At 54.1% G+C, this 102,823-nt stretch overlaps 3 protein-coding genes and 1 non-coding gene across 10 annotated transcripts; 2 read left to right on the top strand and 2 right to left on the bottom strand.

Moving 5' to 3' along the window:
* The first annotated feature begins 3,531 nt into the window (after positions 1–3,531).
* Slc8b1 (solute carrier family 8 member B1) lies at positions 3,532–23,018 on the top strand. Of its 5 annotated transcripts, none has more exons than XM_063225691.1 (17): positions 3,532–3,705; positions 3,843–3,876; positions 5,374–5,580; positions 14,165–14,317; positions 14,397–14,449; positions 14,537–14,595; positions 14,669–14,773; positions 14,881–15,048; positions 15,181–15,288; positions 15,780–15,839; positions 16,013–16,140; positions 16,469–16,610; positions 17,041–17,162; positions 18,200–18,353; positions 18,745–18,929; positions 19,859–19,923; positions 22,142–22,506. In XM_063225691.1, the coding sequence occupies exons 3-17, from the start codon at positions 5,434–5,436 to the stop codon at positions 22,317–22,319; spliced, it is 1,827 nt and encodes a 608-aa protein (XP_063081761.1). In that variant the 5' UTR covers positions 3,532–3,705; positions 3,843–3,876; positions 5,374–5,433; the 3' UTR covers positions 22,320–22,506. The 5 variants fall into 5 exon arrangements, with proteins under 5 accessions (XP_063081761.1, XP_063081760.1, XP_063081759.1 ...); XM_063225690.1 differs by adding an exon at positions 5,104–5,240 and having other exon boundaries at positions 3,532–3,876; XM_063225689.1 differs by lacking the exon at positions 3,843–3,876.
* Positions 23,019–23,138: 120 nt separating this feature from the next.
* Positions 23,139–75,430, bottom strand: Tpcn1 (two pore segment channel 1). 3 transcript variants are annotated; one of them, XM_003461357.5, is made up of 28 exons: positions 75,251–75,430; positions 71,888–72,124; positions 47,604–47,731; positions 42,630–42,806; positions 41,685–41,798; positions 41,296–41,426; positions 40,928–41,016; positions 39,933–39,967; positions 39,358–39,416; positions 39,056–39,155; positions 36,674–36,790; positions 36,159–36,283; positions 35,556–35,604; positions 35,097–35,160; positions 33,501–33,545; positions 32,666–32,722; positions 32,527–32,580; positions 32,017–32,089; positions 31,082–31,189; positions 30,070–30,141; positions 29,717–29,806; positions 28,357–28,472; positions 27,879–27,925; positions 27,373–27,441; positions 27,196–27,280; positions 26,756–26,895; positions 26,501–26,581; positions 23,139–24,957 (listed from the first exon to the last, which is right to left on the bottom strand). In XM_003461357.5, exons 2-28 carry the CDS (start codon positions 71,997–71,999, stop codon positions 24,841–24,843), a joined length of 2,454 nt encoding a protein of 817 aa, XP_003461405.2. In that variant the 5' UTR covers positions 72,000–72,124; positions 75,251–75,430; the 3' UTR covers positions 23,139–24,840. The 3 variants fall into 3 exon arrangements, with proteins under 3 accessions (XP_003461405.2, XP_013006699.1, NP_001265689.1); XM_013151245.3 differs by lacking the exons at positions 71,888–72,124; positions 75,251–75,430 and adding an exon at positions 57,898–58,114; NM_001278760.1 differs by lacking the exon at positions 75,251–75,430 and having other exon boundaries at positions 24,841–24,957.
* A 308-nt stretch (positions 75,431–75,738) lies between these two features.
* Iqcd (IQ motif containing D) lies at positions 75,739–102,161 on the top strand. Its single transcript, XM_023564621.2, has 5 exons — positions 75,739–75,893; positions 95,484–96,264; positions 99,094–99,327; positions 100,645–100,716; positions 101,810–102,161. Exons 2-5 carry the CDS (start codon positions 95,527–95,529, stop codon positions 102,092–102,094), a joined length of 1,329 nt encoding a protein of 442 aa, XP_023420389.1. The 5' UTR covers positions 75,739–75,893; positions 95,484–95,526; the 3' UTR covers positions 102,095–102,161.
* LOC111756429 (U6 spliceosomal RNA) lies at positions 81,976–82,082 on the bottom strand. The gene has a single exon (XR_002790912.1). It is a non-coding gene; the product is annotated as a U6 spliceosomal RNA (small nuclear RNA).
* Positions 102,162–102,823: the final 662 nt, after the last annotated feature.

The following is a 102,823-nucleotide window of genomic DNA, read 5'->3' as shown; positions in this document are numbered from 1 at the left end:
GGAAATTTTCCTGCCTCAGCCTCCTGATGCTGGGATTACAGGCATGTGCCACCATGCCCAGCTGCCTGCTCTGTCACTATTGTACTTTGTGTAGGTTTGGTGTCCTAAAGCAGAGGGTCCATTGGCTGCAGCAGTAGTTCAATCCAATCCCCTCATGCTGGACACGTAGGTTACTTCCAATCACTGCAGAATCCTGGCAGTTGCAGCAGTCAACGTTCTCGTACTCAGAGCAGCAGCCAATCTCATCTTTGTAAGAGCTCCAGGTGGGGCCAGGGGCTCAAGTATTTTCAACTTTCTAAAGATGGACATTGACCTGTTGGCATTTCGCCTCCACATGTCTTCTAGGAGTCTCAATAAAAATATTCCAGGCCAGGAGTGTGGAGATACATGCCTGGAATCTCACACTCAGGAGGCTGAGACAGGAGGATCATCAGTCTGAGGTCAGCCTGGGCTACAGAGTGAGACACACACACACAAATCTAAAAGTCTCCCCATAGAGGCTGGGTGTGGCTCGGTGGGAGGGCATTGGCCAGGCATGTGAAAGGCCCTGGATTCCAGGCCCAGACAACAACAACAACAACAAACCCTCTTGTACAGCGCGTACTGCCTGCTGTTCATGGGGAGACCGTAAGAGCAGTGAGCGCCCGTCCTTGGGGTATTGTAAGTAGGTGATGTGGCACTATTTGCCCAGAGCTACTGGGATCAGCAGGAACGCTCACCTTTGTTTTTTGGGTTTTTTTGTTTGTTTGTTTGTTTGTTTGTTTGTTTTTTGGTCTTTTTCCTTTTTATCGGTACCAGGGATCGAACTCACGACCGCCTGTTTGCAAGGCAGGTGCTTATGCCACTGAGCTAAATCCCCAGCCCCACAGCCACCTTTGTTAACAGTGAGGCCATCCGGCCTACAGGCCCAGCACCTGGGAGGCTGAGGCAGGAGGACTGCCACAAGTTCAAGGCCAGTTTGGGCTTATTGTGAGTTTAAGACCAGCCTGAACTAGGTATTGAAATCCTGTCCCAGACAAACAATAAAACAGAGAAGGCCACCACGTTCCAGGCCCTCCAGGTCCTGCCTCAGACTGAAACTTTTGCTTCTTCTCTCTTGTGAGGGTTCCCCTTCCTGCTGCTGGTGTCCCTGGATCCCTGAGATGCATCAGGAGCTGCCACCCCTACCCCAGGTCTTTAACAGGCGTGTGTGCAGTGTGGTGCAAACCTGGCCTCCCCCGCAGGGACGCACGTTGCCCAGCTCCAGTGGGGAAGGGGACACAATCAGGGTCACTCATACCTGGACACAACTCTGCCTCTGCTGCTTCCCAGCAGGTGGCCTGGGGACAGGTGGCTTCCCTCCCTGGGGAAGTGGGAATCACTGTAGCCCCCAACTGCAGGGTTGTCACCAGCATATGTGGCATGTGTGTAAATCTTCTATAGAGAGCTGGGCCTGGTGGCACATGCCTGCAATCTCAGCCTGCAGGAGGCTGAAGCAGGAGGATCACCCCAAGTTCAAGGCCAGCCTGAATTACATAATGAGACTCTGACTCAAAAACAAAACAAAACAAAAAATGGGCCTGGTAGCATGTGTCTGGAATACAAGCACAGAGTGCTCAGGAGGAAGATCACTGTGAGTTGGAGACCAGCCTGGGCTACAAAGTGATACAAAGTAAGCTCAAGGCCAGCCTGAACTGCACAGCGAGACTCTGCCTCAAAAAGACACGCACACACAAAAAGAGCCAAGGACAAGGTCAGCCCAAGGGTGACCCTGTGGGCAGCTGTCTACCCACAGGAACTGAGGGCCTTTTCCCTTCCTCCCTCTAAACCACAGCCCCCTTCTGCTCATGCCACTTGAACACCCGAGCGTCACCTCTGTGGGTGAGGGCACAGTGGCAGCCCTCGTTTTCCAGTTATGGTCACCTCCAGGTCTAGAACATCACGTTCTCCTCCGAGCACAAGATGACGTGTCTCCCACGGAGAAGTTAGGGTGTTTCCTCTCCTTGAATGCCAGTGGCTCTGTGACCAGGGCAAGGTGACACTTCTCGGTATCACTTCCACAGCTAAGTCATATGAGGCAGCAGCCCTCCCTTCTGTTCCCCCAGCCCCAGGGGCCTGGTTCCTTGATGCACCATTTTAGGAGGCTCCAGAGAGCCCAAAAATCAGCTCCTGTGAGGGGCGAGGGGGAGTATGGGGAGGCCCCCAGTGCTCCACGTCACCACCCTGTGACTCAGCCCAGATCTGTCCTACCACCCTGGTCCCTTCACAAATGCAGACAGGTAATGGGGGGGGGGTGCACATCTGTGACCCCAGCACTTCTAGGGGCTGTGGCAGGAGGATCTCAAATTCCAGTGCAGCCTGAGCAATTTAACACCCCCTGGAGACCCTGTCTCAAAATAAAAAGTAAGAAGAGCTGGGTTTGTAGCTCAGTGAAAAGGCCCTGGGCTCAATCCCCGCTACCACAAAAATCAATAAGTTAATACACAAAGTGCTTTGTATTCAGTGTCTGCCCGCAGCGGCCTCTCCTTACACAGCGAGATACCCCCGGGTCTTTTTCCAGCCTAGAAAATAGGCCCTGACCCTGACCCCTGGCCATCGGGCAGGGTGAAACAGGCCTGCCTTCCTGCCCCTTGGTCTCTGTCCCTGTCCCCAGGTCCGTCCCCTCGCTCAGCCTCTCTGCTTTCAGCTGGACTCTCACCTACCTCAGCCCCAGGAGCCACTGGCCCTGCTGACCTATGACAGTGACCCCGAGGCCAGGCCCTGGCTGGGCGCCTAAGTCCCAGGTTCAGACCCTCTGGCAGGGACGGAGGACTTTGTCTCCAACCTCAGCAGTTGGGCACTTCCTCCCAGGCAGGTGACCAGGGGCAGCTGACCCCAGCAGCAAGGCCAGGCCACTCCTGTTCTGGACACCGGTAGCCTGGACTTGGAAGGCTGGCCCTAGTGCCTGCTGTGAAGGGTGGGAGTGACTGTGGGGGGCTTCTGGGGAGTGGGTGTCCTTGGGGGAGAGGGTGTCTGGGGCGTTGGTGGTGTGTGGGAAAGCAAGGGAGGGCTTGGGGATTTAGACACAGGGCCACCGCTCCAAGACCCCACGAGGCAGGTGCCATGGCCATCCCCACGATACAGGAAGGAAACCGGTGCTGGGGGCGGTTCAGAGGAGTGACGAAAGATCAAGCTGGGCTCGGAGGAACTTGCCATCCTCCTGCCTCAGCCTCCTGAAGTGCTGACACTCAGATTCTTAACGCTTCATTCCCAGGAGCAGCTTGACATCTCTTCCCCCATCCCATCCTCCGGAAGGGGGGAGGGAGTCTGGGGATTTGCCCTGTAACTGACCCCTCTCGGCCTCCTGCTGGCCTCCTCCACTTAGTTTTATCCTACTTTCACCTCAGCTTCCGCTTTCTTGGCGACAGCAGAACCCACAGGATCACAAGGGGAGGTGGAAGTTGGAGACTCCAGGGGCCCTACCCCATCTCAGCCTGTGTCTTTAAGAGCCGGGGCGGGGCGACCTCCGAGGGGCGTGTCCTTGGCCACGCCCCATCTGGGGGCGTGGCCGAGGCTGGGCCAGCAGCGCCAGCTCGAGGCGGTCGCTATTGGGCAGCTTCGGTGGTGGCGCCCTGGCCGGCGATCGGAACCGAGGTCGCGCAGGACGGGGCTGCTGGCGGGGACCGGGCGGCCCCGAGGCCCGGCAGGAACGAGCTTTGACGTTCGAGGCTCCAGGCGCGGCCCGAGGTAAGCGAAGCCGCCTGCACCCCCACCTCGCACCCCAAGTTCAGCTTCTCACCCTCAGACGGCGCCAGAGACGCAGCGGGTCGCGGCCATCGCGCCAAAGCGTAGCCCGGTTCCGTGGTTCCGTCTTCCCTTCGCAGTGCTCGCCCTGGCCACGCACGCAGAAGACGCTCAGTAAGTGTTTATCGGAGATGAGTGGGCGGCATGCAGGAGGCTGAGGCAGGAGGATCGCCGCAAGTTCAAGGCCAACCTGAAATGCATAGCGAGACCCTGTCTCAAAATAGAAAGAAGAAATGTGTGGCCAGTGGAGGGGAGAGGTGCACCAGGTCTCTATTAGGGGGACTCGGGGCGCAGCGCTGTGTGGTCCACATCCTCAGAGTCTGTGTCCATTTCTCAGAGGAAAATGGGACCCAGGGAAGTGGGCCGAGTGTTTCTCAGACCACAAGGTGCCCCAAGCAGCTGCAGGACAGTCAGGAGGAACAGTGAGAAGCAGTGAAGGGCAGGGGCCTTCCTGTCCTCCTGTCCCCTCCCCTCCCCTCCTTCGGCTGCCTGGACATTGGGAAATGTTTGGGCAAAGAATTAAAAAAAGAGAGAGACAGAGAGAGAGAGAGAGAGAGAGAAACCCAAAAACATTGTTTTATGAACTTTGTTTTTCCTGATGGCAGAAATGAAACACACTCATTGTAGCACAGGTAGGAAAGTGCCCTAAGTCAGGCAGTGTCTTGCTATGTAGCACAGGCGGGTTTGGATTTACAGCCTTCCTGCCTCAGCCTCCCAAGCGCTGGGATTACAGGCGTGAGCCACCATGCGCCGGCTGGTTTAAATTCTTTAAAGAAAAAACAAAGCCCCTTCCCACTGGCACTGATGAGGTGACAGAGGCCCTTTCTGCTGCTGTGTGGCCTTAAGCAGCTGGTTCACTTCCCTCTGCCTCTGTCTGGCTGTGTGACTGCCCCGCTGTGTGGTTTAGGGTCGCTGGCAGGGCTCCTCTGAGCCCCAGTCCCTCCTCTGTGGAAGCAGAGGGCAGCCAAGTGGCCACTTTCCTCCTGGGGAAGCAGGACTGGGAGTAGCTCTGCCTCGTCCTGCCTCTGTGTGCCTCTTTTAAAGTGGGTGTAACACTAGTGTCCCCGTGGGCCTGGGTACAGTGCAGTTAGGAGCTCATTCCCTCCAAAATGAACAGCAACGCTGCTCTGAGCCAGGTGCGGTGGGACACACCTACAATCCCAGCGTTCCAGGAGGCTGAGGCAGGAGGATTGCAAATTCTAACCTGGCGTGGGTAATTTAAAAATGTATTGAGACCCTGTCTGGAATTTTAAAAACTGCAAAGGGCCGGGGATTTAATTCAGTGGAAAACCCCGGGTTTAATCATCTGGCGTGTACACCGTCCTGCCGGCTGTGGAACAGGACAAGTCCACCCCGAAGTGGGCCTCCCGTGTTGAAGGCTCTGAATCCCGCCCCGCTGCTCCCCACATTCCTCTCCCCTGCACCCCAGTGGGGGAGGACGGAGGACGAGGCAGACCACTTGCTGCGGGATGGAGCCTGTGAGTGCCCCCGCCTGGGGCTGTTGCTCTGTCCGAGGCTCCTTGGCTGGGGAGGTGGGGGCAGCACAAGCCCGTCCCTTCTGCTGGGTCCCTGCCCGTTGGCGATACAGTGTCTTCTTTCCCCGCCCCGCAGCTGCTGGAGCCCTGAGCTGAACCTGGGCAGGTGAGGCAGGTGAGGCCTGGCCTGAGGCCGATGGCCAACAGATGGCTGGAGCCGCAGTGGCTGCTGGGCTGGCTCTGTGTGCTGCTGATGACAGACACAGCGTCCGGGACCAGGAACCTGTCCACGGGGACAGCCCAGTTTCCAGCTCCAGGTGTCAGCCAGCCCCCAGCGGTGGATGTGAGTATCCCAGCCGGAAGCCGGGGTTGGGTGGGAGCGCTCATTCCGCTGCGGCAGGCACTGGACGTGTGCTGAGTCGGGCATGCAGCTGAAGCCTGCGCTGCACCAGGGGACAGTGAGGACCCGGTCCTTGCCTCCCAGTCTCTGGGCAGACGAGTGAATACATTTAAACTGCATGTGGTGGCATTCGATGATGAGCCCGGCCATTTGGAAGGCTGAAGCAGGAGGATCCCAGTTTTGAAGCTAGTCTGGGTAACTTGGTGAGGCCCTGGCCCAACATAAATAAAGAGGAATGGGCTTGGTGGTGTGTATATGTAATCCCAGCACTCTGGGAGGCTGAGGCAGGAAGATCACCACCTGGGCAATTTAGGGAGACCCTGTCTCAAAATAAAAATTTTCCAGAGGGCTGGGAATGTAGCTTAGTGCAAAGGTACCGGGTTCAATCCCCAATATCATAAAAGCAAATACTTAAAAGGATTGGGGTGCAGCTCAGTGGCAGGGGCTTTGCTTAGCAGGCCTTGGGTTTTACCCTTGGTACTGGAAAAGGAAAGCAGAAGTGAACTTGGGCAGCCAGGTGGTGAACTGCTGAGCGCCCTGCCGAGGGCAGATGGATCAAAGCCGGGCGGAGGGTACATCCAGCTGCTTCAGACTGAGGGTCTCTGGTGGCCTCTGTGAGGAAGTGACCCTTGAAACAAGCCCTGCGTGGATGCAGGAAGTCATTGACATAGACATCTGAGAGAAGACCATTCCTGGCAAAAGGAACAGCAAGTGCCAAGGTCCTGGGGCAGGAACAAGCCCAGGGTGCTTCTGGACAGTGACTGGAGGGAGGATTGTTGGTAAAGAGCACAGAGGCCTTTGGGGCTGAGGCTGGGAGGTGAGAATGATTACAGTGGAGGGTCTTGGCAGTGGCACGTCAAAATAGGAGTGTCTGGCTGCTGAGGGGAGAATGGACCGAGTGGGCAGAGGGGAGTAGCCAGGGAGGCCCCTACCACCATGGAGGTGAGCAACACCTGGAACAGAGAGGGAGGCTGTATAGTAAATGTTGCACAGCAAGCAGGATCTACTGATGATCAGGAGCACATAGTGGTGAGGGAAAGAGAAACTGGCCAAGTGTGGTGGTGCATACCTGTAATCCCAGCACTCGGTTAGGCTGGGGCAGGAGGACCATGAGTCCAAGGCCAGCTTGGGCTTCATAGTAAGATCCTGTCCAAATAAAGAAGAAAGGAAAAAAACAGAAAAAGAAAGAAAGAAACCCACAGGATAATTCCAGCTAATGAGTAAAACAAAACAGAGAGAGGATATGGTAGAGAGAGATGGGGCAGGGGCAGCTGCTTTGCTCCCTGAGGAGCGGACTTTTTGAATTAGACCTTGATGCTTCCTGAAGATGCTTCGTGGGAGGAGCAGCAGTCTAGGCAGAGGGTGACCCATAGGTGCAAAGGCCCTGGTGATACAGGGGAATGAAACTCCCAGTCTATTCTATGTCTGGTTCGAGTTTGGATTCTCTGAAAACCAAGAATGAATTTTAGGAACAACGGAGGTTAAGAGTGGGATATATTTATTGAGAGAAAGAAACCCACTCGGGGCTCCTTCTGTGTCTCAGTGGGTTGCCTGGGACTCTGTCTTTTCTAGGGACTTTTACAGAGTAAAATCATGAGGTTATTTGGGTCCAAGGTGGGGAAAAATGGGAACTTACAAAGTGGGGGATAAGGTGGGACAGAACTGTGGTCAACCAATAAGATTAAGTGCTCAAGTAAAATTGATTAAGTGAGGAACAAATGGGGGAGCGCGTCACATAGTAAGAGGGGCATGCTTAGCAGCAGTGACTCTTCCTGTAGAGGGACAGTCCTGACGTCCTCAGGGTGATGACAACTATTTGGACCGTGGATCCTTAGGATGTGGTTGTGTTTGCTTTGCCTTTTGTCTTGAGAGCCGGCTCACAGCAGGAGGTGACTGTCTCTTCCAAGGCTGCAAGATACCAGTATTTCTGCTCTGGCTCTTTTGAGGGCCCAGTCCTGGCTGACTGCCTGTAATATTTCTAACTAACTCAGCTGCCTATAACCTAGGGGAGGGGAAGAATAGTGTTTTCCCAGGCAAACTCCGGGGAGCAGGGCAGGAGAGGTGCCACATGGGTGCCCCCGCTCTGACTTGAGTTGTTCCCGGGGTGCCGCGGGAGCCATGGCAGGATTTAGAGTGCTGATGGGCGCTGCAGACTCCTGCTGGCTGCGTGGGGCAGAGCAGGCACCAGGGAGCCAGCTGCAGCATCCTGCTCAGGGGGTGGCAGTGGCCTTGGCAGGGTCCTGGCTGGGGATCCGGGAAGCCAGAGGAGCGGGACGGGTGGCCCTTAGGCCAGGCAGGCATCAGTCATGTGTACCCCGGGGTTGGTGGGAAGGGAAGAGGAAAGTCAGGAGGAAAGTCAAGATGTCCCTCGCCAGGGAACTGCCTCATGCCCCAGGCTTTATGTGCGAATTTAGAGTCCAGTGCCCATAAAAAGTTTGATTGGCACACAGCCATGCCTATCAATTGCTAATCGTGGGTGGGGCCATATTTACATGTTGTGGGCGGGACCCATATTTACATATTGTGGGCGGGGTTACATTTGCATATTGTGGGTGTGGCTTCTCGTTTATACCTGGTGAGCAGAGCCTTGCCCTTACATATTGTGGGCAGAGCCTGCCATTTATGGATTGTAGTTTTTCATGCTGTAACAGAATCACTTGTCCTGAAAGGGGAGAAATATTTGGCTCTTGATAGAAAAGATTTAGCCAGGTGTGGTGGCAACCAGCTATAATCCCAGCATTTGGGAGGCCGAAGCAGGAGAATCACACCAGTTCAGAGACCAGCCTGTCCTGGGCTACACGGTGAGACTGTCTCAAAAAAAACCAAAATAAGATAAAACCATGAACTTATTATTTTACAAGTTCCAGTATCAGAAGCTATAAATGGTTTCTTGGGGCTAACATCAAGGTCTGTCTGGCTGTTTCCTCCCGGAAGCTGGGGTAGTGGGGAGGGATGCTTCCCTGTCTTTCCGGCTCTCACTGTGTGGCTTAGGCTGGTTTTGAACTCAGTGTATGGCCCAAGGTGGTTTTGAGCTCAGGATGATCCTCCTGCGTCAGACTCCCAAGTATTGAGATTATAACCTCTTCTTCCTCTTGTCAGAGCTCTTGGGGTTCCCTTGGCCCCAGACAATCCAGAATAATTTTTCTGTCTCAGACTCCTCAATGGTATCACAGATTTAGCCACGGAAGGTGATGGATTCACAGGTTCTGTAGCACTGGGATCTTTGGGGGCAAGATGGGGAAGGCTGAGGCAGTGCCGTGACCTCCCCCACCCCAGGAGCTACATCTGCATGACCACATTTGGGAACAACAATCAGAGTCTAAAATCTCAGGCCTTTCTTGGTAGCCGATAACAAATGGAAAGATGCCTCATTTCCTCGTTTAATTTATCGGTTTCTGTGGAGCCCGGGGACTCTGGCAGTCTGCATCCTGCGGGAGGCCGTGAACTGTGTGACATCAGGGTGTCAGTAGCCAGAGCTGATCCGATGACAACTTCAGTTCAGCTGAGGGAACCGCAGCCCAGAGACGCCCAGGGGCTGCCTGAAGGTCACCCCGAGTGCTGTGGCCAACCCGGTGTCACACACAGGGCTCCCTATGCCCCGTCCCTGTCTGGCAAGTGGTGTCCATGTCAGGTGAGGGCTCAGCTGGCCGCAGCAGCTTCTTTTCTGCAGGCTGTGCAGACTGTTTGTAACGGGACCATCCAGTGAGGAATGCAGTTAACTCCTAGCAGGCCTGTCCTTGGGACTCTTCCTTCCCTGCTGGCCGGCTTCCGGTCCCCTCTGACCCCTGACCCTGGAGAAGAGGGAGGGGGGCCAGAGTGGCCCATCTTCCTCTTCCATGACAGCTGATGGAGGGGAGTGTTGGGGACTGAGGAGCGGACTTGGGCGGACTGGGGGCCGCCCCCATGCAGGAAGTTGCTCCTGGAGGCCCTGCCCTTCTGAATCATCTCTGACAGGCTAGGGAGTGGCTCCTGGTCCTCGCCAGTGACCCTGAGGACCTGGAGGAGACAGGGGGAGGGGAGGAAGTGGGTAGTGCCCAAGGAAGAGGCTGTGTCCAATCCATTGGGCAATTTATTTTTCCCAGAGCTGCGGCCCGTGACTGTGACACAGAGCCAACCTGAAGCCTGGGAACAGTCACTTGGCCTCTCTGTGTATCTGTTTCCTCATTTCTGAAGTAGAAAAAAATTTTCTTTTTAATTTTTAATTATCTTTAGAGGAGTGAGGCATGAGCCCTGGGCCTTTGCACTGAGCGACAGCCCCATTTTCCAATCCTTTTAAAGTTTTTATTTTGAGACAGGAGCTCAGTAAACTGCCCAAGCTGGGCTTGAACTTGCAACTCTCCTGCCTCAGCCTCCCAGAGTGTTGGAGTTCCAGGCGCCACCACCTTCAGCTTGAAGTAAAAACAGCTGTGCCAGCCTCCTAAGTCTCGGAGGAAGAGCCAGTGAGGTGAAGCCATGGGGGTCCTTCCGTGCTGGGCACTGGGCCAGGGCTCGTGGGCGGGCAGAAGTGGAACAAGTCTGTGGCCTTGCAGCTGGCTGAGCGATTTCAAAACATGACCTGGGTGGAGGGTGCCTGTGATGGTTTGTGTGCACTTGGCCTAGCGAGGCTGGTGGCAGTGCCAGAGAGCGTCCTGGAAGTGTTTTGGGAACCCAGAATTGCAAGATGATTGTGGTAGGCTGGCAGAACACCTCTTGCAAAAGCTAGACCTAGTATTCTTGTTACTAGTTTTTTTGTGGTGCTCCCCTGAGTGCCCAACCACAGAGTCGTGCCCAAGGCTCAGGAGGTGCATTTTATTTTATATTTATTTTTTGAGGGTACTGGTAATCAGTTTTGGGACCTTGTGCTTGCCAGGCAGGTACCTGTGCCGCTGAGTTATGTCCCCAGCCCAAGGGGCATATATTTAAAGCCCTTCTGCTAAGAGTGGGAGTCAGGAGGCCAGATGGAAGCTTCTGCAGGGGTAGAGGTGGAGAGAGGGGATGGATTCAAATTTTCAGAGAAAAATAACCAGGCGTGGTGATGCACAGCTGTAATCCCAGCACCCAGGAGGCTGAGGCAGGAGGATTGCAGCAAGTTTGAGGCCAACCTGGGCTACCGTGTGAATTCAAGACCAGCCCAAACTACAGATGTCTGCCTCAAACACTCCCTCCCCTAATAAATAAAGTAAGAAAGAAATAAAGAATATAAAAATTTAGGGCGGGGAAAGGGCCCAATGGTAGAACTCTTGTCAAGCTCATGTCAAGCATGCTCCAGAGCATCAAATCCCAGCACCAAACCAATAAACCAAGGAAACCCAAAGCGTAAATGTTATCACTGCAGCCCTGAGAGGAAATGGTCCCAGCAGCTCCAGGCTCCCTGGGTGACCTCATCTCCCTGGCAAAGGCCAAGGTCCGTTGGATTTCTGGGTACCAACAACAAAAATAAAACCAGAAAGGATTTGCCTGGGGCCAGAGTAGGGAGTGAATCATCCTCTCTGCCGGGAAGGAACCTGCCCTGACTTTTGTCTCTGGGTGGGGCCGGGGCTCTATGGGGCAGGGGAGGGGACCTAGAGCAGAAATCTGAGACTCTCTCCTACGTGAGTTTGGTTTTTGCCTTTTGCATTGTTAGGGATGGAAAATAGCATCTCACACAGGCTAGGCACGCGCTCTTCCACTGAGCAACATCCTAGCCCGTTTTATTTTATTTTATTTTATTTATTTCGAGACAGAGTCTCACTAAGCCACCCAGGCTGGCCTGGAACCTTCCAGTCTTCCTGCCTCAGCCTCCTAGTGACCTAGGATCACAGGCATGTGCCGCGGTGTCCAGCTGTGTATGCCGTGTTTTGATACACACTCAGCTCTTTGGGTGTTGCAAATAGTGCTCTGTGTGCGTGCACAGACAGCTTCTCTGAGGCTCCCTGGGCGCATGCCCAGAGGCAGGATTGCCAGCTGGGCTTTGAGGAGCTGCTGTCCTACGGTCCGCAGCCATTCCCGCCGGTGGTGCGCGCAGGCTCCTGCTTCCCCACATTTACCAACATTTGTTACTCCTCTATTTTTGTTGTGCTGGGGGTGGCCCTCAGCTTCCCACTGAGTTGCCCAGGCTGGCCTCGAACTTGCAGCTGCCCACCCGCAGTGTTTTCTATAAAGGCAGCCATGGCTTTCACACTGCTCTTAAAAATGCTGAGGAGGCTGAGCCTGGTAGTCCATGCCTGTGATCCCAGCACTCAGGAGGCCGAGGCAGGAGGGTCACTTTGAGTTCGAGGCCAGCCAGGACACATAGCAAGACCTTGTCTCAAGAAACCAAAACCAAACAAACAACAGCATAAACAGCTCCAGCACCTCCAGCTTCCTGGTTCCAACACGGCTCTGCCTGAGTGGACACTGCGAGCTGGCCGGAGTCTCCTCACCCGATTGCAGTAACTTCCTCCTGCGGTCCGCTGTGCAGAGTAATCCAGGCATTTTGAGCTCGTGCCCCTGTACCTGGCCTGGGACACCGCACCCCGTGTGTTGGTGCACAGTATGAGTTCATGTCATGTGTATCAAATGTGACAGGCACACACAGTGGTCAAAGCTGTTGCAGAAACAGGAGGCTTAGGATGGGGCTGAGGCGGTGGCTCGTGGTAGAGCACTTGCTTGGCGTGTGTGAGGCCCTGGGCTCCACCCTGGCAAAGAAAAAGGGGAAACCGAGGGTGAACTCTTCTTTCGTCCATGTTGGTATGGAACTCGGGTCCTTTGCAGTGAGCTACAGGCTCGGGTCTTTTTTTTCTTTTGGCCGTTTTCTTTGTGTGTGTTGTATTTTATTGGTACACCTTAGGTACACATAACTCCATCCCAGGGCATGTGTACCTGTGCACGGGACAGGACACCTCTTTTTTCCCATTCCCCACCCCTGCCTTCACGCCCTGCTCCCCTCCTGATTGGCAAAAGCTTCCTTCCCATTTCCCCTCTGGTCTCCTTTTTTCTTCTCCTGTCTTCCCGTCCCCTTTCCCCTCCCCCTAGCTCCCCTTCCCATTTGAACATTTTCTACCCATTTTCCAGTATCTATTTTACATTTTGGTCCTTACTACACTTTTGGGGTCTCACACCAGAAACAACGCAGTATGTAAACCTGTGTGTCTGGTTTATCTCACTTGGCAGGACGGTCTCAGTGTCCTTCCATCCAGCTAGAAATGTCCCAGCCTGGTCTTTCTTTATGGCTGAGTACTGCTCCATATATATATATAATCTCACATCTTTTATTTTTATACCGGGGATCAAACTCACAACCTTGCACTGCTTACACCACTGAGCTAAATCCCCGGCCCTTACCACATCTTCTTGATCCATTTATTTGTTGATGGGCATCCGGACTGTTTCCAGGATTTAGCTGTTACAAACCGTGCTGCTGTATACACAGGTGTGCGTATATCACTGTGGGGTGACGCTTTAAATTCTTTCGGGAAGGTACTAAGAAGGGGATAGCTGGGTCGATGGGACCTCTAGTCTAGTTTTTTGAGGAATTTCCACACTAATCTCCACAGTGGCTGCAGCAGGCTACACTCCCACCGACAGTGGAGAAGGCTTCTTTTCCCACATTTGTTACTGAATTTCTGAACACAGCCGTTCTTTCTGGAGTGAGATGGAATCTCAGTTCTAATTTACATCTTTTGAATGACCAGTGATGTGGAATTTTTTTTAATATATTCATTCTCCATTTCTACGCCTTCACTTGAGAAATCTCTGGTTATCTCAGCTGCCCATTTTTGGGTTGGGTCTTTAAATTGTGGGGCTCTGATTTTTTTAAAATTTGTTATATGTTCCAGATATCAGTCCTTTATCTGAGGAACAGCTGGCAAAATTTCTTTCCCACACCATGGGCTGTCTCTTCACTCTGTTGGTGGTTTCTCTTGCTGTGCTAAAGCTTTGTAATAAGATGAGATCCCAGTGGTTGATTCTTTGTGATGGTTCCTGTGTGATTTGAATGTTGTACATGAAGTCTTTGCCTACACCAGTGTCTTCAAGAGTTTTCTACCCACTTTTATCTTCCAACAGGTTTAGTGTTTCTGCCTTATTATTTAGATCTTAGATCCATTTTGATGTTAGTTTAGGGCATGGTGAGAGATACGGGTCTATAATATTCAGCATGTGTAGAGCCAGTTTTTCCAGCACCATTTATTAGGGAGGCTGACTTTCTCCTAGTGAAGGTGTTTGACTCCTTCGTCACAGATGAGGTTGATGAGTGTGTCTGGAGTGTTTCTGTATCTCCTTTGCATTAAGCTATAGCCACAGCATTTAATTTTTTTTTAATTTTGAGATAGCTAATTTGCTAAGTTGCCCAGGCTGGGAAGGAACTTGTGATCCTCCTGCCTCAGCCTCCCAGAGTGCTGGGATTGCAGCTGTATGCCACCTCACCCAGCAACAAGACTTTTTACAAATAAAACCGTGCAGTTGGTACTTAAAGGGTAAGGGGGACTTGGAGATGGGCTGCAGGGAGTTTTGGTCCAATTGCTTAGTGGGCTTGGTCCAGCAGCCCTTGGGGACCCTGTCCCTAATGTCCCCTCCTCCTTTCCCCCAGTGTCGCCACGTGTACAGCCTGAACGCCTCTGACCGCTGTGACTTCATCCTCGCCAATCCCGACTGCCACAGTGACGGCGGCTACCTGGACTACCTCAAGGGCATCTTCTGCTACTTCGCACCCAGCCTCCTGCTGCTGACCGTCACCCTCTATGTGCGTCCCCGTCCAGGGGCTGGGGAGAGGGCCACGTGGCCCCACAGGGACTCACCTGTCCCCTCTCCGTCCCCACCAGGTCCTGTGGCTGCTGTACCTGTTTCTGGTTCTGGGAGTCACCGCAGCCAAGTTGTGAGTTGGGCCCTGGGTTTGGGGGCCCTGGGGCCAGCTGCCCGGTCTTTGTGGGAGTCCTCACCGCCCGCTTTTTTTCCTCCACAGCTTCTGCCCCAACTTGTCAGCCATCGCCACCACCCTCAAGCTGTCCCACAACGTGGCAGTATCCTTCAGCTGGGGGCCCTCCCTGTGGGTGGCTCAGGCCCTGCAAGGACCCTCCTTGACATGCTCCCCATGGTGTCACCTTCCTGGCCTTTGGGAATGGCGCCCCCGACATCTTCAGCGCAATGGTGGCTTTCTCGGACCCGCGCACAGCCAGCCTGGCCATCGGGGCTCTGTTCGGTACATGTGGCCCAGCGGGGGCAGGGAGGTTGCAGGGGTTTGGGGGTGTGGGGGTGTGGAGTGCAGAGGTGCAGGGGTGCGGGGTGCTGACTGCTGCTGTCCTCCAGGTGCCGGCGTGCTGGTCACCACCGTGGTGGCCGGCGGCATCGCCATCCTGCGCCCCTTCGTGGCCGCCTCCCGGCCCTTCCTCAGGGACATCGCTTTCTATATGACGGCCGTGTTCCTCACCTTCATGGCGCTGTACCTCCGCAGGGTCACGCTGGCCTGGGCCCTGGGTGAGCGGCGGCTGCTGGGCAGGGCATTCAGGGCAGCGGGATAGAGACATCAGCCTGGGACACTGAGAGCCAGCCACGGAGGGGTGGGAATGGGGGTGGGCAGCTCGGTGACGGTGCACACCCTGTATGCAGCCTGCCTGGGCCTGTACGTGTTCTACGTGGTCACCGTGGTCCTCTGCACTTGGATCTACCGATGGCAGAGCAGGAGAGCCCTGATCTACTCCGTGCCCGGGTCCCCAGGTGAGCTCTGCATCACGTGGCCCTCGAGGCATTGCTCTGATTTCCTGTCCAGCCAAGACCCTCTCCTGCTTGCTCTGTGCCATCAGCCTCCTCTGCCTCTGTCAGGGTCCTGGCTGCCCCTCCACGGAACCCCAAATGCCTGAAGGGGTTACCCTCACATGCACCAGTATACAAATACACCATGCAGCAAACGCACGACACCAAATATACAGTTTACATGTGCACAGGTATGTACAGCACACACCATACGTGTACGTACACAGGTAACAGGCAGAAAACACAGGCAGATACAAATCCATGCAGACACACCAAGTAATCCTAGTACATAGCTGTAATCCTAGTACTCAGGAGGCTGAGGCAGGAGGCTCGCTGTGAGTTCAAGGCCAGCCTGGACTATACAGCAAGACCCCGTTAAAATACAGTGCCTGCCTAGCACACTGCTGGAGGATCTCATGCCAAAACCCTCCCCTGCCCCCCATCATCTCCTGCAGAGTTGCTGTCGGACTCAGAAGAAGACCACATGTCTTCGAATACCAACAGCTATGACTATGGTAAGGCCGGTGTCCCAGGCCTGCTGGGCTGGGGTGAAGACGTGGGGAGAGGGCTGCCTCGGCCCGACAGCTGGCTGCACGGGGGCTGGGGTGTCTGAGAGGAGGGGCACCGAGGGCAGAGGGTGCCTGAACATGCAGCCAGTCCTCCCACACCCTCCTGTCCTTGAATGCAGGTGACGAGTACCGGCCACTGTTCTACCAGGAGACCACAGTGCAGATCCTGGCCCAGGCCCTAAACCCCCTGGATTTCCGGAGGTGGAGAAACCAGTCGGTGTCCTGGAAGGTCCTCAAGGTGCTCAAGGTATGAAGAGGCCCCAGAGGGCTGGGGATTTAGCTCAGCGGCATAAGCACCTGCCTTGCAAGAACACAGTCATGAGTTTGATCCCCGGTACCGAGCCCAGAGCCAGACTCCCAGTGGCCCAGGTACAATCCCAATGGAGCAGTGCTGGGCACTGACCCCTGGGCGCTGGGTGCTGGGGTGCTCAGGCGGCCCCTGGAAGCCGGAAAAGGCAGAGGTATCTGTTCGGAATCCGTGCAGTCCAAAGTCACAGCAGTCACAGCCCCTGTCCTACAGTGTGGGGCGGACACTGCGGACCCTGAGGAGGTCCCACTCCCGCCTGCCTGTGCAGCTGCCCGTGGAGTTCCTACTGCTCCTCACTGTGCCTGTCGTGGACCCGGACAAGGACGACCGGAACTGGAAACGGCCACTCAACTGTCTGCACCTGGTCATCAGCCCCGTGGTCGTGGTCCTAACGCTGCAGTCGGGGGCCTGTGAGTACCCCTGGGGCACGGACACAGTGTGGGGCACACAGCAGGCAACTGGGCATGCTACACACACCTGTCACCCCGCAGTCGGGAGGCCGGAGCAGGAGCATCGCAGTAAGTTCCAGGCCAGCCTGGGTGACCAAGTCCAAAAAATCAAGCCAAAACAAAAGTATGGCACTGTCAGTTGGTTTAGCTGGGCCTGGGCCACCTTCTGGAGCCCATTCCGGGTGCCCCAGTGCGGAAATCACCACGGTGCCCTTGTCATCTGTGCCTGACTCCTTCCCCTGCATGGTGCGGCCTGAGGGTCTGTCTGTCCCTTGATGCGGCAGACGGAGCTGGACAGGCTGGATCGGGTATCTCGGGTACGGCCTCTCCCCTGCCTCTGCCCTCCGGGCTGCAGAGCCGGAGCCACAGAGCGTCACATCTCTGCCCACAGACGGCGTCTATGAGATCGGTGGCCTTGTGCCCGTCTGGGCTGTGGTGGTCATCGCTGGCACCGGCCTGGCATCTGTCACCTTTTTCGCCACCTCCAACAGAGAGCCCCCCAGGCTCCACTGGGTAAGAACCCCGTGCTCACAGGAGGGACCCCAGCCGCGTGGCAGGGTTTGTGTCTGTTCAGGGTTGGCTTCTTGGCATGGCTTTCCCCCAGCTGAATTCCAGTGCAATGCAGTTTACCAATTTCCATTATGTGTGGTGTCGGCCTGGGTGGGGCATTGGCTCGGCCCCTCCCCCAGCACCACTTTCCGTCCCTATGGATCTGACCTCTTGGGACATCGCAGATTATCATACAATCAGCGGCCTTTCCTGCCCCGCCGCCTTCACCTGCAGTAGTGTTCCGTGGCTCATCTGTGTTGGAGCACGGGTCAGCCCTTCATTCTTCTTTTTTTCCTGAGACAGGATCTATTAGCTCAGGTTGGCCTCGAACTCCCATCGATCCTCCTGCCTCAGCCTTCCAAGTGCTGAGATGGTAGGCGTGTGTCACCACAGCCAGTACCTTTTCCGCTTTGGCATGTGGGGTTCTGGGGATTGAACTTGGCACACCGAACACCGGGTCTGTGTCCCACCACAGAGCTCACCTTTCCCTTTTATGCAGAATGACTTTTCACTGTGCAAACATGCCTTAGGTTGTTTGTCCTTCCATCTGTCCGTGGTCATTTGCTTTGCTTCACTTTTTGGCTGTTAGGAAAAAGTACTTCTGTAAATATCTGTCTACATTTTTTTGTGTGGAGCCAAGCATGATGGCACATGCCTGTAATCCCAGCACTCAGGAGGCTGAGGCAGGAGGACTGTAGCAAGTTTGAGGCCAGCCTGGGCTACATAGTGGTTTCAAGGCCAGCCTGAATTATACAGTGAGACCCTGTCTCAAAAGAGAAAGAAAGAAAGAAAGAAAGAAAGAAAGAAAGAAAGAAAGAAAGAAAGAAAGAAAAGAGAAACAATATTCCACTAGCCTTTAATTGAGTACATGTTATGTGCGAGCATTAATCACTTATATTAATAGCGTGAGGGTTCGGAACTGTACTCATCTTACAGAGGAGGAGCTGAGGCTCTGTCCAGTGGGCCGGCCCTGGTCCCACCTAATGCCCTCTCCTCCGCAGCTCTTTGCTTTCCTGGGCTTCCTGACCAGCGCCCTGTGGATCAATGCTGCTGCCACAGAGGTGGTGAACATCTTACGGTCCCTGGGTGTGGTCTTCCAGCTGAGCAACACGGTCCTGGGGCTCACACTGCTGGCCTGGGGGAACAGCATTGGAGGTGACTCAGGGATGGTGGACCTCTGGGGTGGCACTGTCACGGCATGGGTCTCGAGTACCCTAGCCAGAGCTGTAGCTAAGTCTGCCCTCAGCATGTGCCAGGTGCCCACTGTCATTATAGACCCACGGGTGCTTGACGTGTCCACGGGTGTGTAGCATGTAGGCATTCACCCTCCATACTCCCACACTCATCTAGCTCCAGCAACCAGGGAGGTTGACCGGGCTGCGCACTGTACCAGTGCATCCCAGTAAGCAGACAGGGAGAGTACGTCCTAGCCTGCCTTCCATTCACCTTTTGGTTACTGTATCTCCTGATCCACATAGAGGGGCTGCCAGTGTTAGCAGCAGATGGGGCACTTGTAAGAAGTTGGTATATTATACCACACCCACAGAGTTGCTCCTGGCTAGTGCCAGGTCCAGGTGGCCTTTGTCAGTGTTTGTTGACTGCATAAGCAAGGCCCAGGCAAGCCACTCCAGGTCCTCTTGTTCCCTGCAGATGCCTTCTCGGATTTCACGCTGGCCCGCCAGGGCTACCCGCGGATGGCGTTCTCAGCCTGCTTTGGAGGCATCATCTTTAGTATCCTTTTTGGGGTGATGCCTGGCCTCAGGCTGCCATCATGGCTGTGCCACACCTGGAGGTCCAATAGGGCTGTGTGTGTGCGCGTGGTGGGTATTGAGAGTTCTGACCTTCCTCAGGACCTAATTAGTGACGGGGATTCTCCACACATGCGTTCGGTGGGTGGCAGTTGTCACTGCTGGGTGTCACGATGCACACCTGGAATCCCTACACTCTGGGAGGCTGAGACGGGAAAGCCTGAGCCCAGCCTGAGCCATTTGCTAACTTACTGAGACCCCATCTCAGAATAAAAACATGTAAAAAGGCAAGTCCACGCAACCCCAGAACTGCAAAAAAAACAAACAGGGACACAGGGTATGGCTGTGGTCCAAGGACACTTTATTTATAAATGCAGACCTTTGCTAGTTTGGCCCAAGGGCTGTTAGCCAAGCCAGTCCACGTAGGCGAGCCAGGGAGAGCCAGGCCGGGGCAGGTCCAGGGCTCTGATGCAGACACCCTGGCTTCTGTGCCGTGGCCTCTGTGCCATCTCCCAGCCCTCAGCCACCTCCTTGTAGCTTGCAGGGACTCGGGCGGCAGGTTGGGGAGGTGAAGCACCCAGGATGCCCAGCAGTCTGGCGGTGACCCACGTCCACGCTCAAAGCTGACTTCAGACTCACTGCATAGCTCAGGCTAACCTGGAACTCTAGATCTTCCTGCCTCAGCCTCCGGGTGCTGGGATTACGGTTGTGCCCCACTGCACATGGCACCTGCTTTGATCCTCACAGGCCAAGTGCAGAGTGTGTGTTCTGCACTAGCCCCAGGTGTGGGCTCTTCGGTGGAGAGCTTGCATGGTAGGGCACCCCACACCCCAAGGCTGGGTCCAGCAGGCGGGGACCCTGGCATGGCCAGAGAAGGACAGCTGCTCCCACAAATTTCCTGAACCAGAGCAGATATGCTGGTGGGCGTGGGGCTGGGCTGCCTGCTGCAGATTGCTCGGGGCAGCTCAGAGGTCAAGGTGAGTGGCCAGCACCCCTGGGAGCCTTCCCTGTCCTCCTCTCGTCTCTGCCCTGAGACCTGTTCATGTCTCCTGGGGGAGGGACCTTGTTTGAACTTGTGACATGTCTGCTTTGTAGAAAAGTTGAAAATAGTTTGCCAAGGGTTGAAAAAAATGTATTTCTTAAGGCTGGGGATTTGGTTCCGTGGTATAAGCACCTGCTTGGCAAGCGAGTGTGAGGTCATAAGTTCGATCCCTGGTACCAGAAAAAAATGTATTTCTTGCAAGTTGACAGCGAAACCAGGATTTTTCCGCAGCTGGGAGGATGAGGCAGGAAGCCCTGGGTTCAGATTCTGGTCCCATCCTTTACCTTGCTGTGTGACTTGGGCAAGTCAGGGGTTCTTTGGGCTCCGGCTTTCTCATCTGTGCAGTGGGGTGGCCAAAGGACAAGGGAGTATGGAGCTGACCGCCGACCCGAACTCTGGGGCTGGGAGGAGAGAATAAAGATGCACCCTGGAAGCAGGGAACCCCCAGATCAGGGGAAGTGCTGAAACACAGGTGACTGGCCTGGCCTTTTGGGGGCCTCAGGATGTCCCAGGGGCACACGAGACCTGCTTCTCTGGGGCATCACCTGGGACTCTGCTTCCGCCTGATGCCAAGGACTGAACCCAGGACCCCGCTCGCTGTACCCAAGGGACCCTGGGTCAGCATTTCCACAAGTGCCCTGAGGTCGGATGCAGGCCTTACAAGGTTCCCGGGAAACTGCACACCCTCAGGCGGGAAACAAGTGCAGGGCTGGGCAGGTATGGGAATGGGGGCTCGAGCTTGGGCCTCCAGCCTAAGTGCTGTTCAGCAGGACCTGAACTCAGGCGGGAACAAATTAAAAGCGGGAGGGAAGTGGCCCAGGGGCTGTTTGTAAGCCTCCTTAGGCTACGGCACTTACGGAGGTTAACAGATGGCAGTTAGCTGATTACAGGGAGTTGGGGGGCACGGGTCACCAAGAAGCATCTAGGTCCTATATAGGGTGCAGACTGCTAATTACTAGGGCCTTTAACAACTCCCCCCCAAACAAACAGCTACCTAGAGCTTGAAAAGGTTGCTTTTTCTGAACGGTAAACATCTGTCTATACTCTTCCTGGGCCTACAGGCTCCTTTCCTTATGGACCCTAAGGCAGTTCCAGATAATAAGGCTTTAGACTCCCCCATTCCCGGCCCCCAGCTAGTACTCTGTGGTTTGCACTCTGCAAGCGGGCATGCATTTCCACACCTTGGCGCAGTTCATGAAATGCTCTGGCTGTTAAATTGCCTAAGACAGATGCGAGACAACACAGCGAGTGTCTTTGGTGACTGCCTTGTTTAAAAAAAAAAACATATTTAAAGAAATTTTAATTATTTATTTGAATGAGAATCTAAGTTGTCCACACTGGTCTGGAACGAGCCACCCTCCTGCCTCAGCCTCCCCGTCTCTGCGGCTACAGGCGTGCCCACTACACTCAGCAAAGTCACACTCTGAGGTCCTGGCTGGACATGGAATTTGTGCAATATAGAAGCCCCCATCTGGAACGTACTGGCCCTTCCTCTCAAGCCCTCAGCTCTAGGGTCCTGGAGTTGGTGTGGGCACCCTCCTGCCCAGTGTCTGCTCTGTGACAGCTAGGACCTGAGTTAGTCATCCAAGCCACCAGCCCACACTATTAGAGACCACAGCGCTGCTCGGGCTTCACACAATGCCTGCCACACAGTAAGCACTAAGTAGACACACACAGCATGGCCACCACCTCTGCAGAAACCTCACACACTTTTATCATAAAAACTCGAACACAGGACAGGTGGGAGGTTACACAGCAGGTGCACAGGGGCTCCCCACCCTTTTTTAATTAATTCACTGTCCCTCTGTCCCCGTTCACCCTCTTATTTCCTGATAAACATGGAAGTTCCAGCTCGGCTCGGGTAACCTAGTGACTTAGCGAGACCCAGTCTCGCAAGCAAAATGGCCCTGGAGTGCAGCTTAGCACCAAGGCTCTGGCTTAGGCCCCGGCATGCAAAACAAAACCATAGAATCCCGAGCCCTGGGCACCCAGCGGAGGCCCGGAGAAGCGGGTGAAGCAGTGCCATAGCTGGGCCCCTGCTGTGGTGCTTGAGTCTCAAGCGCTGGGGTCACATGCAGGTGACCCAGGCAGCAGGCCCAGCGGTGCCCCAGCCACACACTGCTGGCCGCAGCCCTTTCGTTTGTTTCCCACAGCTGGAGCCCGACGGACTGCTGGACTGGGTGCTGGCCGGCGCCCTGGGGCTCAGCCTCGCCCTCTCCCTGGTGGCCGTCCCCCTGCAGTGCTTCCAGCTCAGCAAGGCCTACGGCATCTGCCTGCTGCTCTTCTACGCTGCCTTCCTTATTGTGGCCCTGCTCACGGAATTTGGGGTGATTCACCTGAAAACCGTGTGACTGAAGCCATGTGGTGTGTGGCCGTGCCATGGAGGGGTTCCTGTGGTCTCCCGAGAGCAGAACGGGACAGCTCCTACAGTGGCTGCAGCTCCAACGCTGGACCTGGGGCTGCTTGGTGGGGCTGCGTGCCCACAGGGCTGAACCCTGGGGCGACCTGACCGCCCTGGGGAAGCTGGGCTGGAGGCCACTGGATGCAGTCAGGGCAGCAAGTGACTGTAGAGGTCAGCCCTGCCCCGTCCCTTGCTGGCTTCTGGCTGCCTGCACCTCCCCAGACTCTGACAGCTGTGTGACCCTGGCAGAGTCCAGGGACCCAGACTGCGGGCTCAGGATGTGCTCTAGGGCCACATGGGTGGACAAAGAGCAGACAGACCCACCCTGCTGTGAATTTCCAGCTGTCACAGTCATAAACCAGAAGAAACATGGATGGTAACGCATGTCATTGGACCCAGTGGTCCCAAGGCCTCTCACCTGGGCAGCCACGTGACTGGATAGTGGCTCTGGACTGTCCTTGGGGCCCTGGACCCAGGACACCAGGTCTCCTGACTGCAACACAGGAGTCTGCTTAGCTCAGGGTGCGGGGTAGGACTCCCGCCTTTCAATACTCAGTTCGGATTTGCCTTCAGCTATCGGAGAAGGGATTCAGCATTTTCTAAATAAAAATGGAGTTATATCAAGTGTACAGGAAGTGGCTACCCTGGCTCTTACGGGTTCTTTCCCTGGGCCGGGTGAGGGTGCACCGAAGGTGGGGGTGAGGTGAGTGAATGGGGCCCCTCCCACCAAATAACCAGAAGTTACACGGTTTACAAAGCACAGGCTTTTAATATTAATATGCCAGAGATCCAGAGACGCAGTGGGTTTCTAGGTAGCAAATCATCAACATACAAAATCTTACAGGGCTGCTCCTGCGATCAGTACAAAATGATTGTCCGCATGGTGTGAAGTAAGGCTGGGGTGGGGGAGGAGGAGGCAAAGAGCCTTGGCCCAGCGGGAGGGCACGGTGGCCCTGCTGCCCTGGACAGGCTGTGACCGGGGGAGTCTGCAGCAAGGGTCACCTGGTCCTGCTCAGCTGTGATGTGGGGATGGGGTGGAGCATCTGAGCTAGATGACATCCCTGGGCCCTGGAGTCACAGCTGGGGGCACCTGGTGGCTGGCACTGGCCAGGTGACAGAGCTCATCACTGGCTGGAGTCTGGCCCACCAACCCTACCACCACTGTGCAGATCTGACCAGGCCAGGGCCAGGCGGGGTACTAGTGACCCCCCTGCAGCAGGACTGAAACACCCACCAGCTCTGCAGGTCAGATGCTCAGGTCACATACCTTGCCCCCTCACGAGGCTGCCCACCCCCCAGAATGCCCATTCCAATACACAAAAGCAAAAAGGCACCCAAATGTGCAAATAAGGGTTCCTCTCTGGAGAGGAGAGCTCTGGCCCGGGCTCCATGAGCTCCGGCAGTGACGGATGGCCCTCCAGAGAGGAAGAGGACCATGTCATCTCCTGACTATCCTGGAAAGTGTTTTCCCAAAGGCTGTGCTTAAAAACTCAGGACACCACTTTGCCCTGCTTCAGACAGAGGGCGCCCAGCTGCCTTCCAGATTAGCCTGGCCCTGGGGGGTGACAGGGTGGAGGAGGGGACTGGGACTGCTCCCCAGGATCAGGCTCTGCCTGCTTGGCAGCTCCAATCCCTGACCTCTGCCCTGTGCCACCTGGCCACGCCCAGCTAGTATACAGACCACCCACGAGGCACTGGGTTAGCTGGGTGCCTGCACGAACCTCTTAAAATAAATTCTGCTGTGGAATACCCCAGAGTAATGAGTTCCCACCTTGGCTGCAGCAAGCACCCCTGCGCCTGTGACCCTGTTCCCAGCACCCACTGGGGAAGGCCCACCCCAGGAAGAGGACCTGGTAGAGAAGGCCCAGGCAGGAAGTGACCGTCTTCTCTACCTGGTGTCTGTCCAGCCAGAGGCTGTGGCAGGAGGATTACCAGCCATAACACTAAAGCAACGTGCACAGGAGAGGACTCACAGAGGTGGGCCTGAAACGGGTCAGTGCCACCTCTGGCCTGGCCCTGGCTACCCGAACCTGACCACTCTCTATGACATCCCTCTTCCCTCCACGGGACGCCCATCCTACATTATCGTCTGAGAAATACTGCCGGGGTGGGAGTGCTTTTCTTCCCCTGGTAAGTGGTTTTGTCCCCTCAGCCAGACACATGCCCGTGACAAGGTCACAGGGAGGTTAGTAGGGAGCTCTCGGGGGACACGGGCCTGGAAGCAGCAGCAGGAGGCCCAGCCCGCCCGGCTCTTTGGGGACGGCCCTTGTAAGGCCAGGAGACTGTGGCATCTGGAAGACAGGGCCAGGCGACTCTGCGTGGCATCTGCTGGTCCGCACTCTCTACAGACGTGTGCGTATATGTGAGTGTGTTCACACACGTGCTCCCGGTACGTGGCGGGAAGAGAATACTACTGTTATTGCATAGAAGAGATGGCTTCAAGAGCTGGCGCTAGGTGACCGTCTGTGAGCGCTGGCGACTGTAGGGGGCCTGCTGGGTGGCGGGGTCAGTGCCTCCGTGGAGCTGCCGCTGGGCCTCCTGCTCCCTGGCGTGTTCCGCGTACCACTCCTGGGGGCAGAGCGCGGGGGGGCTGAGGGGGACTGTCCTTCCCAGCCTGTGCTGTACCCACCACACCCTCTCCCTCGGGGTGGTGGACATGGGACACAGCCATAGCCCACCCCGCTAGGACTGAGCAGGACTGGGGGTTCCGAATGTGGGGCAGGACCTGCTGGTGACAGGCACTTGGCCCACATCATCTTTCTGATTTTGAGCCGGCCTTACTATGCTGCCCAGGGTGGCCTCACACTTGTGACCCTCCTGCCTCAGCCTCCCTAGTAGCTGGTATTATGGGTGTGAACCACCTTGCCCAGCTCATATCATCTCTTTAACCAGGTAACCACAGATCGCAGAGGTTTAAAAGCTTAAAGAATAATTCAAGCCAGGAAGCTGGCACCCGCCTGTGATCCCAGAGCTCCGCTGAGGAGGACTGCTGGGACTTCAAGGCCAGCCTGGATTCCACTGAGAGATCGTGTCTTTAAAAAAAGAGCCAGGTGCGGTGGCCCGTGCTTGTGATCCCAGCACTCAGGCCCATGCTTGTGATCCCTGAGGCAGGAGGATCGTTCAAATTTGAGGCCAGCCTGGGCTACAAAGTGATCTTAAGGCCAGCCTGAACTGCATAATAACTCTGTCTCAGAAAGACAGACGTAGGCCGGGGATGTAGTTCAGTGGTATAAGTGTCTGCCTGGCAAGCACAAGGTCCTGTGTCCAATTCTCAGTACCCTGCCCTCCCTCGAGGACACACACACACACACACACACACACGATAAAACAGTGCAATCGTGCGCTTTCGGAGCCCTGTGGCTCTGGGAGGCAGGCCCTGTTTCAGGTGGGGGTGGAACCCAGGCCATACTCTGACACCAAGTTCAGAGGCTACTGTGTGTGCCCAAGGGAAGTGGCCCACCATCTCTTGGGTTTCCAAAAAAAGTGGTAAAGTCAATTCCGGGAGCTGAGCTCCAGGCCTCAGGTGTGGACATGGTCATCACTGCCTTGGTGAAACAAGGATTCCGGCCAGAAGGACACCCGAGCAGGCTGCGGTACAGAGGCCCCAGGGAGGGAGAACACAGGCAGGACCCTGGGCTGGGGGGCCCCCTCCGATGGAAGGCCCCGTGCCAGCCACGTGTGCTCTGGGAGGGTTTTCAACACAGTGGCCAACACGGAGAGACAGGGAGACTGTCTGGAAGATATTTGGCCTCTCCCTTCTCTTAAAACAAAAGCCCCAACAGCCCTGGACAATCGGAGCACCTAAGTGGCTGGGCACAACAAGGCTCACTCCTTTGGGGAAGCAGGGCACGGCCACTGTCTGGGGCAACACGTCCCGCTGGACGGCCAGGCCTCTCCTCTCTGTCCATCTTGACTCCCGCTGGCAGCTTCTCTGCAGCTCGGGCAGAGCTGGGTGGGAGGCGATGCCGGGCCACTGTGCTGGGCAGGAGGGTCAGATCCATGGGGACAAGGCAAGGGGCCCCTGCAGTGTCACTAGCGATGTCCCCACATCTCTCTAGCCTCCGTGTCCACTGGGACAGGGCCTGAGGCCTCCTGGGGGAGCAGGGCCTACCTGGATCTCCTCCTGGTACATCTTCAGGCTCAGGTCGCTTTTGGTCCTTGACCTCCGCCCCAGGAACACCAGGGAATTTTGCTAAAGAAGAGCAGAGGCTGCTGCTGGGCTCGGCCACTGCTGGCCTGAACCTGCCTATGCCAGGGCCTGGCGCAGTGCCACAGTGCTCTCCCACCCTGCCCGTGCCTGCAAGGTGCCACCTGAGGGCAGGGAGGACGCTGAGCCGACACCTGCCTGCAGGCCTTCGCCCCCCACCTGGTACTTCTCCATCTGCGAGAGGGTCTCGAGCAGCCGGGTGACATCCGAGGAGGCCCCTCGCGCCCCGCGATACAGCTCCAGGACGGCCACCAGCTCCTCCTTGGAGATTTCCTTCTCAACGGTGATGCCACCATCCACTGCGAGGAGGGAGCCCTAAGCTCCAAATCCACTCCCCTGGCCATCAAGGGGACCACCCTCCCCCCGCAGGATGTCAGGGCTGTCTGGGGCTGCCACTTCCCAAGCCTGACTCGCATGGGTTTGAGAGGAGATTGGGCACCGGTGTGACATTCAGTGTCAGAAAACCATTGCTGGATGGATGCACTGAACTGCCAGAGGCTGGCCCCCCTGGACCACCGGCCAGCTGACAAGCCGACAGCCAGCCATGGAGCTGACATGGACAGACAGACAGATAAGACAGAGCTGCCCCCGCCTGTCACCTTCTGAGTCCTGGCTCTTGCGGCTGTAGTTCATCCGGAAGACGAAGGCCTCCAGGATGAAGGCCACAATGATGGTCATCACCACCTGGAGGGGGAAGGAGGTGTCTGGCCGAGGCCTGCACCCGACAGGAGACTGGGGGAGGGGAGGGAGAGGAGGGCACGCAGGGTCTGACCCACCATGGTCACGATGTAAAAGGTCATGAAGTACAGGCGGCTCCAGTGGGAGGTCTGTGAGGTGACACCTTCCTGCGAGGGGACGGGGATGCAGACAGTGAGCCAGAGCACAGGCGACAGTGGCCCCCACTCCCCCAGGTCACCCAGACCGCAGCCCACAGCCTCTCCTCTGGCTGTGGAGGCGGAGTGGGCCTGGCCTCCTGGTCTGACGTCCTCGGAGAGGGTGGCCGAGACCACACCTCCCCCTGGGGGGCCTTACTCAGCATGGCCATGCTGCTGCCTTTTCCCCTTACAGACTATGTCAGCCAGGTTGGCCTTAAACTCCCAGGCTCAAGCAACCCTCCTGCCTTGGCCTCCTAAGCACTGAACTTGGGGACCCTGTCACCATGCCTAGCCCGCTACACTGAAATGTCATCTGTGTGCAGTGGGAGACAGGTCAGAGCTCGGGCTATTGGCCTCTCCTCTCTGGTTGCTGGGAGGAGGCTGGGGCAGGGGCTCCGAGATCTTACCATGATGATGTACCAGTTGTTGACAACCGTGAGCTCGAACAAGGTCACTGTGGAGGGAAGGGGACAGAGAAGCGTCCTGACAGACGGGCCTCTAGACTCCTCTTCCGGGCCCCAGGCCCTTGGTGACGGGGCCACCGAGTAACCGCCTGGACCGTGGGCTTAGGGAAGATCAGGGCCGCACCCTGGGCCTCACCCCCCCGTGCAGGACCAGGACTGGCTGGGGCCAGGAAGCCTCCATCTCTTGGGATCCCCCTTTCTCTATGAGGACCACTTTCCTCCAGCCCCCAGGCTTATCCATGGAACTGGGGGACATAGTAGGGCCTGAGCTAGGGCAGTGCTTGGGCAGGGTCCCCCCACAACTGACATGGACGAAGGGGAGGCGCTGGACCCTGGCCCTGGCTGTGCGGACCACACCCTTCAGCTGGGCCCAGAGCAGCAGGCTCAGCAGTGCCCCGGGCGGCCTGCGGGCTCCACGCACCGAAGCTGTTGAGGATGTTGTCAAAGTTGTTGAGATAATAGTAACCCTCCTCCACCACCGTCTTGTCGCCCACGGTGTGGTTGAGCCAGCGGTAGGCATCGGCCACCGTGCTGGTGCTGGAGGGGAAGAGGGGCAGGAGGGGTCACGAGGTCACTGTCCCCATCCCCGTCCACCCCCACAGAGGACACCCAGCCAGGGCCCCGCCACAGCCCTTTCCTGCTCTGCCCCTCCAGCTCCCTGGGCCACCCCTGCTGGCTGTGGGGCGCTCCCAGCCCTGGGGCCCTGGTGCCACCTCCAGGCCTCTCTGCAGCTGGGGGACACTGCTTTCTGGCTCTGTCACTGCCTCCTCTGCACCCCTCATCTTGGGGGTGAGGCGCTCCTGAGCCCAACGCTTGGTACCAGCTCTAGGTAGAGGAGCCCCCCTTCCTGTCCAGTGCCCTGCTCAGTGTGCCCCATGTTTGGAGAGGCTGTCCCCACTTCAAGGAGACCTCACCTGCCACTCTTGGGAAGGGGTGGCTGGGAAAGGAACCCGAGCCTCCCCTGGGTCGCAAACACAGCCTGTTTTTTGAAACAACTTGCCCGGGTGGATTCAAACTTGTGATACTCCTGCCTCAGCCTCCCAGAGTACTGAGTATGTACCTGTTTCTTTTTCTTTCTTTTTTTTTTTCTTTAGACAGGGCCTCACTATGTAGCCCAGGCTGGCTTTGAACTTTGGCAGCAACTCTCCTGCCTCAACCTCCCAAGTACTGGGATTACAGATGTGATCCATCACGCCCAGCCACCTGCCCATCCTTTACGGCTAAATCCCACACTGCACTTGAGAGTCTGGCACCCAGGGCCACCAGCAGCAGGCTCCACAGAGAGTCCTGGGCCTCTTGCTGAGTCTGCAGCAGCTACTGCTCAGGCATGGCCGGGACAGGGTGTCTGGGACTGAGTGTCCCGGACTGGGTGTCTGGGATATGCCTGTGGAAGGTGCCCTCTGGGTTCTGACATAGTATACAGTCTGTGACCCACTGCTGCGGCTCAGGTCCCCAGCTCACTGTGACACTGAGTACAGTGATTGGGTCACAGGGACCCAATCACAAAGAGGACGCAGAGTCCAGAAGGGCAGCTCAGTGGGCAGGGACAGGAGGGCAGGGAGGCTGCCCTTGGGAGATTTGTCCTTGCCCGGTCCCCGGTCACTGCAGGACAGAGTGGGGGGCAGCCGGGGACTCAGGCTTCTGGCCCCGAGGAAGCAGGAGCCTTTGGGTGGCCCCTGACCCTACCTGGGGGACAGAAATCCACCCAGCACCTCTACCCCGAGAAAGCCCGAGTCCAGGCCCCTCGCGGAGCCCAAGACCCGAGTCCCCCCGCCACTCACTTGCAGCAGTTGGGGTACAGGCGCCCGCAGAAGAACTCCATGCCCACGATGGCGAAGGAGTAGTAGAAGATTAGCAAGGTGAGGCCGAGGCTGGGGGGGCGGAGGGAGGCGTGAGTGCGGGGGGGCGCTCTAGGGTGGGCACCCGGGAGACAGTGGAGCAGCATGACCCCTGCCCACAGGGACTTCGCAGTGGGCCAGGGACACCTGCATGGCCAAGGACCAGCCTCCCCCGAGACCCACCAGGCCCCCGAGTCTGCCCCCTTCTGGGCTCCTCCTCACCCCGATACCTCCCAGCTCGGGTCCCCTGGGTGCAGGCTCAGGACGCTGGCCTGTGGGCCAGGGCAGGGCAGTACCTGGCCATCCGGGGCAGCAGCTCAAACATGGTGTCCAGGACGTTACTGTATCGCTTCTTCAGCTTAAACAGCCTGGTGGAGGGAAGGGAAGGGCAGCCGTCAAGGTGGACGCTTGCACCACCTGCCTTCCGCGCCTGCAGGGGTGGAAGAGGCTGTGGGGCCTCGCGCACGTGGTACGGGACGGTGGCAGCCTCACACAGACCAGGGGAGCACTGCACAACCGAGTCACACCCAGCTCTTTGCTTTTTGAGCCAGGGTTTAGTAGCTTGCATGGGTTGGCCTCAAACTTGCAATTCTCCTGCCTCAGGCCTTTCTGGTGCTGGAGTGACAGGCGCCTGCCACCATACTCGGCTTCCCCACAGCACTTTACGGGGTCTCGAGGCCAGTGGCAACCCCTCTGCTAGTTTACAAACGAGGCAGGTGGCTGAGAAGGCTGATGATGCAGCAAAGTGGGGAAGGAGGCGCTGATGCCCGCAGCTGCAGGAGCTCATCGCTGCATGCAAGAAGGGACACACAGGCCACTAGTGTGGCCACCGTGGCAGCAGGCTCCTCCTCCAGAGGCCAGGCCAGGATGGCCTCTAGAGAAGGAAGGACAGGGAGGTGGGCACAAAACCCGGGACCCCAAAGACAGAAGGCCCTGCAAGCCTGTTTCTGAAGAGACCTCACGGGTGGGCAGGGCCTGCTGACTTCCCCCAGGCTCCCTGGCAAAGAGGTGTCTGCACCAGGACCTCCCCAGAGTGGGCCTCGAAGACACTCTGGAGTCTGACTGGGTGTTGCGGCCATGGGCAGAGTTCCCAGGAGCCACAAGCAGGGTGGCACAGCCAGTCAGGAGTGCCGGGGGCTGGGGACGCAAGGTGCAGCCTGAGCCTCATGGGAGACCCAGACACCAGGGCCCTGCAGGGCAGTGCCGCCTGACTGCAGCTCCAAGTCTCCGGTCTGCTCTGTGTCACCTCCCAGCCAGTTCCAGGGTTCCCACCCTCCCGCTCTGCCCCTGCCCAGCCCTGGCCATCACCTCAGCAGCTGGAGGGGACGCAAGACCACGATGAAATAGAAGGGCTCCATGTTGAGGGCCAGGGCCAGCAGGCCCAGGAAGGCAAACACCGTGACAGAGAAGTCGAACCTGGGCCGGGGAAGAAGCCACCATCAGCTTGGCAGCCCCTGGGTGCTGTGCCCTCACCACCCCTGCCGGGCTCCCCCAAGGCTCGGCTGCAGCACCGTCCTTCAGCCCCGGGTCCATGGGGCCAATGGGTCTGGCACCCGGCACAGCACAGGTTTCAGGGTGAGGCCTCAGGGCTGACCCCCGGGGCTCAAATGCCTGGGAACCAGTCCAGAGGGGCCCCAGTAGAATACGGGCAGAGAGGGCAAAAGATCTGGGCTCAGCAGCACCCACCGCATCTGGTCACCCTGGGCAACCCAACCCTCCACGGGAAAAGGTGGGACTCCTAGACTACACCCACAAAGCAGGACGGAAGCTTTGTACACAGAAGGGACATGTCCTTGCAGGTCCTCTGGGTGCGGTGCTGGGTAGCTCCCTGACATTAATCTTTACTCTCAAGCCTATTTTTATTTTTATTTTTTTGAGACAGTCTCATTGTGTAGCCCAGGTCGCCCTCGAACTCCTTGGCTCAAGTCATCCTCCTGCCTCAGCCTCCCAGGTAGCTGTCTCAGCAGGGACACACCACTGCCCTCTGGGCTCTATGTGGGGCCTGGCTTCACAGGTGACTTCACGGTGACAGGGAGAAGGACCCTGGAGTTCATTCCCCTGCTGGCGCAGGACAAGCTTAGTGCTGCCCACTGAGCCAGCCTGGGCAACCTTGGGGCTGCTGCCCAGAGGATGGGTTAAGGTGGCTGCAGGGGGTCCTGAGTCGAGTCAGAACTATGGCAGGCAGACAGTGCACTCAGGAGAGCACCAGCCAGCCCGCAGCAGGACCACAGCGTGTCACTTACAGGTTCCACCGGGAGGACAGGTACTGCACAGGGCCCAGGCCGGCCACCTTCAGGAACAGCTCCACACCGTAGACTGTGGGCGGGCAGGAGGGGTGGTCAGCACCACGGCCTTCGCCCTCTCTCTCCTGGCTGGGCTCGGGGTCCTGTGGACAATACCACCCCACCCCGAGGGGGCCAGAACAACTACATGACAGGGCCTGGACTGGGCAATGGGAGATGGGGCAATCTGCTTAGGAAGAGAGACATGGCGGTCCCTCTCCGGGGATGGCCCGGCCCCAGGGACCTACTCCCTGTACAGCTCTCGTGCCAAGCTTAGCGCTGGGCACATGAGGAGGGCAGAAGCAGAGTGCCCGCTGGCAGGGAGCTTAAGAGTCTGACAAGGACACGGGGACCAGCAGTGTGAGTGATGTCAAGGGCAGAGACAACCACGGAGTCTGAACCGGGGTGAGATGCGTCAGGCTGCACCTCTGCTCCCCGAGCCAGGGCAGCCCTGCCAGCCAGGACACTCACTGGTGAGGAAGATGAGGTAGCTCCAGGGCACGGGCTTGGAGATGAAGTTCCCGCCTGCAAGACAGATCACAGCCACTGAGCCCTGCAGGGCCCCGGCCCCAACCCTAGCCCCGGCCCCAGCCTGGCCCCGGCCACTCACCTCGCAGCATGAACGTCTCCACCAGGATCCACACCCCATTCACCGCCACCACCAAGTCTGAAAGAGACCACAGGGAGACACAGCACGGGCAGGTTTGCAAATGTGGCGGTTCCTTCCCAGAGAGCTCTGCACCCTCGGGGGCTTGTCTCCAGGGGTTTCCTTCTGCTCATGCTCTTTCTGGGAGCTGAACAAACTGGGAGTTTCCTTCAGGAACAAAAGAAACACAGCTGGGTGTGGTGCTGCAATGCATGTCCTACGCTGGGAGGCTGAAGCAGGAGGGTGCTAAGGTCGAGTCCAGCCTGGGTGAGTCGGTGAGACACTGGGTCAAAATAATACGTGACAGATTGGCTGGGGATATAGCTCAGGACAAAGGCCCTGGGTTCAACCTCTAGTACTGGAAAGAAAAGACTCGAGTATATGACCCAAAACACAGTGACCTGAAATTGTGTTACCAGAGTGACCTTCCTAGTAATGATGCTGTCGGGATTATCCTGGGATTGCTACTCTAGACACTGGGATGCAGCAGGCGAGTGACTGTGCCAGCATCCTCGGGAACCTCAATCTTAACACATACGGTGACAGGTGAAACCCCAGGCCTGAACTGCAGCACGGGGCAAGCACACAACATAGTTATCCTAGGAAGGCGAGCGCTCAGCCAAGCCTGGAGAGAGATACTCGGGCACGCCCTGGCCCTCCGGCTGTGGGCTCAGGACAGTGGTTCCAGCAGGAAGGAGCCAGGGCCCTGGTGACTGTGGGCCTCATCTCTTGCTTCTCCACCGTCTCAAATGGCGAAGAGCTCAGGAAAAGGGCCCCACCTGCGACAGCTCACACTTACACATGAAATATTGGAAGGCCTTGGACTTCACCAGCATGTTGATTCCTGTTTGGAGAGAAGAAATGTTAACATGGGAATTTCATGTCCAAGAACCCACCCCCCTACGAAACATCATGCCCCTGGCAACCAAGTTTTGCTGGTCAGGGTGGCAGAGGATGGTGACAAAGCACAGGCCTAGAGCAACACCCACACCACGCTCACAGCCTGGACAAGACACACAGCTGTCCTGGGGAGAGTCCAGGGGGCCTGGTACCGACATAGAGCACAGCAAAGCTTTGTGCTGCCATCCGAGTGGCAGGAAAAGCCCTCAGAGACAAGCCATCTGGGCTGGCATGGACGTGCCCTAGCCCCAACTTCTTGGGAGGCTGAGGCAGGAGGGTCACTTGAACCCTGGAATCTGAGGCCTGGCTGGGCAGCACAGCAAGACCCTGTCTCTAGAAGAAAAAGAAGCAGGGAGGGGAATAAAGAATATGGGGTTGGGGCTGAGGATTTAGCTCAGCAGCATAAGCGCCTGCCTTGAAAGCAGACAGTCGTGAATTCGATCCCTGGTACCGATAAAAAGGGAAAAAAAAAATATGGGTAAAAAAATAAAAAATCAAAAGTACATGGGGTGACAGCTGTGCCCAATGGCCTCAATGTGGGAAAAAAATCACAAAAGAGTCTGTAATATCTTTATTCTCATTCATAATGGCCCAGATCCAGGCTTCCAGCTTTTGGCCCAAGAAACTGTGTGCAGGTTGACCATGTTTCCAAGCAGAACTTCAAAACTGCCACCAAACTAAGGGGCATGGTTAGGTAAACCACAGCAGCGCCTGACTGAAACATTTCCAAGTTCAGACTATTCGTGCATTATGCAAAGGGCCATGTGCACTATCCGCACTGCCTGCCGGGAGAGGAGGGAAGGACAGTTATTAGATGGAGGCAGCTTACACACAGCACGTACAACATAATCCTGCTGCTGTTTAAAAGCCACAGAAAGGCCATGTGAAGTGGTGCATGCCTCTAATTCCAGCACTTGGGAGGCTGAGGCAGGAGAATCATCATGAGTTCAAGAACAGCCTGGACTTCAAAGCAAGACATTGAGGGGCTGGGGATTTAGCTCAGCGGCATAAACACCTGCCTTGCAAGCAGGCAGTCATGAGTTCGGTCCCTGGTACCGATAAAAACGAAAAAGACAAAAAAAAAAAAAACCACAAAGCGAGACATTGTCACAAAAAAGAAAAGGAAAAAACAAAAGGGCACAGAGAACGGACAGAAAACAGCACAGGAGAGAATTAACAGGGTTGGTGTGTGTGGGGGAGGATCATTTTCTAAGTATCAATGGATCCCTCTGCTGGGGTTTTTCCTGCAGTGCTGGGGTGGACCCTAGAGCCCCCTGCATGGGACGAGGCGAGTGCCGTCACCGAGCCACACCCCCAGCCCCTGGGTTTTGAGTGACACCGATCCTTCCTAGCTCAGGTCTCACCATTCATCCCTGCTCACACGATCACACTTGAAGAGTCTCTGTGTGCACACACGTGTGCCCACACCTGCACTCACGCACACCCCATCCCCTCTGAACCTGCCCCAGCCGCTCACCCCCGGGCCCAGCCTCACCCTTGAAGATGAGGAAGGCCGTCCTGGGGAGTTCATCAAACCAGTGCTCTCGGTTTCTCTTTGTCTGCGGGGGAGCAGGGCCACGGGGGACAGTAGGTGAGGGAGGGGCCTGGACCAGGACCAGGAGCAGGCCTGGCCTCCCCTGCCCCCCAGCTACACTGGAAGATGGGGTGAGCATGGACGTAAGTGACAGCGTGAGCACGCCATGGGCACATCCTGCCATGGTGGGGACTACAGTCTCTGGTCCCAGGTCAGACTCGAGAGGGTTCAGGCACTCGCCCAATGTCACTCAGGCACCCGAGGTCTGCCTGAAAATCAGGGTCCCAAGCCGAGATGCCACCTTTAAGGGAAGCAGGTGTGGGCCGGCCAATGGCCCCCGAGGCCACTGCTGTCATGTGGGGACAGAGCTGGAGTTTGGTGCCTGTCCACTGTCCCCGCCTGTCTCCCGGGAGCACTCACCTTCCACTTCAGGGTGGCGATTTCATAAATGTCACAAAAATCCTCCAGGCTGTCATAAACAAAGCAGAAAGGCAGGACGGTCCTGACACGACCGCTGGGCTCTGGCCCCAGCCTTGCCTGCCTGCCCTGCGGTACCTCCGAGGGTGCAGAGGCACTAGGACCCTATCTACAGCATCCTGAGCCCTCAGGCCCCTGGAGGGGCAGCCCTGGGCAAGGCTGTACCAAGATGGAGAGCCCTGCCTCTTCCACCAGCGGCCATGCATAAGCAACCAGCCTCCCGCCTCCACAGGCTGCATCTCCCCATCCCGGGGCGCCTGCCCAAGCCTACACAGGCCGTACTGTGTGGAGACCTCAGGCTGCCCTGTCCCGCTGGAGCCTGAGGGCGAGCCGCTGGGTCAACCCATCTTCTGAGCACAGTTCTGTCTTTATTATCTTTTCTTTCTATCAGAAGGACTTCTGTGGCTTGCAAGAATCCAGATGAATACAATCGCCACATATAAGAAGCTGTGTAAGGAAACTCAAGGCTCTGGCAACCTCCTCATCCCAGCTCCGTCTGCTGAGGTCCGCAGGGCTGCCCTGTCCCTGCCTGTCACGCATACTCACCTCAGAAGAGGTTTGTTGCTCTGATTCAGGGCCTTGAAAGTCAGGAAACGCTCCCTGGCACTCATCCGGGGCTTGTAGAAGCGCATCAGGCCTTCGAACTGCCTGTAGGAGATGCCCATGGGCTTCTGGGGGAGAGAGACCATGTGAGGGGCCGCCAGCTACGCCAGTGCCCAGCATCACAGACCGCAGGGCAATATTCACTCTCCCCAGGGTAAGACTGCTTATTTCTGGCTGGCCCTAGTGGTGCACACCTGTAATCCCTGCACTCTGGGAGGCCGAGGCAGGAGGATTGTAAGCTCAAGGCCAGCCTGGGCAACTTAATGATCTAATGAAACTCTGTCTCAAAATAAAAAAATACAAAAGGGCTGAAGATGTAGCTTAGTGTGAAGGCCCTAGGTTCAGTCCCCAATACAAAGAGGAAAAAAAAGATCGTATTTATGAGGTCACTGGCCCTGCCAAGTGCAGGGCTGCCGTGGGCAGGACAGGACAGCAGTGCCCACCTCACCCCCACTTACCCGCTGGCTGGTGAGCAGTCGGAAGGCGTGCTGGATGGCCGTCCGCTTGTGCAGCAGCAGAGACTTGAACTTGCGCTTCTCGATGTCATTAAAGGTGTCAAACACCACAGCCAGGAGCTGGGAGGGAAGCACAGAGCTCTGGCTGCCCTGGGGGGCCTGGAGCCGCGGCAGGAGACCCCTGGGCCGGGGTCAAGACTTGCACCCTTTCCTCTAATGACACTGCTCCTGGATTCCCCCACTTCTTCCTTCCGGTCGCCACCTCTGCTGTGTCCCTGGCTGGGCAGAGGACTGGCCAGGGGAGAGGACAGCAGCCAGAGGAACGGCCTGGTGCTTCCTCCTCCTGGCCGGATGCTTCTTGGGGGTCACTGCCCAAGGGGTGGCCCCACACAGGAGAGGATGCAGAAGGTCTCAGTTGAGGAGGGGACGCCCAGAGTAGATGGCCATCCAGCATGCCTTCCTGAGCCCACACATCGTCCTGCACCCCTAACTCTAACCCAAACCCCAACCGCACAGGGCGGGAGGGAGGGAATCCACCCAACAATTTTTTTTTTTTAACTTTTTATCAGTACTGGGGATCAAACTCATGACCGCCTGCTTGCAAGGCAGGTGCTTATGCCGCTGAGCTAAAGCCCCAGCCCCTGACCCAACAATTTCTTAGGAATGCTCTTTATTGAAAATGTCTGGAGAAAACTCTCTGGTTCCTTCCACCCCTTTGAGGTGGTCCCATTTGTCTATGTGAGTTGAAGGTAAGTAAACTTTTCTAGAACAAGAGGCCAGGTGGTTTCTGTGCCAACTACTCGTCCCCTTCCTACCAGTGAAACCGACCACAGACATGAGTGCAGGAATGGGCGTGGCTGCGTGCCAATAAAACTTTATTGACAGAGACAGGCTGGGAGCTGGAGCGGGCCTGCGCACCCCTGTTGGCTCCTGTGCTAGATTTTCCTGGCTGTGGTCTTATGATGCGTCCACATGTGTTTGTTTTTCTTTTGCAGTGCTGGTGATTGAACCTGGCATCTTCACACCGAGGGGAGGCAGACAGGTCTCCCAGGCTCCCCTGAGCCTGTTAGCTGGAGGACACACTCTCGCTGTCCACAGGGTGTCCCTGCTTTGATCAGCCCTCCTACACCAGGAAGCCTCCAGGAAAACTCTAAACAGTTGCGTGTGATAGTGCACACCTGTAATCCTTGCAGCACTCAGCAGGCTGCAGCAGGAAGACTGAAAGTTCAAAGCCAGCCTGGACAACTTAGTGAGACCCTGCCTCAAAATAAAAAGAAATTTTTTTTTTTGGTCTTTTTCCTTTTTATCGGTACCGGGGATCAAACTCACGACTGCCTGCTTTCAAGGCAGGCACTTATGCCACTGAGCTAAACCCCCAGCCCCTCAAAATAAAAAAATTTTTAAAAGGCCTACGGATGTAGCTCAGTGCCAAGGCTCTGGGTTCAATCCTTGGTTCTGGGGATCCCAAGACAATCCCCCCAAACAAAAACCAGGACAGGCTTGGGAGAGCTTCTGGACAGTTGAGTGTGCAGACCTGACGAGGGTACGGAACCTCTGGTGGCCCCCATGCCTCACCCCGTGACAGCCTCTGTGACAGACCGGCCCGTGTGTTTCCTGGGTTCTGTGACCCAGTCCAGCAAATTCACTGAAGCCAGAGGGTGGTAGCAACACACTGCCACACATTCCTTTTCAGTTTTTACAGAATTGAAAAAGATATTTTCTTTCCTAAGACTGCAAAGCTTTAGGAGGTCTCACAAATCTACCCAGAGAACGAGCTTTCTGTTTCTACACTGGCCTGACCGCCGTGACCAGCGCGGTGTAACAGTGCTGCTCAACAGTTTACAAAGACATGCACATGCTGGGCTGTCGCTCATCGGTGAGCACTGGACTCTCACGAGTGAGGCTCCAGGTCCATCCCCAGCACCTCAAAAGGGAACAAGCCAATCACACAGCGCAGATCTAACAACCCTCTCTGGTGCCTCTGCTAACACATGGTCTTGGCAGTGGCCAGGACCTTCGAATGGCAGGAAACCTGCCCAGTGACAGCCACACTGCTGACACTTCCAAAGGTCTTGGTGAGCGCAGGGACATTACATTCTACATCAGATTTCCTGGTGGTTCATGATAAAGAGGGTGGAAATCAATTCACGAGATGCTTCTGGCACATGGACGCAGTGAGACGGGCGGGCTGGCCCTTGGTCATGTGACGAAGAACATTCTTTGAGAATCATAATCATGGCAGAAGCACCAGGGCAGTGGTGTCACATCATTTCGTCTCTATGTACAAGCCACTTTGTGCATGCCGGGCTGAGGCCCGATCAGTGAACGGCCTGACTGTGTCTGGGTCAGAGGCCAACGGCAGGCCACCTCGGCACGGCCACTCACCAGGTTCATGATGAAGTAGAGCTCGATGGAGAGGTACACGATGAAGAAGACGCAGGACCAGGGGTTCCGGGAGTAGGAGGGCATCATCACGTCCGGGAAGCTGCAGCGGCAGAGGGTTACATGCTGCCCACGGCCGCCTACCTCCGTCTCCTACCTGGACGGCTCCCCATCTGCCTTCCTGACACCCAGCCCCTGGGCTTCCCGTCACCACAGCACCCCGAGTGCCTGGGCGCCGAGACGGGGAGACAATTCTGGGCAGATGGGCAGAGGAGACTACAGCAGGCAGAGGAGCTGGCACTCACTTGGCTGTGGTCAGAAGGACAAAGACGCTGACGATGCTGTTCTCCAGGGTGCTGAAGTACTGGGGGAGGGCGGGGTCACACTGAGGTTGGAGGGCACCTCCAGGGGTTCCCCTTCCTCCTGCAGACTCCCAGGGACTTCCCCAGGGCAGACTTCCCCAGGCAGGGAAGGTGAGGTTGCCCACCCTCCTGAGCTCTGTGCCCCAGCAAAACCAGGCTCCCACTTTGGGGGACTCCTTCCTGGAGTCAATAGTTGGGCCACCAGATTGGCACCTCCACTACTCCAACAAAGGCTCGGGGTTCCAGACCCGACCCCAGGACCCACTTTCTAAGGACAGGAAAGTGGATTTTCCTGGTTCCCCAGCTCCTGTCTGGGTGGGAGGTCTCTCAGGAGCGTGGGGATGTGAGGGGAAGCTGGGTGGGAGTCCCTTCCTAAGCTCTAGGGGTTGCTCCAGCCACCTTCTGGGAAGGAAAACCCTCCCTCAAAGACACAGAGCTTCAGAACTCAGAAAAACTAAGAAAAAAACTAAACAAACAAACAAACAAAAAAAAAAGACACAGAGCTGCCCACTACTTACCGGGTCAGAAGGATTTGAAGAGAACAAGTAGAATCCTACAAGTGGGTAGAAAGACAGACCGAAGACAAGGTTAGAGCACAGGTCCCAAGCCAGGGCCCTGAAGATCAGAAAAATAAGGTCCACGAGTACCGTGGCCAAGGAGGGCAAGGTTGTGGCAGGGACACTGGGGGAGAACAACAGCCACTTACAGGGGCGGGTGCTGCTGCATGCAACGCCCTCCCCCAGTGCTGCCAGGCCTGGGCTTTACTATCTGGAAATGCAAACTAATTTTAAAATGCTGGCTCCAAGTTTTCAGATCAAATTTGGAACACATCCGTGGGCTGGGCCTAGAATCCACACTGCTGGTTTGCAAGCTCCAGTCTGAGAATTCGATGTCCAAGTCACAGCCCAGCGGGCCCGCTGCCCCAGGCAACCTCGGTCCAGGGCTGGGAACATCGATGCCTCCCCTCTCCCAGAATGGGCTATTCCCAGGCCTGCAAATCCCAACTGGGAAGAGAGAAATTCGGCCCTCAGGGCAAGCACAGGGCAATTCCACCATGTGTGGGGTGGGGTGGCAGTAGGGAAGTGGGGGCTGGGTGCCTCTGGGCAGGAGGGGACGGATGGGGACAGGGATGGGGGGGAGGACACAGCGTGGTTCCCATTTGCTCCCCATTACTCCCTCCCTTGAGTGGAACCACGGTACCTATGACTTTTAGAAAGTGCCTGGATTTTATTCACTTACGTAGATCACCAGGCCCCTGCCTTTCTACATGGCCCTGGCACTCTCATAAAAGAAGCCCCAAAGAGCTGCCTCACCCTCCACAACATGCAGCAAGAGGGGGCAGATGTGGAGCAGGAAGTGCCCGCACCTGGGGCCTGGACCTGCGGAAACCTTCACCCTGGGCTTCTGGCCTCCAGGACGGTGCGCAATACGTTTCTGCAGACTGCGCTAACAGACACTGGGAGATACGGTCCCCCTCTCCGCCTGTGGCCCTGCCCCAGTGCCCAGCACTCACCGAGGATGGCGAAGATGATCATGAAGAAGAGCAGCAGCAGGAGGATGTCCATGAAGGGTGGCAGGGACTGGAAGATCTGCCGCAGGTTGCTGGGGAGACAGACAGGCTCCCTGGGGAGGTGACAGCCATCGGAGGCTGTCTGGGCCTTTGGGGGATGCACTGGTCAAGGGAGGGGGAGTCTCCGAATGCTAACGCCCTAACCCTAACGCCCACCGCGCCTGGGAGTGGCTCCTCGATCCACCTGAGCCTCCTCCCCCTGCCGCTTGTGTGGGAGCTGGTGCTCTGCATGAACAGGGCTGGCAGCTCTGTTCCCACTCCCCACACTCTGCCACCGCAGGAACCACCCAGCAGCCCTGCCTGGGCCTCACCGCCGCACGCCACCGCAGTAGCGACAGTCCACCAGGAAAATGCAGCGCAGCGCCCTGGTCACCCGCACGTGGGACGTCTGCCGCACCAGCACCACAATGGCCTCGACGAACTGCACGACCAGCACGAAGGTCTGGGGACGGCGGGCACCACACTGTCAGCCTCCACAGCCCGGGACACATCGCACTGACAGGCATGGGACCCCACTCCCATCCAGCTGGCTGAAGGAAACAGGAGAGCATGCGCCTCCCCTGGCTGCCTGTACTGAACACTAGGGACCTAGCAGGGCGGCCAATGAGTCAGGACACGTCCCAGGTGAGCACAGGCCAGGTCCACAGGCCTCAAGACACTTGAGGGAAATGTTGCTGTGTGTGGGGCAGATGGGCATCACCTTGACCATGGTCCGCTTGTGCCGGATGAAGGTGTGGAGGCCAAGCCACCGCAGCTTCATGCAGAGTTCAAACACCACCACCATCAGGGCAAACAGCTCCAGGGTGGCGTGGACCTGCAGGGGGCAGGGAGATGCGTCACCACCAGGGCCACCCCATGGCCACCCCGGTTTCTGTCCCTTCCCCACCAGGGACCTGGGAAACTGCTGCTGGACCACAGCACAGTCATCAAAGTCTGGACGCTCTGGACAACAGACACAGCCTTGGAAACGGAGCTGTCCGCAGAACATCCAAACACAAACTGGACGTTCATGAAAAGGACTCGCCGGGGAGTGGCAGATCAGGAAGGCGCCGAGTGTTTCAGGGTGAGAATACTTGAGTTCCCACCGGCCTTGTTCTGGGAAGGGTGGCCTGTCATTTCTACACAAGCCATAAAGGGTATCAAGCGACCGTGACCCAGGGGCTTCAGAACCAAAGAGGCTGGGAAGGAACACAGAATTCCACTGGAAACCTGGGAGTCCACAGCACGGCGGCTGCCGAGCAGAGAGGCCCTGGAGCCAGTCTTCAGTGCTTTTGGGGCCCAAGGACAAAAGCCCGGGGAAGGCTGTGCCTTGAGGTGGTCCCCCTAGCCGTCTCACAGGGCCCTGGACCAGCAAGGTGGCCAGATGGGGTCCCTGACTGGACACCAACACCGTAGGTCCCCTGCCTGCCCAGGACGCTGACGGGAGAAGGGAACCTGCCAGCACTGTGGAGCGGGACTAGGGAGATTCACAGCAGGACAGGGTGGCAGTGGAGGAGGCGGCCCCCATCCAGGCCATGGGACTGAGCGGTACGTGTTGTCACCGGGTGCCATGCCTGCAGCAGCAGAGGTGTAAAGTGCGCACGCGCGCTCACTTGTGCCCACCCCCTACCCAGGCCACGCCCACGCCCCACGCGCATGCGCTCACATAGATGCCCAGGCGCAACGCGGGCACAGCGGGCGCCTCGCACAGGGTCAGCAGCAGCAGCAGCAGGGCGGTGAGCAGCTCCATCAGGTAGAAGACATGGTTGTGTGCGAAGAGGTAGGCCGCCAGCGCTTTGGCATCCTTGGGGTGCGTGAAGAACTTGTCGTTGTTCTCGCCTTCCTGCGGAGACAGGCATGCCAGTGGCCTGTGTCCTCTTCCTGCCCGCGTGGTGGCCCAGAGGAGATGCGGGCCGGGGTGGAGACGATGGGAAGCGGGAGATGTGAACTGTTCAGACCTCAGGAAGCCGCACCCCGGCCTGCTGAGGGGTGGGCAGGACGGGGTGGGGAGGGACCCCAGAGATGCTGGGACAGAGAGCCATGGAGGCGGTCAGGGGTGGCCCGCACGCTGCCTGCAGAATCCGAATGCAGGTCCTGAAGCAGAGCCCAGGGCCTGTGCTGAACCAAAGCAGGCCGAGCCCTGCTTCCTGACCCCCTGACCCCTTCCCCGTGGGCAGAGTCCCTGACTGCTACAGGCTCGACAGAGGGGACACTGCTAGAGCTTCCACAGGACTTCAATGAGGAGGGAAGGCACTGGCCAGGCACGGGGGCTGTGTCTGTCCCCCCATAGTTGCAGAGCCTTCCTTCCGGTCTACCAAGAGCTGCCCCTGAGTCCCTACTAAATTTGGCTTCATTCAGACTGCCCCACACCCAGATTCTGTAATTTTTGGCTTTTTTTTTCCTTGTACTTCTACGCTTTTATTTTTGAAACAGGGTCTGTAGTGCAGGCTGGCCTTGAACTCACAAAGACTCTCCTGCCTCAAACTCCTAAGGCTGAGATCACAGGTGCCCACCAGCACACCCAAGCTACACTTTTAATTGACAAAAATAATTGCATGTATGTATGGGGTATGATGACATTTTGATACGTGGGTACATTAGGGAATAACTGAATCAAAGTAATTACTGTATCACCACCTCATTTACCTCTGTGTGTGTGCATGGGCATGTGTGGGGAATATTTAAAATCTTTCTTAGAGGTGAGAGTGGTGGTGCATGTCTGTAATCCCAGCACTCAGGAGGCTGAGGCAGGAGGATCACTGCAAGTTCCAGGCCAACATGGGCTACAAAGTGAGGTCAAAGGGTGGCCTGAACTGCATAGTGAGACTCTGTCTTAAAAATAAATAAATAAATAAAATCTTTCTTAGCAGTTTCCTTTTTTCTTTTTCTTTTCTTCTTCTTCTTTTTTTTTTTTTTTTTTTTTTTTTTTTTGCTGTGATGGTGGGTTTTTTAAGATACCCTATATAGTTCAGGCTGGCCTTAAACTCACTGTGTAGTGCAGGCTGGATTTGAACTCATGGCAATCCGAGTGCTACGATTACAGGTGTATGCCAATACACCCAGTCTAAACTGTATTACCTGTGGTTTCAATGCTATACAACAGGGGCCAAAATCTTACTCCTCATATGTACTAAAATCTTCTATCCTTATACCAAGATCTCTCCATTCCCCAGCCCCACTTCTCTATTTCTACAAATGTAGCTTTTTTAGATTCCACACAGTCAGTTGTCCTCTGGTACCTGAGTTATTTCACTTAACATAACGCCCTCCAGCTCTGTTCATGTTGGCTATTGCAAATGACAAGATCTCCTCCTTTTTTAAGGCCATATAGTATTCTGTCGAGGGTAGAAACCTTTTCTTTATCTACCAATGGACACTCGATTCCATGTTGTGGCTGCTGCACACAACACCACACAGGACTCCTTCCACATACTGTGTCAAGACCTCTGAATGCATTCCCAGAATTGGACTGCTGGATCACACAGCAGTTCTAGTTTTACTTTACTGCAGTATCTTGGGGATGAACCCAAGGACTCACCAGGCAAATGCTCCTACCTCTACCCGACATCCCCAGCCCTTTTTACTGCTCATTTTGAGACAGTCTCACTAAGTGGCCCAGGCTGACCTCCCAATCATAATCCTCCTGCCTCAGCTTCCTGAGAAACTGGGATGAGGTATGCGGCACCGCCTGCTTTTACTGTCAAAGTGAGTGGAATTCCTCTGCAATTTTTTGAGTGCCTTCCTGCTGCTTTCCACACCCACGTACATCCCTGCCCACCCTGCACAGCATTTTCCTGCAACGCCCACCGGTGACCACCAGCCAGGCACGGTGTTGCACATACTCTGGGAGGCTGAGGCAGGAAGATCCCAAGTTTGAGCTCAGCCTCCACAACTTTATGACACTGTGAGATCTGTCTCTAAATAAATACAAAAGGACTGAGGAGATAAGCTTTGCACAAAGGTTTTGTTTGTTCCCAGTAGGGCCAACAAATGTAAAATAAAGTCAGCAGCTGTCCTTAGAATGTGCTTGCTGGCTCCCAGCAGCCGATGATCTGGCCTGGAATGGTCCCCTTAGGGACACAGCAGGTGACGCCTTACGGCTCACGCCAGCCAGGGAATCTGGGGGGGCGGGGGGGCCCTCATTGGCATTCTCAGCTGTCACCTGGCAGCCAGCACTCAGTGACCCCGGGAGTGCTGGGGTGGCTGACGTCTGCTGCAATCGGCACATTCAGCCCGAGGATGGCAGCTCACCAGGGATGGCTCAGCTCCCCACAACATGCTGAGATCCTGTCCCACTGTCCTAGTGCTGTGCGGATGAGAAGCCGCCCTCGCTCCTCCCTGTCCCCATGGGCTCTGTGTCCTCCAGGAGGCACAGGCAGAGCCAGCGCAAGCCTGGGCCCAGGAAGGAACCGACCTATCATCATGCAGGGGCAGGCAGTCCTCAGTGTCTCCGGGCCAGCTGTGTGCAGGGCAGCTCAGAGCAGGACAGAGCACCACCCTCATCAGCAAAAAAAATAGACCTGACAGGGACAGGCCTGACCAAGGGCACGCACAGCTGGGCGGCCAAGGGTGGGTGAGCTGCACGGGCTGTGGGGTGGGAGGGCGGCGGCACACACAGGCGCCTGGGAAGCTCCTGGTTTGAATTACTGAAAAAATGTAATTGTTGCACAATTTCTTCCACAAACAGCTGGAAGGAAGGAAGGAAGGAAGGAAGGAAGGAAGGAAGGCAGGCAGGCAGGCAGGCCAGTCTGGGTGCAGGAAGCCGGTGACAGGAGGGCTCAGATCCAGACCCCAGAACTTGGAACTCCCACAAAGGAGCCGGGGACGAGGGCTCACCAGCCAAGACATGGGGACACCACCCGTGTTCCCAGGTCTGATCCCACGCTAGGGGATGCCCGGGCTCATTTCCTGGCTGCAGTCTGTGACCTGGGTGAGGACTGATGGGTGGCCCTGGCTCCCAGGCTGCCCACTCAGTTCCCTGAGTCAAACCCAGGACCATCTCGGGGCCCAGGGCCACAGGGACAGGGGAGCCAAGGGCTGATTTTGGCACCGAGTTGTGACCCACAAGTCACTGCGAGCAGGGTGCTGACTGTGCCTAACCAGATCCTCCCCTGGGATGGCTGCAAACAGCTGCTCATGGGCATCTGTGTTCCCCTTTTATTTTTAGAAAATGATGCACTTTTTATAAAGTAATTCAAATAATGTACAGATTTAAAAGGGAATCAGAATTCTATCAGTCAGAAACTTTTTCTTTTCAGTACTGGGGACTAAGCCCAGGGAAACCTCGCACTGAATTACATCTCCAGCCCTTTTTATTTTGAGACAGGGTCTTGCCCAGATTAGGGTCAAACTCATGGTGATCCTCCTGCCTCAGCCTCCTAGTGTTAGACTCACAGTTGCACACCGTTTAATTACATCCATTTAAAAAATGGACAAAACCAATACTTCCGGGGCTGGGGGTTTAGCTCAGCGGCATAAGCACCTGCCTTGCAAGCAGGCGGTCGTGAGTTCGATCCCCGGTACCGATAAAAATGAAAAAGACAAAAAAAAAAAAAAAAAACCAATACTTCCAAAAAATTAAGGAAATTATTAGTCCAGTAGATTTAGGAAACACTGTATTTCCTTGCCCTAACTCTTCCTCAATGCTATGAGAAACCAAAGTCTTCTAGTGACCAGACGCAGCAGTAAGAGGTGAGAGCTCCTTGGGGCAGGGGATCCCACACTGGATCTCAAGAGCCCCCAAAAAGGTGACCCCTCTCACCCAGGATTTCGTTTCTTAGTGTCTTTTCTTTCTTTCTTTCTGGTAAGAAAACCCTAAACGTGTGCACAAGAGGAGGGAGAGATAGACAGATAAACAGACCTAGGTACAGTCTGGCCCTGGGTTACAATTTATGCTAAGGTAAATGTGTCACAGTGGAAATACACAGTGAGAGAAAATACACAGGAGTATCCGAGTAGCTAAGGAAATCCGGGTAGTTTACCTGATGTCATTTATCTACTTATTTTCTTGGTACCAGGAACTGAACTCAGCACCTGACGCTTGCCAGGCAGGTACCTGACTTAGACACATGACATTTACACAAGAGCTACACGGCTTATGCTGATGCTACAAACACAAACACAAAAATGGCAGAGTAGGTCTGGGGTGTAGCTCAGGGCTGGGGTACTTGCTTAGCACCCACGAGGCCCTAGCTTCAAACCCAGCAGCACAAACAACAACGAAACAGCAGATTATACACAACATGATGATACTTTTTTTTTTAAGATAGAATCTCGGGCTGGGGATTTAGCTCAGTGGCTTAAGCACCTGCCTGGCAAGCATGACGTCATGAGTTCAATCCCCGGCACCAAAAAAAAAAGATAGAATCTTGTGATGTTGCCAGATCACCTTCAAACTCCTGGGCTCAAGCAATCATCCTGCCTCAGCCTCCCAGAATGCTGAGATTACAGGGTTCAACATCATGCTAGATTTTGGGTGGTTGTGTAGCGGGGATTATGCCACTGAGCTAAATCCCTGGCCCTTTGGTAGTTTTGTTTTTTAGTATGGAAGGAAACAATGTAAACAGAGACGTCAGGCCCGGCACCCACCCGCCGGCATGGCCTCCACCAGCAGCGCCCGACAGCTTCCCGAGCCACTCACCTGGAGGTAGATGGCTGCCTCTTGGTAATTCATCTCCCAGTCCTGTCCGGCGGGGCCGCTGGGGGAACTCTCGCCGCCAAAGACCAGGCTGGGGGCCTGGGAGTCGTGGATGGCGTGGCTGCCCCCATCTGCACGGCGAGAGGAGAGAGTCACTCACAACCTGGGCTCCGGCAGGGGATCAGGGTCACTGGGTCCTCTCCTGTCTACCCCACAAGAGTGAGTCAGTGCCCCGTCCTGTGTGCACCAGCGGGGAGAATTAGTGTGGCCGGAGAAAAACACTCTGGAGCACTGCATAGGAAAATCAAAGAGCCAAGGGCAGGAAGAGAATCTTTTCTCTCCAAAGGAAAGGAGATAAGGAAACAGGTGGTGGTACAACCGGTCATCCCAGCCTGGAGGAGGCTGAGGCAGGAGGATCACTGTGAGTTCAAGGCCAGCCTGCACTGCACAATGAGCACCTGTCTCAAAAAGGAAAACCAAACCAAAACAATTTAATAGAGTAAAAAGCACGCTGCCACGGACTTCCCTCAAACACTCCCCTTTGCTCAAACACATGGATCACACCCCTCCTGCCGCTTTCTGAAACAGACCTGGAATTCTCTTTCGGGAAGGTTTTTATTATGCTGTACAGGCTGCCTTAATGTTCCACATTGATTCAGAATGTTTATTTTTTGCAGTCATTTTTTTTTGTACCGGGGATGGAACTCACGACCTTGCACTCGCCAGGGAGGCGACTGTGCCACTGAGCTATGTCCCCGGCCTCTGGGGTGATTTGCCCTTGAGGAAGAGCCAGAAGGTGCCAGGTACCAGATCGGGTGGATGAGGTGGGCAGGGACACAGTGCTGCTGTTCCCGCCTGTCCTCCCACCTGTCCTCCTGCTGGACGGTGCTCAGCAGCAGCATTTGCTGTATTTTTTTTCCCTATCAAACTCTGGAGATGCTCAGGAGAGAATGATACAGGGGAATGAAACTTCCGACCTACTATGTCCACACGTTTGGGTTCTCTAAAACCAAAGAATGAATTTTAGGAACAACGGAGGTGAAGAGCAGAATGTATTTATTGAGAGAAAGAAAGCTTCTGCCTGAGAGACAGAAGGGGTCCTGAGTGGGTTGCCAAGGACTCTGTCCTTTCTAGGAACTTTTACAGAGCAAAATCATGGGGCGAGACAGGTTTAAAAGTGGGGAAAACTGGGAACTCAAGGCAGGTGGGCATAAGGAGGGACAGAACTATAGTTAGCCAGTAAAATTAATAGTTCAGGTAAAATTGATTAAATTGGGGACAAATGGGGAAGTAAGTCATGTAGAAAGAGGGCATTCTAGGGGCTGGGGATTTAGCTCAGCGGCGTAAGTGCCTGCCTTGCAAGCAGGCAGTCGTGAGTTCGATCCCCGGTACCGATAAAAAGGAAAAAGACCAAAAAAAAAAAAAAAAAAAAAAAAAAAAAAGAGGGCATTCTTAGAAAGCCCAGACTCTTCCCTAGGGGGTTGGGAGAGTGACTGCTGGCTTCCTCAGGGTGAAGGGAACTGTTTAGAATATCAGTCCTTAGGATGTGGGTTCGTTTGCCTGATCCTTTGTCTTGAGGCCTGGCCCACAGCAGGAGGTGTCTGTGTCCCTCACAGTTGCAAGGTATCTGTACTGGCTCCATGGAGGACCCAGCCCTGTCTAACTGCCTATAATATTTCTAAGTAATGCAGCTGCCTGCAACAAGAGGACTTCCAGAGCTGCTTCACGAAGCGGCCAGGGCCAGGCATAAGTGCACGCCTGTAATCCCAGCACCTGGGAGGCTGAGGCAGGAGGGTCATCATGAGTTTGAGGTCCGCCTGAGTTACACAGTGAGTTCAAGCCCAGCCTGAACTACACAGTGAGACCCATTCTCAAAAAACAAACAACAGTAACAAAAACAAAACAAAAACCCCAAAAGCAGCCAGAACAGTGGGATAAGCCTCTGTGTGTGTGTGTGTGTGTGTGTGTGTGTGAGTGAGAGATAGAGACAGAGAATTTTGAAGGGATTAACCCCATGTGCCTTTTACCGTAACAAATTCTTTTATGTAAACATCGTGTGTTTGGATCAGACTTGTATACAAGTCTATTTATCTTTACAAACAGAAACACAGGCAGAAAAAAATGTGAGCTCAGGCCAACGGGTACCTCGTGGGCAGTGAGAGGAGAGGGCAGAGGCGTCACTAATGGAGCACTTCCTGCGCACTTTGAAGTGTGTTGATTCCACTCAGCCAAAACTTTACAGAACCGGATGTGTCCCGGGACGGGCCATCTGCCGCTGGCCCCTGCTGACCTCCTGTCTTCCCCTCCCAGCACTCCGCCCTGTCCAGCAGCCCTGGCAGAATGCGCCCTGCCTGCCCTCTGCCCACACTGCCTGGTTCACAGCAGGCCACAGTGACACAGGGATCCGCTTGGTACATGTGCAGATGCACGACCGGCCAGGCACGGCTGAACTTGAGGCTCTTCCTGGGCCAGTTCAGAAGGAGGAGTACAACAGAAGGAACAATGACCAGGAGGTAACTCTGGCTGCACCCTGCGGTCCTAACTTCTCCACCTCCAGGCTGGCAAGGGTCCTACTGGGTCACGTCACGTCTGACCTGGGGCTGTGACCACAGTCCTGTGCTGAATGACACACGGGTAAATGGGCACACCTGGCCACAGTGCCCAATGTGACCTTATGGGAGTATGCGAACCGAGGAGGATGAAAACACGGTCCCCCGCACCCCAAACCTCACACCACACACCTGTAGGAAGGGAGAGAATCAAACATTTGGACCCAGACTTGCCAGAGCAGGAAGCAGAGGCGTACAACCCACGACCACAGGCCGGGAGCAGGAAAGGCACGGGGCTCCCAGGGCTGCGGGGTCACAGATCATGCCGATCTGCAGCCGGCAGCAAGGACAGGCGGGTCAGGCTGTCTGCAAAGCCCTTCCCCACCCAATTCTAAAAACAGTGTTACCCACACACAAGAGGCATGACCCACGCACAAGAGAACACATGTTTGAAGTGTACAGGTGGACTTTCCGTTGGTGGTGGTGGTGCTGATTTAGGGGGACAGAACCAGGACCTGTGCGTGCTACACAAGCCCTCTGCTGCCGAGCTGTGTGTGCGCTGTCTAGACGTGCCCACCTGTGACAAGGTGATCGACCCGTGGCCCCCTCCCGCCCGCCTGCACGCCCGCCCCCGGACCCCAGGCAAACCCTGACCTGCTTTCTGCCACCATCAGATCAGTCTGTACTCCCTCCCTCAGAAGTGGTCTTGCTACAGAGCTCAGGCTAACCTTGAACTCGATCCTCCTGCCTCAGCCTCCTGTGTGCCGGAATTACAACAGTGCACCACCAGCATGGCACCTTAAACTTTTAAAAGAAGACTCACGTACTGTGTGTCCTTCTGCCGCTTGTCCCCTTTCACTCGCCATAATTATTTTAAAAGTCATCTTTGCCGTACGCAGCATGTTATTCGGAGTCGGGCTGAGCGGGTCCACCGAGGAGCTGCTCCGGCATGCAGCACTCATGCCTCAGTGCGTGTTGGGTCGGCTCCTAGTTTTTGTCCTTGTACTTTTTATTTTGTTTCTGAGTTTGTTTTCTGAGGAGGCTCTTGCTATGCAGTTCAGGCTGGCTTGAACCTATATAGCCCAGGTTGGACTCGAACTTGCGGCAATCTCCCTGCCTCGGCCTCCCGAGTGCTGGGGTTACCTGTGTGTGCCGCCACGCCCAGCACCACTTCTTGGTTTTGGCTGTTTCCAATGACGTCGCTCTGAACACTCACGCACCAGGCTTTGTGTGGACACGTGTTTTCTTTTGGGCAAATAAATACCCAGAAATCTAACGGGAACATTTTAACCTTTTAAGAAAAGCCAAATTCTCTCCCAGTTGACATTTCTACTAGCAGTGTATGAGAGTTCCAGTCTACATCGTGCCAACAACTGATGCATCCAGACTTTTTAAACATTGTCAACAAATCAAATAACAAGAAATGCTGGGAAGGTTGCAGGGAAAAAGGAACAATTCCACACTGTTTGTGAGAGGATAAACTAATGCAACAACCATGGAAATCAGCGTGGAAAGCCCTCAAAAAACAAACTAGAAATTCCATTTTACCAGCTATTCCCCTCCGAGGCAACTTTCCAAGAGAGTTAAGGCGCCACATTACAGTGATCCACGCATACCCGTGCCTATAGCAGCACAGTCCTCAACCACTAAACCTGCAGTGGCCCACATGTGGCACTTAGATAAATTGGAGTACAGCTCTGCCATAAAGGATAAACATGAGTCATATGTAGGAAAATGGATTCCACAAGGGCCAGGGACACAGCTGAGTGGCACAGCATCTGCCTGGTAAGCGTGAGGTCCTGAGTTTGAGTCCCAGTACCCACAAAAAAAAAAATCAGACGCAAAAGTTTAAATATCAATTAGTTCCTCTTACATGAGAAGTCCAAAATATACATAAGGAGCAAAATAAAAGGTAGGTAACAGGGAGTAGAGAAAAGGGAAGGGAGGTAAGAGGCGGGGAATGGAAGAAGAGGAGAGTTAAGATGTGCTGTGTACACACACCAGCTCCACGCACGGACCGCAGACATACACTAATAAATAAAAACTTTAAAACCAGCATTACAGGGTGTTGGGGATTTAGCTCAGTGGCATAAGCACCTGCCTTGCAAGCAGGCGGTCGTGAGTTCGATCCCTGGTACCGATAAAATTAAAAAAAAAATTAAAAAAAAATTAAAAATTAAAAAAAAAAAAAAAAAAAAAAAAAAAACCAGCATTACAGAGCCGGGCATGGGGGTGCACACCTGTAATCCCAGCACTTGGGAAGCTGAGGCAGGAGGATCACTGTGAGTTCAAGGCCAGCCTGGGCTACACAGTGAGACCCCGCCTAAAAAAAAAAAAACATCACAAGCATTCTAAAAATTGTGTTTTTGGTGTGTGTCTGGTGGTGCTAGGGATTGAACCTAGGGATTTGCACTCAGCTACATCTCCGGCCCCTTTTACTGTTCTGATTTTGAAACAGCATCTCTCTGAGTTGCCAAGCTGCCTACACTGGGCTTGAACTTGCAATCCACGGGAGTACAGGTGTGTGCCAACTCTGCATTACACTCTCAATCTCAATCTTTACGTCTGTAGTTTGCTGTTGACTAACACTGGTGAGCACCTTTTTATATGTTTATTTTGTAGGTGTGCATCTTCTCTGAAATACCTGTACAAATATTTGACTCGTTTCTTTACAGTGTGACCACTGAATCTGAGTGTTCTGGTTTGTATTTGGGGTGCAAGTCCCTCTTCCCAGTTTGTGGTTTGTCTGTTCATTCTGGCCTTGTTCTCTCCTAATCTGGCCACCGTGGGGGAGGCAGCACAAGTGGCCAGTGGGAGGGCGAGCCAGCACCCCAGCTGGTATTGACATCTCGGCCATGTGGACAAAGCATCTCAACAGGCCACTGTAGCACAGGCCTGTAACCCAGCACTTGGGAGGCTGAGGCAGGAGGATGCTGAGCCCGAGGCCAGCCTGGACAATTTAGTGCTTTCAAGGCAATCTGAGCTAACAGTAGACCCCCTCAGCTCAGGTTGCCTTGAGCAAAAACAGCCAAAAGAAAAGATCTTCCAGCCTTGTCACACATCCAAATCGATGTTACAAAGAGCAGGAAAGAGCCACCTTACCAAGCCACGCCCAACATAAAGGAGGTTGTTTCCTTAACTGCCTGCTTGGGGATCCCTTAACTGTAGCCGCACACCCATACCCGTTAACCCATGTGACTCCTGCGTCCCCATGAAGTTGCTGTTTCTCCTCTCAGACCTGAGGAGACAGAGGTGCTGGGTCCCAAAGCCAGACATGCGGCTGGGCCACCGAACCGAGCCACTTGGGTCAGCAGGTTCAACTCTGCTGGGAATCGGCCTGTGTCCCTCCCTCCCTCCTTCCCTGCAGTCCTGGGGGTTGATCCCAAGGTCTTAGCACTGAGCTACATCCCTGGCCATCAGTGTTCTTCTTGAGACAGCATCTTGCTAAATCTCTCATTTGCCCAGGCTGGGCTCAAACTTGCTATCCTCCTGCCTCAGCCTCCCAGATTGCTGAAGTTATGGGCATACGCCACACAATGCCCATTTCTGAAACAGTGAAACTGCCAGCATGGACAGAAGGTCAAGCCACCACCCTCAGGCAGGATGAGTAACACAGACAGAGTGGGGCAGGCGCCTCAGGCTGGCACCAATGGTAACTGGGGTTGGCACCTCTTTCTGCCCTGCGAGGGATGCATGCGCCTGTGAGTTGCAGCCCAGCTGCAGCAGGGCCCCAGGCTTCCTCCCTGTCACACAGTTCAGATGCCTCTGCAACCCCCATTCCGGGGTCTCCCCTGCATACCCCACCTCATGGCAGCCCTGCTGTGACCAGGGGGCCAGGGACCTCCATGCAGCACACCCACAGCAAGGGGGCTTTCCTGGGAGCAGGGGACCCTCAGCCTTCAATGCGTGTGACACGGTCACTCCTTCCAGAGAATCGATCCCATCAGAGCCCAAACCACCACTGCCCGAGGCCTGAGAGCTGCGGGGGTGGGGAGGAGGCACTGAGCTACAGAGCTGCACACCACGGAGCCCCTCCTCGTGGCAGGCAGCTGGCAGGCCTGGGAGCCCCCGTCCCCTCTCCAGCCTCAGGCTGGCCCTCATGGCACACGCACACGCCTCTCCCAGCTGCTGGCCTGGCCCCAGGATACAGAGTGAACTCTGAAGGGCCATTCTGTAATCCCAGCACTCGGGAAGCTGAAGCAGGATAACTACGAAGTGAGTTCTGGGCCAGCCTGAACTGCAAGGTGAGACCCTGTCTCAAAAAAGACAAAGAACAAAAAAAAAAAAAAAAGACTCGGACTCCTGCTGTTCCCTCTCATGTCCTGTGACCCAGGTCCTCAGCCTGGGCTCCGGCCACTCTGGAGTGCAGCTGGTTAGTAGATCCCAAGGAGCCCCATGCCACACTAGGTGGCAAAAACACAAAACACACGCTCTGTGACCACGGGTCACACTTGTGAGAAGAGACAGTGATGGCCTACGGAGGGCAGGGCGGGGGCTCAGGAGGGGACTGGCCAGGACAGGGAGGCTGTACCTGGTCAGGTCTGGCTGAGCTGAGCTCTGTCAGGCAGAGCTCAGAACCGAAGCACACCATCTTTTATCCTAAATATGACTCGCAAATTAGAAGTAACTCTTCATGGGGATTTAGCTCAGCGGCATAAGCACCTGCCTTGCAATCAGGCAGTCGTGAGTTCGATCCCCGGTACCGATAAAAAAGAAAAAGACTTAAGAAATAACTCTTCATGAAAACATCCAGAAACCAACAGTGCTGCCCCGGGACAGAGCCCAGCGCCTGCACCTCCCACCGCACTGCCCGCTGCAGCAGGCGACCGTGGCATCTCTTCCAACACATTGCTGTGCCCTGCAGATGAACAGCAGCCTATGGGCCCACAGAGAAGCACGCCAGCTCCTGCTGAAATAACAGAACGAGTCCTGGGCGCGTGCTGAGCACCTCATCCTCACAGCAAACCCAGGGGCCACAGCCCCCAACGACCCCCGTGACACTGGGACGGGGGGCCTGCCCGCGGCGCCCACGTTCACACTGCCGGGTGGCAGCACAGTGCTCCTCCAGGTGCTCCCAAGCCACGCAACAGGAAACCCATGACCACGGGCGTGTGGGCGCGTCCATTTCTAGAGATTTGTTTCCTGATGTTTTTATGACTACAGGAGTACAGGCCCTTGGTCAGAGTTTGGGGAGCACCATGGTGGAGGGTTCCTGCTGAGTTCTGGGGTGCTTTATACTGCTGCCTTAGACACGGTGACTGCCAGGTCCAGGACAGACCCTGCAGGCTGCTTCCTTCCTGCCTGTCTACTAGAGATGGGGAAACTGAGGGCCAGGAAAGGGAGATAGCGCCCCCTACAGAACGGAGCAGTACAAAGCCAAGTGAGCCCCACGGGTATCCTGGCCCCTCCAGCGCTTTCCTGAACACCATTTCCCAAGGACCCCTCACCGCAGCAACGTGCAGAGCAGCACCACAGATCCACTGCTGTCACAGGCAACCCCAGTCACTCTCTCCGACTCACAGCAGGTGGAGGGAAACGAGGCCCACAGCCAGACCCCAAATCAGAGTAAGGGGCTGCTCCTTGCAGAGAGTGCCACACCAGTGCCCAGAGTTCAGGAGGCACCGTGACGGGTGGCAGTGTGCTGTCCTTGGCCTGCACGTGTCAGACAGGACAGTTATGTCCACACAGACCCTGGGCAGGAGAAGCCTTGGGACACCAGCATCCTAGCCCTCCCAGGACGACACTGATCTAGGACAAGGGGTACATCTAGACTGTTACATTGGCTTCCCTGTCCATTGTGCATTGCGTTTGTACACTGAAGAATAACAACACATAAACAAGCATAAACATTAGACATCAATTAAACAGTTAAAGTATTATTAAAAGGTGACTTCTCGACGGGCGTGGTAGCTCACGCCTGGAATCCCAGCACTCAGGAGGCTAAGGCAGCAGGATCAAGAAGCTGAGGCAGGAAGATCTTTGGGAGTTCGAGACCAGCTTGGGCTACAAAGTGAGCTCAAGGTCAGCCTGAACTGCATTGGGAGACCTTGTCTCAAAAAAAAAAAAAAAAAAAGGTGATTCTCACCGGCTCTTCTGCTATAGCCTAGCCTGAGCATCTCTGCCCCGGACCAGCGTGACCCCTCGGACCCACTGAGCTCCTTCTATTACTCCTCCTCTGGTCAGAGAACTCCTCCATGTAAACTTTTCAGCTTAGTGTAACAACAGCCCGCAGGATACCAACCTCCTGCAGCAGCATGCACAGCACCCGAAACCTGGGGACAACCCCGAAACCCTCCACGGTCTCTTTGCTGTCATCCTGCCCCAGCCTCCGCTGGCCTCTGTTATTCCTGAACATTCCAGAACTTGCCACCTGAGGGCCTCAGCTTCTCCACTCCCTCTGCCCTGTCTCATCCCTAAATTCCCCAATTGCCGTGTCCCAATAGAGGCTGCCCCCCTATGGCACGGCTCTCTGCCCTCACTCTGCTCGTGCCTCCTTGGGGGCTGCATCGTCCCCTGGAGCTCCAGACGCCCTGACCGGAAGGCCAGCTCCACGGGGGCAGAGACTGCTGCCCATCTAAGGGCCCAGAACAGGGTACGTGGTCAACAAACCTATCTAGACTGTGATGAAGCGGACCTTGCCCTGCCCACCACCCCCACACCCCTATGGGGGGCCCTGGGGACGGCAGAGGGGCACTACGCAGGGCCTGGCCTAGAGAGGGCGGGGTGCAGCCTGGTCTCTGTGTTCTCAGAGATCCTGCTCTGAAAGACTGGACTGCCCGGGGTCTGTTTTACACAAAGGTCATTCAAGGTAGAACCTCGAGGAGAAGAAAGCAAAAGCCTGCTCGGGGCTGCAGCTCGGGGAGAGGAAATCAGGAAACCGGCCTCCCTCGCCCTCCCGCCCTCCCCCTGCCAGGACACACTGTGTTTCCAGAGCCACTCAAGCTTGCACTGTCGGAACTCAGAGCTCAGCAGCTTATGAAGCCCCAAAGGCAAAGAGCAGCGGCTTGTGCATGGCTTGCGCATGGTTCTCACGCAGGGCAGCAGGGCCGCAGGGCTGCGGCTGAAAGGCCCCAGGCCACCCAGCCGCTGAGGGGCTTTTCAAGAGAGCCACAGGTGATTCCCAAAAGCCTCCTTCGGCCTGCGTGAGTGCCGGGCAGCACATCTAGGGATTATGGAAAGGGCACAGGCGGCAGGTGGGAGCCACAGTCCCCCAGCTCTTTAATAAGCAGTGGCCGGTGGCCAAGTCCAGAGCACGGTCGCGCCATCCAGAGGCGGGGCTGCACCCGCAGTGCCAATGCCTGCCCTGGCTGCCTGGTCCGCCCTGACCGCTCTGCTTCTGGGCTGGAGAGGGACACTGCGTGTCCCAAGGCTGCTGTCCAGGTACAAAGTGGTTCAAAGGCTGGCAGCGGGGGTGTGCCAAAGGGGACAGGGCCTAGGAGCTGCGTGCAGGGCTGTCCCCACAACTCCATGGTGGCTGACGGGTCACGGGCACCAAGTCTTTTGCCTGGAAAGCTGCAGGTCCCAGTGCCATTGTACCACCTGCCCTGGTGCCCTGGGTCCTGCCCTGGCCCCCTCTGGCCCACACAACCATGGACTTGCATCTCCAGGAAGAAACACAGGTTCCCAGACCTCCGAGGAAACCAGTGGCACTCATAGGACCTCGGCCCTGGTCTAGCCCCATCCCATAGGCTGGGCCCCCTCTAAAACCATCCCCATTGAACCCTGCAAAGGCGAGGCCCGAAGCCTACCACAAGGGCCCAGTTGGACGAGAAGGGACGACCTCACGGCGGGGCAGTCGGGGTGCTGGCCCTGTAGAGCCTCCTTGGGCAGTGTGACAGCTGGGCCTTGCCTCTGCATGTCCACCTCGCTGGGGGTCGGCCGGCTGGAGGCTGGGGAGCAGGAGGGACGAGCTGTGCGGGTAGAGAAAGCGGCAGCCTCCTCGGTTTCTACAGCAGCCGAGCAGCTCCACAAGCGGCTTCCGAAGGGCCAGTGGAGGCTGCCCAGGAGCAAACGCTCTTGGCAAGCAGCACGATGGCATTCTGCACACCCGGGGTTGGATCCCAGGGGAACAGCGTGTTCAGCACTTGCCGCTCAGGGCAGGGCGCAAGCTCGTGAAAGCAGGCCGAGGGGCAGGCACGCCTCCCAGGCCCCAGACCTGGGCCACGGAACACCACCCATCCCGGGACGCTGGCAATGGCCGGGGAGTAGGTACCAGGAGTAGGTGCAGGCTGGGAAGAAACTGCTGTGCCACCCAGCACCCGCACACCAAACCATGACCTGAACTCCCGCTCGGAGGCGGCGACATGGGGGGTGTAGGCAGCCCACGATGACCTGTTTGCACAGATGGCCACGCCACCACCGTGCTGAGGTAACAGCCTAGACGCTCCCCACAAACAGCTGGCTGCTTCGTACGCAGCCTCTGAAACGACTCTGCGGGGAATCCGGGGGGTTTCCGTTTGCTGGAGCACTGCATGCAGCAGCATCCTAGCGCTGCCGGATAAATAGAAATAGTTTCCATATGCCGGCCATAAAGCTGGTTTCGCAGAGGAGTGGGGTGTGCAGGAGGCGGGGCCGGGCTCAGTGCCTGGCCACCCACCCCAGCCAGCACACGGTGGCCTGGGGCCTTGCTTTCCGCCCTGTGCAGAAAGGTCGCTTTGGCTAAAAAGCTGCTGCTGCTGGGAGGGAGCTGTGATGGTAAAGAGCACAAAGGCAGACTTGGCAGAATGCAGGAGCGCAGAGCGAGGCTGAGACCCCGACGCCACCCTTCCTCTCCCCCCACTGCACTGTTCACGTGCTCACAGCCTCGTGTTCCTGCACACATATATCCATGCTCATCCTCCTTCAGACACAAGGAGCCCCAGCCCACGCAGCCCACCCTCCTGCGCCCCTCTGCTCCTGCCTGCTCGAGATCTTACTCCCCAGAGCCTCAGTTGCTTCACCCGTCAGCTGGGACCAGTGCCAGCTGTGCTCCCGGCATCACAGAAAACAACATTCGAATACCCACAAAGCACTGAGCGCCCTCTGGAAAGCAGCGCCGGGCAGAATGACAACGAGCAGTCACCCAGCCGTTTGCCAGTTGTCACTGAGAGCCCCACTCCCTGGGAAAAAGCTCGAAGAGGAAAGGAAAATAAACCAGACTGAGGCTGCTAAGTTTTACGGGCTCAGCGTCGCCACGGCACTGCTACACCGGCTGGCGCTGCAGGGCCCCAGATGGAAATCAGGCGTGCACTGGCTCAGGGAATGCAGACGGCATGCACACCCTCCCACTCGGGCTCCTCCTTCTGGTAGCCGGCTGTGCAGGGGAAGTGGGACCCCAGTGAAGCCACCAGACTTTGACAGAGCTGGGCAAACAGCATAGAGTCCTCCCAGTTGAATGCCTGGCAGGAGCCCAAGCCCATGATGCCAGAGGCTCGGAACAGGACAGAGAGCTCAATGGGGCAGTCCCACAGGTCAAGCAGGTCTCACAAGGAACTCTGCTTTAGAAGTGGCCAGGAGGATTCTTGGTGCCACCTCCACCTCTGACTTCAGACAGCTGATGGGGACACAAGTGGCCGAACACAGAGGAATTCATCCATGTGACCAGCCCTGGGGGACTTGGCAGGGAAAGAGCCCGATGGCTGAGAGGAGCAGCTGCAAACAGAGGAAATGGAAAGGCAGGAGCCACAGACGTAACAGGCTCCTGGGAGTCAGGGCAGGGACCGGGCAGGCGGTGGAGGCTGGGCTGCCTCTGAGTCATTTAGCATAGCAGAGCCAGCCATCAGTGGTCACCCGTGACCGAGGACCTCACAGGCTGTCCCAAGGTTGTAACTGGGGGGGTAGAAGGCAGGTGGAGGTGAATGGGTGACCTCCTGTGTGCAAACACACGCGGTTAGTTTGAGGAGACAATTCGCTAGCACCTAATGTATACCCGTCAGCACTGCGCCAGTCTGGGACCAGAAACAGTAACATGTGACCCTTGTCCCCACAGACCTCCCACTGGAGGTGACAGGAGGCAGGAGTCCAGTGCACTGAGGTCACTGCTAGGTACAACAGCCATGGGGAGGTAACCACAGCTGCACACAGCTCAGAGGCTCTGGAAGGAGGAGGGACAGGAGCCGTTCAGAGCTGGTCCACGATGTGAGGGGCACATCAGAGACCTGAGCGGGGCCAGGCATACAGCAAAGACATGAACAGCAGGGCTTGCATTCCAGAAGCTTCCAGAGCCTCTCAGCAGGGTCAAGGCTGACACAGCAGGAAGCGGCGACAGCACCTGGTGCTCACCTGGCAGGATGTAAGGGTTTTGGGGTTCCTGGGCCTCACAAACATAAACAATCCTGATGAACTTCTGTAGTACTGCTCCCTGTCTACAGAGGGCAGCAGAGCCCAGAGAGGCTGGGGGACTCACACAGGGCACAGGGGGAAAAGCGGCCAGGCCGGGACCACAGCCCAGCGAGCCCTTCTGTCCTCCACAGCTGCTGCAGGCCGGGTGTCACCACATCACAGAGGTGGACTTGGCCCCTGGGCATACACAGCCAGGGGCTCGGCCTTACGCAGCCTCACTCCATCTCTGCACCACAAAACCAGGGCAGGACATAGCTACCACGGGCCACGACGGTCCCCGTCACTGTCTAGTCCTGGCCAGCCTTCCTGGGCCCCTGCCATTCGGTGTGCCCACATCTACAAGAACCCTTGGAGAGGTAGGACCTGATGCCTCCTCAGTCTGCAGATGTCAGGGCCTGACCTGGAACCATGCAGCCCTCCCCTCGCCACAGGGTGCAGTGACCGGGGCACATCTGTCACCTCCCACTCACCCGCTGAGCACCTGCCAAGCACCAGCCTTTCCCTTTACGTAGGCAGACGTCAGTAAGGGCTGCAGGTGACGCGCGTGCACGCACCCATACAACACACGCACACAAGCCACACACACACACACAGGGCACACAGGCTCCGCTCCGCTTCCCAAGGAAGAGTGCGCACCTGTGCGAACATCTGTCTGTCTCCACGCTGTCTGTCTCCAATGCTGGAAATGCTAACTGTGAACCGCACGGACGGAGGGGGCTACACTAGTCCACTCAGAGGAGAGGTCACACTGCAGACTCGCCCTGCTCCACAACCCCTGGTGTGGGGACCGCAGCAGCCACACGACAGGGACTGAAGGCCCACTCTAGCCCCTGCCCGGGGGCTACCACAGTCACTTCCTGCGGGTGAGGCTGGCTGGGCCAGCTTCTGGGACCACTGGCTGCTCTGTGATAGCTACAGGTAACTCTGTCCCCAGAGCAGCAGGAAGGGGCAGGCGGTCTCTAGGCACAAATACCTCCAGGAAGTGACAGCTGGGAGGTGGCCAGTGTCCTACAGATGGAGGAGATGGAGCTGCTCAAGTGAGCTCTCCCTGCAATGTAGTAGGGATGGCAGTCGCCACTGTCCTACGTGCCACAGCAGTGGCCTTAAGAAGGTGCCTCATGGTCATTATGAGAAAGAGAATTTCCTAAGGAAAGGTTCAAGCCCTAAACCAGAGTCCCTCAGCTATTATTACACAGCGACTCAGGAGAGAGTTGCTATACGTTGATAATAAAACCCTGACCCCTCAGTACTATTTATAATTTCCATTTCTTGAGTAAGTGCTACAATACAACAGGATATAAAATTTCTCAATTTTTTTCTTGTACCGGGAATCAGACTCAGGACCTTGTGTTTTTGCCAGGCAGGCACTTATGTCACCGAGCTGTACTCTGGCCCCTAACCTTTATGTCAACCTCCTCTGTGGCTATCCTGATCCCCATTTTACAGACAAAGAAACCACAGCTCAGGAGGAAACACGCTTAGCGTCTTATCCAATGCTGCTCAGTCACCAAGACATGAGGTTAGAAATTCCACCGCATCCCAGGCGACTGAAGAAACGTGACAGGGCCCCCAGCTGAAGAAATGTCACCGCACCCCAACACGCACACATTCTGGCAGCTAAGAATCTCCCAGGCCAGCTCCACCTCGGGAGTTCCGGGCCCTCCACCCTCTGGGACAGCAAGCGACAGAAAATAGCTCACAGTCACACAGGATGGAACAACAGCCCGGGCCCGGGCAGACTCTGTCTGAGCCTGGTGGGGGGGCCAGGCTGCCTCCGGGATGTGCACAACTGCGACGGCAAACAGCGAGGCGGGCCAGCCAAGTGTGAAGAGCCAAGCCTGCAAGAAGAGGGGACCCTCGAGAGCCACAGACAGAGGACATCAACGCCTGTCGAGAGCCACCCACAAGTGAAAGCCAACACATCCGGCAGCCTGGAGCAGCTCCAAGCCATTAGCACAGTCGCTCCGGCTGGGCTGATTTTCAGCAAGAGCTAGAGGAATAAGAAAGCACAAGAAGAAATGGCAGTGTCCCGAAAGAGACAGAAGAGAGAGACGGGCAGTCTAGGAGTGGCCCAGGGGGCCCCACTGTGAAGGGAGGGAGCCCCAAGGGCCCAACATGGCGGGGACAGGAGATGTACAGACTCTGGGGCACGGCAAACCCGTGACAGAGACGTCTGCATCCACACGGTACTGCTGCAGCTCCGAGGGGAAACGGCCATGACCGCCTGGGCTATTTCTGAGCCGGGCACGTGGGAATGAGTCTCTCCACCCCCCAGATGGCTCCAGGGTGGGCTAAGCTGTGACGCAGTCACCTGGGACCCTTCCACATATGGCACTTCACGTCTATTTATGAGGTGTCCAGCAGATGCACACAAAAACAGGCTTTGAGAGCCTGTACTGTCAGAAAGAGGCAGCCGCCCAACACATCGGCACAAAAAGCCACCACCGCCTACCCTAGGATGACTTTCCCGCCCTGCCCCACCCTACCCAGCTGTGTCTAGAGGGCAGCACGGGGACACAGACAGAAACCCACAACCCGGTACAGCCCCGACCTAACGGAACAGGATTTACCAGGGCCAATTTGACACAGCTGAACGAAGGGTGTGATTCATAATTCTGAGAGGGTTCTTTCCCCACTCAGCCCCGAGGCCTGCAGTTTAAATAATGCAATTCACCAAAATTCCACTTTCTCACAACCTTTGGGAACCTGTCACTGCGCCGAGCAAAGCCCAATTCAATACATCAAGTCCATGACAGGCAAAAGCTGGGCAGAGCAGGGGCCAGACAGCTCTGAGACGTGGCCGCTGCACTACCTTGGCAGGGAGGGCCAGAAGGCACGGTGTGGGGAGAGGGGGGCAGGTCTGCAGCTGCAGGCGCCAAGGCCAGAGAATAGCAGGGCCAGAGCCGGCAGCCAGGGAGGTTCACTAGTGAAAGTGGCTACGGAGGAAATAAATGAGATTACAGGAACATGCTTCGAGACTGTGGATTACTGGTTTTGATTTCTAGGGTGAACTAAGGAAGGGCAGTCAGCCAGGCAGGATGAGGATAGAGTTCTGTCCGGGCAGGGACAGGCCCAGAGTACTGACTCCAATGGAGAAGTCAGCCAAGTGAACTGGGCCACAGTGGTACACCTATCATCCTAGCCCTCTGGGAGGCTGAGGCAGAAGGATCCAAAATTTGAGCGCACCATGGGCAACTAAGCATCCTAGCATGACTGTGTCTTGATATTAAAAAAAAAAAAAAAATTGAAAAGGATGTAACTCCATGCGAAGATTCTAGGTTCAATCCCTGGCACTGAAGGAAAAAAAACGTGGCCACGTAAAGTAGTCTAAGTTCACTGGCTTTAGTGAGACTTCCAGAGCTGGAGGGGCGTGTGCTCCCTTGGGATACAGTCCAAGGAAGGTGGCAGCGGGCACAGGCATTGCGGACTCCGGCCTGCGCTGGCCCTGGTGTGTGCACCTTGTCTGCCTGGGCAGAGTCCTCCGCTCAACCTGCTCACCTGCGGAGGAGGTGACGGCTGGGCTCCCCCCAACCTTTGCAACTGTCCTCAGGCCCTGGGGAAGCTGCCTCCATATGTCGAGGTGCAAAGGATGATCTGTTCGCAGGTTCCTGGATTCGTCATCGGGCGAGGACACCCATGCGTCACTCCCAGCATCTGGTGCACTCCCCGGGTACCTAAGGTTGGGCGCCACCCACCATGGCTCGCCTGCAAGGCTCCCTAAACATGACTGCCTCCTCTACAGAAAAACAAACATGAGATCTCTAAATCACACCTTAAAAAATTAAAATAAAAGGCGCTTGCAGCTGCAGCAACAAAATGCACCCCGCTCCCTTCTGCAGCTTAAGTACAGGGGAGGGACAGCAGAATGCTTTGTAGTTCGTGACCCAAATACCCAAGCCCAACGCAGGAGGTGGCTGTGAGGACGGGTTCACCACAGAGGGGACAGATAAGACCTCGGGGCTGTGGGAAGAGGAGGCAGAGCTCAGCAGCCTGGCTGGGCCGGGACTCAGCTGCAGGATCAGCCTGACACCAAGACAGAAGGTTCTGGGCCGTGTTAGCACACTCCAACCCGGCAGGAACTCATTTGCCAGCTGCATCCCTAACCCTTTTTTCCTATTTTTATTTTTGAGATAGGGTCTCACTAAGGTGCCCAAGCTGCCCTGACACTTGAGCCCCTCCCGCCTCAGCCTCCTAGGTATGGGTGCCACTCAAGCCAGGGCCTCAGCCTCCTAAGTAGCTGGGATTACAGCTGTACCCCTCCTTGCCAAGTCTCAACATTTTCTTTTATTAGCAGTGTGGCCTAAGATTTGGGGGTGCCTTCTGATCCTAAGGGCTCACCGTGGTGGGGTTAGGAAGGCAGGGCAGAGTCGGAGAAGTGGGTAGGGCCAGACGGGAGCCCACATCCTCACTCCGTCCGTCCGTTCTGCTTTGCTTTCAACACGGCTTCCTTCCTGCCCCGCTGGGAGCCTCTGACCTCAGTGGCACATGTCCTCCTCACCCCAGGCGTGGCTCCCGATGAGCAAGGCCAGGCCACACCGTGCTGGAGAAGCTCCAAGGAGGGGCAGGGAGCCAGAGCAGAGCAAAGTCCAGCGCTGGCTCCTGCGCTGCAGCACAGCTGGGAGCTCCCCTCCACCCACCGCCCTCTCCACAGACAAACTCGGCCCTGCAGTCCACGGCGGCCGGTCCTGTCCTTGGTCACCTCCCTGCCGGGACAAACAGACACCCCCACACACAGCTTCAATCCCAAAGTCCAGTGCCATCTGGCGTCCTATGGCAAAACACTTAAGAGGCAAAGAGGAGGCTTCCTGGCTACTTCTGATCCATGGTTTGACTTAATTTGCAGTGGTTCCTCTGAGCAGAGCACGAAAGCTGGAATGGCACCTTCTGAGTCACAGGTCATTAAGTGCGACCCACTGACCGGGCTTTATTCAGCTGGCCATGCTGAGGACATGGGAATCAGCTGGCAGGATTGAAAACTGGAAGGCTCGTAATTAAAAGTACAGGTTCTGACTGCTTTTGAGAAACTGGACAAGGTGGCATTGGCCTGCGATCCCAGGACAACAGCCGGCCACAGCTCAGGGGCAGCTGGGTCTGCCAACAGCACACAGGGGGACCCACGTCTTGGGACTCACACCACGAGGGCACTGCCTGGGAACCTGAGCCTCCTGAGTGGCTCGGGAGAGAAAGGACTGATTTTACAACTAGGTAAAAGGATCCCCAAAAAGCAAATGAGGCAAAGGTGTCCCTGGTACAGAGGCACACGGTCCCGTGCAGGGACCTCCTGCAAGTTCCAACATGGGGTCCCCGCCACTGGGATCCAAAACCTCCAGGGGCGGCCCCGAGCACCCACTGACCTTCCAAGTCAGCCCGAGGCTGCTCCTGACTTTGTCCTTTGTTGACCAGACCCAAATCTTGGCCCCTGCCAGGCCCCATGTTGAGCCCACGATTTCCTGTTCCAAGCACTGAGATGGAAATGGACTCTGCTGCCTAACCTGGGGAGGACACGCACCAGAAGGAACTGTGGCCCGGCGGGTGGGGAAATTGAGGTTTCTCTGTGGTCTGCTTTCACTTCTGGCACCGTCAGCTCTGCTCTTTGTACCACACAGGAGGGAGGTCAAGGTCTGGGGACCCAGTGTGGAATAACATCAGGTAGGGTGAAAAGTTAGAGAGTAAAAAAGACGCACAGCTGGGGCTGCACGTAACAGCAGACGCATGGGGAGGCAGTGGGGTGACACAGACAGCCCCAGCAGGCGCCGCGCACACGGCCTGGCACCCGGCAGAGGTTTGATGGCACGGGGTACTGTGACCATGGTGTGCCCTTTGACTTAACGGGCCTGGGCGGGGAGAGGAGGTTCCTCTCAGGATTAGCCGCAGCCCAGCTAACAGAGTGACTCCTAAGCACAAGGCTGGGGCGGGGGCCATCTGAGGACAGCTGCCCCTCCAGGGCCTCGTCCCTGCTGCTGGTTCTGAGGAGCACGACTTCCTCCCCAGAACACTGTGTTGTAATCTGAGGCACCCCTGGGAGGACACTGCAACCAGAAGCCACCAGAGCCTCTGCTGGGAGCCAGCCAAGCCCGCCTGTGTCCCCTCCCCGCGTCCCTCCCCGACCTGGAGGCCGGGAAGCTGACGCTTCTGGCTCTGTGAAGCTCGTAAAGCTCCTTCGCAGCCCGTGTGAACCCAGCCCTCCCCTGGGCTCCGGGGAAAGCAGGACAGCTGCCACCACCGCCATCGAGATGTGGCAGCCTTCTGTTTGCAGAGGGAGAGATGGCATTTCGTGGCAGGTGGTCCGAGGCAACAGACAGTATCCCCCCCATGAAGATGTGGAGGGCGGAGAAAAGAAGAGGCTTCGTGTCTCTGTTATGAGGCTCCAACCCAGCATGCTGGGTGCTCACTCATTTTAATTGGGGCCACCAATGGCATGGTGACACCCGGCATTCTGCCTCAGCGAGGCCCTAAAACAGCCAGGGGACGGACTCCAGTGGCGCCCAATGCCCAGGCTCCGTGGGAGGCTACGGAAATCTAATTGCTGCCTGGCCTCCAGCTGCCAGGCTGCCCTGGCCTCCCTGCAGGTTGGCCACCACCCACTGGGCCAGGAGGGAGGCAGAAGGGATCCACCTCTTGGCCCAAGTTCAGGACCCAGCTCATGGGAGACACTGCAAAGCTGTAGCCCCATCTCTGGCCAGGACAAGGACATCTGAGGCTCACTGAGTGCAGACCACAGGGTCACACCCGACCACCTGGACTACAGATGCTGTTCTACACATGGGGGCTGAGGCATGGACAGCCCAGCTCTGCACAGGACTAGGGGGCAGCCTGGGCTTTGTCTGCAGAGCCAATTTGCCTACCACATCACCACCCAGGGGACCACAAGTGACAGAAGCTAAGCAAGTCCCAAGGGCAGCCTTTACTCTGACAATATGCTAGAGAGGGCCAGGGATATGGCTCAGTGGCACAGCGCCTGCCTGGGAAGTACAAGGTCATGAGTTCAATCCCCAAGATCCCCCCGCAAAAAATTGCTGGGGATTCCTGGCCAGGAAAGCGCCACAGGGCCAGAGTTCTGCAATGGTGCGTCCCCTTGGGCTGGTCACCTTGTACATATAGCCCTACCACTCCCACCCAGCTCCTCCTGGCACAGGTGCCCACCTGGATGGCGCCTGGTACCAACTGCTCTACCTGCATACAGCCTTTGGTAAAGGGGTCTGGGCATCAGATGCAGGCCTGCCCAGCACCATGATCTTGCCTCCTCGCTGTGCTGTGTCCTGATAATGCCCCAGCATCAAGGTGAAGGAGGGCAGGAGTTCTGCTTTGTCACCGTAGGGTTTGCCCCTTCATCACCAGGAAACTACAGACAACCAGCAGCAAAGCAGCCTCAGCCACCGCCCTGGTCCCCACGGCTTTGCTCATCCAGCAAAGATGTCAGGTGGCTTGAGGTGACCAGAAGGTCAGGTCTGGGCGTGGCCAGAACTGCGCTGGAAAGTCCTCGGCACTGCCCACAGCAGTCACATCTGCTCTCCACTTCCTGACAGCAGCAGGCACGACACGGTGTCTCCAAGCCAGCTGGTGAGCCACCCGATTTCCAAGCTACTCCCCACTCTCAGGCTTCAACACCTCTACGCCCACCTGATCCCCCTGCACTCCCGCCTGTGAGTCACTGTCAGCACCACAGCAGCCACTGCCTCGGCCCTGGATGCGCCCATCTCGGAGAGGATCCACGCTTGTCTGGGCTGAGAAAAGTCAAACCTTCGGGGATCCTAACCACACAGGGCCCTGGCAGGGGGCAAACAGTCACGGGGGACACAGCCCACTCAGGGAGATGACGTGGCTAGAGCTGGGGCCTTTTTAATTAAGGTCAAATGTGGGCGCATGGATGGACCCTACTCCAATAGGACTGGGGTCCTCCCAGCCAGAAGACAGACACACAGGCTGCGTGAGGACACAGCGAGGTGGCTGTCTGCGAGCTCAGCAGAGGAGCCCCAGAGGGATTTCCAGCCTCTACGACCAGGAGAAAACACATCTGTTGAAGCCACCTAGCCCGTGGCGTTCTGTCACCGCAGCTATGACAAGGAGCACGTGGCTACGGAGCCAAGGGAAGGCCTCAGGGGCCAGCAGGTCACCATAAAGGCTCTGGGTGGTTGCTGTCCTTGGCGCTGCCAACTCTGCCGAAGGCCTCTGCCCGCTCTGCCAACCCCTCAAGGGCCCGAGGGAGGCAGTTTCCAGGACAATGAGCGACCCTAGGACAGCTGGAGTTCACAACACTGGTTTTGGAGAAAAGGCAGGACAAGGGCCTTCCGAGGCGAGCACCAAGGCTGCAAGGCCCCAGGGGCCCAGCTCAGTCACTGAAACCACGACTGGAACTGTACAGGCAGCCTGAGGGCAGAGCTCCGAGACACAAAGCTGAACAGAACCCAGGGCCCAGGCCGGGACCAGAGAGCTGGAACTACAATCACCACGGGCAGTAACTGGAGACCCAGGAAGCCTCATCAAGGGACCAGAGCAGGAGAGGGAGGGCGAGCTTAGCTCTGGCCGGAAGGGGAAGTTCAGGAAGGCTTCAGGGAGATAATGTGGTCTGCAGCCTTCCCAAGGCTGAACTGGAATTCACGAGCAAGGGCGGGGCTGGGAAAGACGTCCAGCCCTCCCCACGCCAGAGGTGCGGAGCATCTGGAATGCATGGAGGCTCCTGCCTCCACGCCCCACGATGCCATGGGCCGAGGCAGGAAACAGGAGCAGACAGGCAAGCAGGAGCATCCTGTTGGGATGGGAAGGCCCAGAGGAGCTCTAAGACAGCGAAAATGACCAGGCTGCTTTAGTGCCAGAATGACTGCTCAGGCAGCAGGGACAGGGTAAATCAGTGACAAAATCCAAGCATGAACTATGACCCTGTGCTAGGAGCAGGCACCTCTCCCCGGGGAGAGCCCTGCCCCTCCCCAGCCAGGCTCCCCGGACTCATGCACATATTCCTAGAGGTTTATCAAGTGACCCCTAAGAATTCAAGAAAGAATCCAGGCGTGCTGACACCTGCCTGTGATGCCAGCACTCTAGAGGCTGAGGCAGGATGATTGCATATTCAGGCCCAGCCTGGGCTCCATAGCAAGACCCTGCCTCCAAAAAACAAACAAAGAAAACAGAGTACATGCAAGACAGAAATCTGAGGCACTGATGAACTGTGAAGAAAACACAATGTCCCTGGTGGTCACAGACTTGGTTTTGTTTTTTTTTTTAATCTTAAGAAGCAAACTAAAATAAGCCACTGACTTCAACTTTGGCGAGACAAGAAGGCTTGCCGGCAGCCGATCCAAGGTGCACTTTGATGTCTCTCTGGCCTAGTTCCTACCCAGCAAGCCCTGCCACCAGTTCAAAGCCTGCTCTGACACAGAACAGCATAGCTGTCCCCACTTGCATCCCACGGGAGAGCCAGACCCACCCGCCAGTGGGCCACTGCTTCACGGGGATTTAGAAGCAGCACTCGCAGGACAGGCAGGTCATCACTTAGAATCCCGAGCCCGACTATCAGCAGGCCGCTCCTCTCCACCTCCGGTCCCCTGTGTGCGTGACGGCTCACCAGCTCACTAGCACTGTCTTCTGAAGCTGCAGCTGTGTCACACTGACTCACGTCCCCTGGGAGGACCGACCAGAGAGGCAAAGAACTGTGTGACCCTGGACAGGCCACCTGATCTCCTAAGCTACCCAGGTCTCCTCTTGCTCTGTAAACACAGACAGAACAGTAATTCTGTCTTGAGAGGGCAGGAGGAGGTGAGAGAGAAATGTTAAGAGCTGTCATGCACCAGGCCCTGGGCTGGGCCCAGGACTGCAAAACGTAAAAAAAAAATCAAAATTAACCAATGCGAAGCTAAGGGCTCGCACTCACTTTTATTTTAAACTTGTAAAGGAAAGGGGCTGGGGATTTAGCTCAGCGGCATAAGCGCCTGCCTTGCAAGCAGGCAGTCGTGAGTTCGATCCCTGGTACCGATAAAAAGGAAAAAGACAAAAAAACTTGTGAAGGAAAAGAGAGAGGAGCAAAAGGACAGCGCAGAAAAGCAGAAGGAAAAGAGGAAGGGGAAGGAGGGAGAGAGGATCTGGAATTGTCCCTGAGTTGGAATCTTATTTACCCACATCCTGGCTGGGCAGCCTTGGGAGAGTTGCTTAACCTCTCTGACCCACCCTTTCCTCTTCTGCAAAATGGGGATACTACTGCCTACCTACAAGGGGATCCTACAAGGGAAATAGCTACGACTGAGCTGGACACTGGGCCCATTATTTGCTTGGCCCTGAGTGGTACTCAGGGAAAATCTGGTTTATGGTCGCTTCAGTTTGTGTTTTTAGGTGGTTCTGAGGTTGAAGCCAGGGCCTTCGTACTGAGCTATGTCCTCAGCCCTTTGAACTCTTTCGAGACAGGGTCTCACTAAATTGCTAAGTTGTCTACGATGGATTCAAATTTTGATCCTCCTGCCTCAGCCTCCCAGAGTTGCTGGGATCACGGCCGCATGCTACTTCTCCCAGCGTGGGTTACGTTCTCATCTCTGTAGCAGCAGCTCTGCGACCCCGCCGCAGGCAAAGCTCCCACGGGGAGAGGGCCACACCGCACCCGAGGGACACTGCTCCTTTTCTATCTGCTCCCAGAGAGGCCGCCCGGCTCCAGCCACCAGCTGTGCGCTCTCAGGACAAAGGAGATGGGACAGCCAGGCTCCTGTGTCACTGGTCCCAAGAGGCTCCCCACCACCCCACTGCACAAGGCAGCTAGGGACCCCGTGAAAGGTGAGTTATTTTAAGCCTCTCCTGGGCCCCACAGCCCAAGCAAACCAACAGCTTCGGAACGAAGCCCAGAAAGGTTTTTAAGGCCTCTCGTTCTGCCAGCAACACACTTAACACGTAAAGATGCTCACCACCTCTCTTGGGTTCGCTTTGTGCTAAGCTTTCGTTCAGAGGAAGACAAAGCAAAACCCCCAAAGCCTCCGATCAATGGAACCCAACCACCGCTCGCCCCCTCCGCCCCTCGCTGGCGCTGCCGGGCTGAGAAGGAGCAGAGAAGCCAGAGCGCTGCTTTCCTGCCAACGCCTTCCGAGCGGACAGACGGAGCTGCTGCTGAAATCGGCTTCTTTTTATAACCAGGAATGAGGCAGGGAAGCCAGCCAAGGAGCAGGTTGGCCCGAGGTCCCTGCCAAGCAGCCGCGGAAAAAGCCAAGGTCGGTCAGGCGCAAGGGAAGCAAAGGCCAGAGGGGAGCGAGGGGGCACTGGGGTGGGGATGAGACCCCGGACATCATCACAAAGCTAGCACAAGGCATCCGCAGCCCACAGCCTCCGGGAGTGCTTTCTGCGTCACCACCCGAGGGCTCCAACATGGGGCCAGGTGACAGGGGACCGAAACCCACACCACCTACTGCTGTCTGCTGCCAGGCCCGCCAGCCCCAGCCCCCGGCTCACTTTTGCTTGGCAGCTCCTCCGGGCCCAGGCTGTTGCAGGGAGCTGCTGGGGCGCCGCCACCCTCCTCCATGGTCAGGATGAGGGGCACATCATCGTCCAGATTCACGGCCATGCTCCTCTCTCCCGCGTGCCTCAGGAGGTGATGTCCAGGGCTGTCAACAGTCTCTGGTTCGAGCTGCTTGTCAAAGCCGCAGGCCCCACGGTGCTTCTCAGAAACTCCTCCATTAGAGGCATCTTCTAGGGTTTGGAACATAAGAAAGAAAGACAGTTATTAAAGGGTAACCACCACTGAAAAATACGCGCTGGAGTTAGGAATTAGGTGGTGGGGATGGCTGCACGGTCCTTGCAAAGGTACCAAAAGCCATCAAATTATACGCACTCTTTAAGTGGGATCTTTTTTTTTTTTTTTTTTTTAATCAGTACCGGGGATTGAACTCACGCCTGCCTGCTTACAAGGCAGGCACTTATGCCGCTGAGCTAAATCCCCAGCCCCACATGCACTCTTTTAAATGGTGACTCTTCGGTGCGTGAATTAGACCTCTCTTTAAAAAGAACAATGGTTGAGTTTGAGTCTCAGCACCAAAAAAAAAGAGTGACAGGGGCTGGGGATTTAGCTCAGCAGCACAGTGCTTGCCTGGCAAGTGCGAGGTCATGAGTTCGATCCCTGGTACCAAAAAAAAAGAATGACATCAAGCTGGGCAAGGATGCCTATCTGTCATCTAAGTACCCCAGGAGGCTGAGGCAGGAGGATTGTAACTGCATGCCCAACTTGGGCAACTTAGTGTCTTACAGAGGACGCTGTCTCAAAATAAAAAAATATGAAAAAAAAGCACTGGGGATGTAGCTCAGAGCAAAGGCTTTGGGTTCAATGCCTGCTGTTTTTCAGCCTCTTGGCTAAGATCAAGAGTCTGGGTACAATGCTCAGTACCACACAGTTTAAAAAGAAAAAGTACTAAGGGTATAATAGTGTCAAAACAGCAGACCAACTAGAAGAACAAACACGGAAAAGTTAAAGGCAACTGTGTCTGGCCAAAGAGATTAGAGCAAGTATGTTCCGTCTCCACCTTCTTTTACAGTCTTCTGTTAACTCTGCAAAGATACTAAAGAAAAAAAGGACAGTCAGAGTGACAGTACATGCCTCCTTGCTGTGGCAGGGACTCTACCATGATTGTTTTTCCCACTTGAAATCTGTAAGTTCATTAACATCTCATAATAGTCTCCTACCAAGGTAGGCTTATCAACCCCATTCCAGAGGAAAAAGCCAGACACACAGAGGTTCAGTAATTTGCTGACAACCCACAGCTAAAAAGTCATGTTCTGAACCTCACCATCTGGCATCAAGCCTGGGTTCCTGTTCGTCACAGCACCCCCAAGTCTCCAACATCTGCCTTTTAAGCAACACCCATCTTCAATGACCATTAAAAAGTTAGCACCCCTATCACCAGTGCGTCCCATTAAAAACAAACACAAAAGCAGCTTCAGTTTAACTCTAAGGACCACACACCAACTCTCAGATCCCCCTGAACCAGGCTGGTAAACAACAGATACTGTCATGCAGACACTGTTCTCCTAGCTTTAGGTGCTTGAGAAGAAAAGGAGACAAATATATATATATAAATTTTTTTAAATGATATCCAAATGTTCATCTGTAACTCCAAATTGAAAACACTTGGAACTGGCCGCTAGTTTCTATTTATACGTTCCTGTTTCCTCCAAGGAGGACCAAAAGAACCAGAGACTCAGCAGATTTCCCCGCAGACTTCTGAACTTGAAAACAGCGGCAGGTCCCTTCCTCAGGCTGTATTCTCTGTGCTCTACTGACTTGTCTCTAAACTGACCCGCGGAACTGACCAGCAGGGCAACAGACTTTTTTCCAGATCATCAGGTAACTCAGGGCACATCTCTGTGCATGTATGCGGAAAGGTACATATTTTTTAAAATAAGGCAGCAGGAATAAAACACTGCTGCGTGTTGCTAAGCCCACAGCAATCTGCCCACCGAACTTCCTAAGAGAGGAGTTTTTAAAGTTTTCTCCCGATCTAAGGATTTCTTTTGCTCTTCAATGAGGCGGGAAAGCAGGCTCAACTTTTTACCAAGGAGATCTTCAAACATATTCACGAGCAGAGAGAATATCTTAAGTGAACTTGCATGTGTTGCCTGGCTTTGCCACTGATCTCCTTCTATTTGTTTTGAAGGCTGGAGACTTTACCAACCCCCTAACTCATCAGAGGCTACAGGGCCAGAGATTGAGCTCAGTGGCATAAGCGCTGTCTGGCAAGCTCGAGGTCCCAAGTTCAATCCTCAGTACCAAAAAAAAAAAAAAAAAAAAAGAGGTTTCTAGACTTCGTCATATTACCAAAATAGCTGGTGGTCTTACGGAAGTCTGCTTGTTTATACTCAGTGTCTGAGTCAGTGGCTCTCTGGGTCAGGGTGATTCTGCCCCCAAGGGACCTCACTGTTAGGAGATATTTTGAACATCACAGATGGGGTGACTGCCAGTGAGCAGAGACCAGGAAAAACATCCTACCATACACAGATGAGCCTCACACACACAAGTGATGCGGCTGGAAACACCAAGGGTACTGCTGGTGATGAGTCCTCTCTTAGTTAATATCCCCTACCTTACAGAGGAGGAAACTGAGGCTTGAGGCTTAGAGTCGTTAAATAGTCTTGTAAGTGAACAGCAAGGAAGTGGTACAGAAGCCAGGTTTCAACCCAGATAGGCTGAATTCTGAGACACTCCTTGGTTGACCATTACTGTAACCACTCCCGAACCAGTTCTCCAATTTGAATCCAAACCCATCAAAGAAAAATGAGGCCCAGAGAGGGGAAGGGACTTGCCCAAGGTCGCACAGTGCAGGTGCAGAGCTAGAACTCGGGACTCCTGAGTGCTCGCTCTGTGCTCTTCTGCAGGCTTTACATCTGTCTCCCTCTGAAGGACCCCAAAGGTCACCCCTGGGGAAAGGTCCCGCGGGCACTGTGCTGGCTGCCATCACGCCGCCCTCTGGGACAGTCTGACCCGGGCAGACAGTCTCCTGCGGGGTGAGCTGAGGACGCTGACGAGGTGACAGGGCAACAGAGGGAGGCTGAGGCAGGAGTGCCGCCGCGCTGCACGTGCTCCGCGTGCTCAGAGGGGCCCCACGTGGGGGTCGCCCAAGAAGCCAGGGGCGGGAAAAGATGTGCACACCCCCAGCACCGTTTAGAGGGAGAAAAGTGGAGCATTTTCTTCCTCGAGAGCCCGACGGGTCCACCCCGCCAGCCTCCCACACCCAGGCGCCCAGTCCCAACCTCTCTCCGCACCCTCTCACCCCTGACCCCTGCCCTTTCCCTCGGACAGAGCCCTCGCGCCCTCTGGATTCTTACACGCGCCGCCCTGGGAACCCGGACCGCGCACTGGGGTCCGCACACCACAGCACAGCCCGTAGGCGCCACTGCCAAAGCCCCGAGCCCGGAGCTGCCGCAGACCCTACAGCCGCCGATACTCCAGCCGCTGCCACCACTGCAGCTGCGCCAGCTCTTGCCTCCACCGCCTACTGTCCTCTCCACCCTACCGGCCCCGCCCCACTTCCTCTCCGCCGTGGTCCATTGGGCGCCTGGGCTGCCATGCTGAAGTCTTATTGGTTAACACTTACGTCCTTCCCCAGTTCTCATCCATTGCTGATGAGAGGACTTAGTGCCCGCCTCCTTAGAAGGGGAAGCTCCACCTCTTCCCTCTCATTTCCCCCCCACCCCGCTTTACTCTTTCTGCCCCACCCACACGGAGTCTCGGGTCTTTCAATTGGAAGAACGTCAGAAGTACTTTGCTTCTGATTGGTCAGAATTTAGGAGGCGGCCTTAACAGAGCAAAATAAGGGGTTCAATGGTGAAAAAGAAAGTCAGTCAGTCACCAAGTCCCGCCTTCTGAGATTGGCGGGTAACCTAGCAACGCGAGGACCGAGAAACCACTGTGGAGGAGAGGTCCTGGAGCCTACGGAACACGTGAATGAAAGGCCGGGAAGGGGTGGAGGTGAGGGAAATTTGGATTGAAGTGTTAGCCTACGCTTCCTTGGCTGCTCAAAAATCAGTCGCCTCGAATCCAACCTCATCCCAGTTTAGGATCTTGCTCCCAAGCCTCTGACTCGGTCTGTACCTCCCACTTCACAAGGCATCCTGTTTAAGGTCTCTGCCCTTCTTCCGACCCCTGTGCTTGTCCATTCCCTGGCCCTTCTTTCTCTTCTGTATAATGGGGATGAGCCTGGTGCCATGGAACACGTCTAGAATCCCAGCACTCTGGGAGGCTGAGGCAGGAGAATCGCAAGTTTGAGCCAAGCCTGGGCAACTTACAGAAATCTTGTCTCAAAAAAAGAAAAGAGTGTTACTCAGTGCAAAAGGCCCTGGATTCAATCGCCAGTACCACAATAAATAAATAAATGGCAGAATATCTGTCAAGTAGAGGTACCATTAATTGATTTGAAGTCAAACGTAGATGGTGAAGTGAGAGGGTGGTTTCTAAGTAGCCCACCTTTCGGCCCATAGCGAGCATACAACAAAAAGCATCTCACTTGAGCGAGTGCTTAAATTATTTTGACTATACAATTTTGGTTTTTCATTGTAACTTTAGAATTTAGCCTGGCAAGGTGGTGCACACCTCAAATCCCAGCACTGGGGAAGCTGAGGCGTAAGCATCACCCATGAGTTCTAGGCCAGCCTGGACTACACAGTGAATTGAAGGCTATGTAGCTATGTAGCGAGACTTGTCTCAAAAAAAGAAAAAAGTTTAACTCCCATTTCTGTCCTTAAAAAGTGATCTCCTCTATTAACACAAAGAGTTTCTTATGAGGATTACATGGGGCAAGGCTGTGACGTGTTTGGCATGGAGCAGTGCCAACAAACTGCTCAGAAAAAAAAATGGCAACTTTTCCCCCCTAAAACACCCCCAACCAAGGGCTGGCGATTTAGGTCAGCTGCTCAAATGCTTGCCTGGTAAGCACAAGATCAGGTGTTCGATCCCCGATACCAAAAAAACCCACATACAACCTTAACTCTGTACTTACTATAGCTGTTTGGAAGTACCCTTGGTCCACATGTTAAATATTCATAATAATTACTAATTAATATTCGTAATATTTAAATATTCATAAGGGAAGCCACATCCCTCCCATCATGGAGCCTGAGACAGGAGAAACCATTAAGGCAGCCGTGTGGTACAGATGGATGTCAGATCTCACCGTGGAGATGTGCTTCCACCATGATGCCCTGAGGAGCTGGCAAGTCCTGTCCTGGGTTAGCTCTAACACGGCCCCACTTCTCTTGTGTTTGGAGGGGAGTGGGGCCTGAGGGCTCTAACTTCACCTAGAATAGAATCACAATTTGATGGCCTTCCTGGGGTGACGGCCTCATTAAAAGGAGTGGGTCATGGAGTGACCTTGGACAGGATCTTGTTCCTAGCCTCTCTTGTTCCTCCCCTTTCTTTCTGTTCCCTGGCTACTGTAGGGTGAGCAGCTGTGCCCCACATCTGTGCATCCTGTGCAGTGGAGCCAGCCAGCCACGGACTGAAACCTCTCAAACTATGAGCCAACATAAATCTTTCACCAGGTGCGGCGGCGCACACCTGTAATCTCAGCGCTTGGGAGGCTGAGGCAGGAGGATCACTGTGAGCGTGAGGCTATGCTGGGCTTCATAACGAGTTCAAGGGCAGCTGAAACTACATAGCAAAAGCCTGTCTCAATAAAAGAAAAAAAAGAAAGAAATTTGGACATCTGCAATAACAGATGAATGATCCTGGAAGGAACCGAAAAAGCCAGGCACATAATGACAAATATTATCTGACACAACTATCTATGGTATCCCAGTTCAGAGAGAAACTAGAATGGTGGCTACCAGGTGCTACGGGGAGGGGCATAGAGGAGGAATTCTCACTTTAATGAGTACAAAATTTCAGGTTTGGGGTGAGGAAGCATTCTGGGGATGGACGGCATTGATAGTTGTATGTAAAATGTAACATTCTTAATGCTACTCAGCTGTGTCCCTAAAAATAGTTAAAATAGCACCTCAGTTACTTTTTCACTGCTGAAACAAATACCTGACTCCGGGAAGTGAAGGGAGGAGAGGCTGATGTTAGCTCACAGTTCCCAGAGCTTCCAGTCGGTCTGGCTGCAGGGCATCACAGAGGAGGAACAGGTCACGGTGGGCAGGGGCAGCCATCTGAAGCAGCAGCATCGCTCTGTAAGCCAGGCTGGCCTTGCGCTCACAGCAGTCCTCCTGCCTCAGCCTCCCGAGTGCTGGGATTACACGTGTGCACCAGCACGCTTGGCTTTCCCTTTTGTCCTTTGCAGGCTACAAGCCTATGGGTTGGTGCCACTAGTTTAGTTCCACACACCCTTAATTCCAATATCATGCTCCCTGTATTCAGCCAGCTCTGACAAGCCTCATCTGTGAGTGCGTGAGGCTTGGGGGAGACATGGAGGTAGAAGCCATAAACCTGGTAAACTTTATGTTATGTTTACCACAGTTAAAAAGCAACCAGCAGGGCTGGAGGTTTAGCTCAGCAGCATAAGCACCTGCCTTGGAAGCAGGCAGTCGTGAGTTCAATCCCTGGTACCGATAAAAAGGAAAAAGACAAAAAAAAAAAAGCAACCAGCAGACTGAGGATTTAGCTCAGTGACGCAGTGCCTGCGTGGCAAGCATGGTCCTGAGTTTGATTTCCAGTAATCCTCTCCCCATCCATCCCCCCAAAAAAAGCAAATAGAAAGCTGAATGGAATGGCCTAGGGCTAGCTCAGCATTCTGAAAATCGACCAAGGCATATAACCATCCGAGAGCATTGATTCCTGGCAACTCCTGACCTGGCATCTGTGGTGTGCTCACCTGGGGTCTCTCACAGTGGCCAAGCCGTGTTCCACAGCACAGCGTTCAGCCAAGTGTGCAGCCCATGATGGCCAGTGGCCTCCTGCCACTGCCTGAGGGGCTCACTGGATTTGGAGTATTGGCTGGAAGAAGAAGAAGAAGGGGAGGGGGAAGGAAAGGGAAAAGGAAAGAGAGAAAGAGGAAGAAAGAGCAAGAAAGAAAAAAAAAAATGATCTGACCATTGACTGCCTTGGCCGGCAGAGAACGGAAGCCTTACAGGGTCAAAGTGTTTAAACACAATTTCTGGTTGATTTCTGGCTGGAACCTGATGCTGTGAGATACAGGATGACCCCTAAGAAGTCAGGTTTAAAAATATAAAGAAGAAAAGAAATATTTCCAAGGCATGGTGGCGCATTCCTGTAACCCCAGCCCTCGGGAGCTGGGGCAGAAGGATCACGGTGAGTTTGAGGCCGGCCTGGAATACATAGGGAGACCCTGTCTCAAGACAAGCACAGAAAACTTCAGTGGAGTCGCACACTGTGGAGGGGACTGACCTGACGGGTTTAGTCCGGGAAGTTACTCACCGAACAATAAACAAGGCAAGAAGTCTCATTTTGCAGAACGGTTCAGCCTGCAGAGCTGCTACAGTGTTTTACCTAAAACTTCCAGCATGCATCAAAAAACTGCGAGATGTGCAAAGAGACAAGGAAGTATAAATACACACAGGAAAATCAAAAGCAGTGACTGGGAACTATCTATGTTTTCCCCAGATTTAGCGCACGAAGACTTCAAAACAGCTAAGAAGCATATTTGAAGAATTAGAAGGTATGATGACAATGATTCGTCCTATTGAAAATAACGTTTTTCTCATTTTGTCTCTTCATTAAATATATATATATATATATATATATATATATATATATATATATATGATGGAAATATAGCTCAGTGGTGCAGCACCTGCTTAGCAAGTGTAAGGTCCTGAGTTCGATTTTCAGTAACTAAAAAAAAAAAAAAAAATTGGGATTGGGATGGAGTTTAGTGGTTAGAGTACTTGCCTGGCATGCTGAAGCTCTGGGTTAGCACTGAAAAAAGAACAGATGGCATAAAGCAATATTTATGAGGCTACTGTTTGGCTTGTAAAATATCAATGTTAGCTGGGCATGGTGGCACACAGCTGTAGCACCAGCACTGAGGAGGCTGAGGCAGGAGGATTGCTGTGAGTTCAAGGCCAGCCTGGACTACATAGAGAGTTCAGAGCCAACCTGAACTACAAAACAGAATGCTGTCCCAGAAAACAAAACAAAACAAAATGTATCAATGTAGCAGGAGGCTGGTGGGACACACCTGTAATAGCACTTGGGGGCCTGAGACAGGAGGAGTCCAAGGCAAACATGGGTGGCATGGCAAGACCCTGCCTTAAATAAGTAAATAAATAAAAATTACAGACCAGGATCAGCAATCTACAACTCAAAGGCTATGTCTGAGTTCACCTCTTTTTGTAAGTAAAATTGCCAACTTATCACACACACACACACACACTGAGCTACATCCCCAGTCCCCTTTCTATTTTTCTTTCTTAGTTTTGAGGCAGACTGCTAAGTGTCTAAGTTGCCCATTCTTGCAATTCTCCTGCCTCAGCCTCCACAGGGTGCTAGGATTACAATCATGCACCTCACAGACTGTTTATGCCTTTGCCCCACAACAGCAGAGTCCAGCCATTGCAAAGAAACTATATAATGACAAAGCCAAACATATTTACTATTTGGCCCTCACACAGAAAAAAAGTTGCCAAACCCTGCTACAGAAAAACATCCCTCAAGAAAATAGATGCAAAATATTGACAAACCAAATTCTGCAGCATGCAAAAAGGATTAAGCACCATGACCAAGTGAGATTTATTACAGAAATGCAAGATCGATTAGACATCTGAAAACCAATGTAATATGCCAATGAATAGAAGCTCGAGAACATGGAGAAACTGGGGCTCTCCTGCACTGTTGGAGGAAAATGAAACGGTCCAGCCCGTTGGAATTGCCTGTCAGTTTCTGAAAAACAGTTAAACTCACTCACCAGCAGTTGCTTCCTAGGAACTGAGTCAAGACAAACACAAGCATATGCCCACGCGAGGACTTCTGTGTTAATATTCTTAGGTGCACTAACCCTAATGGCCCCGAACTGGAGAGAATCCAAATGTCCATCAGCAAGTGAATGAATAATTGTGATTATTTCCATGCAATGAAATATTATATGAAAACACACACAATACTAATACATGCTACAACATGGGTGAACCTCTGCAGCATTGTAGTAAGTGAAGGGTTCTCAACCACAGCCCTCTTGGTCTTATTTGTTTTTGTTTTGTTACAGGGCATCACAGTGTAGTTGAGGCTGGCCTTGGACTCACAGTGCTCCTCCTGCCTCAGCCTCCCTAGTGCTGGGATTACAAGTGTGCGCCACCATGCATGGCTTTCTGTTGACATTTAGGGCCAGACAGTTCTGTGATGGAGGGCCACCCTCGTATTGTATGACACAGTGGGGTCCTAGCCCTCCACCCACTTGTGCCTGTGCCCCCCACCACCACTCCCAGTTGTAACAACCAGCTATGCCTACCCTGGACGGCCAGTTATCTCCTAGAAGGAAGTATCGCCCCTGGTTTAAAACCACTGTGCTATCTGGGTGTGGTCAAGCACTCCTGTAATCCCAGCACTCCGGAGGCTGAGGCAGGAGGGTGGTCACCAGTGTTCCTTCCCCCTCCCCAGCCTCGCCAGCATTTGTTATCTGTTGATTTCTTGATGGCAGCCATTCTTTCTAGAGTGAGATGAAATCTCAGTGCTGTTTTAATTTGCATTTCATGAACGACCAGTGATGGCGAACATTTCTTCATGTAAATTTTATTTGCCATTTGTATATCTTCAGCTGAGAAATATGTGTTCATCTCAGATGCCCATTTTTGGAGAGGGTCTTTGAATTTGGGGGCTTGATGTTTTCCAATTCTTCATATATTCTGGATATAAGTCCTTTGTCTGAGGGGTTGCTGGCTATAATTCTTTCCCATTCTGTGGGTTTTCTTTTCACTTTCTTTGTGATTTCTTTTGAAGTGAAAAAACTTTTTAGTAATATGAGATCCCAGTTATTGATTCTTTGAAGTATTTTCCGTGTAGTTTGCGTTTTATTCATGAATTCTCTGCCTACCCTATGTCTCCAAGATTTCTACCTACCTTGTCCTCCAGTAGATTTATTGTTTCTGTTTTAATATTTAGAAAAAATATGGAACACTTCACAAATTTGCTTGTCACCCTTGCGCAGGGGCCATGCTAATCTTTTCTGTATTGTTCCAATTTTAGTATATGTGCTACCCAAGTGAGTACTGTTTATCTTTTGAGACAGGGTCTCACTATGCAGTTCAGGCTGGCCTGGAGCTCACTTTGTAGCCCAGGCTGGTCTCGAATTTGCAATGCAAATCCTCCTGCCTCAGCCTCTGCAGTGCTGGGATTACAGAAGTGTACCACCAAACTGTTTTGATTTTGTTTTTTTTATCTCTCTCCTGGCCTCTGGCTTTTGGGTAACACCACAGCTGCCCACAGGCCTCCTCTGCCAGAGGGTGGGCCTCATCAGATGCACACCAGGCCAGCACAGCCCAGTGCGAAGGCCTGGCTTCAGTGTAGGTCCCAGGGAACCCCTAGATTAGAGGGGCGAGTCCCTGCTTGCTCCACTCCCAAGTTCCCAAGCACTTCCTTCTGTGTCCAGGGAGAGGGGGGCCCAGGGCCACGTGGCCAGCACCACTGTTTCACAAGCAAACACCTGGGCAGAGAATAACAAGCACTGGCCTGCGAAGAGGCTTAAATCTCCAGGGGGGCTCCCAGCTCTCTGGTGTCCCCAGCACCTTTACTATCCAGGACCCAAGCGCCTGGCCCAGCTACTCCAGCAGCCCCGCCGGGGGGCAGGGTCAGCCCAAACTGGGTGCCCAATCTTTATTCTGGAGCGAGATGACTTTAGATGGCACAGAGGTGGATCCCTGGGCAGGGCCAGGCTCTCTGGGGACAAGCCAGCCCCTGGGCAAGGGGCGTGGGTACAGAGGCTGGAGCCTCACAGCCAAGCAAGGGTACTGTCTCAGGATCAGTGCTTCTCAACTGGGGCGACCTCCACTCACCCCTGTCGCCAGCCTGGGGGTGTTTGCCAGCGTCTGGAGATACTCTGTCCCCAGCTGGTCACAACGGGATCATGCTACTAGTATGGAGCTGGTGGAAGCTATGAGGCCCGCGTTGTCAGTAACGTGCATGCCCAGAAGCCCGATTCTATATTCTATAGCGCTATTTCCACACAAGCAAATGCTATGCACACGAACGGCCCCTCCCCCCTTCAGGCCCCAGCTGATGGAAAGAGTGATTCACACCCAGGGACATCTGAAATACTGTATCTTCTTAACCTTAAGCTTTCAAAATATAGCAGCAGTTGTAACCTCTGGCCAACCAAGTGCCTTCCTCACAGGGACTTTCAAATACAGGTTGTTCTTTTAACCACAAACCAAAGAAATACATTTTCCTCCCCAGCCCAGCACACATGTTTAATTACACAAGGCTGAAAGCGGAACTCAGTAGGACAGTGCGTGCTTAGCATGCCTGCCGACCAGGGTTCAATTCCCAGCACTGAATAGGCGAACAGAAACTGCTCGTTACATGCAGGACACTCTGATATTTTCTATCTTATTTTGTTTATGTGTAATGCTAGTTGCAACTGGTAAATTGAGTTTACCACTCAAGAAAATGTTGCAACCTAAGATTTTATTTTTAGGGCAGTTATTTTGTTTGATTTTATTTATTTTTGAGACAGGGGCTTGCTGTGCAGGTCAGGCTGGCCTTTAACTCACAGAGATCCTCCTGCCTCAGGGTTCCAAGTGCTGGGATGACAAGGTGCCTTTAACTCACAGAGATCCTCCTGCCTCAGGGTTCCAAGTGCTGGGATGACAAGGTGTGCCCCACCATGCCGGCCTAAGTTTTAAATTTTGAGACAGTGTAATGGTTTATATCTAGGTGTTCCCCAGGTGCGTCATGTGTTCATAGGTGGTCTTTTGGAAGAGAGTCACCAGGAAACTGGGTCATGATACAGAGAGGAACCAGCCCTTCACTACCTTGGTCTTCAGCCCTTGATGAAAGAATTGAGTCCTATCCCACGGGCACCCACGTGGAAGTCTAGGTAGAATTAATCGTAAAAAAAAAAAAGAATTAATCGTAAAGGAGGTGGACACAGGGTTGTGCCTAAAAACAGAAAGGCTGCCAGTGCCACACACGTATATACACTGGGTGTAAGTTTGAATATATTTACTCTTGGGTCCAGAGAACAGGATAATTGTGATATTTATCTGCATTTCACGTAGGAGTTACGTAGGAATTGTGAAATGATTTCCTGCCCCTTTTAGATGATCTGTGTTTTCTCCAGGGCTTTAATCATGTAAGAAACTGACAAAAAGGGGCTGGGGATTTAGCTCAGCGGCATAAGCGCCTGCCTTGCAGGCAGGCAGTCGTGAGTTTGATCCCTGGTACCGATAAAAACGAAAAAGACAAAAAAAAAAAAAAAAAAAACTGACAAAAGATAAGTTTTCATTTTTTTTCAAATTCATCTTTATAAAAAATTCAAAGCATGACAATCAGGGGGCAACAACGGTCATATGTTGCACATTGTCATCCCAAACCAGTCACCCAGAGCACAAGACATCTGCGTTCAATTGTCCAAACAATACCAGCACAGATCTTTGTCTTCAGTGAACTCAGAGAAGTCACTAGTGTAACTATCCTGTTATATATACATAAAGATACATTGTTGCTTTCAGCATCAAATGCTAATGAGACAATACTATGTTTACATGTGTGTCTGATTTATTTCACTTATCAGTGTGGTCTCCAGTTGAATTCATTTATCTATAAAAGCCTCTAGTTTATGCTGAGTAGTGCTCTATTATATAAAAACACCACCTTTTTATCCGTTCCTCTTTCGATGGGTATTTAGGTTGTTCCTAAGATCTAGCTATTACACATTGTGCTGCTATAAACATAGGTGCACATATATCACTGTGGTATATGATGTTTTTAATTCTTCTGGAAAGACACCCAGAAGAGGAATGGCTGGGTCAAATGGGACCTCTAGTCCTAGCTTTCTGAGGAATCTCCACACTGATTTCCACAGTGGTTGCACCAGTCTGCCTTCCCACCAACTGTGGAGAAGAGTTCCTTTTTCCCCACAGCCTCTCCAGCATTGGTTATTGGTTGATTTCCAGATACTAGCCATTCTTTCTGGAGTGAGGTAGAATCTCAGTGTTGTTTTAATTTGAACCTCTTGAATGACCAGTGATGTTGAACATTTTTCATATATTTATCTCTGTTTGTATTTCTTCACCTGAAAAGTGTGTATTCATCTCAGATGCCCATTTTTGGGTTGGGTCTTTAAATCTGGGAGGATTGATATTTTGGGGGGTTCTCTATATGTTCTTGATAGTAATGCTTTGTCTGAGGAACAGCTGGCAAACACTTTCTCCCATGTTGTGGATTATCTTTGCACTCTGGTTCATGGTTTCTTTTGCTTTGCAAAGCTTTTCAGTAGGATGAGATCCCAGTTGTTGATTATTTGTGATAGTTTCTCTGCAATCGGGCTTTTGTTCATAAGTCTTTGCCTACACCAGCGTCTTCAAGAGCTTTACCTACTCTGTCTTCCAGCATATTTAATGTTTGTGTTTTAATGTTAAGGTCTTTGATTCATTCTGAATTTAGCTTAGTGCATGGTGAAAGATATGGGTCCACTTTTTATTTTTGGCAATGAATACAGTGAAATACAGTGAATGTATTTAGTACCTTTCTCCAAGATAAGGTAGCTTAGTGTGTCTAGAGTTGTTTCTGCATCTTCTAATCTGTTCCATTGATCTTCAGATCTGTGTGTGTGTGTGTGTGTGTGTGTGTGTGTGTGTGTGTGTACCACACTGTTTTTATCACAGTAGCTTTATAGTATAATTTCAAGTCAGGGATTCTGACGCCCCCCTGTCTTGCCTTTGTTGACCAGGTTTACCTTTGCTATTCTAGGTCTCTTCTGGTTTCAGGTGAATTTTAGGATGGTTTTCACTAATTCTGTGAGATATGCTATTGGAATTTTGATTGGGATTACACTGAATCTGTATAAGAGTTTTGGAAGTATTTTCTCTATATTGGTTCTTCCTACCCAAGAGTGCGGGATATCTCTCCAGTTTCTAATATCCTCTTTGGTTTTCTTTTTCAGAGCGCTGTAGGTTGCAATGTAGATGTGTTTTAAATCCTTCGTTAGATTGATTCCTAGATGCTTTGGTTTTTTGGATGCTATTGTGAAAGGTATTGTTTCCCTGATTTCTCTCAGTGAGTTTTTTGATCCTGTACAGAAAAGCTGTTGATTTTTGAGTGTTGACTTTGTGTCCAGCTACACTACTGAATTTGCTTATTAAATATAGAAGTCTTTTGGTGGAGTTTTTGGGGTCTTCTAAGTAGACCATCGTGTCATCTGCAAATAATGATAATTTAGCTTCTTTCTTTCTTATCTGTATTCCTTTTATTTCTTTCTGTTGTCTAATTCCCCTAGCTAAAATTTCCAGGACTATGTTGAATAAGAATGAAGACAGTGGACATCTTTGCCTTTTTCCTGATTGTAGATGGAGAGTTTTCAATTTTTGTCTATTTAGTATGATGCTGGCTGTTGGTTTGTCATAGATGGCTTTTATCAGATTGAAATAAAGACCATCTATTCCAATTTTCTGTTGGGTTTTATCATGAATGGGTGATGGACTTTGTCAAAAGCTTTTTCTGCCTCTATTGAAATGATCATATGATTTTTATTCTTGGCTCTGTTAATAAAGTGTATTGCATTTATGGACTTACGTATGTTGAACCATCCCTGCATTCCTGGGATGAATCCCACTTGGTCATGGTGTATAATCTTCTTGGTGTTTGCTGCACTCTGTTTGCCAGTATCTTACTGAGGATTTTAACATCTATGTTCACTAGGGAAGTTGGCCCATAATTCTTTTTCTTAGTTGAGTCCTTCTCTGGTTTTGGTATCTGGGTAACGCTTGCTTCCAGGGATGAATTTGGGAGTACTGCTTCCCTTTCAATTTCCTTAAAGAGTCTGAGAAGTAATAGTGTTAGGTCTTCTCTAAATTTCTTGTAGAACTCAGAATTTGTCAGGGTCTGGGCTTTTCACTGTTGATAGGTCTTTAATGACATCTTCAATTTCATTGATATTGGTGTATTTAGGATTTTTATATCTTCTTGATTCAGCTTTGGTAATTCATATGTAGCTAGAAATCCGTCCATTTCTTCTGTATTTTCCATCTTACTAGAATACAAATTTTTTTTTTTTTTTTTTGTACTGGGGATCAAGCTCATGACCTTGCACTTGCCAGGCAGGAGCTTATGCCGCTGAGCTAAATCCCCAGCCCTAGAATACAAATTTTCAAAGTAGGTATAGATGATCTGGATTTCTGCAGATATTGTTATTTCACCCTTTTCATTCCTAATTGTATAGATTTGAGTCTTTTCTTTCCTTTTATTGATACAATAGGATACGGGTCTGTCAATTTTATTTAATCTTTCAAGGAATCACCTCTTCAATTCGTTGATTCTTTGTATTGTTTTTAGTCTCCAGTGAGTTAATTTCTGATCTGCTCTTTATAATTTCCTCTTCGTACAAGCTTTTAGCTTAGCTTGCTCTTCTTTTATAGAAGTTTTAAGGTTCACCATTAAGTTGCTTATATGTACTTATTCTGTCTTCCTGACATGAGTATTTCCTGCTATACACTTCCCTCTTAAGGCTGCTTTCAAGCCAGGTGTGGTGGCGCACACCCGTAATTACAGCATTTGGGGAGACTGAGGCAGGAGACCTGCCTGGGCTACACCGTGAGCTCAAGGCCAGCCTGAACTACATAGTAAGACTGTCTCAAAAAGACAAAAAAAAAAAAGACTGCTTTCATTGTATCCCATAAGCTTCAGTATGTTGTGTTTTCATTATCATTCAAGTGTAAAAACTGTCTAATTTCCTCTTTAGTTTCAATCATGACCCATTCAGTAGGGTGCTATTTAATTTCCATGTTTATGCAATTCTTGTGGTTTCCTTTGGCATGGGTTCCCAATTTCATTGCACTGTGGTCTGATAGTATGCATGGGATAATTCAATTCCTTTGCATTTATTTAAGCATGTTCTATGAGCGGGTAATGGTCTGTTTTGGAGAACATTCCATGTGCAACTGAAAAGAATGTGTATTCTGATGTTGTGAAGCGGAACACTCTATAGACATCTAGTCTACATTAGAACATCAGTTCTAATATTGCATTACTGGTTTCTTGTCTAGTTGATCTGTCCTTTTGTTGGGGTTCATGATCTGTAGTCCTTGTTATCTGTCTCTAGAATGTCCTTCAGCACATTTGGAGCGCTGGTTTGGAGGTCATACACTTCATCAGATGTTCTTTGTCATGGAAGTATCTTATTTCTCCATCAGTTTTGAAAGATAGTTTTGCTGGGTACATCAGTCTGGGTTGAAAGCTGTTTTCCTTCAGAATTCGGAATGCTTCACACCAAGCTCTCCTTGACTTGAGAGTTTGTGTTGAGAAGTCAGTTGTGGTTTCCTTTATAAGTAACTTGTTTCTTTTCCCTAACAGCTTTTAATATTCTATTCGTGTGTGGAATTTCTGGAATCTTGACTATGATGTGCCTGGCTGTATATTTGTTTTTATCATAGCTAATTGGAATTCTATATGCCTTGCTTACCTGTGTGCCAAATTCTTTTTCCCTACCAGGAAAATTTTCTGCTATGACATTGTGAACACTTTTTTTGGGTACCGGGAATCGAACTCGCAACACTGTGCTTGCAAGACAGGTGCTTATGCCACTGAGCTAATTCCCTGTCATTTGTCATGTCGCCTTTTTCATTGATTTCAATCAATCTTCAGTTATTTTCCTTTCTTTCTGTCTTTCTTTCTTTCTTTTTTTTTTTTTTTTTTTTTTTTTTGGTATCGGGGATCAAACTCACGACTTCACGTTTGCCAAGCAGATGGTACCACTGAGCTAAACCCCAGCCCTTAAGTTATTTTTCTTTGTCTCATCCAACAGCTGCTGGATTGATTTCTCATGGTCCCTTGCTATTTCTGAGAAACCTTTCTTTTCCCAGTTGCTAACTGCAGCCTGTCTTCAATGTCTGAGGTCCTGACCTCACACTGGGCAAATCTGCTTTAAATATTTTCAGTGCAGCTTTTGTTCTCCTGGGTATCCGCTTGAATCTGCTTTGGGGAGTCCATTTGTTGCCTATGCTGAGCTTCCATAATTTTATTTTTCTTTCTTTTTCTTTTTTGGTACCAGGGAATCTAACTCACGACCTCACACTTGCCAGGCAGGCACTTACGCTGCTGAGCTAAATCCCCGGCTTCATAATTTTCTTAACTCCTCTGTTTTTTGTGTGTTTGTATCTGCTGTAGCATCGCTAAGTATATCTGTATTTTGAACTCTATCTCCGTAGAGAGATTATTTCTGATTTTATTTTTTCCAGAGCCTCATGCTCTGTTGTTTGCACTTCACAGTGGCCTGGGGTTTCAGATTGTCCCACCTCATCGCCCCCTGGATTTGCCTTTGAGGAGCTGGATGTCTGAGGTTGCATTTTGCTTAAGTGTCTTCTCGTTTTCTTTTCTTTCTTGTTTTCGTTTCATTCCTGAGGCGATGCTTGTAAGTTGCCTTTGATGGTTGCTTTGTTGGTAGCATTGAGGGCCCTTAGGTAACTGCTACCTAGCTGAAGTATCTTCCAGGTGTAGCTGGCTTTTGGGTTTTGAGTTTGTTGGAAGATCTTCCCTCTTATTTGTTGGAGATGAGAAGTTGTTGCTTGTTTGGCCCAGTCCCTGGTTCTCTGGCACTGGAACACAGGATTTTCTGTGACCCTTAGTTAATTAATTGCAGCCATGGAGTACCGTAGAGAAATGGAGGAAGAGGACGAGATGAGAAGCAAGGTCGGAGGACAAAAGGGGATCACACCAACTTTGAGAAACTGGTGCAGAGGACTGAAAGAAAAAATGAAAGAGACAAAAGGAAGAACAGAACAGAACCACCACCACAACGAGGCTAGGAACCGTCTTCACACTCATAAAAACAATGAAGGAGAAACAAGAAAAAAGAAGCAGTGCCCTTCCACGATTTGCTCTGGTTTCGCTAGTAGACAGCCTGTGGAGACAGAATCCCAAGTCGTGCTGATCTGTCCCATCAAGCCAGCAGTAGCTTTTTGGCAGGGTGGTGGATAATCTGAGAAGCCTTCCCCAGGCCGGACACACTAGGCTCCCTACTTTCCAGGCAGTTTCCAGGGTTCTGAGCCCAGCTGGGAGCCGCTAGATAGAGCTGGCATCGCTTCTGGGTTCTGAGCTCAGCCGGCCCATCTCCAAGATGGCTCCCAGCTGATCACGCTCTCTGGCGGGAAGACTAAGAAACTCACAAAAGATAAGCTCTGAATTTAAACCAGGCCTCACCAGAGGCCAGGATGTTCTTTCTCCTGCTGTGTTAGGGGCAGGGCTGTGATACCCAGGAATATGATGTGCCTTGTCCTGAAGTTAGAGGGCCCCAGGGTCAGGTGGTAGACAGCTGCACTCTGAGGGAGGGCTTCAGGTTAGAGACCTAAGAGATGATTACAGATGTGCTCTGCACTGACGTCCGGTTCTGTACCCTACTGGCGGCACATGCTATTGTGGACACTTTGTCTCCAAGGCCCACTAGTGTCTGACTGCTACTGATCCACAGGGGCATCACCAGGCTGACCTGCTGTTAGGAGGCAGTGGTGGCCACTGGGGGTGTGGACTGGAAGGATTTATCTCCCTCCCCTCTCCTCCCTTCTCCCTCTGCTTCCTGGATTCCTTGAGGTGAGCAGCTGCTCATCCGCCGGGCCTTGAAGCCATCAGACCACGGACCGAAACCTCTGCACACTATAAGCCAAAATAAATCCCTCTTCCTTTAAGCTATGGGTGTCTGGGATTGTATTTCAGCAATGAGGAAAGTGACTAAGACAGACAAATGCTCGGTCACTCCGTTGCCCAAGCTGGGCTCAAACTCTTGATCCTCTTGCCTCAGCCTCCCGAGTGCTGGGATTTGGGGTTTGCACCATCACTGCCACCCAGAAACTGAATCTTAAATGCATCTGTTCTGTAGGTCTCTTCTTGACAGGATTCACGGAAACCACCCAGCAAAAACACATTCTACCATGTGTACTGTAGAAGTCAATTTCAAAAGCTACATACCCGTAGCAGGAGGCTGAAGCAGGAAGATTAGGAGCTCAAGGGCAGTACAGTAAAATTCCATCTCAAAATTAAGAGAAAAGTCAAAAGTATGCACAGAGCGGGGTTATGGGGTACAGGCTTCTGAGGCAGATAGCTTGGCCTGAAAGCTCAGCTCCACCACTTACCAGCTGTGAGTCGAGCACAAGGGTCCCCCTCCTCCGTCTGTCACCCTTTCCTTGCCTAAATTGGAGGTAACAAGAGCACTGAAGAATGTTAAAGGAATCACTGCTCTGAAGCATTTAGACCAGAGTCTGGCACGTGGTAAATCACAAGCACTAGCCAGCATTAAAACAGAATTCCTTACAGTGAGGTCCACACCCCGCACTCCAGGAGTTTTGTGTTTTTGTTTTCTTGCAGTATTTGAAATTCAACCCAGGACTCCACACATGTGAGGCAAGCACTGTGGCACTGAGCTACATCCCAACCCTGTTTATTCTTTGAGACAGCCTCACTGAGCCACCTATGCCCGGCCTCGATCTGGAGATCCTTCTGCCTCAGCCTCACACATAGCTGAGATTACAGGCGTGCGCTGTTGCACCCAACTGTTATTTGGGGTTTTTTTTGGTTGTTGTTTATTTATGTTTTTGTTTTGTTTATTTAAGGCAGCATCTGACTATGTAGTCCAAGTTGGCCCCATGTAACCCATATACTGACCTTGAACTCGCTACCGTCCTGCCTCAGCCTCCCTAGTTCTGGCATCCTGAGCAGACACTGCCACTTCTGAGAGCACTTGGTTGGTTTTGTCTCTAAACACCTCCTGCTTCCCCATGAACCAGTGTCACAGGTGGTGGCATTTCTTCTCTTTTTCCCCTCTGAGAGGAAAAAATCACTGAGTTCAAATTTTTTCTTTCTCTTTCTTTTTCTTTTTTTTTTTTTTTTCCAAAATGTTCTGAGAGCGAAAGTAATAAAATATCCAACAGGCCTACTTGAATGACACGAGAAGCTATAATTTGCATGGTAAAGATATATTTTCCTTTGTAAAGTTCATCAGCAGAATTAATGACAAATAAAGGAACGATCCAATTAAAGCTCCCCATCCATTAACAACCTCGCTGCACTGGCAGGGCAGGAAATCTTAAAAGGGGCGGCTGAAGTCAGTAATGATTTCAATATTAAAAAGGACGCGAAACGCTCCTATTAGAATTCAGGGAAAAGAGACTTCGGTGATTTTTGTCAGCAGAGTCAGACGTGTCCCCCCACCAACCCCGATTCCGCCGGCTTTTTCTTGTTCAAGCAAATGAGCTGTCAAGGGTTGATGGGCGGCATCGTAATCAAAGAAAACAAGTTTGCCCTTTAAAGCAAAAGAGGTAATTTGGCTGAACGCAAATTGGAAACATTTCGGTAAACGTCGCCTCCGTGGCCGTTTCCTGGAGGATCCTGGCGTTTTGATTTATGCCCGGGAGCTGCAGGGACAGCGCGAAGCCCTTCATTAAATACTGGGTTCACCTTGGTCGGGGGCCTTGGGCCAGGATCCTTCTTCCCCTCCAAGCTCTGCAGCTGCCTGGAGAACACTGTCTGCAGGAAAAGCCACAGAGGGACTCAGGACTCTGACAGAAGCCAAGTGACCGCCCGAGGTGGCGCCCTTCTTGGCCTCTGTCCTCAGCTCCCAAAAGGGCTCCTGATTCGGACCTGTTTGAACCTCATCAAGGAACGGAAGCAACCGTAGCCCCTGACACTTGGCGGTTTCTTTCTAGTTTTTGTGATGCTAGGATTTGAGCCCAAGGCCTCCTCCCTGAGGTAGGTGCTCAGCCAGACAGGGCCTCCCTGAGCTGCTCTGTTACCCAGGCTGGGCTAACACTTGTGACCCTCCTGCTTCAGCCTCCGTAGAGGGCTGGGATTATTGCGTGGGCCACCATGTCTGGATACCCTAAATCTTTTTTTGTTTTCTTTCCTAAGTTCCTCTCCTTTCCATTTCCTCTTTGGTCTGGTGAACTGAAGATAATCTTTTTGTTCTGCTTTGTTTTCTTGAGATAAGGTCTCACTGTGCAGTCCAGGCTGGCTTTGAATTTATGATTCATCTGCCTTAGTCTCCCAGATGTTAGGATTACAGACGGTGCCACCACCCTCAGTTTGAAGATAATCATTGTGGCTTTAAATATCCCCTCCTTCTCCCTTGGGTTTACGTCTCCATCTCCGGCTGCCTCTGCTCACAGGTTGCTGGCAGCCTGTGATAGCATCAGCTCAGGTCTCTGATCACAAGGGACAGAAGCCGACCCTAGCGAAGCGAGAGGGTGAAGGGAATGTGGAAGAACCAGCCTCAGACCAGACCGGAAGCACTCTGGGCACCGGGAAGCAGGATCCTCAGGAACAGCCTGGGGCCTTCCCAAGCCTGTGTTCCTGCTTCAGGGGAAAGCGAGCAGAGCTCTTGGGCTGACAGCGTCACAGAGACCACTAAGTCAGTGACAGAACAGCTAAGGCGACCAGCTCAGAAAGAGGAAGCGTTCCTGTTGGCTCCCAGGTTCAGGGGCTCAGTCATGGCCAGCTGGTTCCACGGCTTTGGCCTTGTGGTGAAGAGGGAACTGCTCCTCAGGAAAGGCCAGCATGAGGGCTCCTGGCCTCCACGGGCTTGGCCTCCCTCCACCAGGCCCCGCCTCCTAAAGACCCCAGCACCAGCCCAGGCTGGGGACTAAGTGCCCAGCACATGGACCTTGGAGGACAAAGAGTTCCTTTGTCATTCCGCAAACCCTAGTGACTCTTTGTTTAAAATATTTCTCAAGCCAGGAATGGTGACCCACACCTGTAATCCTACTACTTGAGAGGCTGAGGCAGGATTGCTGTTTTGAAGCCAGCCTGGGTTATGTAGTGAGCTCAAGACCATCCTGAACTACATAGTGAGACCCTGTCTCAAAAACACACACACAAAAAAGAAATAATTTCTCACACCCACAGTGAAACAAAAAATGGCACAAGTAACTAGTAGTCTTTCCTGTTGCTGAGGCCCAACACCCAGTACCCGTGTTTACAGGAGGGAAGGGCTGATTTGGCTCATGGCTTCAGGGGGTTCAGTCCATGGGAGCGTCATGGCAGAGGGATGTGGTGGAGCGGAGCTGCTTGCTTTGGTGGCAGCCAGGAAGCAGGGAGCAGCATCAGCAGAGGGGACATGGACCAGTGTCATCTCCAAGGCCACGCCTCTGTGACCATCCCAGACACCCAGAAATGGGCACCACCAGTAGCTCCCCAGATGGTCAGGCTGACACAGTCGGGTTAACCTCCACCATGACCCATAGTGGCTCAGCCTCTGACAGCTCTTGTGCTAGAAGCCCAGGCTAGGGGCACTAAATAAACAGCTGGAGTCTGGCGTCCAAGCAAAGCTGCTGCAAAGCTTCTGCTCTCGGCACGAGCTACAGAGCCCACATAAATTCGTGACTTCTGACTGGCACTGTGGATTTTTCCCAAGTGCTCATTGTAATGAGCTTATTATTTCACGATAATTGTAGACTTTCAGAAAAACTGCCAGCATAGCCTGATGCCTTCCGCATGCCTGCCACGCAGCGCCCCCTAATGTTAACATCTCATAAAAACATGGTCTGCGGTCACCACTGGAAAATCAACTCTGCCACCGCGTGCTAAGTGACGGCCACCTCCTGTGGTTTCTCTGGTTGTCCCATTGGTGTCATTTGGTCCACTCCAGGGTCCCATCAGAGTACAGCACTGAAATTTCAGTTAATTTTTGTTTGGGTTTGTTTTGTGTTGATTTTCTGAGGCAGGGTCTTGCTGTAGTCCAAAATAGACTTAAACTCAAAATAGACCCAAGCTGGCCCCAAACTCATGATCTTCCTGCCTCAGCTTCCTGAGTACTAGGATTACAGATTACAGGTGTGTGCCACCACACCCAGCTCCACCACCTCTTTTTTCTTTCTTTCTTTCTTTCTTTCTTTCTTTCTTTCTTTCTTTCTTTCTTTCTTCTTTCTTTCTCAGGCTAGCCTTGAGCTCACTTTGTAGCCCAGGCTGGTCTCAAACTCACAGCGATCCTCCTGCCTCAGCTTCCCAGTGTGCTGGGATTACAGGTGTGCACCACTATGCCCGGCTAACCACAACCACTTTTTAAAACCAACACTCAAAAATCAGTGACAACATGCTGTCCCTCATTCCGTCTGCCTCCTTCCCACCCTGCTGAGTGACCTCACCTCCCCAGACACCAGCTCTCCACCAGCCATGTAGCCCCATCCCTGTGCATCCCTCGGGGCTGGGCTGGTGCAGCCAGGCCGCCCTGGGTTCCGTCCTTAGGACCCCTGGATGCTCCCTGCCTGACACCTGTGCCTGGGACCCTCCTCCACCCTTGTCTTCCTATCTTGGTGGCTCAAGTGCTGTCACCAAGCTAAAAACTGCTCTCAGGGAAAGGTTCTGAGTGTGCACAGTGTGCCAAAGATGACCGTCGCTGTCGACAGTGTGGCCATCTTGGTGACAGTGGCTATAGGGATGTCAGTGTGGTGCTCATGTCCTCTCCTTCCTTTACAGGGTTGCTGGGGACAGAAAGCACATCAAGAGGGCACGCAGAGACATGGCTGCCCCGGACACAGCCTCAGACATCCTGGCCTCGGGCCCCGTCTGCCAAGCCGCTGACATCAGCCGAATCCCACTGAAGACAGAGCTCTGTCCGAAGCCTGCCGAGCCCCTGAAACCCTTGGTCCCCTCCAAGTCCAAACTGGCCACCATCGAGGCCAAGAGGATCATGTCCGTCCTGGATGAGGCCATCTACAAGGTGGAGCTGGTCACCCTGCTGTGTGACATGGTGGGCCACCCGGAGGCCCTGGTGGAGATGCGCGAGGACCTTGCAGGGGCACTGAGGGAGCACGGGGCCCTCTGCCAGGCCCTGCAGGACAGTGTGGGCAGCCTGCAGGAGAAAGCACGGCGGCTGCAGGAGGAGGAGGATGCCGAGGAGGCCTGGCTCTATGACCATCGCCTCTCCATGGAGCTGCACAAAGCCAGCCTCCCGATGCTCATGCAGCAGGTCAGGGACTCCACCAAGAACATCCTGAGGCTCTTGGCCAGCGACCCGCAGGCCACCAAGTTCCTGCAGATGCAGGCGTTTCGCAGGAGCACAGGGGCCCAGCGCTTTATGGAGGGCCTGGTGGAGCTGCGGGGTTTCCTGTTCGAGAAACTCCTCACCAGCCCCATGCAGGCCCGGGAGAAGGCCCAGTTCTTGCAGGACATCAGCAGACGGAACCAGAGGAACCAGGAGGCCATCGACATACTCCAGAAAGAACTGGCATCGAGGCAGAAGAACAGGGATGCAGAGGTATGGCGCCCAGCACTGGTCCAGTCATGGGAGGAGCCGTGGAGCCCTGTGGTCCTCATCTCTGGTGGGTGGGAATCTTGGGGAGATTGAAATAGCTCTGTACTGTCCATTTACTCCACCAAGTTTGGAAAACGTCCTGGAGGGAGGGGAGTCTTGTAAATAAACCCACATGGTTTCACCCTCTCAGTGTTTACAGTCGAGGAGTTGGTGTTAAGATACTCACTTAATTACAGTTTTGAGAAGTGTAATAAAGGGTAAGTACAGGGTGCTAGAAGAGGATGAGACAGGAGAACTGAATGGGGCCCCAAATGATCAGGGAATTTGAGGCCAAAGCTTCAAAGAGGGAGTGAGCCAGCCAACAGGGCCATGGAGGAAGGAACTCCAGGCCAGGATCTGACAGACTGTTCCACAGAGGGCCACGCAGACAGTACATGAGGCTCTGTAAGCTGTATGGCCCAGTACACACTAGAACCCCGCCATTACTCAGTGAAAGCAAACGAACGGGCCGTGTTCCAATAAAACTTTATTTATAGCCGTGTGTGGTGGTGCATGCCTGAAATCCGAGCACTCTGGGAGGCTGAGGCAAGAGGATCCCAAAATCAAGCTCAGGCCGGGCAACTTTAAAAAACCTAACACTAGAGAAGCAGGGTGCAGTGGGCAAGTGCCCTGGCTTTAATCTCCAGCTTCTCATAAACAAACAGACAAAACCCCACCGTACCTGAGCCAAAGGAAGGGGAAAGACGGAAGAGGGCAGGGGACAGATCACGGGGGCCTTGTGTCCTGTCAGTGGCCCTGGGCTTTGTCCTCCTAGCAAGGGGTGAACCGGAAGGGTGGAACTGCACGATTCTTTTTCCCCAGTGGTGTGGTCCGACCCCAAGCCTGATGAGAGCCACAGACACACAGTGTGTGTTTTGCTCTAAGTGTCTGCCTCTGAACGGAAACGCTGGCGCTGGCAGGGCTGGGTCTCAGGTTGTCGCCGCCCAGCTCGGTTTTTCCGCTCGGCTTCTCTGCTGTCCTCGAGTGGCCCTGCGAGGGCGCCACCTGGAGGCTGCATGCAGCACTGCCGGGGTGTCTGGGTCACACCAAGCCGAGAGGGACGCTGGGAAAGGTAGTCCGGAGCAGGGGCCTGGGGCTGGGGCCAAACGCTGGGCTGCACTGCCTCCAGAGGAGAGCAGGTCGGGCTGTAGAGAGACAAGGCCCTGGGAAGCTGTGTGCTCTCTCCCACCCTTCGTAGTTCTCTCTGTCGTCAGTTTGTTAACAAATACTTGAACGATTATTATTATTGTTGTGTTCTTGAGATTTAACTCAGGTCCTGGGTACTGAGCTCCATCTCCAGCCTTTTTGAGCTGAGCTCACTAAATTGTCCGTGCTGGACTCTTACAATCCTCCTGCCTCAGCCTCCCAGAGTGCTGGGGTTATAGATGCTCAGCATTATATGATGATTTCATTCAGGTCTGTCTCCCCAACAGGAAAACAGGACCCTGTCCTCAGTGAGCCCAGCGCTGTGTGCCATGCTTGTGTTCCCACGTGTAGGACTGGAGGGGACATCACCTAGGACAGGTTGAGGGCGATGACTTGATGCTTGGGCCCTTGTAGTTGGACCAGTTGGACCGGTCCTTCCAGGTGGGCAGACTTCATCAGGACACTGAGCCTCAGTGTTGAGTGAGGGATGATAGTGGTCAGGAGTTGCTGGGGTCTGTGCTGGACCCTCAATCCCCAAATGGGTGCACAGTGAAGGCTCAAAGGAATGAGACACGCGGCGTGGTCTTCAGGGCTGCAGGAGGAGTGAGAGCCTCAGCAGAGCTCCTAATTCTGCTAGCCGGTGGCCAACTGACGCTGAGTAGCCCATATTTAACCAGAATAAGCAAGTTGAGTGGACAATGGAGGACACCTGAGCAGGACCTGGGGAGGGGGGTGTTCAAGGACCCCTCAGAGCAACAGACAATGCTAATTAAGGAGAACGATCCAGGAAGTCTCCAGGTGGCCTCAGCTGGCCCATCTTGGCCCCTGAGGTGACTCCATGCCCAGGCCACGCCTCAGCCCTGCGCGTGTATTCAGCTTCAACAGCTCTAACAAGGTGTGTGGTGGAGATTTGGCAAGAAAAGCTCCGATGCTAAGGGCACTGCCCAAGCTGAGAGCTAGTGCCTGAGCATGAAGCTCCATCCCCAGGTGGCCCTGACCGCTGTGTGCCGGAGCCCCTGTGGCCCTGCTTTCCACCAGTGCCAGCCACCTCCGCAGGGTGTCCAGAGAGGCCAGTGTCCCAGAGGGCCTTGGGAGCCTGTGTATAAAACAGGGCCACCTCAGGCCCGGCATGGTGGCTCATACTCCTGATTCCCACACGCCGAGGCTGTAACTTAGCAAGACACGGGTCTCAGAATCAACAAAAAGGGCTGGGGTTGTCGCTCAGTGCAGAGGCCCTAGGTTCAACCCTCAGTGCCAGAGGGAAAAAAAAATCATAAATGACAAAACAGCACCATCCCCCAACCCCATTGCTGTTTTAGGGTCAGCCCAGGATGGGGCACAGCCAGGGACCAGCTGGCAGAGAGCAGTCCCAGCACGACCCTGGCAGTGGCAGTGTTCACCCCACAGCTTCCTGCTTCATGCCCACTTCTAGACCCTCCCCGCCCCCAGGGTGGGCATCAAGGCTGTCCCAGACCTGTGAGGGGCGCTCTGGAACAGGGGCTCTGGTTCAGACACATTTGGCTTCATGACTGGCCCCAGGCTGTCCCATCCGCCTCCTTGGGCCTCAGTTTCCCCTCGGTGGCCGGCAGTCCTGTACATAGCGGAGGGTGACCGGGCGGGAGTTGACGGAGTGCATCTTCCCGTCAGGTGGAGAAGGAGAACTTCGTGATCCAGGAGCTGAAGAACCACCTGCACCAAGTGCTCAAGCTCTCGGAGCACAGCCTGCTGCGCACCAGGCAGGAGGCGGAGAGGCAGCAGAAGGCGGACTTCCGCGCCTCGCAGGCCCGGCTGGCCAAGACGCAGCAGGAGATCCTGGTGCTGCGCTCCCAGTACCACAACCTGGTGTCCGAGAACCACGAGGCAGAGCAGGCCCTGCGCAAGGTGCCGGGAGGCCTGGCGGGAGGGGACTGCAGGGCTGGCTGGGCACAGGGAAGCCGGAACTGGGCAGGGGGGCCAGTCCATTTCCAGCACTGCTGCAGGCTGGCTTTGTGACCTCAGCTCCTCTGACCCTGCTGCAGTGACAATCCCCACGGTGGGGTGCAAAATATCACGGTAGCCGGAACCTCAGGCCAACTGAACTAGACCCTCCTAGCTTCCGAGTTCACAGCCTGGCTATGAGAATGAGGGAGCCAGGGGTGACGGAGGTGATGGGGCGGGGCACAGAGGGAGCTGAGGGAACATGGCCCCTCACTTCCCAGCTCGGCCATCATCTGGGCCAGCCCAGGATCAGCACAGCCAGCTTCTCGAGCCTTTGCTCCCCAGGGGTCCCTTCCCAGCACCCACTCATCACAGGCCTTTCCTGTGCCCCCAGTGTGGTCGTGGCCCCTCCCCCAGACGGAAGCTGTAGATGCCCGTGCTCACCCTGGCGGGCAGAGCTGGGGGTCTCAGCCCACCCACAGGTTGAGAACCCTTGCTCTGTGGCAAGGTCTCACTGTGCGGTCCAGGCTGACCTTTAACAAGCTATGTAGCCCAGACTGGCCTGGAACTCAAGGCAATCCTCCTGCCTCAGCATCCTGAGTGCTGGGATCATAGGGCTGCACCACCGCGCCCAGCCACGGACCACATCCTGATCCTTTTACTTCCTCTTCCCCTGCCCACCCTCCTGTCTCTCCTTTGTCCCTTCTCATTTCCATAGTCTGTCTCGTTTCCTATTATCTACCTCTTATTTTGCTCTTTAAATTATGTATTCTTTGCGTTTCTCATGTAAGAGAATCCATTTGCTATTTAACCTGGCTGATTTCCCTCCCCCCACCACTGTACTTTTTAGACAGTCTTGCTATGTAGTCTGGACTTGCCTCGAATTCACAGTGATCCTCCTGCTCAGCCTGTCAATTTCTTAGATTACCGGCATGCACCATCATGTCCAGCTGATTTCTGTTCTTCAGTCACCACCAGCCTATCCCCACCTCAAGGCCTTTCCACATACCACTTCCTCTGCCTAGAATGTTCTGGACCTACACTGCTGACTCAAATCCAGGTCCCACCACCCATTAGCTCTATCACCTTAGGCAATCGAGTTAGTGTGTCTGTGCCTCAGTTTCTTCATCTGTGAAATGGACAACTGAGGGCTCCTCCAGTGGGTGGGGCAGGCAGAGCACTGGCTGCTATACCTGTGATACACAGTGCCCTGAGCTGGTCACTATTTACCTTCTTCCCACCAAACAACCAACCACTGTTTGGATTTTTTTTTTTTTTCAGAAAAAATATAAAGTGGAGACAGAAGTTGAGAACTGGATCCAAAAATACGACATGGAGATGAGTGAAAAGCAGGTACTTGTTGCTAAGTCTCTTTCTTATGGGTTTCCAAGACGCTGGAGGCCTAGGGTAGGAACCCCAGATGTCCTCGATCTGGGCCACATTCCCAGTCTCCCCGAGACCCTGCAGCAGGCTCAGGGTGCCCCAGCCCCAGCAGGGCCTTGGCTCCGGTTCTGCTGTGTCCTGCGCGCCTCCTCCCAAGCCCTCTCCCCTCCTCCAGGGCTCCCACCCGCTCACCTGCTCAGACCCCCACCTCTACCCCTCTGTGGTCCCTGAGGACCGATGGGGCCAGGTGTAAGGACCAAAGCCCCCTTTGCCAATCTCATGCGAGATGCCAATCTCATGACACTTACCAGCTGTGTGACCTCCAGTCAGGCCTGGCCCTCTCTGGTCATGACAGGCAGCGACCTCTGTCTTGGGTCATGGGATCTGAGGTTGTACACAGGAGTGGTAACTTACAAAGAGGGGAGCTCCTGGGCCCACACCCTGCTCCGGGTAATAGCAGTTACCCATAAGGCTGATCTCCGAGCCCTGGCTACATACAAGGCCCTGTGTTCCATGCCTGCCTGACACCACAAACAGAGGTGGGAAGGGCTGAGGGTCATGGCTGGCAGGGACCTCGTCCACCCAGGAGATGCTCGTTGGGTGTCAGACAGGACAGGGGAAGAGGCACAGGGAGGGCAGGAAGCTTGTGTGACAGCCGGGGAGCTGCAGCTAGACAAAGGCAGAGCCTAAGCGCAGCCCCAGGACAGTCCCAGCTACCCCAGGTCACTGGAAAGCTCACAGCTCCACAGCGGCCACTCCCAGGTCCTCTCTGTGCACTGGGTCCCTCATCCAGTACAGTGCAGCCATCAGGCCATTGGACCCCAGAAACAGCCCCTGGCTTTAGAGTTGTCCACACATCTCAACCAAAGGCTTGACAGCCGAGTCCCTCCAAGTGCCGTGGAGCTGGCCCCTCTTATCCGGGCTCTTTCCTTGTCCCCAGCTGAGTTCAGGGGGCTTCTCCCTGGGGCAGGCAGGGCCAGCCTGAGTCCCATCTGCATCCTCCTGGGAAGGCTGGGGTGCAGGGGGCGCTCGGAGCTGTGCCCGGCCCACTCTCTTCCACCAGGAGGAGATCGAGGACCTGGAGACGGTCCACCTCGAGGAGAAGCTGCAGCTGGAGGAGCTGAAGCAGCGGTACGAGGTGCTGGTGGAGGAGTTCAACCAGATCCGGGCCGAGCGCGAGATCAGCTCCAAGAAGAGGCTGGAGGCGGAGCGCGAGATGCTGCGCATGGTGCGGGCAGCCACACTGATCCAGGCCGTGTGGAAGGGCTACCTGGTGCGCTCCATGCTGCGCTTCAAGAAGAGGAAGAAGCGGGGCAAGGGCCAGGGCAAGGGCAAGGGCAAGAAGTGAGCGCCCCCTGCTGGTCTCGGGCTTCAGTGACTCTTTTCAAATGAAAAGAATTTAAAGTTTTACATCACATTCGATCACTACCAATACACCCTCCTCTGCGCCCCGGGCTGTGGGTCGTGGGCAGCCAATCCGGTGTGGCCTAGGTGGGACCAAGACCCAGGCAGCAGCCCCGCCATCCCTGCTAGAAGGTGTAGCAGCCTCGACAGGCAAAACAGGCAAGTCTCAGGCCACGGCAGCAGGGTGTGGATCACAGCTGCCCACAGGGGACACAGAAGTGGGCAGACAGTGCCAACAGAGCCTCATTTCAGGCTGCCAAGCTCTCGGACTCAGAGGCCACACCCCCTTAGATGGTTTCCCAGTCCCCAACTGCCAAGGGCCACCCCAACGCCACAGCCCCCTGTACTGGTGCACATGCAGATGGGAAGGAGGACTTTGGGGGACAGGGGGCCTCCTAACCCCAGTGGGGGAGGGCAAACAGAAGTGCAGGTTCTCAGAAGAGAGGGGTGTGGACTAATCCTTGGTTCTAGCTTTAGGCAGTTTAAAGACCTCCCACAGGGCTAGGGATATAGCTCAGGGGCCCAGCAGAAGGATCACTTGGAGTTCAAGGATAGCTTGAGCTACATAGAAACCCCATCTCAAAAGCTCAACCCTACCCCACCCTCAAAAAAGTGTGAAGACTGTGCAGAGTGTAGCTGACGTGGCTCCCTGTCACCCCCTGACTGACACTTG

This window comes from Cavia porcellus, unplaced genomic scaffold (genome assembly GCF_034190915.1).
Source record: "Cavia porcellus strain 051 isolate PalLab524CR breed Dunkin Hartley unplaced genomic scaffold, mCavPor4.1 scaffold_16, whole genome shotgun sequence".
In the NCBI taxonomy this organism is placed as follows: Eukaryota; Metazoa; Chordata; class Mammalia; order Rodentia; family Caviidae; genus Cavia; species Cavia porcellus.
This window is presented reverse-complemented; position numbering and strand designations above follow the sequence as displayed.

Bases quoted from the DNA above. Each gene is read 5' to 3' on its own strand.
- Slc8b1 (XM_063225689.1), top strand. From the start codon at position 5,434: ATGGCCAACAGATGGCTGGAGCCGCAGTGGCTGCTGGGCTGGCTCTGT. The intron at 15,289-15,779 runs GTGAGCTCTGCA...CATCTCCTGCAG, and splicing joins CTCCGTGCCCGGGTCCCCAG to AGTTGCTGTCGGACTCAGAA. The intron at 19,924-22,141 runs GTGAGTGGCCAG...TGTTTCCCACAG, and splicing joins GGGGCAGCTCAGAGGTCAAG to CTGGAGCCCGACGGACTGCT.
- Tpcn1 (XM_003461357.5), bottom strand. From the start codon at position 71,999: ATGGCCGTGAATCTGGACGATGATGTGCCCCTCATCCTGACCATGGAG. The intron at 42,807-47,603 runs GTGAGTGGCTCG...CTGTCTCCGCAG, and splicing joins AGGCAGCCATCTACCTCCAG to GAAGGCGAGAACAACGACAA. The intron at 33,546-35,096 runs GTGAGGCTGGGC...CTCTCCAAACAG, and splicing joins GGCCTTCCTCATCTTCAAGG to GAATCAACATGCTGGTGAAG.
- Iqcd (XM_023564621.2), top strand. From the start codon at position 95,527: ATGGCTGCCCCGGACACAGCCTCAGACATCCTGGCCTCGGGCCCCGTC. The intron at 96,265-99,093 runs GTATGGCGCCCA...TCTTCCCGTCAG, and splicing joins AGAAGAACAGGGATGCAGAG to GTGGAGAAGGAGAACTTCGT. The intron at 100,717-101,809 runs GTACTTGTTGCT...CTCTTCCACCAG, and splicing joins TGGAGATGAGTGAAAAGCAG to GAGGAGATCGAGGACCTGGA.